This window comes from Mchenga conophoros, linkage group LG7 (assembly GCF_057382185.1).
Source record: "Mchenga conophoros isolate Kocher_MC1m ecotype Shallow Benthic linkage group LG7, M_conophoros_male_GT1.1, whole genome shotgun sequence".
NCBI lineage: Eukaryota > Metazoa > Chordata > Actinopteri > Cichliformes > Cichlidae > Mchenga > Mchenga conophoros.
Window position 1 is genome coordinate 55629382 of NC_140532.1, and position 125649 is coordinate 55755030.

The 125649-nt window shown below is 38.6% G+C and overlaps 9 protein-coding genes, 1 long non-coding RNA gene and 1 pseudogene across 26 annotated transcripts; 8 read left to right on the forward strand and 3 right to left on the reverse strand.

Annotated features, from left to right (window-relative positions):
* The first annotated feature begins 2388 nt into the window (after positions 1-2388).
* Positions 2389-9277, forward strand: plac8.2 (placenta associated 8, tandem duplicate 2). 2 transcript variants are annotated; one of them, XM_085281272.1, is made up of 4 exons: positions 2389-2586; positions 7000-7105; positions 7695-7819; positions 8817-9277. In XM_085281272.1, exons 2-4 carry the CDS (start codon positions 7021-7023, stop codon positions 8919-8921), a joined length of 315 nt encoding a protein of 104 aa, XP_085137398.1. In that variant the 5' UTR covers positions 2389-2586; positions 7000-7020; the 3' UTR covers positions 8922-9277. The 2 variants fall into 2 exon arrangements, with proteins under 2 accessions (XP_085137398.1, XP_085137399.1); XM_085281273.1 differs by lacking the exon at positions 2389-2586 and adding an exon at positions 5211-5320.
* A 2833-nt stretch (positions 9278-12110) lies between these two features.
* Positions 12111-19390, reverse strand: cops4 (COP9 constitutive photomorphogenic homolog subunit 4 (Arabidopsis)). Of its 2 annotated transcripts, none has more exons than XM_085280270.1 (10): positions 19216-19390; positions 17564-17643; positions 17313-17464; positions 17095-17198; positions 16849-17002; positions 16606-16756; positions 16377-16484; positions 15895-16010; positions 15658-15742; positions 12111-12631 (listed from the first exon to the last, which is right to left on the reverse strand). In XM_085280270.1, the coding sequence occupies exons 1-10, from the start codon at positions 19287-19289 to the stop codon at positions 12498-12500; spliced, it is 1158 nt and encodes a 385-aa protein (XP_085136396.1). In that variant the 5' UTR covers positions 19290-19390; the 3' UTR covers positions 12111-12497. The 2 variants fall into 2 exon arrangements, with proteins under 2 accessions (XP_085136396.1, XP_085136395.1); XM_085280269.1 differs by having other exon boundaries at positions 16314-16484; positions 19216-19389.
* A 1903-nt stretch (positions 19391-21293) lies between these two features.
* lin54 (lin-54 DREAM MuvB core complex component) lies at positions 21294-37002 on the forward strand. 2 transcript variants are annotated; one of them, XM_085280274.1, is made up of 14 exons: positions 21294-21419; positions 23359-24131; positions 25754-25865; positions 26008-26138; positions 28949-29104; positions 30990-31182; positions 31278-31351; positions 31436-31633; positions 32561-32652; positions 32832-32903; positions 34191-34293; positions 34385-34522; positions 34620-34822; positions 35667-37001. In XM_085280274.1, exons 2-14 carry the CDS (start codon positions 23388-23390, stop codon positions 35866-35868), a joined length of 2418 nt encoding a protein of 805 aa, XP_085136400.1. In that variant the 5' UTR covers positions 21294-21419; positions 23359-23387; the 3' UTR covers positions 35869-37001. The 2 variants fall into 2 exon arrangements, with proteins under 2 accessions (XP_085136400.1, XP_085136401.1); XM_085280275.1 differs by lacking the exon at positions 21294-21419 and adding an exon at positions 21860-22852 and having other exon boundaries at positions 35667-37002.
* Positions 37003-38090: 1088 nt separating this feature from the next.
* LOC146571206 (uncharacterized) lies at positions 38091-39020 on the forward strand. Its single transcript, XR_014893229.1, has 3 exons — positions 38091-38166; positions 38631-38684; positions 38896-39020. It is a non-coding gene; the product is annotated as an uncharacterized LOC146571206 (long non-coding RNA).
* A 907-nt stretch (positions 39021-39927) lies between these two features.
* Positions 39928-64724, forward strand: sec31a (SEC31 homolog A, COPII coat complex component). 8 transcript variants are annotated; one of them, XM_085280277.1, is made up of 28 exons: positions 39928-40165; positions 41275-41354; positions 43375-43498; positions 43592-43790; positions 43891-43986; positions 44871-45011; positions 45118-45260; positions 45674-45773; positions 45871-46032; positions 46698-46850; positions 46949-47179; positions 47275-47349; positions 47443-47484; positions 50463-50762; positions 51671-51785; positions 52310-52488; positions 52571-52697; positions 52881-53026; positions 53817-53990; positions 55332-55568; positions 56435-56536; positions 57016-57118; positions 58201-58602; positions 60188-60243; positions 61346-61591; positions 62451-62570; positions 62657-62728; positions 63266-64724. In XM_085280277.1, exons 2-28 carry the CDS (start codon positions 41276-41278, stop codon positions 63443-63445), a joined length of 4104 nt encoding a protein of 1367 aa, XP_085136403.1. In that variant the 5' UTR covers positions 39928-40165; position 41275; the 3' UTR covers positions 63446-64724. The 8 variants fall into 8 exon arrangements, with proteins under 8 accessions (XP_085136403.1, XP_085136402.1, XP_085136405.1 ...); XM_085280276.1 differs by having other exon boundaries at positions 39929-40165; positions 61343-61591; XM_085280279.1 differs by having other exon boundaries at positions 39929-40165; positions 58201-58557.
* A 1427-nt stretch (positions 64725-66151) lies between these two features.
* tmem150c (transmembrane protein 150C) lies at positions 66152-72111 on the forward strand. The gene is made up of 8 exons (XM_085280285.1): positions 66152-66348; positions 67441-67555; positions 68696-68749; positions 68828-68863; positions 68960-69027; positions 69265-69392; positions 69506-69683; positions 71132-72111. The coding sequence occupies exons 2-8, from the start codon at positions 67482-67484 to the stop codon at positions 71317-71319; spliced, it is 726 nt and encodes a 241-aa protein (XP_085136411.1). The 5' UTR covers positions 66152-66348; positions 67441-67481; the 3' UTR covers positions 71320-72111.
* A 685-nt stretch (positions 72112-72796) lies between these two features.
* On the reverse strand, positions 72797-75617 carry LOC146571209 (uncharacterized; annotated as a pseudogene). Its single transcript, XR_014893031.1, has 3 exons — positions 75503-75617; positions 75149-75295; positions 72797-74825 (listed from the first exon to the last, which is right to left on the reverse strand). The product of XR_014893031.1 is annotated as an uncharacterized LOC146571209 (transcript).
* Positions 75618-78117: 2500 nt separating this feature from the next.
* enoph1 (enolase-phosphatase 1) lies at positions 78118-81907 on the forward strand. Its single transcript, XM_085280286.1, has 6 exons — positions 78118-78461; positions 79435-79536; positions 79834-80036; positions 80205-80337; positions 80552-80675; positions 80986-81907. The coding sequence occupies exons 1-6, from the start codon at positions 78378-78380 to the stop codon at positions 81123-81125; spliced, it is 786 nt and encodes a 261-aa protein (XP_085136412.1). The 5' UTR covers positions 78118-78377; the 3' UTR covers positions 81126-81907.
* A 687-nt stretch (positions 81908-82594) lies between these two features.
* Positions 82595-92110, forward strand: hnrnpd (heterogeneous nuclear ribonucleoprotein D). Of its 5 annotated transcripts, XR_014893082.1 has the most exons (9): positions 82595-83132; positions 87340-87508; positions 87868-88029; positions 88138-88269; positions 89587-89683; positions 90044-90199; positions 90284-90377; positions 90725-90826; positions 91628-92110. XR_014893082.1 is itself a non-coding variant. In XM_085280289.1 (8 exons), exons 1-7 carry the CDS (start codon positions 82966-82968, stop codon positions 90349-90351), a joined length of 951 nt encoding a protein of 316 aa, XP_085136415.1. In that variant the 5' UTR covers positions 82595-82965; the 3' UTR covers positions 90352-90377; positions 90725-92110. The 5 variants fall into 5 exon arrangements, 3 of the variants coding, with proteins under 3 accessions (XP_085136415.1, XP_085136416.1, XP_085136414.1); XR_014893081.1 differs by having other exon boundaries at positions 90284-90826; XM_085280289.1 differs by having other exon boundaries at positions 90725-92110.
* On the reverse strand, positions 91966-94461 carry LOC146571212 (vesicle-associated membrane protein 8). Of its 2 annotated transcripts, none has more exons than XM_085280291.1 (4): positions 94330-94461; positions 93900-93981; positions 93348-93518; positions 91966-92518 (listed from the first exon to the last, which is right to left on the reverse strand). In XM_085280291.1, the coding sequence occupies exons 2-4, from the start codon at positions 93900-93902 to the stop codon at positions 92381-92383; spliced, it is 312 nt and encodes a 103-aa protein (XP_085136417.1). In that variant the 5' UTR covers positions 93903-93981; positions 94330-94461; the 3' UTR covers positions 91966-92380. The 2 variants fall into 2 exon arrangements, with proteins under 2 accessions (XP_085136417.1, XP_085136418.1); XM_085280292.1 differs by having other exon boundaries at positions 93900-93939; positions 94330-94445.
* Positions 94462-97115: 2654 nt separating this feature from the next.
* mat2al (methionine adenosyltransferase II, alpha-like) lies at positions 97116-102059 on the forward strand. The gene is made up of 9 exons (XM_085280287.1): positions 97116-97500; positions 98972-99049; positions 99452-99574; positions 99674-99786; positions 100545-100688; positions 100798-101016; positions 101110-101292; positions 101413-101546; positions 101626-102059. The coding sequence occupies exons 1-9, from the start codon at positions 97425-97427 to the stop codon at positions 101726-101728; spliced, it is 1173 nt and encodes a 390-aa protein (XP_085136413.1). The 5' UTR covers positions 97116-97424; the 3' UTR covers positions 101729-102059.
* Positions 102060-125649: the final 23590 nt, after the last annotated feature.

Sequence of the window (125649 nt, forward strand, 5' to 3'; positions counted from 1 at the left end):
CAGCCTCAGCCTTATCTTAGCTGACAGGACCTGGTGTGGTCATCTGCTGCAGTAGCCCAACATGTTCAACATGTTGTGTGTTCAGAGATGCCCTTCTGCATACCTTTGTTGTAACAAATGTTTATTTGAATTACTGTTGCCTTCCTATCAGCTTGAAGCAGTCTGGCCACTGCTCCTCTGATTGCTGACATCAGAACGACATTTTCACTCACAGAACTGCAGCTCACTGGATATTTGCACATTTCCGTAACATGCTCCATAAACCCAAGATATGGCTATGAAGAAAACCATACTAGATCAGCAGTTTCTGAGCTAGACCAGCCAGTCTGTCTCAAATTACATGCCACATGCAAAGTCACCTTTAAATCACTTTTCTTTCTGATTCTGACACTTGCTTTGAATTTCTTTTCTCATCATTGGGAGGAAAAAAACAGGAAACAATAACATCAACTTGACCTAATCCAGCATATTTTTTTTATGCTTTATTAGTCATATTTGTATGGTTACACATTTGAAACGACTGGTTATTGAATGGCAAAAGCATATACTCAGAAAGGGTTTGCAATGTGTTTTGTGGGTAGGGCTGAAGGGCTTTTCTTTGGCTTTGCATTTATATTTGATTCTGCTACTTCATCTGTATCTTGTAGTTTATTTCCAGTTTCCAGTTTATTTAATATTGTGTGCATACCTGCCCAGGGACTGCAAGTGAAAATGAGCTAGTAGCTAAATCTGTTGCAAGGCCTCTACTCTTATTTGAGACCAGTGTTTTTGTGGCACACTAAAGCTCAAACAACTAAATCAAGTAAGTTAATTTTTAATATATATAATGCATTATAGAAAAAAACAAAAACAAAAACCCTTGCCACCAGCTTGATAGTCCAATAGTTCAAGATCTACTTTGTTTTGTATATACATACACTGGCTGTGGCACTCAAGCTACTGAATACTATTTGTCACTCTGTCCAAAGATTTATTACACTTATTATAAACCTCATCATTTCCAGCAGTCTGTTAAGGTTAGGCAGCTCTTTCTTTCTGAAAGGTGAGGTAAACACTTTCTATTTTTATTTATTTTATTTTATTTTATAAGGCAACTTTTTAACCCATGTACATGTCTTCGTGTCTCTGGATCTTATCAGACATGCTCAAGTGCTGGCTTTTTGTTCACTTGGAGTCTGGCAAAACATTTTTATCTTCATAGTAATAAAAAGAAAATGTATTGTGTATCTTTACTTACAGCTGTTCTTGTCCTAGGAGATTAATAAGCTTCAAATGTTAATTGATTTCAGCCCTTTTCTAGTTATTTGGGTGTTTCATGAATGTTACCTACTGTCCAATAAAAATGTCATGACCACTACTGACCTTTGCTCAGTGTTGTTAAGTAATGAAAAACATTCTTTTTCTGCATTAATAATCAGTTCCTGCCCACCATAAACTACTACCCTGCCCAGGTTGCACCCTACCTTTCCCCCCCATGATAAATGAGATAGGCTTTAGTCACACCACCAATCCCTCATTACCTCGAACTTGAAAAGCATTACCGGAAATGGATGGAAATTAAAATATGGCTAAACACCTGAGAGACCACATCTAAAATAATTTTCTCCACCCTATATTTTTTTTCCCAAATAATCACTTATTTTTGAATGTAGTAACATTGAACAAGAACATTTTAAACATTTATTTCCTGGACAAAATTTAAACTTATCCACAAAAAAGTTGTATCCAAAGCCTGTTGACACAGTCCAAATGTGAGTATGCCATTACTAAGGTTTGTTCACCAACACAGCAAAATCTCCAGTGTTAAATTAACACTAGAGAGTGTCTATATGGGTCCACACCTCTGAGTGTTAAATACAACACTGTTGAGTGTTAAATTAACACTTTTGACAGTGTTATATGTTTAAAAGTAACCTAGTCAGACTGGAATATTTAGTTATTTTCCAGTGTTAGAAAATCAGCACTGCTCAGTGTTAGCCATTGTTAATCTTCAAAACTGACTAGGTTACTTTTAAACATATAACACTGTCAAAAGTGTTAATTTAACACTCAACAGTGTTGTATTTAACACTCAGAGGTGTGGACCCATATAGACATGTCTATAAACACACTCTCTAGTGTTAATTTAACACTGGAGATTTTGCTGTGAAGAGACAGAAAAGCAACTTCCTTAAAAATAGAAAAATAAGCTAATAAAAACAGCTACAATCAGCAAAACTTAAATAATAATAATAATAACAAGTATAGTCTGGTCTTAGCAGTTTATGGGGAAAGAAGGAGGGAGCAAACATGATATGGTAGTGTTTGACTGATTTAAGTCTGTACAGCATTTTATAGAAAGATCTATTTGCATTAGGTTAAAGTAAAAAGCAAGGGACTTCATAGTCATTTAGAGCATTCGTCCCAACCAGAGACTTTGAGTAAACCATTACATGCAGGCCCCTGATCCCAACCGCAAAAAAACTGACAAATAGGAAAAGAGCTTCTTTGAACTTTTTACTGTTGTTTTTTTCAAACATTTGCTGGAAGCAGCAAGGGGCAGAAGATCATTTTTCCAGAAAAGATCTTACTTTAGCTCAACAAAAGGCCTGTATAAATCATTTTTACTTCTATATAAGTTGATTTGCTTGTAAAAACGTTGTATTTTGTTATACATTAGTTACAGTATTAGCTATCGGTGCTAGTAGGCTGTTAGCTAACAGTGGTTAGCTAGTAATGGTTAGCTAATACTCGAACACTTAGCAATATATTTTCCTTAATATTGTTTATGTATAACAAATTTTTGTTAAATATCAATAAAATATAATTGTAGCGTTATATGAAACAACGAAAAATTCATAAGTACCCCAAGAAATCTGGGCGAATTTAAAGAGGAAATTAGCATTTGCATGGGCGGGGGTGTAAAAGGTCTTCTTTACTAGTATTTAATTACTTTTATTTTTAAAAAGCTTTTTTTTTTTAAATAAATAAATAAATAAAATAAAAATCTGTCTCTCTTTTAAGTTTTAAACTTTTGGTGTGAGTTTGGCTCCTTTTTTGAGTTGGTCAAACAGTAAGTTAACCTCAACCAAGTTAGCCAAATTAAACAGTTAAATGGACAAGTATAAGATATTCCTCTGCCTCCTAAAAAATTACTCACTAGGGAGAAGTGAACTTCTTCTTCTTCTGGTTCACCCGAAAGACAAAACGCCAAAACACAAACTTAACAATGTGGTGTATGCTGTACAGTGCAGCGAGGAATGCCCAGACCTCTACATTGGAGAGACCAAACAGCCACTTCACAAGCGCATGGCACAACACAGAAGAGCCACCTCCACAGGACAAGACTCAGCAGTCCATCTGCATCTTAAGGATAAAGGACACTCTTTCGAGGATGCCAATGTTCACATTTTGGACAGAGAGGACAGATGGTTTGAAAGAGGAGTGAAAGAAGCCATCTATGTCCACTGTGAGCGACCATCTTTGAACAGAGGCGGGGGTTTACGACACCAACTCTCTGCCATCTATAATCCAGTTTTGAGATCCCTTCCCAGACGCCTTAATGCCCACTCACATCCTGGGCCATCTGACCTCAGGAATTCGCATGATAAGGTGGGGCCAGGTTTCACAATGAACACACCCGAAACTCTGGCTGATTGGGACCCACGCCCAGTTACACACCTTGGCTCAGGCGATTAGAGGATCATCAGGGGGTCCTTTTGTCCCTCTGTGGGGGGTCACTCCTACTAGGTTTATATCTGGGACTCTCCACCATTTGACCTTAGAACTGAAGAAGCTTCTCAGATGAGAGGTGAAACGTCTTCAAGCAACTTAAAGAAGTCCAGACACTTTTCTTTGCAAGCTCCTTTGAGAACTTCTTAGAGGTTTCTGCTGACACCATTTCTGTTTTGCAGTGGGCATAAAATTTGCCTAGTAAATATAATAACATGATTTTAAAAGACAACTAAAACATTTAGGCTCATAGATGCTTATGAATCTACTTAATTCTTGGTGAACTTTTCTGACACTGACATGCATGTATCTGCAATGATGTGTGTTGGAAGCACACACAGGATTTTCTTTGCTTATATGTATGCAGTGCTTTGTGAGGCTGGGAGATGGCAGCATACATTGCATAGATCTCCCTATTTGTTCAGCTAGTATGAGTATTAAAAATAATGCATAGAAGAGTTCTGTTTTGTTTCATTAGATTTTTTCCACCATTAACAGCCGTAACAATGATAATAAACAGACTAAACAGTAATATTACTGACTGCATATACAATATAAGTACTGTAAAAGAAAATACAACAATATTCCTTTAAATCCTTTACACAGACTTATACTTTCTAAATTGAAAACAAATACGTGGCAACTGTGTAGCCTAATTTAAGAGTAGCTCTGGAGATTTTCCTTTTTCCTTCTGTCTATTTGAGAAACAAAAGTGTATGTTATGAATACAACAAACCTCCCTTTAAAAATATATATATATCACAGTCTCTTGACTGAAAGCCGAAAACCTCTTTGGTGGGAGCCAACATATTTTTTACATGCAAGAAAATTACAAATGTTTTCATTATTGGCTTTTGAAACCTGAAAAGAAAAAAATATGGCTGCTAAACAAAAGAACAATGAAAGTATAAAGTAGCATATGGTTTTAATACTCTGGAAGAGTACAAATATAATTCTACAGAATTGTACCAAAGCAAAGTACAGGAAATAGGCACTACTATATGTTGTTTACTCTTTAGTTGGTGGTAACGATATAATTGAGCTTAACAACACTGATATGATGTATTGTTAACACAGAAACAAGGTCAGGTGAGATAAGTCTTTATTCCGTGCACTAAATATCTTCATGCTTACAGTAACTGTTATCCGGCCAAAGATATGGCTACTCGTTAAAAGGCTACTGGAGAAAAGATGATAAAAATAAAGCCCTTAAAACATATTTTCATTCACAAATTATTCAAAAGATAATATTAATACAGTTTCAGAGCCTGTAAATATATTGTTCTGAATGATTTTTTATTACATGAAATTTTCTAAATGTTCATCCTGAAATTAAAAAAAAGCAAACTATAAAAAAGATTACATTTTAAATTTATTATATGATCCACGTGGGACATCCCACTTGTCTATGACTTTGACTTAACCACGCAGTGCAGTTAAGTTTTATTACCATAACATAAAGATATAGGGCTGATTTGTGGCTGTTGTTATCTCGTCACAGCAGCAAAGGTGATTGAGTCACCTGCTCTTATATGTTATAAAGGCTCAAGCTGCTTCATGGTCTGGACAATCCTTCTTGGTCAGAATCCTTCAACTGTCCAACCAGCTGGTAAGATTAATCTCCTTAAAACAAATCCATGAGGAATGAAAAAAGTAACTAGAAAAATTTGCATTTCCTGCAAAAATGCAGTGTGAATGCTGTGTAGCTAAAATATTCAGCTGGAGAAGCTAAAGTCAATATTAGAAAATTTGCTGAATTGTAATAACTTAGCAGAAACTAATTTAGCAAAAATATTGGAAGAGCAAAACTGCCAACTGAAAACAGCTGAACAAGCTGAAGTTATGTCAAAACTACTTGTTGTCCAAGTGTGAAAAATTGGCAGAAAATTTAGAAAAGCAAGAAAGAACAGCCTGTAGACAAACTAAAGCAGCACAAAACTAAGGTAAAAAGTGCATACCTAACAATTTTTACAAATTTGGACACACACTCACACAGCATGGAGTGAACAGCGATTGTGAGAGCGTGGCCTCTGTGTTTCTGCAGCAGTCACAGTCTGTGCCTTCTGTACAGTCATTGGGCTAAATCTGTTCAGTTTTAATCTACCATCAGAGGCAGCCTGTGTATGCTTTCTCAGGCTATTTAATTTTGATCAGAACAGAGAAGGGACTCTGAGTGTTGACAGTGTATAATTAAAAAATGAATTATTAAAGATATATGACCTGTGAAGTACGGCAACTAAATAGCTGAGAAAGGAAAACTGCCTTGACTTGCTCTCAAACATTTTGTAACTCAGAAGCCATGTTACAAAACGTATGACGCCTTTTGTATGGCCTGCTTTAACAACGTGCTAACCCGATGCTTCTGTCTGTAGGCTTCTGTCACATTTTCTGAATCCAAATACAAAATCCATTGTTTTGATATATAATATGTGTGGGAAGACTGAAAATCGAGCCAGTAAGAAGAATCTGTTCAGACCAGGTGGGCAATCGTGGCTCAAGAGTTGGCAGTTCGTCTTGTAATCGGAAGGTTGCTAGTTCGAGCCCCGGCTTGGACAGTCTCGGTCGTTGTGTCCTTGGGCAAGACACTTCACCCGTTGCCTACTGGTGGTGGTCAGAGGGCCCGGTGGCGCCAGTGTCTTGTAGCTACAATGTAGCTACAATTGTAGTAGCTACATTCGGCAGCTGTGGCTACAACTGTAGCTTGCCTCCACCAGTGTGTGAATGTGTGTGTGAATGGGTGGATGACTGGGTGTGTAAAGCGCTTTGGGGTCCCTAGGAGTTACTAATAAAAGCGCTGTACAACTACAGGCCATTTACCATTTACAATGTAGCTTGCCATCACCAGTGTGTGAATGGGTGGATGACTGAATGTAGCGCTTTGGGGTCCTTAGGGACTAAGTAAAGCGCTATACAAATACAGGCCATTTACATGAGGAACAGATTCAAAAGGCTAGAGTGGTACACTGTAGCTTAATTGCATAGCAGCACATGTATTTTCTAAAAGAATCATCATAATGCGATAAAAGTTAAACAGGGATTTTATCAAAATGGTCAAGATGAAAAAGCTAAATTATAGTAATATCCCAATAATTTGAGAGCATTTTATAGTTTGAATGCTGTTTGAAGTATGTGTATGTGAAGTATGTGGAAGTAGTAAAGCCAAAACATATATGGAAGCACCGAGAATAATAAAGAGAAATATGAACCAGTAGGAACACTACTGTGTAGTGTTCCTCTTCCTCACATACAATATTCAAACAATAACTATAACCCCTTTTCATCCCACAGAAAGAAGATTTTAACGTGATCATGGCTGTGGTCAACCAACCAGGCAAATATGAAACTTCTGAATTCCAGACAGGCGTGTTAGATTGCTGTGATGACATTGGAATTTGTGAGTAACCTTCTTTACTGGTTCTGTAGCTCAAAATATGCACAAAGTTGAGGCAGCATTTGCAGCAAGATATAATTGGATACACTTTTTTTTCAAACCTAAGAAAAGAACAGTTAAAGCAGGTTTTCTTTCTGTTCATACTAGGGCTGCCACGATTTGTCGACTAGTCACGATTACGTCGACTATCAAAATAATCGTTTGTGGCAGCCCTAGTTCATACTGGCCTTTGTAATGCTCCATCTACATGTTCGTGTGGTGGAAACAAACCCTCAGTCCTTATTTTAAGTAAATATATTATGTTCAAATGTCTATCTGAATGTATGAATGTAGGTTTCAGGGCTGTTAAGGAACTGACAAGAAATGGATACCAAACCACTGAAACTTGGTGAAACTTGAATGCATTTTCTCATGTAAAATAGGGACTGTGGATCTTTTTCCCTTATCAGTTATATTAAAAATTAACTGGGAATGGATATTTTAATGGAATGTATGAAGAGCGGCTATACTTATAATAATAACAATAACAATAACAATAATAATGGATTTAAGTTGTAAGTGCTTCCTTTAACACACTTTCTCCCTGCCTTAGGCTGCTTTGGCTATTGGTGCTACTGCTGCCTCGGCTGTACCATTGCCAGTGACATGGGCGAGTGTTGCCTGTGTGGTCTGGGCATGCCCATCCGTAGCGTCTACAGGACCAAATACAACATCAAGGTAAGTTTTCAGTGGACAACAGGAACAGTAGCCAAGCTTTCTGCAGGATTCGCCAATTTAAGTCTATTTGAGGCCTTTTTAGAACCAAAGAAGTGGTCTTTTAGTTACCTGTTTCACTGTGAGTGAAAACAGCCTATTTCCTGCTGTATGTAACTAATAATTAAGTTGTTACCATCATGTTGTAAGTCAAATATGTTCCTCCTATATTATAAAAAGAGAAAAACTGAAAATGCTGTCAGAGTCAAATTACTAAATGTCTGAAAATGATCATGTAAAAAGTACAAGTACTTTTAACATGTTACCCAAGATTAATCAAAATATATTCGAAGATTAAGAGAAACAAAGGTTAAAAACAATAATGTGGTTCTGTCCAATTATGTTTTTTTTTCCTTCCCTGTTTAAGCCATAGTATTGCAACGTAGATTCATTTAGGTCATGGATGTCAAACTCACTGTACATTGTGGGCCACAGACAGCTCACATTTATCTTAATACTGTAATAGAAAATGTCCTGATTAAAAAACAACAACACTGGAATAAGCACAGAAATTTCTAGTAGTGCATAGCAGTGAAAATAGGATGTTTAGGGTTAACTCTAACCCTTTGGTGTTGTATAAATTGCCATGTGGGAGATCTTTATTAGCAGGAAAAGTTATGAAAACACAGTTAAAAGTCCAAAAATTTTGCCAGATTGGAGTCTTTGCTGTTTCAATTTTGGCCCCTGGGTCTTGAGTTTGATGCTTCTGATATAGGCTCTGAAGCAGGAATGTCATATAATTTAGTGCATTGATCAATTTTCCATTGCTTGTATACTTATTCAACTTTCTGCTTGATGCAAACACAGCATGATAGCATGTGTACACTTACATTTTGATCAAGTCTGTAATCCAACCCTGGTTTTTCATATAAATAAATTCTGGTCGTGTCATTAGCCTAATTCCCTTCCCTTCACTGAGGTTGAGGCTGCACCTTCTAAGAGTTACTGCGTGTGTTTCCAGGGCTCCATGTGTAACGATTTTATGATGGCCATGTGCTGCCCCGTCTGCACCACCTGCCAGCTGAAGAGAGATATCAACCGGCGCAAGGAGCAGGGCATTTTCTGAAAGAGTAACAGTCTTGTAAACTCTCTAAAATGTATTTTACAAAATATTAATGGCATTGATGTTCTGATGGAAAAGCTACTGTTATCTCTATATACTCCAGATAAAGTGCTGGTGAAGCATTAACCCATCCCTTTCCAATAAAAATGTTAAATACTTTGAAAAGTATGGTGCACACCTCAGTGCTGTTTGTTGTAAAATGATTACCCTCCTGTGTATCAGCTGCCCCAGTCACAGGGAAAATCACATGAACCTCTTCTAGTCAGTTAATCATTAGTCAGCTGCAGCACAGCATTTCTTTTATCACTACTGTTCCTTCAGAATTTGTACTGTTTTAATGAAATTGTTTACATTTTGAACGGTGCTGTTTTGTTTTCTTTTTTCCATCTATTTGTATGAATGTATTTGTACACTTCATATCCAGTTTCATTTCTATTCGATTAAGTCTGCTGTTAGTGGAGCCTGTTCCAGACAACAAGTTCAACAAAGCAGAAAGACAATGAATCACGAATCAAACAGTTAAGACTTGTTATACTAGCTGTATCTGGTTAAGCAGATCTTGATCATTTAGAAAGATGTCAAACAAAATGTTGCTGTTTCAAGTAATTTCCGTCATATATTCACTCAAATATTCACATACATTCATAGTAAAGCAGAAGTACATGTATTCAAGTACACCCCATAATTCAGTAGCTAATAGAAACACTTTTAACAGCAGTAACTTGAATTCTGTGTTCAGTGTGTTCAGTGTTGCTTCACTTCATTGAGCGTTGCTCTCTTAAGGTTCTACCACAGCTGCTATTTTAATTAGGTTGAGATGTGAACTTTCATTGGCACATTGCAACACATTGCATTTTTTGTTTTAGGCACTGTGTTGTAGATTCACTGCTGTGCTTGGAATCATTGTAGTGTTACGTGTTACATGACCTAACTTCATCCAAGCTTTAGCTGTTGGACAGATGGCCTCACATTTGATTCTAGAATATGTTTGCATTTAAGAGTTCATGATCAGATTACTGATTGCAAGGTTCCCGGGTCCTTTGGCTGTAAAACAAGCCCAAATCATCATCATCATCTCTCCACCACTGTGCTTGACAGTTGGTTTGAAGTGTTTGTGCTGATATGCTGTGTTTGGTTTTTACCAAACATGGTGCTATGCGTTATGGTCAAACATTTCTACTTTTTTCTCCTCTGTCCAAAAAACATTGTTCAAGAAGTCAGCAAGTAATTTTGCAGTCATGTTCTTTTTAGATGGAAGAGTCTTTCTCCTGACAACACTCCCAAACACGTCATATGTATTCAGTCTTTTTGTTTAATAGTACTGTCATGAACTTTAGCATTCAATGTGCCTATGGAGACCGAGATATAGAATACACACAAAGAATACACACCTTAATGTACCAAACCAGCAAGCTTCTGCTTTTATACAGGTGGTCAAACTGAGTGATGATCAGTTTATCAGATACATTTGTTAAGCAGAACCTGGTTGCTACTTACCCTATGAAAACAGTGAGAGTGCACTAAGGTTTTCACCACACACTGCTTCTGCATTTTAGCTTAATTTTTGTTAAATTAACAATGACACGGTATAATAAGCCATTTTGTAGTTCATCTGAGGCCACACCAGGACACGCTGGAAAGATTATATCTCGGCTGGCCTGGGAAGAACTTGGTGCTCCCCCAGATAAGCTAGAGGAGATGGCTAGAGAGAGGGTGGTCTGAGCTTTTCTGCTTAGGCTGCTGGGCCTGTGGCCCAGCCACGGATAACCAGAAGAAAATAACTGGATGGATTCTGTTTTATCAGGACTGTTTGAGATCAGACTCTTTGACATCATCCCATACCAAAGGAAATCATAATTAATATCCCCAATCATAATGAATAATGAAATAAGACCTTTCTTTACAGTATTTTCAAACCTGTTGTAAATTTTGTTTCTTGTGGCTCAGACCTAGGACAGTTTCCACAAAAAATTTAAATATTATACTAACACAACAATGTCTACAATATTTGATCTGCTTTATGAAGTTTATAAAAGGTGAAACTAGCAATTTTCTAGGGGGTAAAATCCCTATAGAAAATGACTTATTTTGTCTATGATGTCAGTAATCTGCAAAGTGATATTTTTTTAACGGCACTGTGTCGGGGGGAAAAAAACAATAAAGCAGAGTAAGCTTTAGGACAGGCCTACCATATGGGTGTACAGTATCATCTGACTCTTTGTAATGGCTAGATTTAAAAACCAAGACTTGTGCTTTAAAAATACGACTTCCCAAAGTCGATTTATCGTCAGTAGCATCTTGAAAATATGTCTGAAGGTTCTCAGTCGTCCAGGTCAACGTAGTCTAAGGAGCTAGGAAAGAAAAGTGTCTGGACTTCTTTAGGTTTCTTGAAGATGTTTCACTTCTCATCTGAGAAGCTTCTTCAGTTCTAAGAGCAATAGGTTAGGAGTCCCAGATTTTAAACCCTAAGAGGGTCAGGGACCCCCTATTGATCCCTACCTAATCACACGAGCCAAGGTTTGAAAACGGGTGTAGGTCACGATCACCCAGGGTTTCGGGTTAACCTATTGTGAAATCTAGCCCCACCCTATCGTGTAATTTACTGAGGTCAAATGGCCCAAGATGCGAGTGGGCGTTAATGGATCTCAAAACTGGATTATAGATGGCAGACGGTCGGTGTCGTAAGCCACCGCCTCTGTTCACCACCTTTGTCATTCTTTCCAGAATGCGAATGTTCACATTTTAGAAAGAGAGGACAGATGGCGTCAAAGAGGAGTGAAAGAAGCCATCTATGTCCACTGTGAACGACCATCTTTGAACAGAGGCGGTGGCCCCATACTGCTTGGGGCCAGCATGAGTACACTACCGCATTTCTCCCACAAGCTGGATTTATATCTCCTCCTGTTGAACCAGCGATCTTTCAAATGTGGTAACCACTATACCACTGAATCTCCATAAAACATTTTTGTCTCAAAAACTGTCTGTATCATTCAGTATAGCGATATCTACTCCTAAACTTTTGTTAAAATGCTTCCAGAACATGTATCCTGAGTAGAAAATTGGTACAGATGCTGAAAAGTGAACTCAAATAGCATTTCATCAATTTGGTCTTCATATTTAAACTGTCAATGACAAAAAGGAAAATCCACTGAGGCAGACAGCGACCTTGAATCAAACGATGATCCTGAGCAGTTTCTTTCAGCTCCAAGTTTAATACTCTGTTGAAATTCATTCAGTGTGGGCCAAGTGATAAATCAAGAAGTACTTGACAGATATAGCTGTATTATCAAGATAAAAACAGAATGCGTTTGTTGTGCGCATCTTATTTTTGACCCTATAACATGTCAACAACCTGAATATAATATCCAAATTTTTAACATGTAAACAACATGAAATTACACCTGAATGTACAGTACAGCCCTATAAATACATGGATGCCACATCTCAAACAAGTCATGCTGGTACCAGAAGGATCTCCACAGTGCTTTTACTACTTAAACTGCAGGTGTTTTTTAATGTCTTTTTGGGGAGAAGCAAGACAAAACTTTCAGGGTGGGCTGACGGATCCTATTAGGAATACTACTGGGTCATCTGGGTTTCCATAGCCTGAGCGGCCCACTCTGGAGCAGCCTGACGGATCTTCTCTAGCAGGTTGTTGACTTGGAAACATAAAGACTGGATCTGTTTATCCCAGGTAGGAAGGGGTTCACGGGCTGCCAGAGACAGAAGAAAAAAATTAGAAGGTGCATTTTCCTTTCAAAACAAAGACTATTTGCATGTGAACCATGGTGAAAACCACAATACGTGTTCCCCTTTGGCCACAGGCCAACTATCTTTTTGTTAGTGCCACTGTCACAAACCCCTACAGAGAATACAATAGAATAGAATAATCCTTTAATTGTCCAAAAAGGGGAAATTTGGTTGTAAAAGCAGCAGAATAAAAGCACATATTCAAACCGAACAGGACACAGAACAGAAACACACAAAATTTTTACAGAAAAAAATATTTACATCATGGACAATAGTTACAAAAACAGAGTACTGTACAGTTATTGATTGATTGATTGATTGGTAATTTATTTCAACATGTGAACAATATACAAGTACATTTAGAAAAGAAATGAGAGAAAAAAAATATACTATACAAATTACATACAAAAAAACATTCTGATTAATTTACATGTTGAAAGGGAGTGGGAAGAAGTATACACTTATTTAATCCCACCCCTGTCCCATAAATTATCAGTGAATATTTAGTCAGCTTCCTTACTGATATAATTTGTAATAAAAATAGTGAACAGATTTCTGATATACTATATACTATAATATCACATCATGAATTTTTTGTTTGTTTGTTTTTAAATAGAGACATTCACTTAATTTAAATATTTTCCTTTTCTTTATAGATCGAGAAGATCATATTTTTATAACTCTTTTTGAACAGTTTTATGTTTGGACATTGCTTTAATTCCATATTCAGTTTGTTCCATAGTTTCACTCCTTGAACAGAAACACAAAAGCCTTTTCTTGTAGTACGTACCTTCATTGTTTTGAAGTTACAAAAACCCCTTAAATTATAACTTCCTTCTTTCAAAAAAAACATACTCTGAATATTACCTGGCAGTTCTTTATTTTTTGCTTTGAATAGAATTTGTGCTGTTTGGAATTTCACTATATCGTCAATTTTCAATATTTCAGACTGCAAAAATAGTGAGTTTGTATGTTCCCTATAACCTGCATTGTGGATGATTCGAATTGCTTTCTTTTGAAGAGTAAAAAGTGAATGTAATGTGGTTTTATAGTTATTGCCCCAGACCTCTGCACAATAGCTTAAGTATGGTGAAACCAGTGAACAGTAGAGAATATGAAGTGATGTTCTGTCGAATACCTGTTTTGCCTTGTTTAGTACTGCAATGCTTCGTGATACTTTGGAATGAATATATCTTACGTGAGCTCTCCAGTTAAGTTTTTCATTAAGATTAAAGTATAGGTTTTTTATATATAAACTGAGAAAAGTAATGTGCAAGTTATAACAGTTGTTTGGTCGATTAGTGCAAATTACAGCACTGATGTAAATATCTATGTTTGTTGGGAGCAGTTTTGATTGTACAGTCTGACAGCTGCAGGGAGGAAGGACCTGCGGAAACGCTCCTTCATCCATCTAGGATCCAGCAGTCTGCCACTGAAGGAGCTCTGCAGTTCAGCAACACTTACATGCATGGGGTGGGAGACTCCATCAGAGATGTTATTTTGGCTAGAGTCCTTCTGTCTCCCACCAACCTCATCCAACCTCTTCCTCTCAGCTGCCGTTAAACTGCTATTCCAACATACAACATATCATGGCAGTGTCTCACTACCATCTTGTAAAGATTCATTCCTCACACCCATCAGCCTACACTCTCTTCGGCACTGTCCATTGCTCTGAATAATTGACCCAAGGTATTTAAACTCATCCATCTTCACTATCTGAACCCATCTGTAACTCCCACTCCTACTACCTCACCACTGTCTCGCTGTCCCCACACGTCTAGCATCACCCTCATGTACTGCTCTGCCACTCCTGAGTTCCTTATACCACTGTTCCTCCCTTGAATCCCGTCACAGACTTTTCTAGAGCCACACAAATACAGTGCAACTCGTTCTCTATACTTCTCAATCAACACTGTCAAAGCTTCTATAATGCCATTTCTGAACATGAAGCAATACTGCTGCTCACTGATCGTCACCCCACTCCTTAACCTTGCTTCAGAAACTCTTTCCCATAGCTTCATGATATGGTTCTTTAACTTTATGTCTCTATGGTTGCTACACCTCTGCACATTATCCTTGTTCTTAAAATGTGTCTGTGTATTTAATGTTAGTGAGCTCAATTTTAACCACTCCCACTGTGTGCCCTTAGGTTTAGACTAGCCAACTAATCTGTGTTTTATTCCTCCTGTTTAAATAAGTAGTAATTAATTCACCAGAAACATACTTAAAGTGTTTTACTTACCTTTACTTAAAACGTACACTAATTTCTGTCCACTTATGTGCGCAGTTTATTATATCCAAGTCATTTATTGTTTGTGAATACAGATAACAGTGATTCAGTTCATTTTGGCTAGAGTTAGAATCTCTTCCTCTCTAACCCATTGTGTCTGCACAGAGCTGTGGGGCAGCGACCTAAACCAGTGTTCTTATTCTGTAAATGCTGCAAAATAATGTCACAGGGATTAATGTAGCTAGTGCTACATTAATTAAGTGCACCATCCTCCTGCCACAGCAACACCTTTTCCGGCCACAGCTCTCCACAATAAGCAATGTTAGACAGTTGGCACATAGCAAAAAGAACAAAACAAAAAACAACAAACTGATTGCTTCCACTTCTTCCTCTGATGTTGGGCAGTACATTGACTCACCATACCATCCTGAGGTAGATATTGGTATTACATGAAAGCCTGCTCTACTGTGGCTAAGGATTAGCTTTCAATTGTAAAAAACACACAGACTGACACAAATTGTTCTGGAATAATTTTACAGCAATTTTATCCATATCTTCTGTTTATAAAATCTGCTAATCTGTAATTTTTTATTTACAATGAATAAACAATGAGTTAATATATAAATAATTATACATTTCAACTTTAAATTACTTTTATCAAGTGTTTTGGTTCCTAAAAATCTCATGGTCAAATCCTTATACCTATATAAACCTATATAAAATTTGTAAAACATACAAATAAACAATTTCATCACTTACTTTCAAAATGTACAATGCCATCAATCTGGTCAATGAAACCATTCATACGTCCCTCAGTGATCATCTGAGAAGCAATCTTTTCAGCCTACAGATACAAAGAAGAAACTAGAATTTGTGTGTACCACTATGGAAAACAGGAACTTATTATCAACAGTAGTTCTATAACTTCCCAATGAAGCATAAAACTAAAACTGTGGCTCTTATACAAGTTTAGCATTAATCCAATTCATATCTCACCTTTGCAGGGGGGATTTCCAGCAATGCTCCTAGCTCTTCAAAAGTGATGTTGTTGTAGAGTTTACTGGCAGATAGGAGGTTGTGTTCAATCACAGCTCTGTCAAGGATGCTGGAGCCTGAAACAGATCAAAGTTAAGAAAGTATAGGTGTTGTGTTGCAACACCTAAGTGTAGAGTGCCCCTCAAGCACCAGCATAAATGGTTACAGCCCTGTGCTGACCTCAGTTATCATGAGCAATGACCAAGTCAACTATAGCATTGGCATTATAGCTGCAGTTAAGAGTGTGTCTAGAAATATGTTTCACAGTACGAAGGGAGCACAAAACCAGAAAGAATATCAGCTGGTTCACCAGCTGATTCAATGAGGGTGGAGAAAATAAGGATTTCTCTCACTGTGTAAAACCCAGTATCTCAGCTTACCATCTGCTGTGGTGGCTTTCTGGTGAGGCATCAGCATGGCAGCAAACTCCTGTAGTTGGTTACCTCTAATGATGCGGTCCAGGTACATCTTCTCCAGGATACCATAAGCAGCCAGCTGCTGACAGCGCTCATCCTTAAAGAGAGTAGCCAACATACGGGAACGTTGCTGTCCTAAAAAATATTGCACCATTTTTGGTTAAGAGTGTGAAAACCGCAAATCAGTAGTATGCCTTTATATGTTTTCCATTAGTTCTCATTACATTATTTCTGAAAATGTAACACCTGCTTATACCTGCAGAGGCCAATATAGTGCAGTTCAGAGCATGCTTCAGTGCCTCCAGGCGTTCACTTTCATGAACAATTGACTTATAAGACAGCTCGTTGTATCTTTGTGCAGCTTCAATAAACTTCCTTCTGAAGTCTAGTACTCTGGCATAGCACACCTAATGAGAGCAGCAGAAGCACTTATCCACACAGCTTCACTGAAACAACAGATAAGACTATGTAACTATGAAATCACTAAGAGATCATGTACCTTATAGTGTATCTGTAGCTGTTCATTAGAGGACTCATTCTGAAGCAATGAGGCTCTGTTGATGTAGGCCTCTGCCTGAACCGGATCATCATCTTCTAAGTAAAGTCGGGCAATTTTCAGATATGTATCCAACTTATAGTCAACATTATATTGCCTGAAGGGGATATTTTAAAAAACAAACAAAAGAAACAGGGATTTAAAGACACAATTACCATCAAGACTTGCGTGTGACAATGGTTTACTTACTTCTGTCCTGTTTCGAGGGGAATGCCAACTAAAACTTGGGCAGCATTTCTCCAGTCTCCCTCCTTTTCATAAATGGTCGCTAAGTGCTGTCTGATTGAGGCTACCTAAGGCGATGGAGGAACATTACTCAGTTAAGCGCTGCAGTGACAATACTCAAGCTTAACTGCCTGAATGGTTACCTCCATTTACACTGCGTCAGAGAGCTGGAGCAAATTTACCTGTTCCTCGAAGGAAATGACCCTCGGCTGGATCTTTTCCAAGGTGAAGTGATACACTGCTTTTGCTGTGGCGTCAGGCAGGTTGGGCAGATGTGTGCAGAAATCAGTGAGCAGCTGTCTTGAAATGACGAGACTGACATTTTCATTGACCACTGCAAGAATGTAAAATATAATAGTAAGACATGCTCCTGAAAAATGAACCAAGGACGTAGAATAAGCAGATATTACAGAAGAATACAGGCACACCATACTTGCTTCTACAAAGGCCTTCAAGGATTCCAGTTGATCAGCATCTGTAAACTGAATGGCCTTTTCCAGAATTTGTCGATATCTGCAAAAGATTTCACCGGTCAGAAACCTTCCAACTTTGCTGGTAAGTTTAAAATGTTTACATAGAAAACCGAAGGATTAAAACTTAAATATGAAACACAAATACATTTTAGCTTATTGGATGAAACCCAGTGTTTTCCCACAGATTAACTTTACTTGGGCAAGGTATATTAATGGCTGCCCATGTGATGCTACAATGAGCTCACTAAGGCTACAGAGCAGAACAAGGCCCGCTGACACCCAAATAATCTCCAGGATGACATAACTAAAAGTCATTTGCAGCCAATAATATTTATATTCATCAATTATTTATTGTTAAAGCACATCTAAAACCCTCCCTCACCAGAAACAGATTGTAAATCTGTGGGAGAAATTACATAATCCCATGTATACTGTATTCCCTTATGATATAACAAACATCATATATTATTATGAATTAAAAAAATAGTTTAAAAAAAAAAACCCTGACTGCTTGGTTGTAAAAGACTGAACAGTCATTTGTCAACTGCACCATCTAACAGATGTTGTGTCACAACCTATAAGAGTCTACAATTAATATTTAATATTGTAGAACACTATGACAGAACATCACAGACACTATGATGACACTGTGACACAACTAAAATGTTGTAAATAAATAACAAAATGTACAAACTGAGAAGTATGGACTTATTCTGTGAGAGGAAATTTTGAATTTATTATTTTGAAATGAGTACCAAAAAAAGTACCAAAATTGAGGGAAAAGTACCCAATCCATTCAGTAAATATCATTTCATAAATAAATCTGTAATCAACATGTCACTAAAGTGCTGTGAACATAACAGAACTATGCACACACCAGTTCACATATAATTACAGCAATCAGTCTGTGGTCCCTTACTTAAGAGAAGTTGATGCATTTGATTGTGACTTCTGTGAAAAACAAGTGTATTTAAGCTTGAGTGAATTAAACCTCCCTTTATTAAACAGGTATTTAAATATTTTCACTTTAATTAACTATCAGCATATACTGTGGATACAGTAAACAATTTCTTCTTATACAAACACGTATATAACAGGACCTAAAAGATTTTTAAATAGATTTATCACCTTTTGGACAATGCTGACGAAAACTGAAATTGCAAAAGTAGACTTTACAGTACAGTTGTACTTAATAAAATGCACAGGTGTTCCTAATAAAATGGTTGTTTATAGGATGGTAAGAACGTACGCAAAGGGTGTCCTGGCAGTTTTCTAGTCAAGTATCACTTTGTTCAAACTGTATTAAAGCTATGTTGTGCTCTGCACCAAATATGTAGCTAAAGAGCAGCAAGTTAGCTAGTTAGCTTTGGTGATAAAATATACAGTTCTCATAATTATTTTACCAACAATTAATGTGGGTAGTCACTCCTTTTATGTTCCTTGCACTTTGGATAAAACCTAAAAGCAAACATTGACAGACTGATTGCATTTCTATCTGAATGTTTGGCTAATGCAGCTAACATTAGCTTAGCTTTGTGCAGACCAGCTGCTAGCTAGCAGTTTCTGTTGCAGTTTTTAACGAGTGATGTTCTCCGTAACTAACGTTACATACTTGGCAGCAAGATCTTTATGAGATCCACTTGAGTTCATCAGTTGTGTAAGCTCCTGCCTCACTTCGGTCGCCATTGTAGCCTGCGTCGAAGTGTCAACACCGGTTTCATCTGCCGAGACAGGGGAGAGCCTTCCGTCTGCAGTCAGAGCGCAGAGCTCGGCCAGGAAGTGACGCAGCCAGCGATGGGAGCGGAAGAGGGAAAAGAATGATTATAATTATTTTAGGCCAGGCTTAAATGTTGAACTATTGTATTGTTTTAATTTTATGTATTAATATATGTTTTTAAACAAAACTTGGTGAGTATTATAAACTATCCATCCCTTTCCTGAAAACAATCATAGCTATATTTGGTTGCATTTTTTTCTGCTAATTTTGTAATTAACCTAAAAAAGGGTCAATCTATTGTTAACACTAGTATCATCTGAAATATGAAGAGCTTTCTTGTTTTTGCGCAATAAAATATCCTGTCTCACAGACATGCTGAACAACTAGATTCTGTATTTAATGCATCTAGGCTGGGCTGTTGTAAAGCATTATTATCAGGTTGTTCTAAAAGCTCCCCGAAAAGCCTTCAATTGATACAGAATGCTACAGTAACAGTAGTGACGGGGACTAGAAAGGCCTTTTCTCCTTCACTGGCTTCCTGTTAAATGCAGAATCCCATTTAAATTCTACACCTCACATACAAGGTATTGAATAATCAAGCCCTATCTTATCTTAAAGACCTCATAATACCATATCACCCTAACAAAGAATTTCTCGCACGAGTTGCTGGCTTACTTGTGTTTCCTAGAGCATTTATAAGTAAAATGGAAAGTAGAGCCTTCAGCTTTCAGGCCCCTCTTCTGAGAAACCAGCTACCAGATTGCATTCAGGAGACAGACACCCTCTCTACTTTTATGAATAGCATTTCCTTATCACTTACTTCTTCTTACTTTCTGTGTATTTATACACCACTTTACATATAATCATTAGTTACAGCCAATCTCTGGTGGACTTCCACAGCATGCCTTTTGCCTTGTCTCTCTCTCTGCTCTCTTCTCTTTCAACACACTCCAAACCAGTTGTAGTGGATGGCTGCCCCTGTACCCTCTGGCACGTTCTTCCTGTTAAAAAGGAGTTTTTCCTTTCCACTGTTTCCAAGTGTTTGTTCTTAGGGATTAATTTGACTGTCTGGGTTTTCTTTTTATTACTTTTTAAATGCTATGTAAATAAAATTGAATTGAGCTGACATTTTTATCAAACCAGTCAAAAGTATGTGTAAAGTTTAAGTAAAATATAACTAAAATATATAGCCTAACTAAATAATGTTGAATAATAGTAATAGTAATAAAATAGATACAACACCAGAGGCCAAGTTATATACAAGTGGTATCAGTTAAAAACTAAATATCTATATTCAACATCAGTCAAAAAGTATATAAGTATATGCAAAATACATAAAGAAATGTCTGATGTATCGACTTTTGTACAAGAAAAAGTTAGCACCTTAAGAGCTCAATGACTATCAATTTGACCTCATGTCCCTTATGATGAATGTACTGGAGAGACTACGCTGGCCTACCTAAGACCTTAGGCGAAAACATCTCTTGACACTCTGTAGTATGCAAGCAGCTCAAATCTGGGATTGAATCATGCAGTACTCTCCCTGGTGAAGACATTTTACTCCCATCTTGGCAGTAAAAACTGCAGGTTGAAGTCTATCTTGTCTGTTTTTCTGAAGTGCATTTCATGTGTTTTACCACTCTTATAGTAAGAGAAACTACAGGACATGTAAGTAAACATGTCCACCATCTTATTATTTATTGACTACCTGACAGTGGTACGTGAGACTGGGCACTTAGTGAGGCTACTGGGTAGTGCTCTGTCAGATTTCGGTAAATATCCAGCACACGAGCTCCAAGGCTGACTGTGTTGTTTGTTTTTTTTATTAACTAATAATAGTTTTTATTTTCAAAAAAATATTTTGTAAAAAAAGAAGAAGAAGAAAAAAAGCATTAAATAGTTTTGTAGAAACAGTCATAACTTTGATAATGCAATTGTGCTGTAGCTTTAAGTGTTACGTCAGTGTTTCGTATCGCATGGAGGGCGTGGCCGGCCTGTGAAATGTCAGGGAGGAATGGCGCTCGGCGCGGTATTTTGAACAATCGTCTTTTCCTTTCCTCCCTTTTATCTGGAAACGCTGCTTAGCTTAAAAAATTGGGGTAAGCATGACTATGCAATGGCCCTTTCTAGGATTTAACACACCATATTCAACATAAAGACTCACATTAAAGAATGTATTCAATGTTGAGATATAATGTTGTGCTAGCTAGCTCGGGTTAGCAAGCTCTGCAAGTTTGCTAGTACAGTTGTTCTGCCCGCTGGGCTGTCTAGATGAGACTGCTGTTGCTGTCTTTGATGATAACGATATTTAAGGATACACTCTGGTGAAAAAGCAGCATAATATTCCCAGGATTTGGTTTGGCAGAGTATTTTCAGCGCTGAAGGAAAGTTTCTCGTGCACAAAACTGGGACTTTAATAACATGGTGTAAATATCATGTGAGCCGGCCGCTAAGTTTACTTACTGCAACGGCAAATGAAAAGTAAAAGCTAAGTTAGCTGCACATCGAGTTGTTTTGACATACTGGCGAAACGTCTAAAGGATCATAGATATTTTTATATGTATGTAAAATATTAGAAGGCATAAGTCAGCAGTTGCATTTGCTGTTTGTTGGTTTCATATTACTTTAGCTGTTGACCCCGTAACATTCTTGGAATTTACGCTTTTCTGGTACTATAACTCAGTCAAAATATGACTTTCTTGAGGTTAAACTAAAACATCACTTTGAACTGGTTAGGCCACGCTAACTCCAGCCCTAAAACACAGACTGTAAATGCTGTTAAGGAGATCTATAATAGCAATCGCAATAATTGCATTGTGGAATTAAAATGATGTATTTCCTCCTATGTCAAGTGACAGGAGAAATTATTGAAAGCAAGCATTGTTTACGTTGTCAGAGTCTGCAGAGTTTTGTTGTTGTTATTTGTGGGTTGTTTTTTTTTTTATTCGCTAGCAGCACCCTGTTAACATCAAGTCTTATCTTGATTGTTTAGTTATGCTTGTTTTGCAGTGAACTGTCAGTGTAAGTGTCTCTGCTTGTTACCAATATTTATAAACGCTTCCCCTCAGCATAGCTTAGCGTTAGCCGGGCAGCTAACTAAGCTGATGACGAGGTAAAAATGGCGGATCTTTCGAAATCCAACCCCGGCCTGAAATAGTAACGCAGCCAGCAAAACAGCTTGTCGCTTTTTTTTTCCTCGCTCTTTGCCCCAGTCAGGACCACTTCTGGGCATTTTTAAAATAAACGAGTGCAACTCAGCACAGTTTTCTTTTGATGGCTTTCACCTGGGGACGTGAAGAGATTCAGCTCAGTCAGCTCTGCGTGTGAATGTGGTATGGAGTGGGTAGGGTTCATATGTGCGTTTCGGTGGCTTAATGTTGAGTAGAGTGCAGCAGGACAAAGATACGGCAGAGATGATCGTTGCGGCCTAGCATCAGCTGTCTGCTTCAGTCAAAATCAGCACAAGTCAAACGTTACTCATTCCCACCTCCTTATTTATTACATCTCACGTAATTACTGAAGTCATTTACAGGTAAAGTTATGACAATCTGGCACTTCTACTGCACCTACATGGCTAGCTCGCTAGCTTGAACTATCTTGCTCTATATTCTCAGCACAGCTTTTAGCTGTCTGTCTGTATTATAATCCAGTTATGTATATTGTATAAATGAGTAGAGGAATACATTTTTTTAATGAATTGCAAACACTGACTGCAATTAAATGCAACAGCTCTCTAAAACAATGAATGTATATCCTCAGAATTTTAAAATTGTATTATCTTTGTCTGTCTCTCCCTGTTCATGGTGTATCTAGTGCAGTAAATGTAAGCTTCTAGGTCTTTCAAATAATATAAAAGTGATCAAATACAACAGAAAACCCTCCTGCCTAATATAATAGCCAGAAAAACAGATTTGACCTGCTGGAGTTTGAACATGTGTGCCTGTATTATAAGTTAAACTGACAGTGGTGTTAATGTAGTGGCTTACTAGTGTTTGTGATGTATTTTGCAATGACAATTAAATTGTATTGGTTTTTCAGGATTAACAGAAAGCTGAGAGTTTGCAAGCATGGATGTAGTGTCACCAGAGCTCAACAGCCTCCTCCCAGATGAGATCATGGATACTGAGGATATAGAGGATGTTCCTCACTCTCAACCTGGCACCACTGCAGTCCACTCAGAGCCCAGTGATGATGCATCGGTCCCAATGGAAACTGATACACCCGTGGCTTCAGAGAACGTGAGCCTCTGTTCAGATGCCATTTTAACCGAACCCACTAAGGCTATGACCACCTCCACGGCCACAGACTCCATGCTTAGTGCCAGCCCCAGAAGTCCGCCTCCTGTCTCAAATTCCAGCACATCGTCTCCTCTTCTTACCATCAAACCAGCCTTGGCTACTTCGACAACCACAACCAAAACCACAGACAGTGTTACTGGAACTAGTGTGACTACAAGTGGATTACAGAAGCTCACAACTCCATTTACAATCTCTCCTGCAAATCGCCAGATTATTCTCAATAAGGTGGCTTCTCAAGCCTCAGAAGCAGCAAAGTCTGCAGGTAATCCACCCCAGGTCATCAAGCAGGATGGACAGAAACTTTTGGTTACAGCTATAGGAAAATCGGGGCAGCCTATAGTGCTTCAGTTACCCCACACAGGCAGCAAGCCTGGCATTTCACAGACTGCCGGAGACACCAAGTCTCAAGCGCCGCAGTTTAAAGTGGTGACTATAGGTGGGAGGTCAGACCTGAAGCCAGTGGTGGGCAACCAGGTGACCACATTACAGACCCAGCAGCTGAAGACTGTCCAGGTAACAATAACCTTTTGTATTATTAATACATTTTTACAAAAATATTGCTTGTCATGTTCCACATGTTACTGTTAAATTAAACATAATTACTACTGTAAATGATTGCCTCAATATTAATTGAACATACTGTGTACAAAGTTTTTCAAGTTATTAGATAAGATCTGCTTTGACCTTGATCTAGGCTGCCAGTAAATGTAAGCTAACAACAGTGTACTGACTAAGTACAGTTTGGTGTTTCAGAGAAGATGGAGTGGGACTGTGTCTCAGTAACCACTAGAACCACTAGGAATCTAGTGTGGAACTATAACGCGCAGAGCTCAATTAAATGTTATTTATACAATTCCAGTCACCTCAAGGGACTTTCTATTGCAAGTTAAAGGCTTCTACAGCATTAGTGAGAGAATCCTGATGACATGATGATCACTTAGCACATGACAATGGTAAAGTAGAAAGTCTTTTTCTGAATAGAAAGAACCTGCTGGTAGAACCAGGCTCATGGAAAGCCTAATATGGGCTTTGACTGGTTGGGAGATGAAGGGAAGAGAAGATAAAAAAAAAAAAAAAAAGGAGCATAGAGAGAGAACCACTTTGGTGAAGATTAAGAGGTTCATCCATGTAGTTTGAATGTGGAATGTAAAGATTCCTTGGTGTTTAGATTTGTAATTTCAGGGTATTTTTTGTTAGGATCTGGTTAAAACCTCTTGGCAGGGGGTGGGAGTTGTCTGACTCATAAAGTACAGACGTAACAGGTTTACATTACAGGTTACAAACAAATTGGTAAATCTCCCCATTCAACTGTTCTTCGCCTGTCTGGACGTTGTTTAAATGAGCAGTTCTCATATTTGGATTAAAAATTGTTACGAGTGACTGTTTCACTCTGTGTATAAGGGGTAGAGCAAGCATATACACTCGGGCATGTTTGTTTGGGAGTTTTTATCCTCTTAAATAATTAAAAAATTTGTAGGGAAACAAGCACACTCACACTCAGGGTTTAGATGAACATTATTAGTGCGCTATTTATTTAAGAACTGAAGTCAGATCATCTTAACAAGCATAAAAATAATATTTTTGTCTAAAATCATAGTTCAGAAGAGAAGGAAATGTATATCCTCTTTTTATCCTACATGTAGGAGAATGATTGCAATAATTTACCCCCAGTAAGATATTCAGATTTAAATATGTTTTTTTTTTTAAAAAGCCACCGATGTTGCTGTGAAATGAATACCTCAGCTGGCCTGTCTGGCTGCATAAAGTCATGTTGCAGAAGTGCTGACATTGTGTGTACATTGGAAAAAAAAAAGTGTCATAATTTCACAGTTGCTATATCAGAGCACTGACAAAGAATTGTCTTAATACTGCACATTGACCAGCTCAGTATGTAATCTTACAATATCACTGATGACCTTTTTCCCTACGAATATAAATTCAGTTATCACCCTCATAAATCCAGTATCAATTAAGTTGTACAACTAGAGCTCAGGTATCAACATCAGTATCAGTAAATGAAAATGCAACAGAACTGACCAAGCTAGGACACGCCAGTAGTCGTCATCTGCAGAAAGAGGCAATGTTTGGATATTGAATGAATACGTTTAAACATTTCTGGCTAATTGTCTTTTCAGATTGCCAAGAAGACACCAGCATCCTCAGCTGCACCGATCAAGTTTATCATCACAAAAACTGTTAACAGCAAAGGTATAAGTGCCCAGACATCAATGCCTCCTGTGATCACAGGTAAGTCTAAGTAATAACTTTTTGAGGCTATTTTGTTGTTTCAGTTTTTAAATAATTATCAAACCACATAGTTTATTGCTGTTTGTTTTCTAATTATGTTGTAATTAGCTTTGTCATTAAACCTTGCACTGTCTGTTCATAGGACGGGTTCTGACCCAGAGTTCACCAGTGATGCCCCCGAGGACCATTACTCTCTCTGAGCCCCACAACACTAATTTACAAAGTATCCCTGGCAAAAAGATTGCCATTTCCCCTCTCAAGACTCCCAGCAAGGTGATATTATATTTTTCTATATTTACTTTAACTGAATATGATCAAGTGGCTAGAGACTAAAACTAATAAGTCTATAGTTTAATTGTCACATAATTACAACCTGTTACTGCAGGTAAAGCACGAGTGTAATAAATCACCTCGAAACCCCCTGCAATGTTTACTCAAAAATGTTTGGAATCACAATGATATAATAATGGTACTTTGATCAGAGAAGGATGTTTGCTAGCCATTCTTCTTTAAGGGCTTATCTGTTTACCCTCAGTTCAATTGAGAACCAAAGACCTTAGTGTAAAACACTTTTCAAAATATTAAAACATTTAATAACACTTTGAAAACACATCAGATCTTAACTGGAAAAAAAATCATGCTGAAGACCCACTGTCAGACCAGGTAGAGAGTATTTTGTATGGGCCCCTACATGCTTGCATTCATGACTGACAACATTGAGGAATTAACCATAATGAGACGATAGATGGTATACTGGTTGATATCATCTTAGATGTGAACCAGTGCATCACTGAGCTCCTGGAAAGGAGGCAACATCGGATGGACAGAAACGTGATGTCCCAGAGATGCTCTGTTGATTTCAGGCGAGGATGGGGTCTAGTTAATGGTATCAGGGTATTGTCTGACAGTGGGTCTGGGGATTTTCTCCCAGTATGTAGTCACACTCAGGGTGTGATGCCTAGCCTGTAGAGGTTTGTGCGTCCCTCCATTCCTTCTCAGACCATCACTGGGCCACTACCAAACTATGCTGAATGATGTTATTGGCAGCACAATGTTCTCCATGGCTTCTCCAGACCCTTTCACATCTGTCACATGAGCTCAGGGTGTTCTCACCTGTGAAAAGCACAGGATGCCAGTGCTGGACCTGCCAATTCTGGTATTCTATGGCAGTCGGGCTTCATGATGCCAGGCAGAGAGCACAGAGGCAGAGTAACTGCCTGTCAGTGGCCTCCATCCAATTTGGTTGCACATGTGACCTAATTTCTCAATGGTGCAACTTAAAAAAAATCATAGGTCACACCGGTATGACCAGCCGTTTGAGTGGGGGGGGGGGGGGGAGTCTTTGCAACTCTGAAAGCCTTCGTGTGGTCAACAACAGACATGTTATGCCCATATCGTGGTCTAAACCAATTAGAGAGAGAGATACTCAGTTAGAGGCGGGACCTCTCTGATTGGCCGTGGTCCAGATATTCCTGTAGGCCTACGTTTGAAAGTGCAGGCAGATAGAGAGAGAGAGAGAGAGGTGCGTAGCCTAGGCCTGATAGTGGATGTAGCTGTGGGTAATGAGAAAAGATAAAAAGATAACTTTTTTGTTAAGTTAAGGCCTGATCTGTTGAAATTCATAGCCAGTGCTCTGACAACCTCTCAGGTTACGTCTAACACTGGTCCAGAGACGGCATCGACCTCTGAGCCAGAGCACACTGAAAGTAAAAGGGGGAAAGTGCATACATTTCGAAGAGAGTGGCTTGACCAGTTTTCCTGGCTAAGATACAGTAAAGCTGCCAACATTATGCACTGCATTTACTGTCGTGCGTGTAGAAAGACCATGCCCGGCAATACTGCATTTGTGACTGGTGCAAATACATTTCGAATTGAAACGCTGAAAAAGCACAGTGTATCTAGAAAACACATTATATGACACAATATAAATGCACTGCCCAAGTGTCCCCTCTCTCCACTGCCTTTCAGCGGCAGGCAGCAGCAAACAGGTCATCAGAGGAGGCCAAATGATGATTACGTTTAACAGTGCCTACAATATTGCAAAGAAGAATTTCCATTCTCTAAGTTGAAGTCCGAAATAATTCTTCACAAGAAAAATGGCTTGAACGTCAACTCCACATACAGTAATGATGTCACGTGCGCCCAGTTTTTGTGAACCTAACTTTTGTGCTGATGCACAGGCGCACCAATGCAACCATGGCGAAAAGTTAGTCTAGAGCCCTGGGGTATTATCGTCACCCTACTGGGCAGGGGGGTGGCATGGACACCTACATTTGTGAATGGGATAACGTAGACACTTCAAGTTAATACTATAGGTGTATGTACTAAAAATCTCAGAAGAGTTCAAATCTCAGTGACTTTGACCTTAAGGTCAAAGGTGAAGTTTTATGAAAATCTTGTGACTGCGTAAACTGGAGAATAAAATTACGTAGAATTTTGAAATTGATCCCATAGGTGTGTCTGCTAGGAAGCTGAGAGGTAGCGTTGGTGGTTGGGCCAATACTGTTGTTTAAAATAACAATTTGATTGTCTTTGTTTTTTGGAAATGTAGTTATTAAAAATGCAGTAGATGTATTCACACTCTTTGAATATTTAGACAGCCCACAACGGATTGATGTGTCACAGTACATAAACATCAGCCTCTGGCACTAGTAATCATCATCGTATTTGCAGACAGGAGTTTATATTGTATTATATTATATTATATTATATTATATTATATTATATTTAGTGCTGTCAGTGTTAATCTCGTTAAAATGACGAGTTATCGCGAATCGCCCTGTGCGTGGGGCTGGACGGCGTTAACGAGCTAACCGTGCTCACGCGTTGATGCTGTGTAGCCCCACGCACAGAGCGATTCATGAGATTAACACTGACAGCACTAATTATATTAGATATTTCTTTCACTCCTACTAATTAATGAATATGTATACATAGTGTTTGCAATTGACTTGTTATAGTATGTTAGTTTATGTGACATTCCTGTTACCATACGTAATGGCAGCTATATTGCCATCCAACTCGGGTCTTTGTTTAATCAGGTGAAATTTTCACAGCTCATGCCGCTTGTCTGTTCCTGCCAGGTGACTGTGGTGTCTGTGGCTTCCCCGACCTCCGGTGCTTCTCAGAAGTCTGTAGCACTGCCTGTGAATGTAGCACTTGGCCAGCAGATCCTGACAGTCCAGCAGTCAACATCTGTATCTCCAGTCAAGGTGGCCACTAGCCAATCAACAACGCAGGTAACATGAAAGCACAGAACAGTCAGTTGTAGTTGATACCATTTGATCTGAGGGGAGAAAAGGAATTAAAAAACAAAACAAAAACGTATTCACCTTGTTTGTGCATAAGTGTCATTTCAGCTCCGTATGAGAGTCAAGGAGTTGCAGCATACTGCTGTGATGTGCAGTCATGCTATTTTCCTCCTCTCTTCTTTCTTGCTCTTGAGTGCACCTCATTTTACTGCTACACACAAACAGGCCGCATTTAGGATTGTGCTGACAGGAAGCAGGTGAAGACGGAGACAACTCACTGTTACTGCAAGTGCAGTTTTACAAAAACAGAACAAAACCTCCCAAACTTCCAAATAAGCATTACACTGATGAATGAAAACAAACATGGAGCAAACATGCAGTTAAAAGCTGTGGAAAGATAAAAATAGAGTGAAATGGCTTCTTCTGTGCTATGTTAGCTCTTGAAATAATAATTGCTGCTGTGTAGTGAACACAGAAAGGAAGTGAATAGATTTAATCACTTATATCCGATCCAACCTTTTTGGGTCAAAATGGAGGAAATCCGTTCCAAATATCAGATTGATACATCTGCAGTTGGTGGGATTGTTGTTTATAGTCTGACACAGTTTGTAGTAAACAGACTGCTCATTACTCAAAATGACTGGCTCAGTTGTGCACTGCATGCTTTGATTTAAAAAAAAAAAAATTTCTCTCAAATTTGTACCATTATGGAAATATTTCACTTTTTCTGGTAATAAAGTTCCATCTGTGAATCTCCACCTTATCGTGGTAGAGCAGCGGTCCCCAACCTTTTTTGCGCCACGGACCGGTTTATGCCCGACAATATTTTCACTGACCGGCCTTTAAGGTGTCGCGGATAAATACAACAAAATAGAACTAGTACCGGTACCGAAAAAAAGATTTATTCATAACACATGTGAAAAGACCCAGGAAAACCGAGTTAACGATAAAAACGATAACAAAATAACGCTGAAAACTGATTAAAAACCCTGAAAACCATACATTTCACACCTGAGCCTCAACTCTCGCGGCCCGGTACCAAACGACTCACGGACCGGTACCTGTCCGAGGCCCGGGGGTTGGGAACCGGTGTGGTAGAGGATTCGCGTGGCCCAGGGATCCCAGCAGCTATGTTATTGGGTGGTCTTTCGCCCCCTGGCAGGATCTCCCAAGGCAAATTGGTCCTGGGTGAGGGACCAGACAACGGGCAATTCAAAAACCCCTATGAGTGAAACTGAGGAGGGTGCCCGAGGGCGAGCGCCTGTACATTGGAGTCTGGTTTTTCCCACTGCAATTTCTAGAGAAACTGAATTTTCTTCTTTGTATATAAAACAATAAGTTGTGCAGTTGTTTTTGTTCAACTGTCTGCATTGCTAAAGCCATGGCCATCTGATGCAGAAAAGGCAGGACAGACCGTGTCATGTTTATCTCAGTGCACTATGTGGGGCACCAATGATGATGACTTACTTCGCATGTAAATTTTACCTCCATAGCAATATACATTTTTGCCAGAAATAAAATGGTTGTGTAAGATTGTTTCCAAGCAGATAGAAAGATAATTAATACTCAAAACAATTAAATGTTTTCATGTGACCACCTGCCCCAACTATGATATAAGATTGTTTTTATGCATTTTACATGTATAACAATAGATCAGCATTTGGGGAGCTTAATCCTGGCCTGCAAAAAAGAAACTGAAGTGCACTTTGAAGATTGTATTGCCAGTAAAACGGGCAGCTCTTAACAAACTGTTTTCAGGATGAGGTTCTTTAGGTTTTGTTGTTGTTGTTGTTGTTTGTTTTGTTTTGTTTTTAAATTTTCTCTTCTATTACTGGCTTCAGTCTGTTTCTCCGTTTGATGTGAATGTTTTCAGAACATTAAACCTGTGGCTGTTGGAGGAGTGGGAGGTTCCCAGTTTAAAACAATCATACCCCTGGCCACCCAGCCCAACGTGCAGCAGATCCAGGTGCCTGGCAGCAGGTTCCACTACGTTCGCCTCGTCACAGCAACGACAGCGAGCAGCACAGGACAGCCCAGTGGTCCCAGTACCAGCTCTATACAGACAGGTGACCTATGAACTTGTTTTGTTTCCTCTGCTAACAAATACAGGCAGCACTTAGTAATTGCGCTGTACCAACTCGTGATGGTGCTTATCCCACAGCTAAACCTATGGTGGTCAGTACAGCAGCGGTCAGGATGTCTGTCCCAGTTGTCCCAGCACAGACCATGAAACAGGTAACCTGGGTATCCAAGTTCATTCAAAGAGAACTTTCTCTGAAATGTCCCTTGAGCTGCATTCATGGTTTTTATTCCCCGTAGGTGGCACCTAAGCCCTTAACATCAGGACCACAAGTAGTAACCACCACTCAGACTCAGCAACGTTTGATCATGCCTGCGACTCCACTACCCCAAATCCAGCCCAACTTCACCAACCTCCCTCCAGGCACCGTCCTGACACCAGCTCCAGGAGGAGGGAATGTGGGTTACGCGGTTGTGCCAGCACAATATGTCACACAGGTTAGCGAATTATCTTTGTGTGCTTTTTGGTTTGACGGGGTTTTTTTTATTTTTTTGTTTTTTATAATTCAAGTATTTATTAGATTTTGCATTTTATAACAGCAAATACAGAGATGCAGCAACCAAAAGCAAGAAGCAAACAAACAAAAACAAACAAACAATTTTTTTTTTTTAAATAAATAAATAAAAACAAAAAACCCCCACAACAAAACAAAACAAGTGAGGTTTTAACATATGTTGTATTAAGCTCAAATGTCCAAGTCAGGTAGACATGTAGGTGCAAAAATTGTCCCACTGTTCCAGCGCAGCTTCCGTCACATGATGTATTTTTCCCAGCATCTTTTCGCATGCAACATTCCCAATCATTCTGTCTTTCCACATTTTAAGCGTTGGAGTATGGGAGTCCTTCCAGTGTTCCAAAATGACACGGGTACATGTTACCAATGCAGTACTTAACACTCTAAACTGGTGTTTATTTAATTGCAGCACCTCTCCTTTGTCTCCTAGTAAACATAATTTAGGTGATCTGGGTAGGTTACAAAGTGTCCACCCCTGCAAATAATTCAGTACAGTGTTCCAAACTGGAAAAACCAGCGGGCATTCCCAGAGTACATGTATCAGAGTACCTTTGGCTTGTTGGCATTTCCAACACAAGTCATCTCTACCAATCCCCATTCTATACAGCCTTGAAGGAGTATAATAGTATCTGTTAAGAATTTTGTATTGAATAAATTTCCCCCTGGCTTCCCTAATGTATAATCCATTGTTCGACAATATAGAATCCCATGTACCTTCATCCATTGTACGCCCTGGTTTGAAGGGTTTTTTTGTTTTGTTTTGGGTTTTGTTTTTTTGTTTTTTGTTTTTAAAAGATTGATTTCCTTTTCCTGAGTGAGTTTCAATATCGTGTTTCTGCTTTTCTCATAGATCCAGCAGCCACCATTTGTGACACTTGCCAGCAGCTCTAGTTTTTCTGCATCCACTGGTATCCAGACTCAGGCCAGATTGCCTCTTAATGGGTAAGAAATGGTAGAAGCCATCTTACTATGACTTTTGTTTTTATATATATTGCATTGAAAGACCAACTAAATGATATCTGTTCTATTTAAAAAGATGTTTACCAAAATATTAAAGTGATTTTCTTCATTTGTTCTCGTGACTGTCTATAGTTTAATCTAATTAATGTTCATTGGTTCAGTTTGTCAGCAGCAGAAACAACCTCAAGACCAAGAAAACCATGTAACTGTACCAAGTCACAGTGCCTCAAACTGTAAGTGTAACGGTCACTGATAATGTTTATCCATTGGATAAATCTGTCCAGGTGTAGCTCAATAATTAATACATGTTTGTATACAAACTATATGTTTGTAATTTCAGCTGAATATTTTGTAAAGTCATCTGTGACATTATATTTTAGCTTTTTGTCTCTGAGTCAGAAAGAAGAAACCAAGTTCCTGTTTACGCTCCATAAATATTGATGCATATTTTTAATATTGTAAATATTTTTTTGCTCATCTGGCAGAGGGACAAGTCTCTTTCTTAAAAAACATTAAGACAAAAGTTCAGTGGACTTGAGCTTAATTTGATTTGTTGGTCAAAGTAGGGCTGGGTTTTTATTAATGAACCTGTAGAAGGATTATCAGTTGCCTGCAGCTGCCTTTGTCTCCAGATTGCTCAGGTTCTCTAACCTGGTATGCTTTCAGTATTTGTGACAGTTGGCTTTCTGCGTTGGCTCTCTCTTGTCTGCTTCCAGCTGCTGTGTAGGTCTCCTGAGGCTCACAAGCCCACTGCCACTTGCGGCTAGCTGTGTCCTTACCTGCACCCACAGCCATCTTACAGTGGAGGCCAAAGGCTGGCAGGGAATCACGTGTGCCCTTGCAAAATGAGATTTATGGTCATAAACACCCCATGGTGTTTTTAACCCTCATTGTATTTAAAGTTCAATAAAATCTCAGTTCAGTGACTTTATTATGTTTACTTTAAGGAATAATCATTGTTAATAATATAGATAACAGTAATCAGTATTATTATGTTTGCACTAATCTAGCAGCTTGCAGTCATATTAATCTCATACAAATGCCTGGGTAAAACTCTAAATTCATGACCTTTATTTCCAGGAGGTCAAAGAACAACTTTGCTATGAAATCGCCATGGTAAATGATAAATGGACTGGTATTTATGGTTTTTATAAGTGCTTTATACAACATGCCTAATTCACCCTTTCACACAAGCACTTCTTTCTACACCTAAGTGCTCTCTGATGTGTTTCTTATTAACACTTGGAGCATAACTTGGGGTTCAGTATCTTGCCTAAGGATACTTTGGCATGCAGACTGGAGCAGCAAGAGATTTAACAAACAAACTTCCAATTAGCTGACCTGCTTAGCTGGTAATGGCTAGTTTAAAAAAAATCCTAATACAGTATTATTTTGCGGTGGAAACCATTTTTCCTTTTTATCAGAGTTTAGGAAGCACTGAGAGACTTAATGTTGCTGAATCAAATTACAGTTGACATGGTTTTATTAAATGGTGGGGTTTTTTGTTTGCCTTCCTATAGCTACTGTGACTGTTTTGCAAATGGAGAGTTCTGCAATAACTGTAACTGCAATAACTGCTTCAATAACCTGGAACATGAAACTGAACGTCTCAAAGCTATAAAGGTGAGGCAGAAGTCCACTTTCTGAATTCTGTTTTTGGGCTGAACTGCATCCTGTTTGACTCATAAATTGCTGCACAAACATGTTTTCACAGACTTGTCTGGACCGAAACCCAGAGGCCTTTAAACCTAAAATTGGTAAAGGCAAGGAGGGAGAGTCGGACCGTCGACACAGCAAGGGCTGCAACTGCAAACGCTCAGGCTGCCTGAAGAACTACTGCGAGTGCTACGAGGTAAGCTCTCCAGTTTTCTTTTTTTACAGATGGCGTCACCTCCATTCATTCGTCTCTTATTGGCATTTATTTCCTTCATTTTTGTTTCTCTTCACAGGCGAAGATCATGTGTTCGTCCATTTGTAAATGCATCGGCTGCAAAAACTTTGAGGAGAGCCCGGAGAGGAAGACGCTAATGCATTTGGCAGATGCAGCAGAAGTGAGAGTTCAGCAGCAAACGGCAGCCAAGACCAAACTATCCTCACAGATCTCAGATTTGCTCATGCGGACGACGCCTGTGATTTCAAGTGGAAGTGGCAGGTACCTGAAACACAGTTCACACATTTTTCAACATAAAATCAAATCTGCAAAGAGCTTCTTTTACAGTAAGCATATGATATGTACTTTTGTAGAATCTTTAGCTTTAGCTAAAGTGTTGCACAAGTAAGGGCTGCAGGAGATTGACTGACAGATTGATACAGCATCTGCAGTGATGCGGACACAGTACAGCAAGAATTAGAAATGATCTTCCAGTGAAGGGTGGCTGGACACTCCTTTAGAGAGAGGGTGAGGAGCTCAGTCATTTGGGAGGGACTGGAGTTGCATCTTTTGATGGCTTAAGAAGGCCTTTATGTCACCCTGAAAGAGGTGTCCAGGAAGAGGGAGGTTTGGGTGAATCTGGATCCTGATACTCAGGAGAGATGAGTGAATAAAGCACTTATCTTTTATTTTATTTCAACAATAATGGCTACATCCCAGATACATTGTAAGGAAGTCTTCTTTTCTTGCAAGGACCAACTAATGTCTAGGCATGCACCCTGGGCACCAAACCAATACCAGTGTTAAATTAATAAGCTGTATAGAAGAAGACACTCAGAATCTCTGTCATCTGCAATGCAACATCAAATTTGACCTAAACTACCTAAACTTTAAAACTTTAAGTAGAGACGTACGCGCTTTCAGAAACGGTGCAAAATGTGTGTGTTTCCTGTACAAGCTGCAGGAGTTGTCAGCACATCTATATGAAGCTATGGAGGGGGTCATTAAAACTCACTTGTGTCTGATTGACATGGAGTCTCCACGATCCATCTGCTTACTACTGCTGAGACCAGATAATGATGGCTTTGTTGTCAATACTCAGACTTTTATTTTGCTTTTCCCCCAGGCTCCCGTATACGTTTGTAACAAAGGAAGTGCTTGAAGCAACATGCGAGTGTCTGCTGGAGCAGGCCAAAAAAGCAGAACAGACTCACCAGCCTCAAGTTGAGGCAGAGAGGATGATTCTGGAGGAGTTTGGACACTGCCTCATGAGGATAATCAGCTCGGCAGGGAAAGCCAAATCAGACTGTGCCTCCATCAACTGCTAGGCCGAGGCCTGTAAAGGCTCTCCACCCTTAACCCTCCTACCAGCTGTGGAGGCTAAGAGAATGGATTACTTTTTGCACTCTGTCCTAGACCCCAGGGTTTCTGGCCTGCAGGGAAACAGGTTGTCTCCTTCATCAAAAGGCAGAACAATGAACTGAAGGCAGGCAGATCCCACCCCCACCCCCCTGCCTTAGCCAAGCTGAGGCCAGCTGGAATAATAAAAAACATGGAGCAGTTGTTTGCACTGTTCACCTATGCTAACAGAAGGAGAAATGGACTGACTTTGAAGACGTTACCATACTTGTCCACCTGAGTGTGATGCACACAAATGACTGAACAGGAATACAAATGTTCTTTCACTTGATTTTCTTTCCCCCCCCCCCAAATTTCCCTTCCAAACCTCTATCAAATGTTTCCTTCACATTTGCTCTTCCATTTCACTCTGGGGTTTTTTAGGTTTGTTTTGAGGTTTAAAAAAATGCCTGTAATTTTATGTAATCCGTATATTTGTGCTTTCAGTAGACAAAAAAAGAATATGTATCTTTTGATATTTATTTTCACAGGTATTTGTAATCATTGTCAGCGCTAATATTGTGTGGCTTCAAATGCTACAACATGTTAATTATTAACCAAGGCTAGGCTAAATTGTTTTAATGAGAAATAAGTAGATGCAATCTTTGGTTTTATCCTAAATCCAAATGTAAGATGAATACACACACACACACACACACACACACACACACACACACACAGTACAGAATAGTTGTAACTTGGTTACACTGACAGAGGTTCACATTTTTCCTGGTGCTGTTTTGTTTTCTTAGTTACATGCTTACTGTACATTAAAGACCAATTACACCCACGTGACTTGTTTAGTGTTCTTTCAGATATCTGGACACGATAGCCTGAGTGTTAGTGTTTTCCAGCCCTGTCCACACCTGTGTACCTTTAGACCCTCTGTCTCAGTTTTAGTCTGGCCTAAGCTATAAAGCTGAGACTTGTGAACAAGGGCTGGAAGAGCTGCTTGTTGTGCTTTTAAGTAAACAAATGTGGGCAAAGCTTCTTTTTATGTTTGTTTGTTTTTTTTTCTATTTAGGTTATAAACTTCAAACAGAAAAGTTATTCACGGAGTTCCACGGGAGCACTGTCCCAGTACTGTCAATGAAGCTAGATGACACAAATCAATTAAAATACAGGACACTCTGAGAAACAAGTGTTGTAAAACCCATTTAAAAAGCATTCAGCTGATCCAAAACACTATATCAAGTATGCTAACAGGAAAAGAGATCATATTTCTCTTATATTGTTTTCTCTTTCTTGTTCTGCCTTTGAGCACCATTACAGACCTGCTAGTTCTATTATTTTTCATTAGTTCTCTCATGTACACACTCATATACAGACATGATATATCTGTCAGCATACATTCAAGTAATCACTTCAGTCTGCTGAAGAAGGCTCATTAACCAAAGCATGCTACAGCATCTGCCAAACATGCTGGAGGTGGAAGCATTGCTATGGCAACTCTGTATACCTGCCATTGGAACTAAGTCACTGGTGTATATTGATTATGTGACTGCAGATAGAAGAATTCCTCACTCTCTGCTCAGACTCAGCCAAAACTGACCGGATGGAGTTTCACAGTGTAAATGGATAATTTCTTTGCAAAGAAATGGGCTGTCCTTCAAAGGATAGGTCAGTCGTCTGATCATACAGGTTACTGAAGAAAAAGGGGAAGGCAGAGAGACGTTACTGTGTGCTGTGTTTTTTAAGAAAAAGAAAAGAAGAAATGTCAATTACTTCTAGACTTCAGGCAGTTGTTGACTGCAAAAGATCTTCATGCAACTAAAGAGTCCTTAAATTTGAAATGATGTCAATTTGTCCAATAACCTTTGAACATGTAAAAATAGGCAACTTTGCATAGAAATATTTGTAATTCCTAAAAAGTTAGCAGAAAATTGTTTTACAAGTCACTGAATTAAAGCTAAAAGTCTTATTATTAGGTAGACATGGTACATGCAGGTGCGATTACTGAGATAAAACAGTGCAACGTGTCGGATGTGTGAGGCAGAAAGAAAGAAGGTTGAGTAGATTTTAACTGGGTCTATTACAAATATAAAGCAACGGGGGTTATCAAGTTGTATCTCTTTATGTTGATTTTCTGTACCACTTGGTGGCGACAGTCATTGGTGGTGGCAATCCACCACTTCGTTGTTTGACCGTCGAAGAAGAAGAACAGCAAGAAGAAGACACGCAAAGAAGAAAAAGAAGCCGAAGGAGAACCATGAGTGTTGGTGTTGGCGGTCAGTATCATGGCTGGGAAAATAAGGCTCTCAGAGAAAATTAGTTTCTGAAATGCGAATTGTTATATGTACCTTAAATTGCATTATCTACACCATTCCTCTAGGTTAAATGTGTAGACGGTTTGGGGAGTTAGCTCACTTCTGAACGTGATTTGAAACGAGGTGTGCCATTGAACGTTAGCCCAACTAACCCCTCTGCACGTGTGGAGAGAGACTAGGTTGCAAACTTTGCTGGTTTGGTGAAAAAGTAAAATGTTGATCAAGAGTCGCCGCCAGCAAAATAAGCCAACATTTTCTGAAATTGGAGTAAACGCGTAAAAAAAAATCGGCGCACATCCCATAATTGTAATTCAATTTTTTTTTTTTTGCAAAATACAACTGTACGATAATCGTATTTTGCAGGCAACTTATGTTCTGATTCGTGTGCTGGTTTATATAGAAACTAATTGATTTTGTTTTCACAGGTTAGCTGCAGAAAAGTTCCCTTGAAGTGAGCCACGTGTGGATGTGACTTGCATGTATGTATGTCTTCATGCCCAACAACATATTGTGAAATAAATATCCTTCCCAATGATTATACCAATCACTACCCATCTGACCCATTCATATGTCTGGGGAAGATTATACACACGCTTTCAAATGAGGGTGTTATCTTATATTTTCTTAACTAAAGTGCACCTCTACTGTTAAATTTAACAGTTTATTTTATTACTCCGATTGTTTTTACAGGGTTCAACTGCTGAAATGTTTCCCCGAGTTCAGGTGATGTATTGATATAGATGCATAATGACCTGACTGCTTTGCCTTCATGTTACTTTAAATTTGTTGTCAAATAAAATCAACTTGTCAAGAAAGTTTTGTTTTGTGACATTCATTGGCTGTTGCTACTTTTTTAGTACATATATTAAAACAATGCAGAAAAATACATTGCCTCTGATTCTCTTTACTGTTAGCATTGATAGAGTCAGACGGCTAATGTTGTAGATAAACTATAGTTACTCTGGTTCTATAGTTATGATTTTGTCCTACTGCTTTATCGCTATTTGGTGCTAATTTGTTTTAAAAAATTGGATTAATCCCTCCCCAAGATATTTGAACAGTTGTTAAGTAGGTAACTGAACAAGATTTAATGACAATTTGAGTCAAAACAGGCAAAAATATTTTATAAAATGTTATTTTTGGCCTGTGAGACTTCTTTTGTAGACTCAGCAAATCTGGACCTTTTTCTTAATAGTCACTCTGTTAGTAACCAAGTTTCTAAAGATAGAATTTAAAATGTGTTTTATGTTATGTGCAAAAAATTAAATTCCATGTAGTTTTTATGTATAAAGCACCAAAAGATACACCTGTTATTTATTCCTATCGCTTAGGTGCCCTTTTTATGAGTGTCAAGTGGCTTAAACAAACAAAAAGGAATCACTCCTTTCAAAATGGTGCCGTACAAGAACTGAATGTGACTGAAAAAATAAAACCCTAAAAGAACAGCAAGAATGCCGAGAAAACTACAGCTCGAGTCACTGGGAGCAAAATATAAATGAATGAGGGGTGGCTAAAGATTTTTGCATATTACTGTAAATGAAATGCTGAAATACTTTAAATGATATAAAGACCGGTTCGTTACTATTCCTACTCCTTAATAAAGAAACACTTTAAAATGATAAATGCTCACATAAAATAGTTATTACTAATATTTTTAGCGTTTATTATAAAAATCTTAACATTAGCATAAGTTAGCAAACAGGGAGAAGCTCCCCCGGAAGTCGTTCTTCTTCGTGGTAGGAGGAGGCTGTTGCTTAGTGCCACGTTGATGGAGACCAGTGGGGACGTGGAAATCTGTCTCGAGTCCGCAGCCGGGACCCGGTAGCCTCTTCTTCTGTTTCTACAGCTGTAAATCCCTGAGCAGAATCGAAAGGGGAACCTGTACGGGCGGAGACAGTTAGTGTTTGCCTACTCTTTTTTTAATGTGTGCGTTCATGTGAAAAGAAGAGAAGAAGAGAAGGTAAGCTGCTTTAGTGAAGTAATAAGATCTGTGTGCGGGTTTGTGTGAGTGTGTAACTGTTTCTTCTCTCATATGTCCCTGCAGGTAGCTAGCAGGCTTCTAAACACAATATCTCATTGCAGCTGCATTAGTCCAAGCTGAACCATGTCGTAGTAAACATGTACAAGAAGTGACAATAAATTTACGCGCATTTCTCGTATTATTCGAGGCTCATAAACGACACGGCTGTGTGGCTTTTAATTGGTCCACCAGCTGTTAGCTTGCTGCTAGCAAGGACTTTTATTTTGTAATTTTAACCAAACGACTGCAAAACTTCTTTTAAAGCTAAATGTAGCATTTCTGATGTCCTTTCCCGACACAGCCCCGAGCTACACAAAGCGTGTGATAATTAGTGCCAGTCAGAGCAGGCCTTTGTTACTCTGTAACTAGTGTATTTATTACAGCAGCAAGATGAATGGGAAAGCGTGTGTAAAACTGTAACTACTTGTTTATTAAGCGGTCCGCTCCCCTCGATGTAAAAGAGACAGATTCACACTTTTGAAAGTCGTTATTAATATGGTATTAAAATTCTTTGATATTGTTAGCACACCTAACGGAAAATAATCCATAGCAGTCCTGCAATAAATGCAACTCCATGAAGATGTTGTGTTGTGGTTGAACTGATAGAAAAGTCAACACATAAAAAGTTATCAATATTGATTTTTGTTTCCACAGCAGATTTCTGCTTATATATCCAGCCTGTCATAAGTGTCTAATGAACACTTAACAGTGTTTACAATGTGGTAAACGATGCTATAACTCAAATAAACAATTCAGTAAGATTCAGCTGGAACCTCTAAAGCTGGAACCTCTAAAGTGATCATACCTTGGGGAAACGCTAAGAAAAAACTGCACATGTTAACCTTTATAAAGCTACCATTAAAAAGCATTGTATTTAGCCACTTCATTTGAAACTGATCGTTTAAGCTCTTTTTTATTGTCATAGAAACGAAACTACATGAAAGGATTCAATATCTGGTTATTCTGAACGCTAAAGTGAGAGAAAAGTGTCATAAATAAATTGTAATAATCACTGCACAGTCGTTCAAACTATGCCCTTATTTCTCAAGGATGAAACTTAAAGTGATCAACCGCACAGCCATCCAGAGCTGGAGTCCTGCACAGCACCACCCCATCTACCTGGCAACAGGTATGAGCATGCAGAGAGCATCAGTACAGGCGTGCATCTGCTGCCGTCTGTCACTTTGACATGAAATTACATCATTTATGTCAGTTACTTCAGCCATTTTCACAGCCTCTTTAAGTGGAAAATGACATGTTTAGTGTTGTATATTTAGGGCTGCAAGCATGTGGGACATTTAATCATGTGAAGACGATGCAGGCTTCAGAATTCTCTATGAAGTTGTCCTTATTATGAAAATAGCAGGAGGCCAGGGCAAATATTTGTAAAAGTGGGTGCTATCAGTGAACTTTTAACCCATATTCACTAAATAAGAATGAATGATAAATCAACTCCGCACCTCTGGAGACAGAGTTGTTATGGTGTGACTGTACAAACTGTAGTTGGTGTTAATGAGTAGAGTATTTTATCTGTAATTTACACTTAATGTGATGCTACCACATTTTCTGTTGTCAGGACTGTAAGGCACATGAACTAATACAGTCTCTCACCATCCATTTCCATAGTCTTTAAAATGCTCCGCAGCTCTCGTCAGGTTTTTTTTGAATGTACACCAACAGAAAATGTTCTGTCCCATTTCAGCTGGGTTTTCTTCTGTTTCAATTTTAGCCATCATACTGTTGTTTAATCCCTGTTTTACATATTTGACATGATATAGTAAATGTATTAGATAGTAATTGATCATATGAGCTATTCTTATTAGTAAAATACACTTTTAAAAGAATTTATTTAACTTATTTTTGCAGAAATAGCTGGAAGGTTTTTTTTCCTCAAATAATGAGCAGTACCATGCAGATATGTAATATCACAGTTTAAGAATGGATGGATACTAGAAAGGCAAAATTTGCCAAATAAATGATGCTGCACATCCCCAAGAATCAGTTGTATGAGGGATAAAATGCTCTGGACTGATGATATAAATAGAGCATTTATCTTAACAGCTTGTTTTGTTTCCTTGTTTGCATATTATTTTTCACACTTGATGATGTTTCAGATCATCAAACAGGTTTTAATATTAGATAAAGATAACTCAAGTAAATACAAAATGCAGTTTTTAAATGATACAAAAACATTATCCAAACCTACCTGGCCCTTATCAACCGGGTTATGCAGCAGGACAATTTTCGAAAACATACCACAAAGTCCACTTCTGAAAGTCTGATTCAGATGGCAAGGAATCGGCTTGTTTAGTGACCTTAAGTACACAGTGAGATTAGGAACGCCTCAATCGCTACAAATAAATCTGGTAAAAGCCAGCACGTCTCTGGTAAACCACTTAGTATTAGTGTTACAGTTAGGCTGAATTTTATCTACATGCTGAACAAGCATAGTTTCTGTTACCTTTCACATCTAATTTCTTACATACATTTTGACTTTAGAATCCATTTGTTAGAATATTCCCCTACAGATGAAAATGAACGGTCGAAAAATAAACAAGAAAACAAAAAAATAAAAAACAAGTGAAAAGCTAACTTGCTTACCTAAGCATGGGTTCTCAGAAAGCTATGAGACACAGGAATGGAGATTTCCTCACTACTGCAAAAAACCTTTCTACATAGTATAAGAGTTTGAAAAAACAAGACAACTGCACTTAAAGTTTTGTGAAGATGTTTCATCTCTCATCCAACAGGCTTGTTCAGTTCTGTGCTTTGTGAGTTCATTATTAGGGAAGTAAAAAGAGGAAGAATGCTAAATGATCACAATAACAATCCCCTTCACAAATATTGAGTGATAGTGGATATATTCATCCAGTGGTGCAGCTATTGTTGAAGATCAGAAAGCAGTGACAAATATCCATAACAATTTTTAATAAAAAATGGGACTTAAAGGCTTTATTGTTTTTATTTTTATGTGATATTCTTCTAATTTCAATGTAGGACAAGAAAAAATGCAGATTTTTACAGCAAACCAAAGATTGTAAATTGTTTGGATTATGCGTTGGAAAAATGGCTTAATCTATAAACATAGCTGCATATAGAGTTTCTGTTGCTTTATTAATTGTTGATGTTTGATACCTGTATTCCTGCAGGAACATCAGCTCAGCAGCTGGATGCCTCCTTCAGTACCAATGCCTCCTTGGAGTTTTTTGAGCTGGATTTGGCTGAGCCATCTCTGGATATGAAATCATGTGGCAGCCTCTCCTCCAGTCACAGGTAGAATAAAGAACTCTCCACAGTAATATTACTGATTTTCTATTTTTCGTCCTGCTGTTAATCAGGGCTTCTTCTTCTTCTTCCTCCTCACAGATACCACAAGTTGGCGTGGGGTCCATATGGTATGGACTCCCAGGGTCATCCCTCTGGTGTTCTCATCGCAGGTGGGGAGAATGGCAATGTTATCCTGTACGACACTGCAAAGATAATGAGCGGAGAGAGCGACGCCATCATCGTTGAGAGCGACAAGCATACAGGGCCAGTGAGAGCTCTGGATGTCAACCCTTTCCAAGTATGGTGCTTTTCACCTTGTGCAAAGGATTTCAGCTTGAAGCTGGGTTTAAACTCAAGGCAGTGACTCATTTGGTGTTTTGTGTCCTTTTTTCCTGCAGACAAACCTTGTTGCATCAGGTGGAAATGAGTCTGAAATCTATATCTGGGACATGAATAACTTTGGCTCTCCAATGACACCAGGACCTAAAACACAAGTATGAAGAATTTTAGCCCTTTTAGTCTAGAACTTACTCAGCTTGACTCGGCTCAGCTGAACTTGGTTTTTAGGGTTTTTTGATAGGTGGTAGTATCTCTTACTACCGGTAAGTGCTTTTTTAGCACCTACTCGGCCGGGGTCTGAAGCGATCTGAATCAGTCCGAAAGTGTAACGTCAACAGATTGCACGCCACTGATTGGCCAGTCAGGGGCATCACTCGATGAGTCATAAGAATGACTCCTTCACAACAATCAAAACTGCCATTTTTTAAAACCTTCTAACAAGGGAAATGGCTACACAAAAACCAACACCGTGGTGCTCAGTTGTTTTAGAAAACAACCAAAACTGAGTTGAGCCGAGTAAGTATTAGTGGAAAAGGGCCATTACATAACAACAAAATAAATATCTACTAATGGCATTTTCCATTTTCACCCAGTTGCATTTTTAACCAATGTCGGTCTTCTAATGATCAAATATGACTAAAATGTTTTCCTTTTCAGAACTTTAACTCTTTAAATGTCAGTTTGTTTACAACATGCCATGGTTAATTTTCACTATACTAAATGTGAGGCTGAACATTTTGGGAGAATTACTACAGTTAGTGATAAATCCATAACTAGAATCAGCATTAATTTGGATGCTTTTTTGTTGTAAGGACTACACAGTACCTTTCCACTGTCATTTGTACATTTCGTATACTTAAATGTACCATTTAGTGCTTTTTTGGTATTACTCTGCTATTATATCATCATCTTTCAAATATTTTAAGTGTCAGTTTTATGTTGGGCACAGTTTTTCTCAATTCATGTATCTAATTAACATTTGTATATGACACTAATGAATGAACAGTCCATATGAATGGTTTATGTTTTTCTCTTAAAGCCAATGGAAGATATCAGCTGTGTGGCTTGGAACAAACAGGTCCAACACATCTTGGCCTCAGCCAGCCCGGGGGGTCGAGCTTCAGTGTGGGACCTCCGCAAAAATGACCTCATTATCAAAGTTAGCGACCACAGCAACAGAGTACGTTGTCAGAGAAACCCTCAACATGCTGCATTTTCTCCCAGTCCTTTGGCTCTGTCTACTCAACTTAAACAGTCTAAGATCACTGTTGCGTGTTTCTTTCCAGATGCATTGTTCTGGCTTGGCTTGGAACCCAGAGGTGGCCACTCAGCTGGTCTTGGCTTCGGAGGACGACAGGATGCCCGTCATCCAGATGTGGGACTTACGATTTGCTACCTCTCCTCTCAAGATTCTAGAGCATCACTCAAGGTAAGCACTGATAAATCAGTCTAAATCTAATCTGTTTTATACTTTTTCTTACTGATAACAAGTCTCCCTAAAGACCAAAGCAGACTAAATGTATCTTTATAACAAGCTTTATCTGCGTATCCAGAGCCCGATATATCATATTCCTTTGATCCATAAGCTAATATAATTCTAAGATATAGCAAACACTTGAGCCCACTTACTCTTTCTTGCTGCTGGAATACTCAATGTAGCATCATTGTTAAACTGCTGCAGACTAGTCCATAAAATACAGTTTCCTCCTGTCTGAGCTATGTTTGCGAAAACCTGCAGTGCTCAGCTGTACCATTAGAACCATTAGACCTTTAAATAGTGTTGATAATGTGGAATAAAAGATTGTAACTGTGCTCTTTTTCATCTGACGGTTCATTTGACAGGGGTATCCTGGCCATTGCCTGGAGCTTAGCAGATCCTGAGCTGCTTCTGAGCTGTGGGAAGGATAGCAGGATTTTGTGCTGGAATCCAAACACAGCAGAGGTGAAAATTCTGTGTGTGTGTGTGTATGTTTGTGAACTGACAGTTATCATTTCATGATTGCCACTGAGGTTGGAAAGTCATTTTCTTGAATCCTCAGGTTCTGTACGAGTTGCCCACCAGCAGCCAGTGGTGTTTTGACATCCAGTGGTGTCCCAGAAACCCCGCTGTGTTGTCAGCCGCGGGCTTCGACGGACACATCGACATCTACTCCATCATGGGAGGGAGCAGCCAGGCACAGAGCCAGAGGCACGCTGACCAGGTAAGATTAAGTCTCCTGAAATAAAAGTATTGTTTGGGGTTTTTTTGGCATTTCGCCTTTATTGGATAGCAGTAGTGAAGATATCTCCAAAAGTTGATTCTGTTCATCTGGACGTAGCGTTTTCAGTGGGAGAAACGTTTCGTCAGTCATCCAAGTGACTTCTTCAGTCTCAGCTGACTGCAGGTTTCCCCAATCTTATAAACAGTACATTTGCATAATGACTGAAACCAGCCCACTGAAAGGACAGTGGGCTGGGAGTGAATAGTGAAGATAGACAGGGAAGCGGAGAGGGAGGGAGAGTGGGGAAGACACGCAGCAAAAGGCTGCAAGTCAGACTCAAAAGCTCCCAGACTGAGCTAAACCGACGACTGTTAAAGTATTGTTTTAAAAACAACATTTAAACATTTAAAACAACTATAAGAGTAGCATCATTTATATTAGACTTACAGTTGGGTCCCTGAATATTTGGAAAATGACACAGTTTTTTATAGCAGCTTTGCCTTTGTACACCACCAGGGGGATTTTAAATAGTCCAGAGCAAACTTTCAGTTTAATGTCAGCTTGAAATTAACCACACTTATCCTTTCTCTCTTTTTTCAGAGCTGTGAATTATTTATTTTTGTTCATATTAATTTGTCTACCTCGACTCTGTGTGTTTCTTACAGATTAGCAACTCGTTTGGGAACATGGATCCATTTGGGACAGGGCAAACATTGCCTCCCCTGCAGCTGCCTCAGACTCCAGCTACTCCAGCTGCAGTCAACCCCCTGAAGAAGCCACCCAAGTGGATTCGCCGACCTGTGGGAGCCTCGTTTGCAGTGAGTTCTGTTTCTTTAAGCTTTCATCAAAAGTACGGTGAGACTGCTTTTCTTTTTTTAAGCACACTTGAAATCTTTTTTGATTTGTTTCCTTTTAGTTTGGTGGGAAGCTGATATCTTTGGAGAATACAAAACCAAACCCCCAGCAGCCTCAGCAGCCCACTTCTCACGTTGTGCACATGAGCCAGGTTGTTACAGAAACAGCTTTTCTGAAGCGCTCCGACCAGCTGCAGGCCACTCTGAGTTCAGGTAACTTCGTGGACTTCTGCCAGGAAAAGATCGACGTGGCTGAAAATGAGTTTGAAAAAACTGTTTGGTCTTTCCTTAAGGTATGAGGAAGCATTAAAAAACACAATTTTTAATCAATAATGTTTTTGCTGAAATTTGTGTGGATAATGCTAATGTGGATGTTATGTGTTTTAAGGTTAATTTTGAAAGTGACATCCGTAGCAAGTACCTGGAACTTCTGGGGTACAACAAAGAGGAGCTGGCTTTAAAGGTGCGACATGTTATCTGTTCATCTGCATGTGAAATATGATGCTACGCATGTTTTTCAGTTGAACTTGTGATTAATTTATCCATTTGTTGTCAGATTTCAGCAGCACTAGAGGAGCAGTCTGCCAATCCCCTGAAGGTAAGCTTGTCAAAGCAGCTAATCTTATATTGTGAATTTTAAAGGAGTATCTCAGCATTAAATCTCTTTATGGGGTATCAGAGATAAAGGATGCCACTCTGATGTGTGTCCTTTAAAAGTGAATAAAGATGAATGTGACAGTCAATACTTAGTGTGATCACCTTTATCCTTTAACATAGCCTGAAGTTTGTTAGCAAGCTTTCTTGTCATTTCTTTAACTGCTCTTAGTAGTTTTTTTCTGTTCTTAGTTAAGATGATCCCACACTCCGCCAATAATGTTGAGATCTAGGTTCTAGGAATGCCAAACAACACTGATGCCGATAGTGTTTTTCTATCCAGGTTTGCTTTTACTGCACTGGCAGTGTGTTTGGGATCATTGTTATGGTGAAAAATAAAGCTGGTGCAAATCAGATGCTTTCCAGGTGGTATTGCATTGTGAATCAGAATCTGATAGTACTTTTCTGTGTTCATAATTCCATCAGTTTTGACAAAATCCCCAGCACCACTCAGTGAAATGCAGGTCTAAACCATAACATATCCTCCTCCATGTTTTACAAAGGGCTGTAGACACTCTCTCCTAACCTCCTCTGTACAAATTGATAATGATGTGAGCCAAAGATTTTAAATTCAGTTCTTGTGTAATTTGGCATACCTCAGCCTTTTCTCCCTGTTTCCCCGCCTTTCTGATGAAGCTTTGTCAAACAGTAGACGGATTAACTGAAGGGCCAGATGTGTCTCTCAGGACCTGTATCAGGTCTTTGCTGGATTTATTTCTAATTCTTATTAGTTTTTTTAGATCTTCTTCTTTTGTCCTCCACTCTTCAGTTTCCTCAGTCTTTTAAAGGATACACTACACACAACCTGTGTAAAAAATACTGTTTTATTCTTGTCAAACTGTAATATCTTTGACATTTTTCATAGATTTAACTTAAATATGAAATGGGAACAAATGATATGTTTTTGTGATGGGCTGCTAGTAACAAAGTGCATATATGCATGTAGACAACACCCTGAATGAAAAGGAAGCAAAAAGTTTTTCTGGTACAAGGACTGATAATGTGTGAAAAAGCAGCCAATGTCCAAAGACATAGAGAAGCCGGGAGAAGTACTTCTCAAGGCCACTCATTGGAGAGCCAATGAGAGACTTTTGCACAGTACTGCATGCACAGGAAAGTAGTGGGAAACACACTAACTAGTCAGCTAGCATCCTCCTTCAGATATTTTTATGTCTGTGCTTTCTGAGCTGTGCTTTCTGAGCAGTCCAGGTTTGAAGTTTTCCTTTGGTGTAAAATTGCTGGAAAAGGACTATTGGCTTGCCACATCAGATTTTCTTATTTAAACAAGCGTCATGGAGATTTGTAATTTTTAAGTCTCTCCTGAGACTCAGCCTATTCATTTATGTCCTCTGTAATGGACATTTGTTTTTGGTCTATATCTTTTGACTTAAGTCCCAGTGTGCTTGAAATAGGACATCCTGGCCTTTACAATTATATCTCATCTGTTTGCTCCAAATAGGCAGGAAATCACCAAAAAGTTAAACTGAAAGATATTTTTTCCCCTCAATCCTCACAAACAAAAGCAACTCAAAAAAGTCGAACCCTAATCCAACAAGAACTCCTGCTTTTTCAACTTTGGAATGAAACCTTTCCAGGCTTTTCCTAGTAGCAAGAAAGAAATATGGATATCAAAACATTATTGACATGATTCTGGCTCATTTCATTCTGTGGGTAAAGCAGCAAAATTATATCTCAATCGGTGAAGTTAATAACAATTTGTAAAAAAATCATTAAACATAATGTTTGCAGTCTAATGATGAATAGTAGCAGTTTTATACTGGAAAATGTATCACTAAACCGCTGTTCAGGTTTCCAGACAAGGACTACACACACAGTGTCACCACTTTCATAGCAGGAAGACTTAGCAGCTCAATAATGTAACATTTCCTTCAGGTTTTGTTGGACTCCAAAAACTGAACTGAAAGACCGTATCCCATCACGCTCACATTTATCAGGTGCACACAAATGCAACACTACATGCAACATTAAACATAATGAAAAGCTGCTACAAGGGTCAGCCTGCCTCTTTAAAAGGATGTAGCTGTTACCTTCTAAAAAACTTCCTATGGTCTTGAAATGTTTGTCTTTCCATTCCAAGACCATTTCTTAAATGAGCAAAGTTTTACATTGATGTAAACTTTTTATTTGCTCCTCACGTGTATTTTCACGACACTGCTATGCTATGCAGTCCATATTTCACCCCACATTGGTCTCCATTCAACTCAGCCTGTTCTGATCTGTTCGCATTTGTTCACTGACAGAAGAATAAAAAAGTCTGACTGATTGCTGCTGGCAGTAATTACAGCTTGTCAAAGCCTCAGTTCACGGCGGAAAAGATGTTTGTCTCTGTCTTATGTTTTGCAATATGGGAAGTGTTGTAAGCAACAAAGTCGTGTTTCAATGCTATAAACTCAACTTCGCTTTTTGACATTACTCAGAGGAAGCTCGACATTTGAAAGTCACAATCACAGCAAAAAAGTGGAAATTCTTGAGTCTGCAGTGCCGCACACTTTAGGAAAGCACTCTGTCACACGCGCTTGTATGCACTGCTCACTTTCTGTATAAATGTATTGCAGTGTTTATGCATCTGCTTCCACCAGTGACCTCAAATAGGAGCTTTACTCCAGTGCTAAATCTAGTGATTTTGCTTTTGTCTTCATTCTCTGACATATGGAAAATAATATTGGTCTGACTTAGGTTCTGATCCCAGTTTGAAATTCACATTTCCCTAAATGTTGATTTAAATCCACTTTTTTTTTTTTTTTTTAGCTGAAACCAATTAAATAATATATGCCTGACCTGACTGCCCCAGTAAGCTGAATCCATACTGTTTCTGGTGATGCACACATCCCAGCCTCAGCCTGATGTGGCAGATCATATTATGCAGTTGACTCTGAATCCATCTCCGCCTCTTCTGTTCAGGTGGATGTGCCCGCTCCAGCCACGCTGCAGCCATTAGCAGACCTCAGCTTCATGCCGCCTGCTGACACTCCAGAGGCAGCATTTGACATGATTGCTGCTGTAAACCTTCAGCCTGCAGCCATGCTTGATCTCAATTCCACTCCTGAAGCAGAGGATGAGGATACAGCAGCACCAGCGGCAGATCCAGAAGATGCTCTTCGCAGTGAGCCATATGCAAATTTGGATCAGGTTCTCCCAGAGTTGGAGGTGGATGAGAATGAGAATGAGGAGGAAGAGGAGGAAGAGATCCCCTTAGATCAGGTACACCTTTGTTTCCCCATTAAAAAGAGCTGAGCAGCAAAGTTACAGGAGTGCAAATTTTTTAGCTGTTTTCAGTAATGAACTTCAGATAATTTGAGGAGAATCAATACAGCATTATTTCCACAGCTGTCCATGAATTAGTAATAAAATGTGATTAAGATAATACATTGTTTAAATTTATAATAGAGAAAACTCAATGAACAAAAAATACTCCAAAATCATTTTGGCTGTAATGTGGAGCTGTCACCAAATATTAAAACAACCTATTGGAAACTGATTGAACACTACGGAAAGCTGAAAACACCTGTCTGGGTGTGCATATTTTTTTTATAATTAATGAACCATGTAATCTGATTACTAACACTGTTTGACTCTTCATGCAGGAATAGATGGATTCTGGGTTGGTTTTAGGCATGCTCAAGGGGTTAGTCCAAACTGAAATATCTCAGAAAAAACTATGAATTGTTATAAAGTTTGGTACGTATACCCTTGTTGCTATGGCAACATTTACTTGATTGAAATAGCAAAAATTTGGCACAGGTATCCACTGTGCCAGGAAGGTGGAGGGCTCACTAAAGTTATCATGAGACTGGCAGTTGTTGTTTTAAATGAAATATCTCAGCATCTTTGGGGTGGCCTGTCATGAAGTTGTTGATCCCATGACTTTGCATAATCTTACATTTCTGAAATTTACAAAACTAAGGACATTTCAGTGAGTCTCAGCTGCACTTTATAATGCTAGTGAGCAAGTGTTGGCATGGTAACCTGCTAAATTATGATTATGAAACTGTACTGTTACTAAGTTTAGCCTCAGGGCCTTTCATTATGTTAGAAAATCTTTAGTATCCTGGAACACTTGAAGGCTGGAGAAAAGATTGAAGCATCATTACATGTTTCTGTTGTTACAGGAGATGACAGCATCAGTTGATGAGGAGCCCATTCCTGCTGAGACATTAGCCCCTATTGAGGTCCGAGCTCCAGCTCCAACACCAGCAGGAGGGGTCAATCTCAGCATTAGTCAAGGTAACAGCACTATCAGTGTTTCAACACATTAACTCAGTAATTTGTTGTTTGCCCTGGGATTTTAACCATCATCAAATTATAACGGGTATGGATATGTGGCAGGATAAATCCAAAGGTGTGTATAGCAAGGCACCAGAGAGTTGAAAAAGAAATCCACTAGGAGGTGGATTTAAGTGGAAACTTATACTCTTCTGACTCATTATTGCTAGTATTTTCTTCAGTATTAAATGAATCTAGTTAGAGATGTCTGAACTTTTAACAGCTAAGTCTGCTGCTTTTGAGGATTTACTTTTCTTTCAGTAGAGGAAGAAAAAGCAGCTCTTTATAAAAGAAAAGCTCAGACATACATTTAAAGCAGACAGCTGTTATATGATTATAAATTGGTTGAAGGTCTCACACCAGTAAAGACAGAAGCCATTCGAGCAGGGCTTTGTTTGTTGGACATGAAGATGTCACACTTATGAAGCTCACACCTGCCACTGGGTTTTTTCCTAAACATAATGGGGTTTTTTATTTCTTGCCAGATGTGGATGGGCTCATCACACAAGCTCTGCTGACTGGAGACTTTGAGGGAGCTGTGGAGCTTTGTCTCCATGACAACCGATTGGCGGACAGCATCATATTGGCCATTGCTGGAGGGCCAGAACTTTTAGAAAAAACCCAGAAGAAGTATTTTACAAAATCACACAGCAAGATAACCAAGGTGACAACTGGGGGAAACTTCCTTGAGTGTTTTTTGATTAAGAACGTGTTACTGGTGTTGTAATTGTGTATTTGTCCTGCAGCTGATCAATGCAGTGGTAATGAAAGACTGGCACGACATCCTGAAGACGTGTGACCTTCAGAACTGGAAGGAGGCTCTGGCAGCCGTCATGACCTACGCTCAGCCTGAGGAGTTCTCTTCCCTCTGCGGTTAGTTCACATGTATTTTGTTGTTGGATATCAGGGGGTCGATCACCTTTTTTAAGGTGAAGACTTACTGTTTGAATTTAGTATTTAGATTTTCTTCTCTATCCAGGCATTTTGTAAATTCTATATAAATAAATCTATTTTCTTTACTTACATTCAGTCCATCCTGATTTTCAATTTTTTAAGACCTTCTCGGGGACAGACTGGAGGCATCAGAAGATGCTAACCTACAATCCCAAGCCTGTTTGTGCTACATCTGTGCTGGCAATGTGGAGAAACTTGTCTCTTGCTGGACCAGAGTGCAGAACGGACACTTTCCTCTCTCACTGCAGGTATAGAAGCTCTGCTGCTCATGTTTTGTTTTTTAAATGTGTAGTGGCACATGTTTAGCTGCTTTGTAGGTGGCAGAAACAAGCTTATTAATGCTTTTCCTTTGATTGAACAAATTTGTCTTTTATCTTTCAGTTTTGTTTCTTCCAGGAATATGTCTGGCTTTTTAGCTGCTAAACACTCCTCTATGTTCACTAGCTCTCTCCAGCTGTGTCTTTCTACTCTTTGTTGATTAGCAGGAATTAAACAGTGGCTTATTAGAGCTTTTACAGTGGGAATGAACCAAAACAATCCTATTTTGAGCTTAGGACAGTCACTACCTTTCATTTCGTCATTTTGCGTTATATTATGAACAAAAATATTCATTTTACTTTAAATCTGTGTTAACCAATATTTTTTGTATTAGTAATGGCTCAAGTGATAAGTCATTGCAAAGAAATTCTGAGGAAAATCTTCACCTAACCCTGCAGTGTCCCTGCATTTCCATTCCAGGACAAAACTATATGCTACCATTCCAGCACCAAAGAGCACACAGACACAAGTAGCAACTGGCTGGTGAAGACTGTGAAGTGTTTAGCAGCTAAAGAGGCAGTTTTCTGGAGACAAAAATAGAAAGCACATCCTAAACATGAAGCCAAATTAAAGTAGATAAAGTTGCTGGTTAAGTAAACAGGGAGCTTGTGGATTATGAACTGTTTATAGTTGGCAATAAGCCAATATTTCTCGAAGTGACCATTGACATATTTAATTAATGACGTTGTCGTGCTCATATATTGTGCCTCTGTGCCTCAGGACCTGGTGGAGAAAGTGGTGGTGCTGCGGCGTGCAGTAGAGCAGACCCAGCGCTCTGGCCCCGCTGCTATCGGCATCCTGCTAGCTGAGAAGATGAGCCAGTATGCCAACCTGCTGGCCTCCCAGGGCAGTTTGGCCACTGCCATCACCTATCTGCCTGACAACAGCAACCAGGTATGTACACAGCTGCTGTTTGTTGCACCTGCTCTCTGAAAAGTGTGTGTGTGTGTGTTATTTTAATATTTTAATATTTGGGAGTATTTGTCCTTAATGAGATATAAATTTCCATGAATACACTCGGCCTAATCATCCCTGCTGTTTTTCATTGTTACTGGTTATAAGTTTGTTTTCATGACCATGAACAGAGTCTATGGTATTAATTAAAAGCATCAGTTTAAACGAAGCATCACTGAACTGGACTGCTCCACCATTTTAGTGCTGTTCTTACTTAGGATTACATGTCTGTCTGTGCAGTGCACCTGTACAGGTTGAAATGCTGCTTGCTCACCAAGCTTGTTAGTGTTGCTGTTAACAGGACTCTAACAGTTTTACATTAATAAAGTTCTTCTCCATGCAAACATCCAGACATTTAAATGACAGTAAATGACCTTTTTCATGTTCAACAATAGAAATTTAGATTTTTATATAGTCAGTTTATATATTTTTTTTGTCAGTTCTTATATTAAGACATCTGAGGGATTCAATGTGTTGTTAAACCTCTTTACATTGACAGGTTTGGTTCATTTAAGGTTAAAGGGGGCTCTATGAGACCCACAATGTGAAATGAGTTTGACATCACAGGTTTGGACCATCAGACCCCAGACAGACATGGTCAAATAGAGGGACTTAAGCGAAAAACCTTACTAAGCTCATTTCTTTTTTACTTAAATAACAAATGGAGTTATTTAATTTGTCTGTGTGCAAAGCAATAAAAATGTATAATGTTTTTCAGTCTGTTTAGTTTCATAATTCTTAATCTAACCGCATGGGGCGATCGTGGCTCAAGAGTTGGGAGTTCGCCTTGTAATCGGAAGGTTGCCGGTTCGAGCCCCAGCTTGGACAGTCTCGGTCGTTGTGTCCTTGGATGAGACACTTCACCTGTTGCCTACTGGTGGTGGTCAGAGGGCCCAGGGTGGCTGTGGCTACAACGTAGCTTGCCATCACCAGTGTGTGAATGGGTGAATGACTGGATATGTAAAGCGCTTTGGGGTCCTTAGGGACTAGTAAAGCGCTATATAAATACAGGCCATCTTATTTTTTTTTCTTAAATAATAACAGAGGTACCAAACATACAAACAGTAAAAACCATTTTATTCCAGTATTTTTTTGATGGCATGCACACTTTTTATTGTGCTCAGTTATTGGAAACTACAGAAGGAAAAAAAAATGAAGTGATCAGTTGAGAAGTATTGCTGTTACTGGTGTTTTTTGAAATCATTTATTATCATTTAATATGCAATGTAGCTTTCCTGATCAAGAATGACAGGCTCTAACCAGGTCTTTTGCTCCATTCAGGTTGCCATTCAGCAGCTTCGTGACCGTCTCACTCGGGCTCTTGGGCAGCAGGGGTCGGCTCCTGGAGCTTCAGTGCAAACCCAGAGAGCTCCATCTCAGCTGCCTGCCCCTCGGGCTCAGCTTCGGCATCCTTACACCCAGGTCCATCCCACCATGGTGCCTCAGCCCACCCCAGCAGCACCAGTCCCCATGCCTACATCCGCCTCCGCCCCAGCACAGCCACAGTATTACCAGCCAGTATGTTCCGCAGAGCTGCCACTACATCTCATAACAGTCTTTACACACAGATCTGATTTTCTTGGTTCTTATCTCTCTATCATTTACTCTGATTTGCATTTGTTATGATTTTATTGACAAATTTTTTATACAAATGTATAAACTACCCAAGAATAAGATTCTGAAATCCAGCATAAACATACACAGTCTTAACTACACTGTAATAAAAAATTGGATTTAAAAAAGAGATACTGCAAGTAAGTGATCGCCACATTTTCCCACATTAATGAAAACAGATGTATAACCATTTTCATACAATATAATACAATTTCATAGAATATAGTTAACATAGTTTCTTTTCTTGGGAGTTTTGTTTATTCAACAATGTCTGTCTTTAAATCTAGGAAATGAGAAGATCTCTCTCTCTTAGCCTTAATTTACAATTCCAGTTCATGTGTGTGGATTAATCTGTTCTTTGATGTGTTCATGTTGAATCTTGCTTTAAGTTTATATCAGACCTGAGGGCAGACTGGTCTATTTCCTGTTCTTCCTCTAAATTTGACATCTCCACACTTACTAACTACCTGACAAAGTGCTCATTTTAATTTCCTGATGTGTTGTAGTCATTTCATCATTTGCCAGTCCATTCTTGCCAGGGTTTAAATGACAAGCTGTGGGTACTTTTATCAGCATCTGGGCAATTTTGTTACTGTGTCTAAACTTTCTTTCAGGATGTTGTGTTCTTGTAATTTGAACCTTGGCTCGTATAAAGTCCTCTCTTATGTCCACCCGTCCAATGTTTGTGCATTGTGGCGTTGTTTGGTGTGTGCTCCCCTCCCATGCTGCGGCCATCATTGGTATGTGCCGTGTGTTTCTGTGTGCTTCAGATGAGGGCAGCCTCCACTGTCACCTCCTGGAGTAACCAAACTCCCACAGCCCTCCCCAATGTCCCTCCTCCTCTTCAAGTAGGCAGCGCCTCTGACCAGAAGGTATACTGAGCATTACCGCCCATTCAACCTTGACACACACTTCTTTTTGCAATTTAAAAAGCTTCACTGAGCAGGCCAAAGGTCCACATCCCAAACCTTCCCATGGCTTCCAACCCTCATTGCTAGCTACCATCACTGAACTTCCTGTTAGTACTTCCGTGGCTACAGTGCATTCAAAAGCTTCATTCAATCTGTTTCTGCTGCCGCCTCATAATTAATGTGAATCACTGCATGATTTATAGCTTACTCTTCATGGTTTAAAACAAAATGCATGCCCTTCTGCACAAATTAAGCTTCACTGAAGTGCGGTTATTGCATCACTTTTATCTGTGAAAGTTCTTTTAACATAAGACTATTCTGCCCTCTAGCAAAACTAAGCTTTATTATAATCACTACATAACTTGCTTTTGTAGAGCACAGTGTTGATTCTCAGTGGACAGAGGAGGAAGAGTTCAGATTTGTTGTCCCTGCTTTTTCAGGTGGAGCCTTCAAACCCGATGTACGGGATTCCAGCCTCAGGCACGGCTGCAGCTCCTCCAGTCTCCTCCCCTCCTGCCTACATGTATTCTCATCAGTACCAGCGTAAGTGTTTTCACTTCCAGAACTTAGCTGTCTATCATGAGGGGCATTGGCTTACGAAAAAAATAGATTTCATTTTAGTAGAACAACCTTGTCTTGCACATTAGGCCCAAATTTATCAATATGTATATATATATTTTTTTCTGTATTACTACATTAATACACACACATACCCTTGACAATACAATGCACAGTTTGTGCTTCATTTGGTGGTTTCAGTAAGAAACAGTTTACCAGCTTGCACATTTCAAACACATTTGATACAGTTTTATTCAAGTTTTTTTTTTTTTTGACCTAACAAACAGGAATATTCCTACAATATGATCCAGTTAGATGATCATGGGCTACGAAATTATATTTGTTGATAAAAGTTCATCAAATGGGCTCAATGTAATACCCGTTTTCAACTACAGATGTCTATCTGCAGTTCCGGCCTGCAGTGTAATCATCAGTGTACAGACAGTTATCTCTGGGTTACTGAAACCATGAGGAAAACTTCAAAACGTGATGATTATATAAAAGTTGCTTTTATTGTCTCCTTTCTGTGATTTCTGGCTACAGAAGCTATTATTCATTGATGATGCACACTGAGCTAATTTCATTGAACCAAATCAGACCAACATAATGAACACACAAGTTTGAGCTGTGCAGGTTTGATCATTTTTGGCATATTTTAAAGCTGCACTTACAAGAAAAAAAAACTGGTGTTGAAGCACTGTACTTGTGAACGAGGTTAGGTGGAGCATGCGTTCCTCCTTCAGGCTGCAGTGATGTATGGGGAAATGAATCAACAGTATCTAAATGTTGTATAAAGGAGACAGGATTCCACCAGTTAATCTATTTGTGTATTCTTTGAAACACTAACAAGTATTTTGCTGTTTAACGCTAATGTCGGATCTCTTCTGTGCTGTCATACTTAATCTTAGTTACTAACAGGAAGTGAGAATGTTCAGTTTGTATATCTCTTTGTCAAAACATTGAGTACTTCAGCATGCTCTGCACTGTAACCATCCTGTTGCATGGTGCACTTGGTTTAACATGCAACAGTTTTTTCACTAACAGAACATCCTCTGTGTGACTCCCAGCTTACCCCCAGGTCAACCAGTACCAGCATGGAGCTGGTGGCATGCCTCTCTTTCAGCCTCTTCAGTACTCCTCTGTTCCTCCTCATCCACCTCCTTCAGTAGAGCCATCCTCCCCTCCTCAGCCCCCTGGCTTTCTTTCTGAGTACACACAGCCCGTCCAGTCTCAGCCAATATCTTCAGTCTATCCTGGACAGCCTCCCATCAACCAGTGCCTGTCCTCCTCTCCTCCTTCCCAGCCTCTTTTCTTTCCTAGCTCTTCTTCCTACTCCACTCCTCCGTCCTCTGGAGTTTCGTTCCAGCATGGCGGGCCAGGATCTCCTGTGTCGTACATGCCTCCTCCACCGAGTGGAGTCTCAGGTACAAAGATAGACAACAAGCTGATCCCCGCCTCTCAGAGAACAGGTCTGCATGCCTCTAATCACCCTCACTGTCACTGTGCTCCTTACAAATTCTCTCAGCCTTTAAAACTAGTAGGATTCCAGTTTCCTTTGTTTACCTACACTAACAGTTAATATCATATCTAGTTACTAAATGAATTCATTTCATTAGTGTTAACCTGCAGTGCAGGTTATTACATCTTACCTGCTATAATGTGAATAATAACAGACTTTTTCTGGTCACTATTAAATTAAATCTTAATTATCAAAGCAATTTGCATTTAAATGGTGCACTGGTTATACAATAGTAAATATGTTTTCTGTTACTGTTTACAAAAAGGGAACATATTGGGTGTCTGAAGGTCATTTCTCACAATAAAAGCACTCAGAATGTATTATCCACATAGACAGTAACTTTAAACCCTAAATGGCAGATGTTTATGTTGTAAATGTAAATCTTACAATACTTACATGTCCCATACAATTATGGGTAGGTTTCATATTTAGCAATGATTTTCAATTTGCTTCTATTTACCTGTGTCATCTTAGTATATATGGCAGGAAGGTATGCACAAAAATCAATTAAATAGTACTACAATGGAAATTGAATATGCTTTCTGCATTAAGCTAATATTACGCCTATACTTATTCCGGTGACATAGCACAACCAGATGATATTTTATTCAGACAGCAGTTCAAGTGTGAATCAATAGTGTCCTGCTCTAAAAGACTGCAAAAAGCAACAATGTCACAGGTTTTCAGCAAGACAGTGATAATCGAGACTGTCCTTTTCTGATTTGTTGGGAGAATTCACCAACTATGAACACGTAAACAAACCAGACTACTTTTTTTCCCCATAGATAATAGTAATCATACAGTTTAAACTGTGTAAAAATCAGTGTTGTCCTATGGCTGAAAACATTTCCAACTGAAGCTGAGAGAAATGCTAAATGCTCAGATGACAGAGTTGTTATGGACACAGCCAGGTAATCATACTTTTTACAGTTTGCATGGCTCCACAGAGTATGAGAAAATCACGGGTATAATTGTGACCTGCTTACAATCACACGTGTAATAAAATCCATCTATTCTGGAAGAAATTTGCACAACATTTTTTTTGATAGGATGCAATCATCTTTAACATTCACAATAATTAATGAAAACCACAGTGAATACTCACTCTTTTAAACATAACAGAATCTAATGATTATACAAATCAAAGTTTGGTTAACAGTGTGTTTTTGCACCTGTTTAGCATTTATAAGCAGTTTAATTCATGGTATGTAACACAAAATAATGTCACTTTTAAATGATAAAAGTTAAATTTTATTGAACAATGTCATAATAGGTGGCAGCTGTTTAAACATTTATAGAATGGCACCGTAAAGCAGTGATAAATGATTGTTTTCATTGCTGAAAAAAAGAATTAATGATAAATGCTGCGCATTAATAAAGAACTAAAAAAATGTTTATAGCTCCTTAGAGATATATCATAGTCTGTTATCAATAACCAATTAATGTGGTTATATTTTTTAAACTTCTTATAAATGTTAATAGGGGGACTTGTAATAAAAATTCAAAACATGAGACAGATTTGTTTTCCATTATAGGGCCTCAGAACGGCTGGAATGATCCTCCAGCCCTGACCCGAGCCCCTAAAAAGAAGGTAGGTTTCATTAATCAGAGTTTGAGTGACACATTTTAGAATTAAGACACATTTATATTACTCTGTTGCTGCTGTTCGACATGCAGTTTGAGGAGGTAAATTGATTTATTTGTAGTTATTGAAATTGTTGGATGAGAAATGCCGTTTTGTGGTCTGTTTATACCTGATTCTGCCTAAATAATGTGAACATTTTGCCTGTCGTTGTTCCTCTGGACAAAGGTACCATTATCTGAAATATAGAGTGAAAATTGAAAAAACGCAATGCAAGCTGAAAACTGAGGCAGTTTTAGTTTTTATGGTAATATGAAACATTTTGAGGTAACTCAAGTTATGTATATATATGTGTGTGTGTGTGTGTGTGTGTGTGTGTGTGTGTGTATATGTTTTAACACATAAAAGATCTTTGACAATTAGCTATTTTGAAGTATGTGCTATCATTGTATTGTTTGGCTCTATATTTTCTGTTAATACATAATAAGATTCATTATTTATTTTACCTATGACGACTGGCCTTGTATGGAGAATTATTGTTATGACAGCAGACCTAGTACTGAAGTAAAGTCAGTAACAGAAAAGGAGTCTTTGTCAAAGAAATCATTTGAATGAAGCCAACACATTTCAAAAGAGGCAACTTTTCCTTTGAACTCCCTCTTTTCTGGCTTATGCCAAGCTTCTTTAGAGTTCATTATGGATAATAGTACAAACTGATGTTTTGGTGTGCTGAATTTGCTTTGTCCAAAACAAAATAAGACAGGCAGAGTTTTTATATCATTTAGGCAGCATTAGCTGCTGATGAACAAGCTCACACGTGCTGATCTGTATTTGCATTTACACAAGTAGAACAGTGAAAGTATGAAAATATGTCCGATGCTGTCAGTTCTAATTATAAAACTGCAACAACTGCAAAATAATTATACTTTAAACATGGCGTGGGTACAACATTTGGCTAGCTAACTACTAGAACAGTTTGAGAATTGAAGGATGGATTTCTGGACAGTAAGGAATTCCACATCTGTAAAGTTTACATCTATGTCTGTGTTTAAGTTACAGACAGACAGCCATGACAGAGTTTAAACAAACTGTGCTTACTTCTATTCAGCAGGTTCCACAGAGCTACAACCCTCCTATCCCCATCACTGCTCCCATAATGACCCCGCTGGGCACTGACCCTCAGGCACAGCCAATGTCCTCTGGGGCTCCTTCGGCCATGATGCAGGGCCAACCCGGTGTCCAGGTCCCCTACTCAGGCATGCAGCAGCAGCAGCTCTCCCCTCCACCTATGAACCCTGCAATGCCAAAGACCAGCATGGAGGGTGCACCAGGAGCACCCACTGGAGATGTGATCCAAGTAAATAACTCTCAGGTTTAACTAAATGTTAAACCATAGATTGTATATGATATACTGCAGATGGTTGTCTGGAGGAAATGATATATCTGTGTGTTTGTTTTTAATTGTCTAGCACTGCTGCTTCTTACCAGATTTTCATTGCCCCAATAGACATACCTTAGAATCAACTGTATTACATTATACATGCCCCAAAATGTATTTTGTAACGTATTCCGTTACGTTACTCAATGAGAGTAACGTATTCTGAATACTTTGGATTACTTAATATATTATCATGCTTTTTACAACTACATGAATGTACTATTGTTGTGTGAATTATTACTTTTACTGAAGGTTACTCGCCATACCAATAGCAACTAGATTTTTAAATCTTAATATAAAATGAGTAACAGTAGGGTGGACATTAGGTAAGGCTGCACTTTTTTCAGCGATCTTCCGCGCGTATATAAGACAGGTAAAGGGACCTCTGGCTAATACGTCGGGCTCCGTGTCGGGCTCGTAGCCGAAAACTAGCTTTACTTTCTTGTCTGGGTCAACTTTCTATACATATATTATATATTTACATGCTTCTATCTCCCGTTTCTGGTGGGTGACATCTCTTACTTTTCGACTCTTTTTCTCCCTCCTCGCGCTCACAGACACATAACGGGTATGGCAGTCCATTCTCCCTGCAGCATGGACTACACTGCCCATGAGGCTACATTCTTTAGGGCGATGCCTGTAACACTCTGCCTGTTGCCTTCATATTAAATCATTTTTGTGAATAAGTTTTTGAAATTTATTCTTTTAATGATGAATGATTCACATTTTTATATTTTTGGTAAATACTAGTTGACACGCCTCTTACTTTACCCTTCAGCCTCTGCAGTCCATCCCTGCTGAGAAGATCATGAAGAAACCCATACCTGACGAGCACCTCGTCCTAAAGACTACATTCGAGGGGCTGATCCAGAAATGCTTGGCTGTAGCTACTGACCCTGTGAGTCTATGTAATGAAATTAACAGTGCAGTTCAACAAAGTGAGCCCTTAGATGAGTAACTGAGTGTTCTTTGATCTTTTCACAGCAAACTAAGAGGAAGCTTGATGACGCGAACAAACGTTTGGAGGCGCTCTATGACAAACTCAGAGAGCAGACAGTGAGTATCCAGCACACCACTGCAGAGGTCAACAGTGAATCTTGCCTTTAACAAGAGTGTGAAATGGTTGTTTGACCTGTAAAATGTAAAGAAAATAGTGAAAAATTTCTCACAGCCTAAAATCATTTTCTGTATTCAAATTTAGTCATCATAAGGTTAGTGTGATACTCCATGCACACATCTGCAAGTGCCTTGATATGCTGTGAATTTACAATGTGCACATTGTCTCTAAGCAGACTAGAAAGATAATGAGAACCACTTAGTGGTGAAAGTAAATTCTGATGTTTTGCCCAATAGTCAAAACATGAAGAAATTTGACCTCCGGAGTTTAAACAACTCAGCAGATTTTCACATGAGAAGCTCCTTCTAAAAAGAGGTGTTTCATGTATAAAGAAATAAACATATTATAAAATGTAGTCTCAGTCAAAAATTCATGCCATCAACTGCCTTATAATGACTGTTTCCCAATTGGTGTTTTGCATTGATTTGCTACAGTTGGCCATTCTACTGATGTAACTCTGCTGTTCCTCTGTGCAGCTCTCCCCTGCCATTGTAGGAGGACTGCACAACATAGCCAGGAGCATAGAGTCCCGATCCTACACAGAGGGCCTCAACATCCACACCCACATAGTGAGCAACAGCAACTTCAGCGAGACTTCAGCGTTCATGCCTGTACTCAAGGTGGTGCTGACGCAAGCCAACAAACTCGGTATCTGATGAGGCTGAAAGTGCCAGCAGCTCATTTGAGTGCTGGACCACAGGTGGAGAGAGGCCGGACATGGGTCGATCTGAGTATTAAAAAAATAGTTTAACGGGAAGCTTGTTCAATGCAAGCAATGAAGAATTATGTATGAAAATACTGTTAAATTCTTCTTTGTGCCATTCACGTTTCTCAAACAGAAGCCATGCTGTCAGTTGCACTCAGTGGTGAAAGTAAATTCTGAGCCAGTTAAGGGGCTACCTATCGACTGGCTGACAAGCAGACACTAAGCATTTATTTTTAAATCAGTCAACAATTAATACACAAATGTGAAAGATATGAATCAGGAATAAAAAGTGGATAAAGCAAAATAAAGATAATGAATTTTAAGGGCATTCCTGTCTGTTGATAATCAGCGAATCGTGGCAGACTCCTGATGCATGCTGTTGGCTCAAAATTTATGCAGCTGTATCGGCCTGTTCATCTTTAAAGTCTTTGAACTTTTGTGCACTACACTAATGCATATATACCTTTAATTCATAAATATATCTAAATTTTTCTCAAAACTACAAAGTAACACTTTAGTTGTACATACAAATGCATCATTACTTGCATGCATTTTGCAGTTGACCTGCAAATAAGATTGCAGATATAATCACTCATTTTACCAGATAGAACATGAATTTGTTAAAAACATGGCATTATAGTGACAGTTAGGGTTAAAGCAATACTACGTGCCACATGTATTTGGAGTAAAATCAGTGCGTATCAAATGCCAGTTATTTTTAATGCATCTACTATGACTTTTGTTCAAACTTTAAACCCTTTTTTCTGCTTTCACTGACTCACTTTCACCACGAGTGTTACTACATACAACACATTGGACCAAGATACAGTAAGTGTGTGGGATATTTCAGTGCAGAGCAGTGTAATCCCAGGTGTTGAGGACATTGATGTTTTACTTCTTTTGTTTGTTTGTTTTTCAGTGTAATAATAAAGCTCAGCAGAGTGCAATGGACCTTTCAAAAACAGGCTGTGCTTTTATTGAGTTTTTAAGTATGCATGCGTAAACAAATGCTAGCAATCGCCTTCCCTGACATTGGAATTAATTATCTGCTAATTAATCAGACCTCAAACGAAACTGGAAGGAGACTTGTACTTGATTTTCATTCCAATTTTGACGAGGGCTGAAGTCTGAGTGGTCAAGCTCACGTTTATGTTGTTGATAAAACGAAAACAAGTCTTTGTTTTTGATTGACGACATGCAATATTTTCAATAAATAGTATTTATTTACAGTTTGCATTGTTTTTTATTTTGTTTGTGAAATGAAAGATCATTAGTGAAACGGCTGCAGAAATTCTGGTCATTTATATGTGTTTGTGTTTATAACACAATCAGAGTTTAAAATATAATGCACTGTTACACATGCAACTTATTGTTAATGCAGTTGTTTTTTGGAACACTTCGGGCCCCTTATTACCAACTGACTATCTTTTAAACATCACAGCCTAGCTGAGTATTGTTACTAACAATATTCATTTCTTTATGCCCACAGTGTACTGATCTTTACATTATACTGCCGGTGCCACGTCACAAAGCTCAAATCATCTCAAACAGTTTAAGACAAGCTGCAGAACACAGGTCATTCTTAAATGTCCTCCATACAATGTACAAAAGACTTTCATGATAATACACCAAACTTTATTTATTTATTCATCAAAGGCTTATCCAGTCCAAAAAAAAACAATAAGAGCTCAAATAAAAAAAACAAAAAAAACACTGCTGAGTGAAATTTTAGCTGTACAAACTGACACAATTACAATCAATAAGAAAACTCTCGTCTCTCCAACAGGGTACTAAAGAACACGTTATTGTTCACACACTGTTTACGTTCATTTAAAGCCAGAGCATGCAATACTTAAATGATAAACGATTAGGCGTTGAATGAGGGAATTCCATCAGCTTAAATAGCAAGTAGCTCAGATCATTTCCAACAGGTAAGTTTGTCATCGCCAGGTGTGCTGACAGCAGAAGCAGGAAACGGAGCAAGGACCCACCTCTGCAACAGAAAGTGTGGTTAACCACACACACACACACACACACACACACACACACACACACACACACACACACACACACACAGGGGAAGCTGGAAGGAAAATGAAGAGGAGGCAGGGACAGAGTGAGCAGCACAGAGACTGCAGGACCACGACAGTATCCCCCTCTTAACTGGAGCATTTTTTTTTACCAAGAAGCTGGGAGCTAGAGTCTGATGATGGTCAGCAAGGTCCTTTGTCCTGAGGAGGGTGGTCCAAGGGGCCTTCCAGATGCATAGACAGCGACAGAACTCTCACCTTCGAGAGAACAGAGGAGGTTGATTGCCCACTTCATTTAGTCTGCCTGTTAGTCTACAGATGGAAGCCAAATAATAGACTAACCTGGACCGTGATGCAGACAGACAGAAAGCTCTCGAGGTTGGTGAGTATTCGGGAGTCCGTGCCAAACAGCATGAAGTTAGTAATTCAATTTAAACTTATCAAAAAAATAAATAAAGTGAGCGCTTGGACCAAAATCAACATGATGAAACAAACTAATAATGGCAGAAAGATGCAGCTGATGTGCACTCCTATCCACCAGAGGGCGGTGGATGTGGTACAACCAGTCTGTGCTTGCCTAGGTAACGCCCTTCTTCGCGGCTCTTGTGGCTCACTGACGACAGCACAGACGCCCACAGACCGGTTGTACCACATACTTTGCACACTGCCCCCATGCGACAGCAGGGCGCTCTGCGGGCACACAGACAGCACCGCGGGCGGACAGTCCCGGGACTGCCAGCGGACTGTGAACACGATATACCTGCGGGACCTTCAAGTCCGCTCCTCGGTGCGCTGTTTCGGGGATTATCCGCCACAGAGACAGGTATGCTCCACAGTTTGATATGCGCTAACCGATCAGAACAGCCTGCTATCTGCTTGTAATGTTTGTGTGCAGATGTCCTAACTCTATCTGACAGTACTACACAACTCGCTTCCTGATGGTCCTAAAATACGTATACAGTGTTTCTTCTTCTGTCTTCCCACTGAGAGACACGTCGCAAGGAAAAGGGAGATTTAAGAATTTAGAAATAGTTAAAATGACTTCTTCATCGCCTTCCTCGTGAATATAAAAGTATACTTTACATGTCTCAAACAACCCTGGTCACAAGTTGCACATTTGCTACAAGGAAATTAAAATGAGATCCTACGGACTTAAGTTACGGTACTGTGTCTGAAAGTCTGATTCCAAATAACTTGTTATTGTCCTCATAAGATTTTCCAAAAAAAGATGACCTAACCCCCCCCCAACAGTCGTGTGTGGATGGGTCAGGGATTCCTGAAATCTAACTGTGCTCCTTCCAGCGCTCGCTCACATGTCACACACATTTAAGGTTTAGATCTACTATGTAAATTTAAGATTTATTTTGATGTTAAACATTTGTAAATGCTGTGAAAAATATAACATCGCATTTTTTAAAATGTTGTTTGGAGCTAAATTTGCTAATATGTCGCTTTAAAGGGTGCATTTGTAGTGCACAAAAGCTTAACAGCTATATGTATTTATGACAGCATATCATGATTTCCCACGCGTCCTGTTAACGGTTTTCCTTGTCCCTCCTGTGTCACCCCATCATAACATAATAATAAACATACCTCCGGTCGGTAGGTCACTTGGGTCCAGCTGTAGATTCTTAATGGAGTTAGCAAAAAAAGTCATTTCAGGAAATCTAATACAAAAGCATTGTGTAGCCAGGCTGGATCTGTAATTTAGCTGCTTCTTCCGCGTTCAGGTAATACAAGCTAAAGTAAGAAAACGCAAAATTAATGCAAGAGGTAACTCAGAAGTAGTTCTTGAAAGTATTTCCTGCTGTATCCCTTCTGGACCCTGCTATTGTCTCCACCTGAACGATTTGTCTATTAATCTCCATCTCCTTTACACTTCAAATATATTAAACAAATACATGTTATCATGCAGACTAACACAGCATCTTCATCTGTGGATTGAGAGAGGGCAAGATGGTGAATTTCAGCCTGTGGGCTCTTCTGCCTCCCATCTACTCTGTTTGTACTGCTGCTGGACTGTTGATGGTGTAAGTTTTGTTCTTTTTAGGAACACATTAACCTCATATATACACTCAGAGAGGTATATGAACAGTTAAAAAGAGCCAAAAAAAGCAACAAAGATAACCAGATTAACTGGTTATTATCTGTGTACACTCTGTACTATTCAATTCAATGAAATTCAATTTTATTTATATAGCGCCAAATCACAACAACAGTCGCCTCAAGGCACTTATACTATACAGATACCCAATAAAAGAAAACCATGAAGACACCAAAAAGGATCACTTGCAACACAAAACAGCACTGACACAAATATCTATGTCTGATAAGCAACTAAAAAAACACAATATCAACACAGAGACATAACGACTAGAAAGAAATGTGTAAAATGAGCAACAGGAAGTCAAATATTAGGGACGAATAAGATTAACCAAAGAGAGATTAAAAATGATAAGAAAAACATGTGACACACAAATCAGAAACTAACAAGAAGCACTCCGACAGCCCAAACCTGCACCAAGGCAGCTCACTCTCTGAGGAGTATTTACTTTTAACAGAACCGCTTTGTATTTTGGTTTTCTTTGTTCTTTTTAAATGGACTTGAAGAAGTTTGTAGTGCAATAAAAATGCATTTTGGTTTCAACTTGAACGAAAGGCAAATTTTCTATATGTTGACAATAGACACCACACGTATAAGAGTCATAGTTTTGAAGTTATAAGGCTTTTTGTCACTTTCCAACCAATAATTCTCGGTGGATGTAAGTCAAATTTCATTGGATTGTTACCATCACCCCACCCTACACCTACAAAGTTTTATCAGGATTCATTCAAAACGTTTTGAGCGATCATGTTCCCAGACAGAATGACACACGTGTGCACACCCAACCTGCTAGGGAGGGTGGGTTATGTTTACCAGTAGGTTACCAGTGAAAGACTACAAGAAAGGGAACAAAAATGGGAAATGAAGATGAAAACCAGATGATAAGAGACTATGAACGCTGGCGTTACATGAAAGTATGTATGTAGACGAGCAGTTCATGATCGAAATATTTCAAACCAGAGTAGTTAAAAAAACAAACAAACACACACACCTCAGTATTGCTTCCACTTTTGCTACAGAATGTTTTATTCATTATGTTTCTTTCTGTGTTGCTGCCTTTAAACAGGTACTTCATAGCTGTTTACAATAAGAACATAACGCCGCTGGGTTCACAATACAGGTTTGAATTCATATATTTTATATACTGCAGGTATTTCTTTTGATGTATCTGTGGATTCATGCTGTTCATTTGCTTTAGGAGAAGAAATGGCTCCCTTTATCCCCCCTACATGAGGTGTGTGCTGTGCTCTCCGTTTCATATCATATTAACAATAAAAAACGTTTAATTTAAGAATAGCAAATATGATTTTTCTCCTGCTTCCTGTCTCAGTATTGCAGGCAACTTTCCTCCAGCCAGCTGTGTCTTCAGTGAAGTCATGAACATAGCAGCATTTGTAGGTAATGGAAACATTGCTCTAGAGCTTTCATTAAAAGACAGCGATGGAGCTCATAAGAAAAAACGTATATCAAGCTTTGGATACATAGACAGTACATTAGTTTGCTGTTTTCATTGATTCAGAACATCTTTCAGCTCATTTAAAAAAAAGAAAGAAAAATAAATCTTGTTTTTAAACTACTCGCTGTGTGCTGAGAGGTTTGTTTTTAGATCCGTAATGGTTCTTCTCCTGTTTTCAGGGTTTTTTATTGCCGTTTTCAGATACCTGCAGCTGAAGGGCAAAATTGACAAACCTTGGCTGAACATTTCTAGTTTGGTGGTTTTTTCTATTAGCTCCTTTGGAATGACCATTGTAGGGAATTTTCAGGTAGTTACACACAAACATACACATGCTCATACATACACCACGTCATCTGGTGGTTAATTTTCCAACTTAATAACTGAAGTCTGGGTTTACTGACTGACTGGTTTTTGTGTTAGGTATTCACTGAGACAAACATTCACAATGTTGGCGCCGTATTGGTGTTTGGACTTGGAACCTTGTTCTGCTGGCTGCAGTCCTATATCACCCTGAGAGTTAACCTGAAGAATGAGGGGAAGATGGCTGCCATCGCTCGATTCCTGTTGTCTGGATCCATCACTCTTTGCATGATACTTTGTATCCTTTTACTTGGTATAAAGAGAAGAATACACTCATTTGAGTGAGATGCCCATTTTTCACATGAAATGCAAAAGAGCAAAAACGCTCCCTTACTGGCATTCAAGAACGAATTACAACTCCAGGTCCCACAGAGTTTTGCACCTTTTGTGTAAAAGGTAAATGAAAACAGTATGCAATGACTTGCAAATCTCAGAAACCCATATTCTATTTACAGAAGAACACAGAAACATAACAAGTGTTTAAGCTCATTTTGACATTTAATGGCAGCGACAGGTCCCAAAAAAAGGGCAACAAGAGGCTGGAAAAGTAAGAGGTACTAAAAAGAAGCAGCTCCAGGAACTTTTGCAACTAATACAGTGAACTGGCAACAGGTCAGTAACATGACTGGGTATACTGTAAGAGGCAGAGATTCTTGGAAGTAAAAACTGGCAGAGGTTCAGCAGTCTGTGGAAAAAACTGTCTAAAGTTGTGGAGTATTTTCAGAATAATATATCTAAACACAAAGTTGCAAAGACTTTGATCTCATCATCAACATATGTATTATTTAAAGATTTGAAGAAAATAGAGAAATGTCTGTGCATAAGAGGAAAGGCTGAAATTCAGTACTGGATACCCATGCTCTTTATGCCTTTAAGCAGCACTGCATAAAAAACAGCCATGATTCTGCATTGATAATCGCATGCATGGCCTCAGAAACACTTTCAGGAAGTTTGTTATTGTCTGTGGACAAAGCCATGCCATCCATAAATGCAGGTAAAAGCTCTGTCGTGCAAAGAAGAAGCCATAAGTGAGAATGATCCGGAAACCCTGCAGACTTTAAAATGGACTGAGGCCCTGTCCACTGTTCTGTGGTCAGGGGAATCGAAATTTGAGTCTCATGGACACTGCGCTCTCCAGACTAAAGAGAAGTGATATCACCATAATATATAATACATACTTTATCTGATATTTGTTTGATGCCCGGAAACATGTAAGTGTGACACATATGCAAAAAAATAAGAAGGGGGGGCACTCTGTTTATTTGAAATGACAGTTTATTTGGGTTTGTATCGTTAATGCTTCATCTTTAGAATTTCCTGATATAGGCTACATATATTCTAAAATTTAATGTTTTAATTTGATAGATTTTGTATTTTCTCTTGGTTTTGGTCTTTAAACCTTTTATGTTTTTTTATCAAATTGATCTGATTATGATCTGATTATGATTATGATCTATTACTGATCTCTTTATCTGATCTCTTTATCTGATTCTCTACCTAATAAGGAGCTATAAAAATACTTTCAGACCGTCTCTCTGCTCTTAGTTTGGATGGAGTTTATTTTCTACCCAGCTCAGCAGATGAATAGCACATAATTCTGGTAGAGAACTGTAACAATATAATGTGATGTTCATTTTTCATGTGCTCAGACCTTCACTCTCTGAACCCTTAACTCCATCGACACAGACTTCTCCCTGATGTCTCAACGCCTTCATATGCATGCAAGTCAATGCCAGTGGGCACTCGTCATGATGTTGCTCATCTTCATCAGCACTTTTGCCATCGAGTTTCGTCACAGCAGCTTCAGTATTCTGTGCACAGACAGACCAGGGTATCCCTTCCATCACTCAGAAACCTCTGAAGGGCCTATGTAGCTGCTCAGTGAGCTGTACACAGGCTAATGTATAAGGTCTGATGTTGCATTTACAAGTACATACTTATTACTCAGTTACAGCTCTCTTTCAGGGGCGGATCTAGAGAAATTTTCTTAGGGTGGCATGAGGGTGAAATCAAATGGGGTGGCAAAATTACACGTTACATTCTGTAATACGCATTATATATGGGTGTAATACATCAAATGCAGTAAGTACACACGTTTCATATAAATATACATATTTTCTTTAAATTAAACGTTTCAGTTATGTAAAAAACATGCAAATTTTGATTTATTGTACTGTATATACTAAATAAGTATGCAGTCCAGTAAGTGTAAAATCCAGAGAGCTACGCAACATGAGGTGGTTCATTTCCACACACAAGTCTAACTTCAGTTTCACACTCTTTTTGTTTATTAGAAATACTGTAATCAAATTGTGAAATGCTTAAATTTACACAAAATGCCAGAAATCTGCAATGTCTCAAACACCAACATCTCAAAAATATTGAAGATAAAAGGTGAGTGGATGGAATGGCCACTACATTAAACAGTTTAAAGGTAATGTTTGAAAAGCACATGTCACCTGAGAGTGTAATGAACAAAACAAAACCTTAAACACTGCATTCTTGGTGGATTTTAATTGACTTGGTACTAGCAATCATTGCCAGTATGATTATTTGTGTTATTATGCACTCTGTGTGTTAATGTGTTTTATCATCTTTTATAGGTTTCCTATTCATTTTCAGTTATATGAAATACATAAATAAAAAAATTCAGTGAAGTAATAAAACTGATGTTTCTGACAGTATTCATCTTTGCTGAGGCTCCACATAACTGCACTGTAGCACAGCTGTGTACATACAGATGTCACTGTATCTGTAAGCCTCAATAATGTGGTCAGGGGATTCTCTGAACATTCCAACAACCAATAAACACAAAATATAAAAACTTTGAATTGGCCATCATCTTCCAAGGTGGATGGCACTATTCCCACTATAGCTGGTTAAACCATTAAAATTGTGTAATTGTAGCAGTGTAGCCATGTGAAGAAAATACAGGCAGAACTACGTAGATCCAGTTTTTCTGTGAAAAAACCCCCAAAAAAACCCCCAAAAAAACCAAACAAACATTGGGCCTCGTTCAGTATGTGTATGGAAACGTTGTTATCCTGAGCAAAAAACACAAGCGCACACAGAATTACAGAAAACCTGTGCAAATTTTGTTCATGCCACTGTGTTTGTTAGAGACTCTGAATCATCCATATAGTGCCATGCTTCTACTACTCTTTGCAAAGAAGCAAGTTTACCTCAAGGTGAAGTGGAGAAAGTGATGATAGTGTAAGCCTGCATCATTAAAGCAAGAAAACAGGAGGAGATATAACTAAAGAAACTGAAACAGTCTCACAAGTCAGTGATTCATGTATATTTTAATGAATCTGTTGGTGTTCTACACACAGATTTAGAAGAAATGAAGGTCTATAACTCTTAGTAACATTATTATTAATGCCGCTGTTGTAGTTATCATTTGATCATTATTTACATTTCCAAAACACCATGTGCCAAACGATTCTTAGAATTACAATTTAAAAAAGTTCTGAAAATGGCCTTAAGGCTCTTGTGCTTTCCTGGTTTGCACATCTCTGCAACATAGTTTGGAAGTCTGGTGGTGGAACACGGCACCAGCACTTTATCCTCTGAAGAACAGTGTCGACAAGTTTGCCCAACTGTATGATATGTGTGCGGTTTTTTGGACTTTGAGGCCACATTTAACTGCATCTCTTAGGGCTGTTTTGTAGCATGAGGCATCATGTCTGTTGTTACAAACTGGGCATTAGTAGAGTTGCAGTGACAGCTTCAGGTTCACATTGTTGGAATGATTCTGTTGATGGTTTTTGAACAGAACTTCTACGTCCATACATTGGTGTAAAAAAGTGTTTCAGATCATTGAACAAATTTAAATATTAGACAATGATAACACAACTAAACACAAAATGCAGTTTCTAAACCAAAGTGTTTATTATTTATGTCAAGGTGTGTGGTGAGAACAGGACCCAAATAACTAACTCGATAACTGAACGATCCAGCGTTGACTCAAGCTCAGTCAAACAGTTTAGTAACCACTTTGCGAAAGTGATCAGCAGCACCTGGAATCTAGATGGAAGACAGGTGTGGCTGGCTTCAGCGTGGGAAAGACCTTCTGGCCTGATGACGCCCATAAACTGGCACACTGGAAAACACACATACAGGAGAAGGCAGGGGAGCCAAAACAAAACAGAAAAACATACACTCAGGCAGATTGACCGGCGGAGACTGCCAGACGATCAGTTTAGGAGAGAAAATCCAAACCCTACATCGTAGAGAGAAATTTGAGCTAGACAGCTAAAGCCCCTATGTAGCACTTATGTTACTGTAAGACACAAGTTACTAGACCAGTTCTAGGTTGCAGGAGTGGTGGAGCACAGCACAGTGAAGAGACCAGAACCGGAAATGAAAAGCTGGCATCTTTAATAAAAAAAAAATATATATATAAAAAAAAAAAAATCAGTGTAATTTAATGAGAGAAATTCTTTTGTGTGGTTTCTCTTTTTTCCCCTTCTGACTTTTAAAAGCAAAAAGCGGAAAAGCAACAATAAAAGTTAAAATTTAAAGATGTTTTCTAACATTTTGGGACATTTTACAGACAACATTAAACATTACTTATTCCTCACCACTTTCTTGATTCTTGCCGATCCACTTGGCACTGTCTTTATGGATCCTTACTTCATTTTGCACCGATTTACAGTTGGCTCTACAATAGATGTCCCTGGTTCAACATCCAGTCACAGCCCTGCCATATGTCCAACGCAGTTGATGGAATCAATGCCAAAGTCTTAAAACTTTAAGAGTCTTGAGAAAATAAGTTCTCCAGGGAAGGCTTCAGTTTCCTTGGTGGAGTGGGGCTCCTGCTCTCGTCCTCTGTAGCCTCTCTCTTCGCACCCTGTCTAAACGTCTTTAGAAACTGGCAGAACTCCGACATGATAACTCTGCCTCTGAGCTGTAGTCCGTGACTCTCCAGTGGTTTGTCATCTCACTGTCTTCTGTGCGATCAAGAGCAGAGATTACTCTAGTGACGATGAGGCCGTCACCAAGGTGTGGACACAGTTCCTCCGGTCTGTATTCAGTGCATAAATATCCACCTTGTCTGGAAGTACAGGAGTCAGGATCTGAGAATGTAAGTGGCACCCTGCAGGCAGCACCATCATACCAGCTGGTGAGCTTGTAGAAGGAGATGGAGTGGTGTTCTCCCTCTGACTTTTCAGCACAGCAGTAAAAGTTGTCGTCATCTGCTCTGAGTGAAACAATCCCCTGACTGCAATATGAGGAAACTCCTTGGACCCCGTAACCAGGTCATGGTAAAGGGAGAGGATTTGATTGTTTATAGAGTCCAAATGGCTGCTGCTTAAAGGCTGGTTCCTCAAATTTGTGACGACCATCTGACGTAGACTGACTGGACTCACCAGCTCAGCTATGAGAAATAAAAATGTCATCCATGTTAATCATGACATAATCAGATAAATTAAGAATTTAAAATGTCAAGACATGGCTTTAGTTCATCATTTGTTATTTCCACAAACAGGCAATGAGAGGCCCACAGCAGAACTCATTCTTTATAAAACCCTTACAGGCTGTACACTCTGCAATGACCTAATTAAAGTACCCCCTCCTAAAAAAAATGCTTAAATGTGTTAATTAATGCATAAAAACATGAATTTAGTTCTATTAAGTTATTTAACTGTATTTAGGAGGAGGTAAGACAAGTAAACAGGTGGAAACAAGTTTCTGCCTTACTTGTGAGCAGGTCGGAGGAAGCGTGGGGGGGAAACTGCCAGCGGGTTCGGGGTGAGTGTCCGTTTGGCTGTGATCCAGAGAGTTCAGAGTTCCACAGTGTTCCAAGACCAGAGGTGACAGCAGGGGGGCAGGCAGGTGGAGCAGGTTATCTGAATGACGGAGTGACCAGCAATGAAAAGGTAGGTGAGGAACTGCACAGATGAGTGAATGGTCTGAGAGGTACTTTGACACAAGAAACGATAAGTTAACGCAACAAGAATGAATAACGACAAGTACACAAATTGAAGGCCCAGCACTAGCTAATGTTAGCAGACATTCTGGTGAAGACTCACTGAGAGCGCTGGTCTTAAATACCGTCAGCTGAATTGCCAACAGGTGTGGAGAATAGTTGGGCTAATATGGCTCCACATGGGGGAGGATACCTAGAGCTGCTGGAGAAGCACTGCAACTCACCCAGACATGACGCCATTTTTATTTTTCCCCCTTCCCTGACTGACATAAAACAAAAACCTCATATGAACAATTTGAAAGCTGCTAAAACATATTCAGACATAGTTTCCAAAGACCATTAGTAGCTCAATGTCTGGATCAAAAACATTCCAGTTCTGTTGATGGTTGCGGACAAAAACCCTTGTTCCAAGTGTTCTGCAGTTCCATTTCAAAGTTACACTTAACAGTCTTTCAGTGCTCCTCTGTTTTCTTGCAATTTCTTGTCTGAACTCAAGTAGCTCAACTGTAGCTCAAGACCAGTGAGTAAATGAGGCCAAACAAAATGGCAACTGGAATTGCAATGTTACCAAGGTCATGGAGCACTTCAACACTTTCAATGATTAGCCCAACATTTTCAAGTTTGTCTGTGGGTTCTGGACCTGGTGCATTCCCTAATGGTTGTTCTCAAAATAAAAAGAAATTAATCTTTAGCCAGAACACAAACCTGCAAAAACATTCTCTTTGCTTCCACAAAGCAAATTTGTGGAAAGCAGAGGCCACTAAACTTATCATGTTCTCCTTTATGAGGGTTTCTGGGTCGTCACTGAGATAAACAATTAGCACCTTCAGTACACAAGCTCTTTTAGTTTAAATGGCATCTTACTGCCGCAAAGAAGAGGGCGATGTGTAAGATTATTGTTGTATTATGCAGTAAACAACACTAGTAAAAAAAACAACTACAGTAAGAAACACAAAAAGTAATCACTGAAAAGTCCACAATACCCAAAACTTTTAATAGTTTCTGCAGCTGAAAGTATCACTTTAAACAGTTTAAATCTTAGGTTTAGGGAGATTTTTCCAAATCTACTTACTTTGTAAACAAAATCTTGTGAGAAAAGGTTATTATAAAAAGAATAACAGGAAGAAACACCAAAAGTTATAGCACCCAAAAATAACCCGCACAGAATTCTAGCTGCTGCATGAATTTGGATGTAGGACAGTGGTGATGCAGGCAAACTCTGCTTCCACCTGCAAACATTTAAGAATTACAGTAAAATGTGAAAAAAGTATTTGGTGGACCACAACAATATGATGTAGGAAAATAATAACAACAATGAAATCCATGAAATGCATTTTTATTTTCTGATTCATTTTAGTTAAAACAATGTGAAATAATCAGAAGTGGGAGTGGTGCGCTTTCTTAACTGCAGATCCAATTTGAAAATTGCAATTTCCAGCTCTGGGTGAATATTCATGAAAAATTTGAACACTTTACAATTTTTTATTTATTTATTTTTTTAATGGAGTAATCAAGACAATATAATGATAACAATATCTCACGCTCAGAAAAGAGAGCTGGCCACCTTCTTTTGAAATCAGCAATGAAAAGCTTGTCTTTAATCACCCTGCCAGGAATCTACTGATCTCTGCAATGTCTGATCAACATGTGATCTACATAGGTAACTTTGGAGTGCATTTCAAGCTTTAAAGGTGCATGGAAAGTTTAAACATGTGCATGGATAAGGGTGTCTGTGGCCAAAGTGGCCATGGTTTAACCTGCAGTGCTTCAATAACTGAGATCTTGTAGTCTCTTGTGCTGCACACTCTTTACACTTCCACATTCATGTTAGTGAAATTGAAACAAAACAAAAAGACACTACATCATATATTACTTATTACTTAAAATATCCTCACAGAAAGTGTAAAGATACACTCTGACCCTTCATCATGATCTTGAAGATGAATACTTCTAAACATTTAATGGTGATGGAATTTTACTTGCACTATGTAAGTGTCACCAATAAATTGAATTGTTCCTGTCCAGCCTTTAAGTTTGGAGATGCTTTTCAAAAAAGAGATGTGTTGTAATAACATATTAACCAAACTTGTGGCTATAAAATAGAAAATGTACAACAAGTCCTATTTTAGTTTTACAGTACTAACTACATTAAAACATTACAATAATAGCTGATTCATTACATGTCAAACTCAAGACCACCATCACAGTATTTAGTTATAAGACTGGTGAAAGTGTATATGAGTTGAAAAGTTTCATAGAGACTTAAAATCAGCTCATCAGCTCTGTGCAGACTTATTCACCTTTGTTCACTCATGTTTGGTTTATTTAAGATAGCCCTTTTATAGCCCTGTAATTTTTTATCTTGAAAGGGGCTATACAAATAAAATTTTAGTTTACTTACTTGGCTAATTAGATATTTGTGTTAATGATCAGTTAACAGGTGTACCTTATACTACTACCTCTGCATTACAGTGTTGCTCTGGCATAGTTTCAGTATTGCTGTTGTAGGACAAATAAAACACTTTCATATAAAATAGTCCCCTGTTGTCTTCGCACATTTCTTTATACTGACATAAATGTTAACCAATAAATAATACCAAATGCAAAACATGCTTTCATTTAATAAAATGGCACAGACAAGTAAACTGAGTGTTGGAATATCGATTTTAAATAACGTTTTAAACAAATAAACAAATTCTTATTGTTGTTTTACTTGTTGTTCATTATTAAGGTACCGCCGCCTACTGGCGTGGAGTCTGAACTGACGGAGCTGGCCATGTGTGCATATTACTGCCCTGTTTGTTAGCTGTGAAGTGATTGCTAGTTAGTGGCTTACCACCAGATATATTTGTTAGCGCGTGCATAATCTGTAGTCTGCTTGATCTGTTAGTCTTGTAAAAACAGCGAGGACCGGGTCCAGCCTGGTTCTTCCACCGCGGTGCTGCTAATTAGTAAGCTAACGTCAGCTAACAAGAGCCGTTGCAGACTCACCCAGTAAAAATGGCCACTGTTTCTATTCCTGCCTGCAGTAGTGCCCTGCTGCTCGACATTGAAGGCACCACCACACCGATTACATTTGTGAAGGTAAGCAGCGTGAAATGCAAACGAAGTCTGCACGGTTGTGCGGCTATGCTAACAGCTGCCTGTCACCGGTAGCACACATCTAAACCAACAAAACTTCACAGGGTCTCTCTATCTCCTGAATATAATGCAATTTTATTGATTTGCTTCTACAAATGTCTATATTTGCTTTATATAACCAGAAATACCGTTTGACAACGAACACACCTAACGCTGCGTTCATGTCACACAAGAAGTGTTGTAATTAGCAGTTTCATGTAATGTTTTTACTTTCATGGAAGCCTCTTTGCTTTGTGTCTTAGAATACGGAAGTGCGTTAGAAATAGACATGGACATGTGAAGTCACCATTCACAATGCTCATCAACATTGAGCTACACACTGTTGGGTTTTTCAAGAGCTACATTGAACCACATTTGCGTAGGTTAAAAAAAACTCTTCTCTGGGTAGGCAAATGTCTGTGCAAACAGACACAACAGCTGTACCATAAATGAAGGAAAAGGCTTTTAAAACAGGAATCAATAAACATTGTTCTGTTGGTATTTTCCAACTAGAGAGACTGAATTAGAGCCTAAGCATAAGATCTCTAAGAACAACATGGTGATTTAACAATCCCATTTTCAAGTTCATCGGCTTTCCAACACGGGAAACAATCACATTTCTCTAACATTTGTTGTATGTTGTTATTTATTTACTCATGTATGCTGCCTGACTGCTCGGATCAGCTGGTTGTTGTTTGTTTGTAAGTCTTTGTAAGGCCCCCTGGTAGACAAACTATGGACATCAACTCTGGTTGAAGGATGTTTCTCCCATCTCTTCTGTAGTTTCTGTTATTAAAATTAAAATTTATTCGCTGCTATAAATACGGATTGGCAGATAGGTGATCTCGATCTGCTGACAAATCACTCAGGCTCTAGTGTGGGTTTTATGTTTTATTTATTTATTTTTGCTGTCACGTGTCCATATTTTCATTTCTAGGATATCCTTTTTCCGTACATCAAAGAGCATCTTGAGGATTACCTGTCCACTCACTGGGAAGAAGACGAGTGCAAACAAGATGTTCATCTACTAAAGAAACAGGTAGCTAGCAAACATGTTTTTAAGTGTGATTCCCTACTGGAAGAATGAAATCCAGGCTGTTACTCAGCCTGGCAGGAATGCAGTTTGTTATTTATCAGCAGCTAGTGAACAAAGGAGGGAAAACCTTTATTTGGGTACTGAAGAATTCTTACATATTCAGCTTCTATCCTTTATTTTCTGAATTGCTTGCCTTTTTTTTTTTTTTAATGAATATTGACATACCTGTTTTAATCCACCAAGTAAACCAGGGAACATCCCTTAGTGCTCTTTTAACAAAAAGGCTGACTGTCACGGCAGATTGAAGAGGACATGAAACAGAACCGGGCGTGTCCTGTGCACACTGTGGACCAGACAGTTCACACAGATGAGGAGAAGGCCATTAGGGAAGTAGTAGAAAATGTTCTGTGGCAGATGGCAGCAGACAGGAAGTCCACAGCGCTCAAACAGTTTCAGGGTCACATGTGGAGGTCAGCTTATGCATCTGGGAGAATCAAAGGCGAGTAAGTACACTGATCATTTTCCTCACTTTTGAAATTCATATACGCTTTTACTCGGGTTTGGGTCATAATTTGGTTTGTTTGTCAGAAGTAGAGATAACCCGCCACCGCCACCCCACAAAAACATAATAATAAGCTGCTTTTTTTTCCCCCATCCCTTTTTAAAATCAGGGTCTATCAGGATGTAGTTCCATCTATCAGAACATGGAGAGCACGTGGCCTGAAAGTCTACATCTACTCTTCTGGAAGCGTGGAGGCACAGAAACTTCTATTTGGATACTCTGTTGAAGGAGATCTTCTAGAAGTTTGTTCCCCTTTCCTACTTTAGTGCAAACACAACCTTTGCTTACACATAGTTTCTATTTTTATTTTATTTAATTTTGTTTATTATTTTTTTATAAGAAGGTAACATTTTTGTATTGGAGGAGCTGTTAATGGCTAAAACAAATTGTAAGCTCTTGTTGTTTTTGTTATTGATATTGTCTAATCTGATGGTTTGATTTTTTTTTTCTTTTCAGTTATTTGACGGTCACTTTGACACCAGTATAGGGGCTAAAGTGGACGCAAAGAGCTATGAGAGAATTGCAGAGAGGATTGGCTGTCAGCCTGAGGAAATCACATTCCTGACAGACGTCACCCGGGGTAAGTATGTTAGCAATGATAATATTCTCCGTTTGGTCTGGTGTTTGTCTGCTAGTAAGATAACATAAAGACTACCAGGATGAATAGATCGGTGGGACGAAGGCAGTGATCGGCAAAGTGAGGCTTTGTGAAACACTGAAATGTTCAAAGTAGTCGTTTTGTGTTGAGGTTTTGAATCCGTCTGACACCCGTCTTCAAAGAGACTCCTATTGGCCACTTCTGTTTATTGTCACGTCTTGATAATAATATTCTGTTAAGGGCAAAAAACTGTGTACTTTTTTTTTTAACGTGACTGCATTTGTCATTGCAGAGGCCAAAGCTGCAGAAGAAGCCGGCATTAATGTTGTGGTGGTGGTCAGGCCTGGAAACATGGAGCTGACAGATGAGGAGAGGGGCCATTATAACCTCATTACCTCCTTTAGCCAACTTCAGCTTACAGGACATGCTTAACAAAGTGCGTAGACAGATGACTTCGTGATGACCTCTCCTCTTATTTTGCCCCCACCTTTTTTGCAATTCTAGTGTTTTATTGTTTTGGGGGGGTTTTTTCTTCCACATTGATGGGTGACGAGGGACTGGCGATGCTGCTGGGACTGCTGGCAATCAATGGGGCTGATTATGAAATTCCAGTCTTTAAAGGTGGCTCACTATCCAGTTCTTTCAGGATGCTTTTCTCATCAATAGAAACGGATGCACCAAGCATTATAGGAACACAAATGGGACTTCAATGTCATTGGACCATTTGATTGAATGGGAAGCTGTTGCTTTACATTTACAAGCCTGAAGGAAACTGCACATGACATGTGAGACTAGCTTTTTACCTTTTAGATGAACTGTATTTGACTGCCACTCTCCAAATGTATATGCGTGAACTGTATTTCTTAACCATTTTGTAAATGTTCATGTACCATTTTCCTTCCTCTCTACCCAAACAAATGTGTCGCAGACGTATGAAGTCCTGTGCAGTGAGTGAACTGTCTCGTTTTAGAAAGTATAATTACAGTATAGATGCACTCAGCAGAATGAGAGTCTTCATTTGAAACTTTGTTTGAATGTCTTAATTAATCCCCCTCACAGGTGATGGTGTCTATTTAAATGTGCCATACTTGTTGTTCATTTGTAATGTTGATCTTGGGAAGTGAAAATACTGAAACATTGCCAGACTTTGTGTGAAACATTGTTGGTATTATTCAGGAAATGGACTTCTAATAAATGCCTTGTCTCCCCCAGAAGCCTGACTACTTCTTCTTCAGTCCAAACTGTTTTTAAAAAGTGCTTCCAAATTGAACAGTAAGGATTACAAATGGCTAAACCACAAAAAAGAAAGGAAAACAAAAAACCCTTAAAGGTGCAATTTAAAATTGGTGCTTTGATAAGTAGCTTGTGTCAACATAACACTGGTTTGTCCCAATAGGTAAGTGATTTTAACAAGCAGCAGAAACATGCGTCTTCAGAAAACCTTCAAGTTTTGCTCAAGATTACTTAAAGAATGACAAAAGTCTGGCTCCTTGGAAGAAAAATATAAATAAATGAGGGGTGAGACTTTTGCACAGTACTGCAGTCATGACATTAATTAATTAATCAATTTTAGGACTGTTAGATTCTGCATCTTATGATATTCTTTAACATGCTGATGGGTGGGTTGGTTATTTGATTCATCAATCATGATGAATCTACTTTTTGTCTTTGGTGTATTATTGACCAAAAATTTGTTCAGAGTATAAATTACTAACTGAAAAATGTCTTTTACATAATTCTGCTTTTTGGTTTGCTCTGTTCCTTACTTTTTGCCTCAATTATTTCCTTTTTTTCATCTGTATTTTTGCAAACGGCTCTACAAAAAAGAGGGAATTAAGCCCAAAATGTACTATTTGTTACATAAAGAAGGGGGCGCGGTCTAGCTTTCACGTCGGTTTGACAGCCGTTTTTAACCGACGAAGAAGAAGATGACGGCGACGAAAACAAAGCGACGCTCATAAGTCACCTCTCAATATTATCGTAACTTCAACCTAATTTTTTTTCATACCGAGCGTTGTTTTCTCCAAATTCATACTAACCCCACATTGGATTCACGTAACCCAACCAGTTAGCTTGTTCTAACTAGCGACGGACATTTTATTTAACAGCATATGATATCAAAATATTAGCCAGCGACTAGCCTGTCATCAGTTAGCTGACAGAAGCCAGACAGTTAGCTTAGCTCCAGCAGAGATATCTGACGTAGCTTTGAGTTCAGAGCCCTTTAGGGGTGAAGCTTTAGTTTAAGTCTTGTTCCAGAAAAACCCGAAACATGTCGGATGATTATGAATTAAGCGACGACCCGAACATGATGAGAATGGAGGAGGATGGAGAGGCGAACAGTGACGACCCGATGTCAGCAGCGGGGGACTGTGGCCTTATGGGGGGCGAGGCCGAAGGATCAAGGATCGACGCCAGTAAAAACGAGGAGGATGAAGGGTATGGTGATGGTGAAGGGTGGATAGACTCAGGTTCACTGTTGATAATCGAAAAGATGCTGTAGCTGCAGGACCGGATTTTTGCAGGACCTGGCATTGTTATTGTTGGGTACTACTTTATTCATTAGGAGGGGTGATTATTTTAACAAGCATTCATAAACTAAACATTACACTAGAACGATTTCCGAGGTGTTTGAGTGTTACCGGTTTGCTATTTTAAAAGTTTGGGTTTTAAAAGGAAATGTTAGACTAAAGTAAGTGATATTTTCAAATATCATTTACTTTTGAATGTTTGTTATTATTTTCAGTTTTCTGTTTAGAAAAACAGCTTTGCCTGTTGTTCAGAAAATCAAAGTATGGATGTCAAAGGAGCTTGCAAAGAAAAGCGTCTTGACTTCTTTAAGTTGCTTGAAGACGTTTCACCTCTCATCCGTGAAGCTTCTTCAGTTCTAAGGTCAAATGGTGGAGAGTCCCAGATATAAATCTAGTGGGAGTAACCCCCCACAGAGGGACAAAAGGACCCCCTGATGATCCTCTAATCGCCTGAGCCAAGGTGTGAAACTGGGTGTGGGTCCCAATCAGCCAGAGTTTCGGGTGAGTTCATTGTGAAACCTGGCCCCACCTTATGCGAATTCCTGAGATCAGATGGCCCAGGATGTGAGTGGGCGTTAAGGCGTCTGGGAAGGGATCTCAAAACTGGATTATAGATGGCAGAGAGTTGGTGTCGTAAACCCCCGCCTCTGTTCAAAGATGGTCGCTCACAGTGGACATAGATGGCTTCTTTCACTCCTCTTTCAAACCATCTGTCCTCTCTGTCCAAAATGTGAACATTGGCATCCTCGAAAGAGTGTCCTTTATCCTTAAGATGCAGATGGACTGCTGAGTCTTGTCCTGTGGAGGTGGCTCTTCTGTGTTGTGCCATGCGCTTGTGAAGTGGCTGTTTGGTCTCTCCAATGTAGAGGTCTGGGCATTCCTCGCTGCACTGTACAGCATACACCACATTGTTAAGTTTGTGTTTTGGCGTTTTGTCTTTCGGGTGAACCAGTTTCTGTCTGAGCGTGTTGCTGGGTCTGAAATGCACCGGGATGTCATGCTTGGAGAAAACTCTCCTGAGTTTTTCTGATACACCGGCTACATAGGGGATGACAATGTTCAGACAGACGCAACAACAACCGCTGTACAGTGCAGCGAGGAATGCCCAGACCTCGCATAAGGTGGGGCCAGGTTTCACAATGAACTCACCCGAAACTCTGGCTGATTGGGACCCACACCCAGTTTCACACCTTGGCTCAGGCGATTAGAGGATCATCAGGGGGTCCTTTTGTCCCTCTGTGGGGGGTTACTCCCACTAGGTTTATATCTGGGACTCTCCACCATTTGACCTTAGAACTGAAGAAGCTTCTCGGATGAGAGGTGAAACGTCTTCAAGTAACTTAAAGAAGTCCAGACGCTTTTCTTTGCAAGCTCCTTTGACTACGATGACCTGGATGACTGAGAACCTTCACAAAGTATGGATGCATATACAGAGTATTGGTTTGTTATTGTCCTGTGGTGTGACAGAAAATGATGCAAAGAATAGGGTGAAGTATAGGCAAATTATCCGTTTTAGCGACGTCCAATGGGAGCACTAAAAAGAAGAAGATTGCATTAGATTACCAATCATTGATATTGGCTAATAATTAGCAAACGTTTAAGTGTTGGCAATATCAATCAAAAGTGGAGCTAATGGTTCCAAAATTGTATGAAGAGCATACATTACAGTGCAGGATTTTTGTTTCCCTTTTTAGGAAAGGTGGGAAATAAAACCCAAAATAAAGTCACAAGACTTACAAAATATATATATCGCCATCAGCTGTGAGTCACAGTCCTTTTATATCAACCTGGTCACTGAATCCCTTAATTAAAAAGAATTAGAACAGGTTCAATTTAGGGAATATCTTAACATTTTATCACTGCAGTTGTAAACAAAACCATCTTTCTTGATAATAACACTGCACTGGTTGGTTGCAGGTCTACAGTACTTCACTGGTGGATTTATATGCATGGTTTTCCTTGCAATAAAGTGATTGATTCTGATATAGAAAGGGGTTTTGGACTTACACCATTTAAAAATCACCATCACTTTAAAATAACAAAACAATTACCCCACGTTTCATGATTATAGTTGAATTTACTCAAGAATAAATACATTTCTCTTTATCAAATGGTCATAAACAACAGAAAGATGTTAACAGGCTTCTGTTAAGAAAGGGAACAGATTCTTTGCCCTATTTTAATATGGACAAAACATGTTTATATGTGAAGGCCCATTTTGAGCTAAGAAAAACCCTTGTATGTGTTCACATTTTGATTGCACATAAAAGATTAAATCAGGTCCTCATTAGTCACCTAATGAATGGAGAATCTGCTGTGTTTGATATTGTATTGTCTGGATGTAAATTGATGATAAATTACTTACTAAGCAAGTTACATAGATTACTTGTAGCAAATGAGGGGACCTTTGAGCAGCCCAGCTGTTTAAAGAAGCTTGCATACAGTGGGGCAAAAAAGTACTTAGTCAGCCACCGATTGTGCAAGTTCCCCCACTTAAAATGATGACAGAGGTCAGTAATTTGCACCAGAGGTACACTTCAACTGTGAGAGACAGAATGTGAAAAAAAATCCATGAATTCACATGGTAGGATTTGTAAAGAATTTATTCGTAAATCAGGGTGGAAAATAAGTATTTGGTCACCTCAAACAAGGAAAATCTCTGGCTCTCACAGACCTGTAACGTCTCCTGTAAGAAGCTTTTCTGTCCCCCACTTGTTACCTGTATGAATGGCACCTGTTTGAACTCATCATCTGTATAAAAGACACCTGTCCACAGCCTCAAACAGTCAGACTCCAAACTCCGCCATGGCCAAGACCAAAGAGCTTTGGAAGGACACCAGGAAAAGTATTGTAGACCTGCACCAGACTGGGAAGAGTGAATCTACAATAGGCAAGCAGCTTGGTGTGAAAAAATCAACTGTGGGAGCAATCATCAGAAAATGGAAGACATACAAGACCACTGATAATCTCCCTCGATCTGGGGCTCCACGCAAGATCTCATCCCGTGGGGTCAAAATGATCATGAGAACGGTGAGCAAAGATCCCAGAACCACACGGGGGGGACCTGGTGAATGACCTGCAGAGAGCTGGGACCAAAGTAACAAAGGTCACCATCAGTAACACACTACAATGGCAGGGAATCAAATCCCGCAGTGCCAGACGTGTTCCGCTGCTGAAGCCAGTGCATGTCCAGGCCCGTCTGAAGTTTGCCAGAGAGCACATGGATGATACAGCAGAGGATTGGGAGAATGTCATGTGGTCAGATGAAACCAAAGTAGAACTTTTTGGTATAAACTCAACTCGTCGTGTTTGGAGGAAGAAGAATACTGAGTTGCATCCCAAGAACACCATACCTACTGTGAAGCATGGGGGTGGAAACATCATGCTATGGGGCTGTTTTTCTGCCAAGGGGACAGGACGACTGATCCGTGTTAAGGACAGAATGAATGGGGCCATGTATCGTGAGATTTTGAGCCAAAACCTCCTTCCATCAGTGAGAACTTTGAAGATGAAATGAGGCTGGGTCTTCCAACATGACAATGATCCAAAACACACCGCCCGGGCAACAAAGGAGTGGCTCCGTAAGAAGCATTTGAAAGTCCTGGAGTGGCCTAGCCAGTCTCCAGACCTCAACCCCATAGAAAATCTGTGGCGGGAGTTGAAAGTCTGTGTTGCTTGGCGACAGCCCCAAAACATCACTGCTCTCGAGAAGATCTGCATGGAGGAATGGGCCAAAATACCAGCTACTGTGTGTGCAAACCTGGTAAAGACCTATAGTAAACGTTTGACCTCTGTTATTGCCAACAAAGGTTATGTTACAAAGTATTGAGTTGTATTTTTGTTATTGACCAAATACTTATTTTCCACCCTGATTTACAAATAAATTCTTTACAAATCCTACCATGTGGATTCATGGATTTTTTTTTTTCACATTCTGTCTCTCACAGTTGAAGTGTACCTCTGGTGCAAATTACTGACCTCTGTCATCATTTTAAGTGGGGGAACTTGCACAATCGGTGGCTGACTAAATACTTTTTTGCCCCACTGTAGAGATCTTATAAAGCAGTCTCAACACATAGACACCACCTGCTTATTTTTGTGTGATTTGTCAACAGGAAGATGTTTGTTGGAGGCCTCAGCTGGGACACGACTAAGAAGGACCTGAAAGATTACTTTTCAAAGTTTGGGGAAGTGGTAGACTGCACGTTAAAGCTGGACCCCATGACTGGACGGTCAAGGGGTTTTGGGTTTGTGCTCTTCAAAGAACCTGAAAGTGTTGATAAGGTATTATCCTGTTCACATAAGGGGATGTGTGTGGTTTTTTTTTTTTAATTACCAGTAAATTTGCTTTTCTAACAGACATGAACTTCCTGTGATTGTGCAGTTTCATGTCTGTGTGGGTGGCTTTTTTTTTTCAGTTTTATTTAATGATTAGCAGAAAATTTTAATATTTGGCCTTTTTTGGCAATTTGGATTTAAATTAGAATGAATGTAACTATACTACTGCGCGGTTTATGAATACAACCTATAAAGTTTGAGCTCAATGATGCCCAAACAATCAAACATCCGTTCCGCTAAATCAAAATGAAAGATGAAATATTCACGTATGTACATTTTTGTCAATGGTCTATATTGCTTTACAGGTTGCCTCACAGAAAGAACATAAACTTAATGGGAAGGTGATTGACCCCAAAAAAGCCAAGGCCATGAAGAGCAAGGAGCCAGTAAAGAAGATCTTTGTTGGTGGTCTCTCTCCTGACACTCCTGAAGAGAAAGTCAGAGAGTATTTTGGTGCCTTCGGAGAGGTGAGTGACTTGTGAAAATTAGATTTTGTTTGATCTTTTTCCCCACTTGTTCTGTGTGGCTCTGCAGGGCTCCTATTTGCCCATTAAATTATGTCTTAATGTGAACAGGTGGAGTCCGTTGAGCTTCCCATGGAGAACAAAACAAACAAAAGGAGAGGCTTCTGTTTCATCACATTCAAGGAGGAGGAGCCAGTAAAGAAGATTATGGAAAAAAAGTACCACAATATTGGATTAAGCAAGGTACAGTCCTTTTCTTTTAGGTCCTATATTATGTGTTTTTATTTTTCAGAATTCCCCCCCTTTTTATATGTAGAAAAAAGTCTGCGATGCATATGTTGAAAAGCTGTATGTCTTCTCTCACTCAGTCTCTCCCTACCGTTCTGTCTCTATTACAAATAAATAAATGAAACATTAATACATTAATTTTAAAAAACCCCGTTAGTTTACCTGAACTGAGGCCACTCTCATTGTCTTATCAAAGCAGCCAGACTCCACTTATAAATTTTATAGCTGATCAACCTGTTGCTTTACTGCTGCATCAAAAGGTTCGTTTATGTGACTTTGGTGTTTTAACATGATAATTATGAATCAAACTAAGGTGTTAAACACCAGAGCCACACAGCAGCGACGTGACAGCAACTAAAGCAGCCCTGTTCTTTTCAAATGTAGATAATGTGGCTAACATAATTGTTAGCTTTGACTGTATACACAGTCAAAGCGTGTCAAAGCTCTGGGGAAAAAGAAATGCTGAGGATAGTGACTTTGTGGAATTATTACAGACAGATTAGTAACCTTTTAAAAAGTACTGTGTGGGTGTTACTTTATATGCTTCAGTGCACTTAAACTCATCTGGCTTTCTGTTAGCATTTACATCTGTTTGCTTCTTTTCTAATCTCTGTACTCATTCAAATTTACAATAACTGTGCACTCATGGGTATATTTTTTGGATTCTGTTGTAAGACAAGAGAACTACTTTGAAACATTGACTTTAATGTGGTCCATTACTAACGGAGAGCTGTTTACCAAGAGGCTGCTCCCCACCAATGAAATTTAGATTTTTGTAACTGCAGCACTTTGTTGGACAAACTTTGCATTTATATATGTGAAAAAACAAAGATCGTGCAGACAATTTGGCTGTGTTTTAAAGTAAGAGTGGTGTGCAGGGAGAAAGTTGGAAGCTACAGTGTGTCTCATTCTGGTCTGTTTGACAGCAGTATAGTGTAAATGAGCTGGGCTGCTCCTATTGGCTGCTTCTAACTGTCACTCACAGACCCTTCTTTAAAGGGGCGGATGCACAACCAATCCTAATTTAATTTAAAGCTACAGACACTGAAATTGAAATGTGTGTGTGTGTGTATACATACCTGCAAGAGGTATGTGTGTGTATATATATATATATATATATATATATATATATATATATATATATATATATATGGAGAGAGAGAGATTTATGTATATATATACATATAAAATGTGTACGAACATGGAAGACTTGTGTGAATTTGTGGTGAATTATGGGACCTTAATTTGACTTAATCTGGTAATTTCTTATAGTGTGAAATAAAAGTGGCGATGTCTAAGGAGCAGTACCAACAGCAGCAGTATTGGGGTGGCAGAGGAGGATATTCATCTAGGTCTCGGGGAAGAGGTGGTGAGTGTAGACTGTTTTGCATAACTTCTTGCAGGTAAAGATATTTATAAAGCTTACTTGTACAAACTGTGCAAAAAAGTGTTTTCTGTTCTTAAAGATAACAAAGCTTTCTCCTCTGCTAGGCTTGTTATGTAAATGTGATGGTAAAACAGTAATTAAAAAACAAACAAACTAAAAACACACACATACAAAATTCTTAACTGTTTTACATTTCTGGGATGTAAATCACAAAATTAGCAGTTAAGTCTGCTCTCAATCTAACAGTCTGATTTAATAATAGAAGATGAGGTTTGACAGTTTCATTTTTAGTTTGAAACACAGGTCAGTTTATGTCAACTTGGTGTCTGTTTTTTGTTTCAGGCCCAAATCAAAATTGGAACCAGGGTTATGGCAACTACTGGAATCAAGGCTATGGAAATTATGGCAACTATGGTTACGGTAATCAAGGCTATGGAGGATATGGTGGCTATGATTACTCTGGTTACAACAACTATTATGGCTATGGTGACTACAACAGTGAGTATAGTTTTACGGCCAGTTTTTTTTCTACTTTTGAAACAATACAAACGTGTGAAATTTCCACTTTGTTCACATGTGCAGATCAATCTGGTGGTTATGGCAAGTCGCCACGACGTGGTGGTCACACGAACAGTTACAAGCCGTATTAATAGGGGAAACCCTCCTCTTGAAATAGGTATGTAATAGTACATATATACTTTTTTGCTTTTAAACTTAAAGTAGTTTTATATTTACTTTGATGTTTGGTAACATTATGCATAATTTCCTCCATAAATTTCTTTTTCTCAGCACCCTGAAGTGCTTTACAGTAGTGGTAACATAGAGGCTACGCTCTTGTGGCGATTATTTTAACAGCCGGCTTCTGCTGCCTCTTTTGCATCTTCTCTTTTTTTTTTAAACTGTAAAGTTAACAGGTAATGTACTGCTACTACAGTAAATGGATGCCAAAGTTAAGGATGTGCAAGGAAACAGAAGGAAGTATGTTGTCTCCTAACTCTGACATACCTTGTTTGTACCTGCCAGCGGAGCTTCCTTGCAGGCCATGAGCTGACTCCCAGATACTCTCAGGGCCCGCTCAATGCGGACCGGGTATGAGAAGCATACGCTCTCGAATGCTGCCATTTGGTATGGTCTTCCAACATCCTGTATCAGCATTTCTAAACTAAACAATATGGGACACGTCCAGCTTTGTCATCTTTCTTTCAATTTTTTAATTTCTTTGCAATTGTTTGTAATGTAAAACGTAAAATATACATATGTAATTGTCATTTTTTACAGGCCCTTACTCCCCCACAAGTAATAATTATAAATCTGAAAAAATAACTTTGTTTTTTAAAGGATACATACAGCTTTCTCTGGACTTTCCAGTTCCTAATGTTAATATATGCATCCCTAATCTTAATTAAAATGCTTGTTTCTTTATTTAGCTCTTGTAGCCAGTAGTCCATGAGCTAAAACCTGGTTCGTATTTGGACTCTACTGTGCTGGGGGATAAAGTGCTTTAATTTGTGTACATGTATTGTTCTGTTTTGTGTTACTCACAGCGATGGAAAAGGCTCCTCCTTTTGTTAATTTTCCTGTAACAAATTTTCCTCTTATAACCTTTGGTAAAATGAGAAGAATCAAAGTGTCACTACATCTCCAGAAAATTTGCATGTAATGCTTTCTTTAATGTGTATTTTTGACCAATCTGAACATTTCTTCCATTTAGTATTTTGGCTTTGACTTCTTCAATTTAATGCACTTCAAGATCTCTAGCTTAACTTTCTAACTTTTTATGTAATATGTTAAAATAATCAGTTTGGTTTTTTTCTTATAGTTTTTTTTATTACATTGGACATTATAAACACAGGGGATTCCTATTGTTTTGCAATCTTACCCTCTTTGTTTGTCTATAGCTGATTTATTGTTGTTTGTTTTTCATAGGTTTCAGAGTGATGAAAGTCTACCGTGCGCTGTTGGAGCGTTGGCCAGAGAGATGATGGCATCCAGCAAAGATTACTTAGCTAGTTGTAAGACAGTAATTGAAGAACACCGAGACCTACAGTACATTTTCTCCTATACCTACTGAGTATTTCATTGTTATGCATTTATTTGGATTGCTGCAATGTTTGATCAGTTTGCTTTCCTCATCCCTTCGTTTTTTGTACTTATGTCCAAATGCTAACTTGTGAACTGCTTCATATATTCCATGACTGAAATGTAACATTGGTTGGAACAAATCACTCACATATTCAGTAATGTGGTAGCAAAGATACAAAATGTGTTATTACAATTCATTATCTTTATCATATTCATCAATCATATATTAAATATGTTATTACAGAGTTTGACAGTCATAAACATACAATATATATACAGTGTATTGGACATGAAGAAATGCGACAAATAAAAATAAACACATTTGAATTTCTGTTCCATTAATAGAGTGGTTTTATGTCACACACGTAAGACTGTTGGAGTGTTAAAGTATTTCAGCTAACTTCATATCACTTCAATCTCTGCTGCTCTCAATTTCTTTTTCACATTATGTTGTCACAAAATAACATAATCAACAATCATTAGCCCTTTAAATTTACATGTCTTTGCTTAAGCTGAAGTGATCACTTGCAAGAGTAATTCAAATGCCGGTAAGCGCCATGTTTGTAGCTTTCAGCCTTGAGTAGGTAAACGTGGAATTTATATAACTTTTGTGGCAGCAAGGATGATGAGGATGATGATGATCAGCACAATCACACCGATTAGGATCATCATTTTAACATTTTTCCACCAGTATTTTCTGGCCACCCTTGTGGATGTTCTCTGGAATGAGTCAGCCTGAAAAGAAAAAAAACTGCCAAATTAAACCCTGATATTTGGGGAAGCACATGCGTCGTTTAAAGACAAGCAATCTCGCTTTAGAGATGAACACGAAGGTTTCTGATTGAGTGATTACAAAGTGATGAAGAATGATGAATGGATAATTAAAACAGGGACCCTAAAATACTAGAAGAACAAACTGAGTTTTTGTTTCCCAAGGATGGTTACATGTATTGCAAAGATGTAAATGTGCATGAAATACTGAAATATTAAGTATCTAGTGAGAACAAGTTACCATACATATATAAATAATTGAGATGAAATAGATACTAAACTAAAGGGGTGACCGCAGTAGTGTATAACTGTTTAAACATCCTAGCTAAAAGTAACAATAAAACATTTAAAAGTGGGTGAGCGTTAAAAAAGAAATGTAGTTGAATAGCTGAAACAGGTAGCAATGTGTGGGTTATTTTACAAATTTGGTCTGTAAATGAAAGCAAAAGAAAACAAAGGTTTATAGGGGAACTGGAAACTGCTAGGGACGTTTCCCTAATCAGACAACAAACTGTAAAGGTTAGGAAACTGCTTTAGTGTCAAATAAGGCATTTTATTATGACTATATGTATCAGGAGCAGGATTTTCTTTTTAAATCTCAACCCGTCTAGTTACAAACATACCATACTATCCCCAGAAATCATGAAATCACTCAAAGTATCTGAAAGCTTTACTTTATGAACAAAAAGCATAAATATGCTTTGTAGCACAGCTAAACATAATATCTTCATATATGATAAAAGATAAAATGGATTCAAGCTTCTTCCTAAAAGGCCCACGATCGGATACTTACAGACGCCTGCAGGTCATCCGTCTTGCCAATCAGATCATCTAATCTGTCGCCTCTCTCCAGCACTTTGTTGATGTTGTCTGTCAGAATAACTTTAACCTCATTTACCTGACCTTGCACTTGGTCAAGCTTAGAGGCCGGAACAGCGGGAGTTGGCTGAGAATGTTGGTCAGCCTGTGAAAAATGGTGGAAATTGATTCACTTTTAGTGCTGTTGGTCCCTTATCCAAACATTTACTACCATGTGTATGCCACTACAGGTCTGCCGGGCAAATGGCGGTGCTACAGTCCCTGTATAAGTTATTTCTAAGAACCAAACCTTACTTCCTGCAACTGTGCTAACAGGAAAAAGTGCTGTCAAGTGTCAGTAAGTTTACCAAGGCCTGTGTCACTGCCAGATGAGCACCATTGTCACAAAGTAAATTTTACTTTCAAAATTTTGATACGGGATTGTTCAATAATGTCAAGATTGACATCAAGTCACCCTCAGTCATCAATAGAAGAGCAGTATATTAGGCAAAAATGAAGTTATAGTCTAAAAATAACATCGACTTACCATAGCAACACTGTTTCCTGGTCAAAACAGCAAAATCCAGCTTCGAACAAAAAAAGGAAATCTTCAGACGAGTTCAGTCCAACTAATTTAATAAACAAACATAGAGATCTGTGTTTCGGGTCATACAGCAAAAGCTGGACAAACGTTTCCTGAAGGTTGCACCTCTTCACAGTTACTTATTAACTAACAGTTGCCGCAATCAAAGTCTCACTGTTTTACCAGAACAAGTCGCCATCACCAGAGAGAACTAAATTTAGTCGAACATGAACATGCAGTACTTTCATTTCCTGCTTTTGAGGAACTAGGCCGCTATATGATCACTACATAAGAGCAAAAACAGCCACCCTGTTTAGTTATTACAGACAAAGAAGATTGAAGTTAAGCTGGTAAATAAGTGTCTACTGGTTTTAGTTCTGTGTGGTTTACATACCATCAGCTGTCAGAGTGGTAAATGCAGGCCAGTGTTGAGCTGATATGTCTGGGCAAAGTACTCTGTGTTTGCGGCAGAGGGATATTTGCAAGGCAATAAAGGGGTGTATTCACTCGGCTGCTCCACTTCATTTCCTCATCCTGTGTTGTGCAGTTTGTTATTTCACCAGTGTAGCAGCCCACACATGACAGTTTCAAAGTTCTGTTGTGAAATTATGCTTCATTCTAACATATTCAAGCGTCGGTTTAGTGCAGGTTAGCCCCTTTTTATGTAATTACTAGAAAACTTTTGAAAATATGTTATATAAAACAGGTCACAAGACGCACTATTTACCAGTGTCTGTAAGCTGTCTCATCAATGTATCATATCTATTTCTGGTCATTTTTGCATGGCCTTTGCCTTTTTAAATCGTCTTCGGTGATTCAGAAATAAAGCTGCAATATGGGATACAAGTTGAATATTATTTTAACAATATAACCGTTAGATTAACACAGTGGGTTAGCCTGCGGGGCCTGGATATGTTATGTGTGTAGGTTTTGTATGTCTTGTTTTCACACCAAATTGTGCTTCATTTACAGTTTTTTTTTTTTTTTGCTGTTTCAGCTTTCTTCCCCCACAGTGCAACACAGTAGTGTTTGTGTGCATGTGTGTTCATTTGTGTGTCATTTTTCTGCTGAAAGGACAAGGAATAACTGAAGATTGTGTAGCAGTCAAAGAAAAATAAAGCATTAGTAACACATAAATACTGAAGCCATTCAACCATTAATTCTATTTACTGAGCTCAGGATGTACTTCTCTAATAAAGAGGATCTGGGTGTGAGTTGTGGGAACTGATCATTGAGAGGGAGAATGCTTGCCAAATACTAACAGTAGCTGTGGATTACTGAAGTGGAAATAATAAAGACAAATCTTTAAGTGTGCATCAATGCTGGCTTGCTTGAAGTCACTGGTACAAAAAAGGTAGCCTTAGGCTGAAAGGGAGAGGACAGATACAGGTTGGTTACTTGCCAGATGAAGTAATGGGTAGGACTGCAAACTGAGGGGTAAAGGGAAGCAGGTGTGTGAATGGGTGTGGCTACAGATCATGGGTTAGTGCAGATAAGTGAATCAGGTGACTGGGTGAGGAGCAAAGTCTGATGGCATCTGGTGGACAGATGGAGAAGCTAAAAGAGTGAATACTGAACAGCTAAATCACAGAAGAAACTAATATTACAAGTCTTTGCATCACTAAACATTATGTTTCTTTTCTTTAATATGAAGCATTAAAAAAAGTTGTATCCATGGTCTTAATCCGGTTGTTCAGTGATGACGCCACGAATCCTACTTCCGGGTCTAAAGTTGTCTGCGTTTAATATGGCTTTTGTGTTGTTAACATGTTTAATGTTATGTATTTTCTTCTATTTGATCTCAAAAAGCTCCTAAAACAGTCAGTGATCACTGTTGACCTCCCTCGGCTTTTATTACCGCTAATCATTTATTTAAGCTCAGTTTTTAAAACCTTAGGATGTAACTACAGCCCAGCCCATGCAGCAGTATATGAATGACTAACCTCGTATTGTGGATGGATTATCTCAGTTGTTCTCCTGGTTGAAGTTTGGTCCTTTTACAGCATCCTGCCATGCGATTACATTTGTTTCTGACCACCGAGAACACTCATGTTAACTTTTATCGAGTGGAAAAAAAGTTAGCTTGTTTATATTATGCTAACATACCTGTGTCGCTAGCGGTCACGTAGCACATCATTATATACCAGCTAGCCCAACTTCAGTAACCCTACAAACGTCACTGCTGTTTAGTTTTCTGTCTTCATTTATGCTGGAAGTGATAACAGAGCTGTACGTTTTAATTTGTTTCCAAAACCCCGCAGTCAGGACATGCTATATTGTATTTAGATAGAAGCTAGCGAGCTAACTCCCTGCTAACTTCTAACTCCGTTAAATGTCATAAATTCCGTTTTCATGGATGCCTGGATGTTAAACTCAATTGTTACGCCTGGTAGAGCAGACACTGATCATTTTATTAAAGATGAAAGACTTTAGACAGTTTTTCAACTCTCAGTAATGCCATAGTGATCGTTTGATATATGGACCTGCAGCGGAGTTTAGACCCAGACACGGCTAGTGACGTCAGACTGAACAACCGGATAGGCTTATCCAGCTACAATCACAATGCAAGCAAGTATTCATAATTAGTTGAGTTACACACAGTAAGAGATTTGAGTAAATTGCCTCTGTGTATTTCTCTTTGGAGCGCATGCTTTTATAGAACCAGTGTTTTGTCTGTAGTTTTATTATTACATGATGAACAATTAATCTAGAAAACGTGGCTCTAGAAAACTTTACATTGGGGGCAAAGAGGTCTAGGCAGTGTCGCACATGTCTCTTCAGTGAAGTAGTAAAAATCCCCTTTATGCAAGTGGAGTCAACAAAATATCCACAAAAACACTTTAAAACGATTTATTCTAATATAATCTCTTCTAAGAAAACAAACCCGATTTTTTAGGTAGGTAAGTTAAAACAGTTAGTTTTTTAAAGTAACTTTTAAGGACATAAAACTGTAAGTGGGGGGTGGGTTCAGCTGGTGGGCACCTGTAGATCCGCCCCTGCCCTGTTAAGTGGCTCAGTCTAAATATATTCCATATAATTTTAGAAGCTGGGAATGTGTTTTCTAGAAAAGTCTTCATTTGTTAGCCCAAAGCTGTGAGATACATGGAGTGGGAGTGACAAGTTCAATATAAAAAAGAAAATGCATCCCAACAGTGCCATCTTGAGGCTGCCCGAGCTTGCAAACATTCCTTCTTCAGCCATTACAGCTGTTTGCAGATCCTGAAACGGAAATTACTTCTACGGTGTGCTGATGTATCGTGTTTTCCTGCACGACTACTGATGAAAGGTTTCATCAGTTGCTTTCTGGAGTTTCTAAATCACAGTTATCTTCAACCTTCAGAGTTAATCATTGCTTTATATAATCGGCGCCGGCGAACATCACAGGCAGCTTTCACTTTATAAAGCAAACCTACATCGGTACGATTGCCCTTTGCTTCATTTTGACCCGCTGAATTCAACTTTTCTGCAGCGACTGTCGACGAGCAGAAGATGAACCAAGGTAGCGGAACCCGCAGCGGGAAGACTTTCCTGTTCACGTCGGAGTCTGTTGGAGAAGGACACTCCGGTAGGCTAGTGCTGTACTCATGTCTCACAGTGTAACGAACAATGTCCAGCTAGACATTCACACATGGATGTATCAGAGACACTTGGACATGTCTGGACATGCACACATACATTGTCTGTCCTTGTAACTCACCACAGCCGTGATGTTAGCAAACTACACAAGTGTATGGAAGATCATTTTACTCAAAACTGATATTGGGGGCAAATAATGATGGTCAATTAACACTTCAGTTATTTCCGTTAAATGAGAATATGAATGTTAAAATATTCAAAAATTTATTTTTGCGGCAGAATAATTAAATGTTATATCCTAAATTCAATTTTTTTTAAAATATAAATAAAATGAGAACCTTAAATAATTAAGATGTTTTTTATAACTAACACTAGAGCGTGAAATATAATTTAAACCAAAATTGAAATTAAATATGCAAATTGCCAAAAATGTGACATAAAAATTTATTTAAAGTAGTTTTAATATTTAAACAAGATTGAAGCTTCAATACTAAACATACTTGAAACATCTTTGAAAAGAAAGCATGATAATCTCAAAAGGTGGGAGGAGAAAAATATTTATTGGAAAAGTTCAGCATTTTAGAAAATATGTTAAGTGGTTTTCTTGGTATGATTAAGTATACAATTATGATGCAAACTAAGTAGCTTGTAGAATCGCCTTTATTAGTAGTGACTTGAAATAATCTATGACTTAATTTTTCATCATTGTGGAGGAATTTTGACCCACACTTCTTTAATACATCGCTTAGTAAAAATAAACATTGTATGCACACGGGTGTTCACTGCTCGTAGACCCAAATTACACCTTTCTTGGCTGCTACTTCGAAGCACATCTGTCCTGCGTGCTGCACAACAACATTGAATATTTAGTATTTACTGCTGTTTACACTTAGCTAGATTAATGCGATGGTGTTGTGTTTAGTATGTTGCTTTGTTTTGGGGTTTTTTTGTCTTTTTTTGCTTGTTTTCTATTCTTCTCTCAACAGGTGATCCAGGAGATTTTTATTTTTTTTCTCCCCCCCTTTCTCACTGTCCCTCTCCCCTTCTGTTTTTCCTTTCCTTCCTCTTTCTTTCTCCCTTTCCTATCTCTCACTCATGTCTGTCCCGTCTGTAACATCTGAAAATAAAATATAATAAATAATAAAAACAAAGATCGACCAAATGGACCAATACGGCAATGCCACGATGATCCATTTGGCAAAGTAAATCCATTGGGTATCCTTGTTGGTCTTCAGACAACAATTCTGATGGCTAAAGAACCAAATGGGACAGGCGAAATAAAAAAAAAAAAAAAAAAAAAGTAAAAATAAACATTGTTATCATATTTTATATATTATTATCCTTCTACAACATATCAGGATTCAAAGTGAATACAAATCTGCAGAATGTATTTATTTTATTTCACTTTACTTTATTGTTGCCCAATTAGAATTTTTTACATACTGATTTTGTGTTCACAGATAAAATGTGTGATCAGATTAGTGATGCTGTGCTCGATGCGTACCTAAGTCAAGACCCTGACTCTAAAGTGGCCTGTGGTAAGTTTCCAGTTTTATTAGATTGGCGTGATAACGTTTTCACTACTTAGTAAGATTTCCGTCAGGAATTCAACACAGAAATTCCAAATCATCTGCTATTGTTATGTGAACGATGAGAGTTGTTGGTGGAGTATGGAGCATGGATCGTGGTGTGTCAGAACTAATAGTACTAACAGATCTTTAGAGTGAATAAAGTTCAATTAGTTTTGAATGTAGCTGCAAAGGTAGGCTAATTTGGTAACTAATAATTAAACAGTGTTTGCCTTTTAGATCAAAGTTCAGGTCAGCATTTTTCTTCTGGGTTCCTCTTGGATGACGAAATAAATGCAGTTTCAGATAACAAACCATCTTCTTCCTCTCTTCCTGAGACTCGCTCACAGTATTCGTTTCGATTTTTTACAGAATGTGTGGCAAAGACTGGCATGATTTTACTAGTTGGAGAAGTAACATCCAAAGCCACGGTAGACCTCCAGACAGTCGTGCGAAACACCGTTAAGAAGATTGGCTATGATGACTCCTCAAAAGGTAAACTATGGATGAAATTGGTATTCTTTTGATTACGTGGTTTTACAGAAAGTCAGAGTCAAAGAGTGTTGCTGATATTTTTTCAACTGTGATGTGCAGGCTTTGACTACAAGACCTGCAATGTACTAGTGGCTCTGGAGCCGCAGTGTGCGGAGATCTCAGACTGTGTGTTCGAAGGCAGGGATCAGGAGGATATCGGTGCAGGGGACCAGGTTCAGTATTTGATTTTCAGCCACCATGTTTGAATAAGTATTTTGGAGTTGGGGCTAGGATTAGGAGGCCAATAATAAACACATTAATCCTTTTTTTTATGTTTTTGGTTCAGCAGCAAAGGCATAGGAAATTCATAAATCAACAATTTTGTAATTTAAAGATGAAAATATTGAAAAAAGTCATAATTCTGATTGTAACTCTTTTGACATTCAAATACTGAAAACTACCCATAAGAAACGACGTCACAACTTTCATACATATTTTTGTGTAACTCTTACTGTCTCTGATCTCTTTAATGAAGTAGAACTATTTCTTCCCAAGTAAATTATTATTTACATTTTTTTGCTATAATATTCATAAAAGATTAATGTGTGTGTGTGTGTGTGTGTGTGTATATCATGTAACCACAAGGAATTTCCAGTTTTTCAGAAATCGTGAATAAACTGATGATTGGCGCTACTCCCTCGCCTCCCTTTAGAATTTTTAAATGGTGTATTCACCGAAGGACTGTTTGAAAAACTTGATTTTTAGCACTAAATAAAAAATATGGGAAAAGGGGGTCAAGGCATTACCTTCACTACAGGGTTTCATTTACTTGGAATGACTGTGTAAGCTTATTTGTTGAGATATTCAAGTGGCAAACCAAGCAACAACTTATTTGCAAAACACTTCATATTTTTCAGAGACATAATTTGTAAATATTTGCAATTAAAGATTTAAATACAAACTGTTATGTAACTGGCCTTTCACCCTTAAGGGCTTGATGTTTGGCTATGCCACGGATGAGACTGAGGAGTGCATGCCGTTGACCCTGCTTCTGGCTCATAAACTAAACTACAGGATGAAGGAGCTGTCGCGGAATGGAGAGTGTCCTTGGATACAGCCAGACTCCAAATCACAGGTAAGCTTTTTCACAAGGAAAATCTTGCACACTTCATCTTTTTTGTGTTTTTCCTTTAATATTATGGATGAAACTATACCCTCTCTGCTTTTTGGTTTCTCTTCTGTAGGTCACCGTGGAGTATCGAGACAACATGGGAGCCATGGAGCCCCTGCGTGTCCACACTGTGGTGATCTCAGTACAGCACAGTCCTGACATCACCCTGGAGGAGATCAGATGCAACCTAATGGAGAAGGTGGTGAAGGCTGTCATTCCTGCCAAGTACCTGGATGATAACACCATCTACCATCTGCTGCCGAGTGGGAAATTCCTTTTTGGGGGTCCACAGGTTAGGAATGACTAAAGCCTGTAGTAAATTGTGATTTTCATCCGATGTGAGGGCATGAATGATATGCCTTTGACGTTTTTTATACATCAACAGGGAGATGCGGGACTCACAGGACGTAAAATCATAGTGGATACCTACGGAGGATGGGGTGGGCACGGAGGAGGGGCTTTCTCTGGAAAGGACTATTCCAAAGTAGATCGGTCTGGAGCTTATGCAGCACGTTGGGTAGCCAAGTCACTTGTCAAGGCTGGACTGTGCAGGCGAGCTCTCGTTCAGGTGACAATCGAATGGCATTAAGGGGATCAACGTGTAAAGAAAGTATTTCACTCTTTATTCGCATCACTGTTTTTGTGTCTAACGTGTGATAATTGGTGTCCACTCTGCCATGCTCTTAAGATCTCCTATGCTATTGGTGTGAGCCATCCACTCTCCATCTCAGTGTTTCACTACGGCACATCTAACAGAGACGAAGACGAGCTGCTGCAGATCGTACAGAAGAACTTTGATCTGAGGCCTGGAGTGATTGTGAAGTATGTGCAGTTTGTCCTAGTTGCATCTGATAAAGATAAGAGATTCTTTTATTAACAGTGTAGCACTTCGCTTTTACAGAGAGCTGGGACTGAAGAAGCCAATTTACCAGGCCACTGCCTGCTACGGTCATTTTGGCAGGAAGGAGTTCCCTTGGGAAAAGCCGAAGACTCTGGTGTTTTGAGTTTAGTGTTGAGTGTTTTCTAGTTGTGTCCTAGTAAAGTCCGCTTAGTGTCACATAATCAATAATGTCTAAATTCACCTGTTTAAATGTCTTCTCTCTGTTTAAGTGTCTCCTCATTTCTGGCTTCAAACTGCAAAAGCCGTGGCCACCACCTTTTATAACAAAGATTAATTACTATTTTTTTAATTAGAAAAAAGCAACACATTGATGTATTGTTGTATGATGGTTACTGTAAAACATCTGAAGATAAGTGTCACTTTTATACACACTGTCAAAATTCAGAATCTATATCTGTACTATACATTTATTGATTAAAAGGCTGCAATAAAAACAGACTTTTATTATAATATCATGTAACACTAATACACTAATTTGAAATACTTCAAAGATGGAGTGACCAATAAAGTATGATCTGTATCATGTAACCACCCACAAATATATACAGATACTAACCAGTCTACATATTCACTCTAAAAAAATATTGCTTTGGCTCTACCAAGTGGACATGAACATCCATCTACTTTTTCCACTTACCCAACTCCAGGTGAACTTATCCCCGACATAGGGAGACAGCCATTCACAGTCCCATTAACACCTATGTGCACGTCTTTGGACTGTAAGAGGAAGCTCGAGAAAGCATGGAGGGAAGAGGGTGAACATGCAAACTCTACACAGGAAGGCCCCAGCTGGCTCCTGGAGTCAAACCAGAACCTTCTTACTTCTTACTTAGTCCACAGTACCAACTGCTGAGCTGTCCTGGTTATGAACAGTCAAACAATCGTTTTGAGATGCATGGTGAGAACAAACAGTACACTGGCAAGGAGACGTTTATTATACCCGTTGCTAAATTCCACGAATGGACTGATAGTGATGTTCTGCAGATGCCATGCCTGGAGATGGCGCTGTTGCATCATGTGTGTGGTGGATTGACCCTTTGGCCTTGTAGCCACTCTGCTTGGTGAGTAATGTCCCCCAGAGGACATTCTTCTTGTTGATGCAAAAACATGACATACACCCACAGAGTGAACACTTACATCGGGTGTTTCCATGAAAGTGCAGCGCACAGAGAGATGAATAATACCACCATGTTGTCAGATTTCAGTCCAGAGGGGGAGTGAGTTGGAAATGTGGGGAAAAGAGAAATACATTCATTTAGTGATACTGACTTTTAAGTTCATGCAAAACGCCCTACATTTTACCATGCAGCTAAAGAACAGCCAGTTTGCAGCAAACTGGATGAATTTAATGGTTGGGAAGTGTAAAAGCTGAAACTTGTGTTTTTTATGATCACTGTGCCAAAAAGTATGTGAAAGGAAATCAGTCCAGCGAGGTGTGCAGAGGCATGAAGCAGCCACTCTGTCCTCAAGTACAGCCTTGTTTATCTAATGTGTCATCCATGCTAATGGAGAGAACAGGAGGATACTGGGTAACTCGTTATATTAAACCTTTTAAAACAATTAGACTATCATATTTAAAGGAACATAAATCACAATCTTAATATTCTGTAAATGTTAGCTTAAAAATCACAGAAATATGTCCTCTTGTAAAACAATTTATCTGAAAAGGACATCTTTATCTTTATATCGTCAATACAAAATTATACAATATTTATAATCATGGAGCTAAATTAATTTGCTGAAATCTAGATTTACATATATTGGATTTATTTATTTAGTAGTTTTTTTGTTAGACAGAAGGACATAAAAACACTAACAGTTGCAATAAGCCAGGTTTTATGCATTGTGTAAACAGCTGATTCTACCTCATTGCAACATGAGAATTTTGCATAACACACTCTAAATACAGTGTTTAACTTTTCTTTTTATACTAAAAATTTATAATTAATCTTTTGCACTCAGTTTTTAGCTGGGTTGAAACATTAAACTAACAGGTATTGGTAATATGACTGTATTTAGCATTTGTGGTATTATTTTGTCACAAGATTTTTTACTATTGAGTTTAGTTCAGTGGTATATGCTTAAATCATTTTATTTCTGTTAAATCACTAACAAAAATCCTATTCAGTATATAAAAAACATTTATTGTATTTTGTATTATACTGTAAATGGTTTTTAGTCTAAACCTTAATAGTGTAAGTACTATATTGGTAAAGGTTACACTCACATGTGCAAAAGAATTCTTGTGATTTCCCTTTGATATATTTCAGAGGTGTTAAAACGACCGACTTTAGCCTTTATGCACCTATAACACCTTGTAGCATTTTTCATTTAATTTCATAGCAATAACATCTAATTTGTATCCACAGCACTTGAATATTACTGACACTTTATTTGGCACATCTTGCTAATACTCTTTTACTCTAATACGCTTTTTATTTTTAGAGGTGGCCATCTGATGTTGGTCCATGTTGACATGATAACATCACTCATTTGCTGCAGATTGTGCCAGTGGATCAGCCATGCTGTGTTCAGAGTCACTTAAATCACCATTCTTCCTCATTCTGCTGTTTGATTAGAACTTGACCATGGTTGCATACCTGAATGTGTTGCTTTCATATGATTGAGTCATTAATATTTGCATTAACAAGGAGCTGAACAAGTATACCTTATATAGTGAGTATACAAAGAGCTTACATTTCTAATCAAGATCATGTCAACACTTATTAATGCCACTGATTCTATGAACATCCTTTAAGTTGTAATTTCAGACTGCTTTCTGTATAAATCAGCTTCCACACACTTCACATATTTTCCAGGCATTTCTCAAACGCATGAACAAATGAAATGGAACAAACGCATTTCATTTTTGCAGCAGCTGAAGATAATGTATTTTAAAAAGAAAGACCTACACTGTGCTTTTATTATGAAATCTCACCTTCGTTATCACATTTTACCACTCCGTCCTTCTTAACAAGAGAGACACATTTGTGTGAGACTTACTCTGTCAAAGAAATTATTCATAGTTTTCAATCAGCAGTTCGTCAGTGTTTAACAGTAATTGAATTTTGATATGGGGGCAATTATTCATCATTTAAGGTTATTTGCATTAATTTGGAATATTAATGGGTTCTTTCGGGGTGAAAGAGGAGATGAGTATTTGGTCACAGAGGAGCTACACCACTCCAGGCAGCACATGGGAGAAGTTTGCCTTAAATTCTTTCTATCAGACAGGTTCTGTAAGACGTGATTAATTATGTTAAAAAGTTGTTGTTGTTTTTTAACCTGAGCTGTTGTCATTTTCTAACCCTAACTAAACTGAAATATAAAATATTTTTTAAAACCCCGAAGGCTAAGTTCTCCTTGCCTTCAGGTCCAGGTCACTCAACACTGCTACTATCTGCAGATTGTTTTTCCTTGAAAATAATTATTCAGAAAATTAAGTCTTTCTGGGAACAGGCCCAGAAGAGCTTAAGAAAATCATTCAGTGTTTCTCGATATCTTCTCAGAATTAGAATTCATTATTTATTTATTTTTATAAAATGTTCTGGATATTTTCCTCCAATGAAGGACATATATGTTGTCATAGTTACCATTTCCTTTAAGCTCATGCTCAATGATTGCTCAGCATCTACAAGATGACCTGCTATTATTATTATTTTTTTTTTTAAATAACAAAATTTGTGTCTCTGTTGCATAGGCAGTGGTTTGAGGCCTGGCTGTGGTTTCTCCAGATAGTCACTTTGTGTTCTTTAAATTGGTCAATAATGACCAGGAGCTGGACCTCCTCACCGTGTTTTATCTAAAAACAGACATAGCCGTTATAGCATCCCGCACAGGATTTTGAGCTTCCGTTTTTGAACTATAGACTGCATTTTAATATGACGCTCTACTGGGTTTGACTGACTTTTGAAGCAGCCTCAAGTGGCACCCAGAGGAACTGCAGCTTTTCACAGTACTTCTGCCTTGGTTTAATCTTTCAGCTTTGCAGTTTCCCCTTGAATAAGCTGAGTCTCGCTTAGTGGTTATAACAAAAGTTAAATGCTTTTCAGCATTCGGTTTTGCGTTACTGAATTCATAATAGTAGTAATTTTTAATTCCAGCCCCACTAATACTAACATTTGCATTCAGCACAGAGGTATGTTTTGAGTTTTGCAGAAAACTTAGCATGGCTGTAGACTCTCTCTCTCTCTCTTCCCTTCTTTTTCGATTTCCCTCCAAGTAGCAGATGATAAGAGGTAATCCTATGGTGCTACATTTTCCCCTCAAATTTCAAGTGTAATGAGATTTTTCGGACTGGGCACACAGCAAGGTTACAGTATAAGGACAGCAGCTGTGAGGGTGTGAGATAAGAACAGATTGGCTTGGTGATAGAAGAGACGAGACGGTTTCAGTCTGGAATAGCTGATTTTCTGATTCAGAGCTCAGAGCTCTTTGATTGTTTTGACAACCTGCTAAGATATTCAGGAGAAGGACCGCTACAGCTCATGAAATTTGCAGATCCTGATTGACTGTAGGATATTTTCATAGAGGCCATCCATATGTATGGTGCGTGTGTGTGTGTGTGTGTGTGTGTGTGTGTGTGTGTGTGTGTGTGTGTGTGTTGGCATATGTGGACCGGTTTAAGCTGAGCTGGATTTCTTTCTCAGCTGGTCTCTTATGATTTTCAAAAGGATGGGAAGACTTCTCCATCCATCTCTCTCTCACACACATTAAGCAGACACACAGATTTTGTATATTTTTTTTAAAGACCCCTCTGTCTGGTTATACTTGACTTTACTTGGTCTTTGCACATTGTGACAAGACGCCAGAGGCTTTTCTACGAGTGTGAATTTGCTTAATTGACCACACAGGGCTCTAGTAGGATTCTATAGAAGCCAGGAAGCCATGAGTTCCAGTATCCAAATACCACCACAGTAGCTCACAAAATGAAAATATAAGTTTAAAAGTTAACATTGTGGCAAATTTATTGCAAAGCCAGCCAAATATCACCCCCCCCCCCCCCAAACAAACAAAATACAACAGAAAAACCCTGTAAACATAACATTGATTAAGAGATAATTGTTAATACCACTTTATTAAGGTAAACATCTTAGCAAATAATTGTATTTTTATACTTGCAGTAGTTTATGTCTAATAGTCAGAGAAGCACTTAAATAGCACTACAGAAGAAGTGCAAGCATACAGGGAGTAACATTTTTAAAGTTGAAAGGTAATTTCAAATGCAAAATGGTAAAAATGGTAAATGGCCTGTATTTGTATAGCGCTTTACTAGTCCCTGAGGACCTCAAAGCGCTTTACATATCCAGTCATCCACCCATTCACACACACATTCACACACTGGTGATGGCAAGCTACATTGTAGCCACAGCCACCCTGGGGCGCACTGACAGAGGCGAGGCTGCCGGACACTGGCGCCACCGGGCCCTCTGACCACCACCAGTAGGCAACGGGTGAAGTGTCTTGCCCAAGGACACAACGACCGAGACTGTCCAAGCCGGGGCTCGAACCGGCAACCTTCCGATTACAAGGCGAACTCCCAACTCTTGAGCCACGATTGCCCCATAATGTCTAATTGATCAGCAAATTTCGGCAAACACACTACACAAACACAATGTGTGCAGTTTGTCACACATCATGTCTGCTAGCTAAAGTTATGGCTGCTGTTGTTTCCCAGGGAGAAAAAAGAATCCGAGGTTTCTAAATATAAAGAAAGACAGAAGAGGAGAAGAAAAGAGGAAATTATTTTTAAAGGTAAACACCCTTCAGTAACATTTGATAAACTAGGAATTTAAAGCTTACATGTCCTAATTGATTTTAAAGGTTTTTGAACGTATATCTACACATGATGTGTTGCTGAAGGGTTTTTTTTCATATTGTGAAATGTTTTGCAAAACAAATCGAAGTATTTGGACTCTGTGTTATTCATAGGTTGCATGAATATACTAGGCAGTTTAGTGCAGGCCAAACAGGTTGGTTTGGACTGCATTGTACTTTGTACTTTGGTTGCATTATGCTGGTCTAGTACAGAGAAGATGTGGTATTCATAATCAATGTTAGCTTACATTAGGAGTAGCAGACATATAATTTGAATGTAAGCTGATGATGTTGGTTAGAGTCACTCACTGAATTCCACATTTGCACTAGCTTTATACTAGGGTTTGGAAAGCAGTCATGATATAGCTCATGTATTGCCAGCTTATAGATTGTTAAATTCAGTTGGCTAAATCCACAAAAGAGCAGTAAATCTCAGAATGGTAGCAGCACACGTCAGCTGATGACAACCTGCACACAAAGAAACGCTGCTGGAGCTCAAAATAGAAATGATTGTGAGTTATTTCTATTTGTTTTTTTTTACCTGCCTGACCCACTGCAGCTAAACTTTGGATTCCATCTGACAAATCCAATTTTAACACCTAACTGTGCTCATTTGTATGTTTAGGGAGGCAAAGCCATTCAACTAAAATGTCGGGAATAGGAAATTGATTCACTGAATAAGTACTTGAGTATTTTTCACACAGTATATATATTTCTGTGTAAGTGAAGATTGTACTTTTTGCCATCGCTGCCAATATTATCACCTTCTTCTTCAGCTTGAACTGAGCGGTACCACTAATATACTCCTCTCTAATCATGTTCATTCTGATTAGTACAAACAAAAATCTTAGCATCTTCAGCTCCACCTCCTGTCTTTTTGTCACTGCCACCATCTCTGAACCATACATCATAACAGGTCTGACTACCATCTTGTAAACCTTCCCTTTCACACTTGCTGCTATCCTTATCTCACAAGTCACCCCTGACGCTCGTCACCACCCACTCCGCTCTTCCTGCGCTTTCTTCTTCACCTCTCTCCTGTAAAGATTTTCCTGTTGAGTTTATGAGCTCTGCCACTCATCTCAAGTCATATTGAATCCGTTTTGTAAATTCTAAGTTTAAGAACGGATGATTTAGTCTTCTGCTGCGTCAAGCTTTGATGTGTAGTGCATTCACAGATACTGTTCTGGATACTTTGGTTGTAATGACTGGTATCAACAAGATCCCAGAGAACTTACTGGATATTTCCTCTTTTACCAAACATTGTCTGTCAACCATAGAGGTGGCTGTATGGAAAAATCCCAGTGGACATTGGTGAGTGCTCAATCATCCCAAAATTAGATATATAGCATCCTGAAAAATAACATTGTCTTCTAATATTATCTTTTCCCAACTTGTCCACTGGAAACAGGTTACAATGAAAATAAGTCCAGTCTTGGTTATATATATTTATTCTATAAATAGCACCAAAAATGTAATGTAGGCCAGATTGTTAGAGATTATTAGCTAATTAAGCTTTCTAAGTTATAAGTCTGTTGGTATATCACTAGTTGCAAACCAAGGAGCAGGTGTACTTTGTTAGCTTCCTGTTCTGCTCGAATTGAGCTTCAGTTTTTGTTTATATTACAGCAGAGCTCTAGAGATTAAGTCAGAGTGATGTTACCTGTCAGTGGCCAGCAGCAGTCTAGTTCAGTAAGAATATTTTTAGTGAAGTGATTATAAATGAGCCTTTTATTGGGTGGTAAATTTTGTTTCACTGTTACATTTACTTTTTGGTTTCAGCACAAAGCTTGAAAGAGGAGGATCGAAAAGGTTAGAAGAGAGCTGGATGACAGCAAAAGGAGAGAGAGCAAAAAGAAACAGGTATGAGTGGAATAAAAGTCAACAAAATTATAAAGATGTAATATTTTCACACTCTAAACCAAACATATGAATTGATATGAACGGTACCATTTAACAGGATCCATTTCATTATACATTGACTTGAACAGGATAGTTTCCATTATGTTGAAGTGACAGACCACAAATCTATTCTTCACCCCATATCTGCATATCTGATATGCCGAGTTAATTCTGTACATTAAAGGGAGGATTTATATGTGTTAGAAAACTTTAATGTGAAAGAAATTCTATTACTAGTTTGCATTTTGTCCAGATGGAGTGGCAATGTATGTGTGTGTATTTTTTAATTAAATTAATAAATTAATGCTATATTGAAAACTGTCATTATTTATTCTGAAACATTCTTATACACTACTGTAGGTCAACTAATTAGATTGCTTTTGAATATTTGCAACATTTTAATGTGTACCCAGTTGAATTTAGGTTTGCAAAGGTGAAAGGGACTGAATGTGTTTGCAAGCAGCATATTCCATTAATATTAATAGCAAGACAATATATGCATATTATGATTAAAGGCTGAGCCCTTCCTAAAGGTTTGATCCTAGATCAGTAGTAGTAGTTTCTTCAATGGTAAATGGCCTGTATTTATATAGCCCCAAAACATTTTACATTCAGTCATCCACACACACTGGTGATGGCAAGCATTGCAGCCACAGCTACCCTGGGGTGCACTGACAGAAGCAAGGCTGCTGGACACCAGCGCCACCGGGCCCTCTGACCACCACCAGTAGGCAACGGGTGAAGTGCCCAAAGACACAACGACCGAGACTGTCAGAGCCGGGGCTTGAACCAGCAACTTTCTGGTTACAAGGCGAACTGCCAACTCTTGAGCCACAATGGCCCACACTCAAACCAGCTCATCTTGCACCAACAACCACGTCATATTCAAAGTCACTTAAATCACCTTTCCTGGCTGATTGATTGGCTGACAGATATTTGTGTTAACCAGGAGTTGAACAGGTGTATTCAATAAAATGAGTATTTTGATTTAATCAGATCCAAGGTTCTTTTTTTGTCAGATGCGTAGTCATACAAGTACAATGCATAGTGACTGTACAAAACATTATAAACAATCAGGCTTCCAACATCTAGTTATTGTATCTGAACCATCATGTTAGTGTGTTCTGTCTTAAATGCTTAATGCAATGCGCAAAATCAGTTTCCCTGTAAGAAAAAAACTGAAGGACATAATTGTTATTTTATCAGAAATTTGCATATATTATTAATAATATATGTGCAAAAGACAAAGAAAGGGGTTTTTCGTCTAGATGCAGGTGTAAATAATAATTTTAGTCATTTGACTCCATTCATACCTTGAGGGCCTGTATTGCAACCCCAGTTGAACTGCAATCAATGTTGGGTGTAACAGGATTAAGAGAAGGTGAAATGTGTCTTCTAGATCTACTCTGAACGTTAGCATACATACATGCTAAAATGTTAACAAGAAAAATGGAGACCTGTTGGTAGTGGTGGTGTAAATTCACTACAGTCTTTAAGGTTTATCATCATAGTAACAAAAACATCTGTACACACTGTGATGGCAGTGATCTGAAAGGGCTCTGTGCCCTGTTTCTTTACTTCTTCTGAGTTTCTACCATCAAGTATTCAGTAGCTGACTTTGTGAAGTCAGAACGATTCATTTCCACATCTTAAATCTGCCATCCACTCACAAAATCCACCAAGAGAAATCCTGCTGACTTCACTGACTGAAAGATGTTGGCTAATATGCAGATCAGGGGCTGGAGCAGACACTTTCCCCTCCTTAAACTTTTCTCTTTTAATGTATCACCTTGAAATCCACAGGGCATCCTCCCAGGAGTCCCTTTGTCTATGAATGCTAATGGGATCTCTCTATGTTAATAATAAATAGCTGCTGATAAAATAATAAATTTCTAATGTCCCTCTCAGACCTTATTCCTGCTCCTCCATCTCAGATTAGTTTATCAGGGCTTTGCTGCCCCCCCAAACACTTTGAGCTTAATTATTTAAAAAGCCTGAAAAATTCATATCCTTTTTTGGGGGTGCAAAAGCCATCGTTCAGCCTGTGAAAATTTGGAAAAAGGCAGAGGGGGATGAAATATTAAGTAGCGCACAGGCCCTTCAATTATTTTTAAGATGCATGAATGTTATAAAACACATGCAGCATTTTTGAGGCAGAATTATTCTTATAGCAATATAATACGGCATTGTTAATTATTTAGGGCTAAATCTCCCTGCCGAGACTTTACACATTTAAGTTTAATCACCTTTAGGGAATTTGGATACAATCGCTCGCCTTTCATTTATTTTGTTCACCCTCAAGCTATAAAATTAAGTATAAAAATATATATATTTTATGCTGCAAATATTAAAAAAGTGGCCATTTGGGAACGCACCCTAGTGGCTTCCAGTCTTTTCACTAGCTTTTCTTTTGGATGGTCAGACACTGGAACGCTGTCGCCATCCTCTCTCATTAATGTTTAACAGACAACAAAACGTATAAAAAAAGATGTTTCCATTCTCGTCTGTAATTCAAGCATTCCTCTGCCTCTATCCTATCCCCAGTATCGCTCCTTCACAGCACAAATGCTTTTGTTTGCTGGCTATCATTGCGCTGTATTATTTAGAGGACGAACAACAGAAAGCCTTTCGCCATCTTCTTCTCCTTTTCTTAATTCATTTGAACACTGGCTCCTCAGGCCTGTCAGCGCATCTACCACTGGGATCAATTTCACCACTGCAAACCTGCTAGATCAGATCAGATGGGAGGTACACGCTTAAAAACGCCCTCACTATCTTTGGTACTGGCCCTCTGAGGGTGAAATCTTCTGGGGGAGCTTTCCTCTCACTGAAAGAGAGAAAAAAAAACTTTTAGGAGAAGAGGTTCTAGATTAATAACAGTTTAAAACTCCTTCATGTAATTGAAAAGAACATAAATGGCAATGAGAGTTAAATGATGGGCTTGGAGACGTATTTGAGTCTCAAATTAATTTTAATGGCTTCGTGACATGCCCAGAGGTTCTGGGTCAGTTTTTTCTTTTTTTCCCCTCCCTCTGTCTTCTTCTCTGTCCCTGTTTTACGTACTATTTAACTAAAGAACACAGGACTGAAAAGATCTGAAGATAAAACTTTAGAATGAAATATTGAACATAATTGGTATTAAAAGTCAAAAGAAGTTATATTAAATGTTATTTTATGTGGGGTTTTTTTGCAAACCTTTTGGTGTTTGGATTATTGAACAGAATCTGAGAAAAGGATCGGGATCAAATTTGTGTCAGTACATCTTAACAGTAAAATGATACAATAGGACTATATTTAAATGCAACATCCATGCCTTTCATTGACTCGTCTGTCTCTTCTGTGGACACCTTTTCCAATTTCTCTGTCAGTTTTTAGTTTCAGTTCTTTCTTAAAGAGACAGATCAATGGACTGCAAGTGCAACTAGTGGTAAGGCTAATTTCACCCAGCACCTTCTTTTACCTTCAAATTTAATGCATGGGAAAAGCATTTAATTTTCATTCAGCTGCTTTGAATTACAAATGCCACATGCTGTGATGCAAACATGTAAGAAGTGTGTCAAAATATCCTTGGGCATGATATTCAACCCCAAGTTGCTCTCTGATTTGTCCATCGGAGGATGAATGGGTGTGAATGTTAGAAAGCACTTGTTTGAGTATAGGTGAATGAAACATGTAGTATAAAAAGCTTTGAGTGTTCCAGTAGAAAAGAACCAGTTGATTTACCATCTCAGGAGGACGTTTCTTTGCAGCCTTCTTGAGTCCAGTGCTGGTGAACCCAAAGATGTAGCTGAGTCAGATTCATGTCCTCAGACTAACAGTAGTGTATTTGCTTTAGGTTGTGGTTAAATAAGATAACATCAAGCTGTGCTTTTTATTCTTCATCTAGAGCTCATTAGTTGTTACAACAACAACAACAACAACAACAACAACAACAATTTTCCTGTTTAAAATAAAACTGTATAAGATATCCAACCATTACACTAGTGAGTCAAGAGAAATGTGTGAATGTGTGATGTTTTTCGTGTTTAGGCTGTCATGACAGAGACTCCAGCTTTAGTTTTTAGTTTTAATTTCAGCACCCATTAGATTGTTAAAGTCTTAAGTTACCCAGAGATTGTGATCATAGGGACATAACAACAAAGATTGACTGATAAATCAACAGTTAAAAAAAAAAAATCCAACAGATGTCTTGACTCCCCCTTAGGGACAGGGTGAGGAGCTTGGTCCTTCAATGGGGTTTCAGAGTAGAGTTGCTTCTCCTCATCAAAAGGAGCCAGTTACAGCATCTGACCTGGATGCCTCCCGGGTGCCTCCTAGCTGAAGTGTTTTGAGCATGTCCTACTAGGAGGAAGCCTCAGGGCAGAGTCGGGACGTTGGGATTACATTTCTCAACTGGCTTGGTGTTCCCTCTGAAAAAGATGAATGAGATGGCTGGGGAGAAAGAAGTCTTGGTGTCTGTGCAGACTGCTGCCCCTGTGACCAGGACCCTGAGTGGGAGAAGATGGATGGATGGATCAATGGATGGATGATTTCTTTTTTATTTTTATTTTATTTTACACACATAACCCATTTTAACATGGGTTATGTGTGTAACTCATGCACACAGTTTGTCTGCTCAGGGCAAAGATGCTGCTTTGTCAGCCTCTGCATCATCCCTCAGACAGACTCCTCCTCATCCCTCTCTGGCCTTTTTCCATAAGACTGCATAACAGGCAGAACACATAACACTATTACCTACATTATTTTCACATCGGCCATCAGGTTAACTTTAAATAAATAAAATAAAATCCAGTAAGTTGGGCATGTGCATTTTTTCATTCTCACACACAACTCTGCAAGGTAATACTGAGAAAACTTAAGGGCTACGGTGCACGTGAAAACAGCTATGGAAGAATTTGGTGGACTTAAATACTTATTGCTTTTTCACAAAAATCAAAAGGCAGTGGGGGTGGAGTAATAGTGTAATACATCACTGATCACAAAATAACACCTTCAGAGCTGATATGTGAGGTTACTGTAATCATCTTTAGGACTTTAGCATTCTTTTGTCCACCTATGAGGACAATCAACAATAAAAATAAGTGCTAATTGTCATTTTCGAATGAGTAAGTCCACAACACGTCTTATCTTTGTGAATACAATCCATTCTCTCAGATTAGATGTAGGAAAAATAGTTCTGTTTAAAAAGAGAAAACTTTCAGTATCACGTGGACAACAATAAAGACATTAAAGTTATGGAACAATTGCTGTTTGAAATGAACAGCTGCCTGCCACATCTCAGTCGTAGCTGATGTATTTTAACACAAACCATTTTTTCCAACATAACTAAATGCTTTAAAAACCAATAAAACCAAGAGAAACAGCACCAATCAAAGCAGTAATTCTGCATACAACAAATAACAGTGTTACCAAATAATATTACAAGACTGTTTAAAAGTGTATTGTTTAAATAATATGTGCACTTTCCTGATAGTATCAATAATGGTGATTGGCTGCTGTTTTAATAAAATATATGAAATATTAAAGTGTATTAAAGTATATTCTAATGAAGTATGTACATCACTACTATTTATTTTCACTAGTCCGGCCCATAAGATCAAAGTATCCTATACGTGACCCATGATATAAAACTAATTTGACAATTCTGGTTTAGGTTCATGTCAATCATGCCAGTCAATCACATAGCTACATTTATCAGATTATATTGTCAAAATAACTTTGGCACATGTGTATTGTGGTGTGTGGTGTTGGCTCACTAATTAGCAAATTCTCATCTTGATTAGCACATACAGACAAATACCAGCTTTCAATAAATAAAAACCTGAATTTAAACTAATCTTAATAACACATTACATTTATCTGGAAGCTCAGCTCGTATTGTTAAAATATTGATATAAAACAGTAGCTGTACCAATAACATAGTAAGAAAAAGATCTCCCATTCCTTCATGGGAGATCTGCAGAGATAAAACGGGTGACAAAGCACAACAATTTCCTTGAACAGCTTCCTCTTGATTGAAAGCTTAACAATGACTTTCAGATAATGTTCATAGAGTACATTGCACCTTGAGGTTTCATTTCCAAACTGTTTTTCAACTAGAACTAGACATCAAATATTACACCCAAACATCAGATATGTATTTGGGTAAATAAAAACACCCATCACATTAATAGATGAAGCAAAAAAAACAAACAAAAAAAACAAACAAAAAATAAAAAAACAGTTCCTTTATGATTGCAGCATTTTGAGTATAGTTTTTTTAAAGGTGACCTATTATGCTTTTCAGTATTCTGTGATATACTGTTACAGCGGTGATTAAACATGGGCAATTAAATGAAGTCAGTGTACATGGCATGTATGAAATGCCAAAACCAAATTGCCAGGATTGTATAATGGAAGATCTGTGCCACGTATGGCCTGGAAGTCCCGAGGACAAAATGGGAGATGCCCCCTAGGGTGGTCGAGAATGACCATGGTAAGATCCTGTGCGACCTCCAGATACAGATCTCTAATATGGTTAACCATACAACTCTGGGAGTGAGCAGCCAATCAGAAAAAAGTTGGCTTAAAAGAAGAGTAACTAATAGTTTGTTTCAAACAACAACAAGAACAACAATAATAATTAGAATAATAATGAACAACGAAACAGTATATATAAACACATTGTTAACCATACCTTAAACTAGGTAGCAAAGAAACTTGAATAAACAAAAGTAAGTAAATTTGTGTTTGAATGATTATTTCATTGGCGCATACCATAAAACTCGTACTGTTGGAAAGCCATTTTATTTCCCTTTAAACGGTGCCACATTTGTAAGGAAAATGCATTTGTGGGTTGTGCACACTAAAAACATGCCAAATGTTCTCTGTCAGTGCCGACCAACTCATTCTGTTATTTACTCATGTTTTGAGCTGCTGGTAACCCAGGTGCTGATAATCTGGTGCTTGATTAACAGGTGATTAGCATAGACCCAGCTACAACAATCTGTTGGTGCCTGCTCCAAGCATGCAATACTTGACTGATCTGGATAGCGTCTGTGATACTGGAGAACTTCAAGCTGTTTAGCAAAACCACGTTGCAGAAAAATTTGAATGAGCCCTAGCACCATCTCCAAACTAAAGGCCAAGTTCCATGTCAATCTCCAGTCTCATAGGGCTGTCAAGAGGTCTGCCATCAGTGCCATTCACCATCAGATACCTTTACACTGAACATACGGAGGAATGTTATGTCCAGCGATGAGTCCAGATTCTGTCTATGGAAGTTAGATCATAGGGTCAAAGTATGGAAAAAATGCAGAGAATGCTAAGCTGACTGTTTCACTGACAGGCTAACAGCTTTTTGTGGAGGCTGTGTGATGGTGTGTGGTGACAACTCCCTCACTGTAAAAACAAGGCTTTTTCACCACGGTCATCAACGGAGGTAATCTCAACGCAGAGAGATATGGAGATGAGATTCTGGAATCAGTATCAATCCAATGTCTCCACAGTCTGGGGTTGAACTCTATTCTCAACGATTACAACACTCTCTGTAACAGGGTGCGGTTTATTAGGCACTAACTTTATTTAAGGAAAAGTTGACTTATAAAAATTAAACAACATTTAGAAAAAAACACTTATTCAGTTGACTTAATCAAGTGAAAAGGCAGTGACATGTGAGAAATGTAAATCTGCTCTAGTAGTGTACAAGAATAGAGTGGGAATCAAAGGTCCCCTTTAAACCATATAATTTAAAGGCACTAACTGGGAGAATAAGTACTATCTGCTGTTTATCTCAATAGACCAACCTTAAAAACCCACATAGATAGGACACAGAAGTAGGTATTAATTTGCATTTACATTTACAGATTTTCTTTAAATTTGGGTGTAGTTTGCATTAAACTTCAATAAAAACATGCCTGTTGTTTGCTGTTACTACAGGAATTTATATTCTTAAAAAAATCATTTTCATATCATTTTTCAGAGCAGGTCTGCCCTACGTATTGTAGAAATATATTAGTGATGAAAGGACAGTGAGCTGCATAAAGAAAGGGGATGACAGAAACAGGAAAGGAAGCACAGACAGAAGGAAATATGTACAGAAATATGTTTTAAACATTAGGACTGCTGCACCAGTGATGAACCATTGATGAGCTGTGGGTACTGTTACTGCGAATGTGTAATGTGTTTTACTGTATGTACACACACACACACACACACACACACACACACACACACACACACACACACACACACACACACACACAACCTTTAATCCCAGCAGACCCTGGGGCCTCGCTCTAAGGCCCCTCAACTGGGTGACAACAAACCTGCCTGTCTGATTTATGGAAATGCAGATGGAATTTTTATTACGCCTCTTCAAGATACACACACACACACACACACACACACACACACACACACACACACACACACACACACACACACACGTTGTGTTCAGCTTAAGGAAGGACAAAAGAGGCTCAAATGCTGTAAGAAAAGTGAATACTCTCCGCATAAAAAACCCATCTCCTCTGTGTGTACTTGTATTATTAGTATTACGCATGTTGTGGAAGCAACATGCGTAATACTAATAATATGTTCACTCTAGTGTGTTGTGTCAGTGTCTGCCACTTCTGAAGTGATGAAAACACATCTATCTGTGCATAAAGATGTCTTCGTATTTATTAATTGTAACCCACATTTACCATAAATTATGAAGTATTTCCTATAGCTATTATCCATAATCAGGTCAGTGTGTTGTCTGTAGGTATTATTAAATATTTATGTATACATTTCCATCCATGGCTTTTCTACAGTTTGGACATTCTTTGATTTTTTTTCTGCAGAAAAAAATATCTCCTGATACATTACCTATTAAAGAAACAAACACAATAAATTCATTTATAAAAAACATTGCTTTGCTAATACTCATGGATCAACATGTAAACATCATTTAATCATCCTAGCTGCCTCCAAAAGAGCTAGTTTGAACTATTATATACACATACATATAGATAGTTTAGTAGAGTGGCCTCTATTTTTCTCTGACATTTGCTTTATTTTTTATTGAGCTTTATACATTACCTCCTATTTCTGCCCATAAAATACATTTAATAAAGTCTGATAATTTACCATCTTGGGACCAGACGTTATTGCTTTAATCCATCCAGCAATTTTCTTCTGCCTATAGAATTCAGGGTTGCAGGGGGACAAGAGTCTATCCAAGCTGACATGGGTGAGAGGTGCAGTACCCTGGACAGTTGCCAGTCTATCATTTCTATTTATCTTAATATAATATAAATATAACATAATATAGATATAAAATCTAATATTAAATTAAATATAAAACATAATATTACAATAAAATGTTTATCTAGCAAGTAACTTGTAGCCTCACCTTTAGCCTGAAAGTATAGCTTCCTCCTCTGAAAGAGGAGCCACTACTGGTTTATGAGTGCATATGTCATTTTTCTTCTTGTGTTTTCACAGCAAGACAGAATCAGCTGTGCAGCCCTAAAACATTTAAACATTAATCATAGAAATGTGGATTCCCCCTAAATAAAAGAAAAGCACACTGATAATGGGTAAACAGCAACAATCTTTTTTGTATTACTTACCCTATAAAGCAGCCCCCACAAAACAAAACACAAAACCATGAAACAGAGGTATTAAGAAGAAGAGGAACGTTTACCTCTGAACATTTATGCCTCTGCTCTGACTGGAGGGGGTTGAGGGTGGGGGGGATCAGAGGTGTAGAAGACAACCAACTGAGATTGTATTTGTTTCTTTTAGATGAATATTCATAACCTTCAAATTATCTCATCATCAGCATCAAAGTAAGGGAAGGAGCACCTTAAAGGGGGGGAGGTAAAGGTTTTCATTATCAGGTAACACTATCCCCTTTATGAACAATACTCGCTGTCACCCTTTAAAGACGACGTTGAACAAAAGGAGAAAGTGGGGAAATGTGAGCGAGTGAAGGATAAGGAGGGCTAACAGGGAGGGGAGGGTGTTTCGATTGTCTGCAAACTTCACCATTCATCTGCTGCTCATGTGGAGATGCCCCCACCAGATCAACTGCGCTTAATATGAGAAACTCAGTAAACTCTATTCCTTTACATCTTCTTTTCATCAGCCCCCTCCTACTGTTTTTTATCCTCTTTGCATCCATTGGCTGCATGCGTTCTTCATTTTTCACTTCAGTTTCTTTTCTCTTCCTCACCCCATCCTCTCTGGAGTGCTCTTTGTCCCCCCAGTCCTCAGTCAGTATCCTCCCTCCCTGCCTCCACTCTCTCTCATCTCATCCCCACATCCCCACCCCTCAGCATTTAGTGATTAATGCGAGTTTTAATTGTCATGCTCACTCTTATGCTCATTAAAGTGTATTATGCAGCAGTTAGGGTATTAAAGTTCAGCGAGAAATTTCATGCATACTGATGAGAATGCAAATGAGCCCAGCATGAACAGATACTATGGTTTGTATTGTGCATGTGTGTGTATATGTGTGTGTGTGTGTGTGATTATCCCCAGGAGTGAGCCAGAGTGTCATTGTCACCCTTACTAGCCATTTTAGCTAAGCGGGGAGAGTCCACCCATAGAAATCATGTTAATGGAAGTCTTAAAGCATTCTTTGTGGCTAAATACCTGGATAGTATTTAATATATAAATATTTCCAATGATCTGGATGGAAAATATTCACTGAGGTACAATGAATTCAAGGAGGCATGCACATCATGTAGATACAAATAAAACTGAAAATTGAAATTAAAGGTTTACCGTGGATGAGTGTGCGCGTGAGTAACAACATAAAAAGCAGCTTTTCAGCAGTAGCTTTAGTTAATAAAATAGGCATAGTGTAACTTATCAAAACAGTAAATGTACCAACAACTAGCTTTTTTGCCAAATATATGACATATATAGCAATACTTGTTTAAAAAATTACAGTCAAATTTAATACCAAAATATTCAATGCTGCAGTAAAACTTGTGAGAAAAGTATTTGTACATTCTGATATTTTAAAAGAGTTATATTGCATTGTGTAATCATCACAAAATTCTGTTATTTCAGTTAGTTTAAATTATGTTAAAGATATAATTACAACAGTAACATTTACTAACTACATTGTTTTTCCACATAGGTTTTTTTAAATTATATTTTTAAATTACATGTATTAAAAAGTTAAATGAAAAATACTTTAACTCTATCTTAGGTTGCATATCTTAGCTTAGCTTAGCCTAGTTTCAACACTTTCTTTTAGCTGATGTCCATGATTCTTTCCTGAATGCAGAATAATAAATTACTGTGAGCTCCACCATGCACTGTCATCTGGAAAGCTTCTGATTGGCAACAGCTTCATTTCTGAACACAGCAATAATTCCAAATACACTGCCAAATGTAATACAAGTATACCTGGATAAAAAGGAAAACATGGAACATTACTAGTCATGGAATGGCCTCCCCAGAGCCCAAGGCAGTATGGGATCATCTCGACAGAGAATGGAACAAAAGGCAGCCAGCATCCAAAGAAAATCTTTGAATTGTCGTTCAAGAAGCATTCCTGAAGGATGTTTGAAGAAATTACAAGAAAGCTTGCTAAAAGAATTTAGGCTGTGGCTCAAGACTTCTGCACACCATTGTACAAAACCCCCACAAACAGCATGTTTTTATGTATAAAAGCAGCCATCTTGAATTTTATATTCAATTATAATATAATTATTGGATTTGTAGTTTTCTGAGTTCATAACAGATTTGAGCACAAGATTATGAAAAATGTTCCTGGTAACTCTGTAGCTAGCCTCATGAAATGAAACTAATTTTAGAAAATTAGCATGCTCACACATATGGCAATATGCATGTTTAACAGAAATAATGGTTACCATGTACCACGTCCTCAGCATGTTAAGGTGCTAACTTCTAATATTTAGCATCAGACAAAGATTAGCTATAGCTTGGGCTGATAGAAATTTATTATGTTTTCTTTGTACTACCTTATGAGTTTTGGGCTGATGAATCACGCCCTTGAATCAGCCCAAATTAAAACTAAACGAGGCATAATTTCACTTGTAGTGACTGAGTCTCAGTCCAAATAGGGCCAAGGGCATACAGCCCAAACCTAGTAAACCCTGGGATGAACACTGGACCACAATCTGCTTACTGAAGTGACTGTCCCGATACAGTAAGCTACTGTATCTGGAAATTTAGAGGTTTCCAGAGTTCTGAGTATGCAGAAACAAATGGCAGCCGCATACCTCACTGATAATAGCTGCAATTTGCACATAAACCAAAACAGTGTTCTAGCTTCTAGTTTTGTTTTAAGGTTTGTGTGCAGCCCACTGCACATGCTCACAAGTGTTCCAAATCAGCAAATAGGTGCAGACCATTAGTGTAATTGCAAAAATAAACTGCTTTCTATATTTTTTTGGATGTTTCACAGATGCGAAAACTTCATGGATGAATTCATGGATCTTTTATACTAGAAAGTGTAAAAGTAGACAATGTCTACAGTTTGATATGCTGTATCAACAGTTTTACAGTAGAATAATGGTGTCAGTGATAATGAGTAGGCAACAAAGCCGAGTGGGTTGCTGTATGGAGGTCACCTAACATACAGTATCTATGATCCTATAGGTCAGAGGTCCTAAACTTAAATGAGCTGTGGGCCGCTGCTGGCACTGTCATCTCATTGGAGGGCCACTTTAGTGGTCCAGTAGTACAAACCCACAAATATTTCCAAAAATGTAGTGTTTTGTTGTTGTATTTTTAAATTTCCAATATTGTGTAACAAGACAAAACTGCAAAAGTGAACGCAATTCCACGTGAAAGACCAACACAAAGTGGTGTACACGTGAGAAGTGGAACGAAAATCAGACATGATTCCAAACATTTTTTACAAATAAATAACTGCAAAGTGGGGTGGGCATAATTATTCAGCCCCTTGAGTCAATACTTTGTAGAACCACCTTTTGCTGCAATTACAGCTGCCAGTCTTTTAGGGTATGTCTCTACCAGCTTTGCACATGTAGAGACTGAAATCTTTGCCCATTCTTCTTTGCAAAACAGCTCCAGCTCAGTCAGATTAGATGGACAGTGTTTGTGAACAGCAGTTTTCAGGTCTTGCCACAGATTCTCGATTGGATTTAGATCTGGACTTTGACTAACACATGGATATGTTTTGTTTTAAACCATTGCATTGTTGCCCTGGCTTTATGTTTAGGGTCGTTGTCCCGCTGGAAGGTGAACCTCCGCCCCAGTCTCAAGTCTTTTGCAGACTCCAAGAGATTTTCTTCCAAGATTGCCCATTTGGCTCCATCCATCTTCCCATCAACTCTGACCAGCTTCCCTGTCCCTGCTGAAGAGAAGCACCCCCAGAGCATGATGCTGCCACCACCATATTTGACAGTGGGGATGGTGTGTTCAGAGTGATGTGCAGTGTTAGTTTTCCGCCACACATAGCGTTTTGCATTTTGGCCAAAAAGTTCCATTTCGGTCTCATCTGACCAGAGCACCTTCTTCCACATGTTTGCTGTGTCCCCCCACATGGCTTGTGGCAAACTGCAAACGGGACTTCTTATGGTTTTCTGTTAACAATGGCTTTCTTCTTGCCACTCTTCCATAAAGGCCAACTTTGTGCAGTGCACGACTAATAGTTGTCCTATGGACAGATTCCCCCACCTGAGCTGTAGATCTCTGCAGCTCGTCCAGAGTCACCATGGGCCTCTTGGCTGCATTTCTGATCAGCGCTCTCCTTGTTCGGCCTGTGAGTTTAGGTGGACGGCCTTGTCTTGGTAGGTTTACAGTTGTGCCATACTCCTTCCAATTCTAAATGATCGCTTGAACAGTGCTCCGTGGGATGTTCAAGGCTTGGGAAATCTTTTTGTAGCCTAAGCCTGCTTTAAATTTCTCAATAACTTTATCCCTGACCTGTCTGGTGTGTTCTTTGGACTTCATGGTGTTGTTGCTCCCAATATTCTCTTAGACAACCTCTGAGGCCATCACAGAGCAGCTGTATTTGTACTGACATTAGATTACACACAGGTGCACTCTATTTAGTCAATAGCACTCATCAGGCAATGTCTATGGACAACTGACTGGACTCAGACCAAAGGGGGCTGAATAATTACGCACACCCCACTTTGCAGTTATTTATTTGTAAAAAATGTTTGGAATCATGTCTGATTTTCATTCCACTTCTCACGTGTACACCACTCTGTATTGGTCTTTCACGTGGAATTCCAATAAAATTGATTCATGTTTGTGGCTGTAATGTAAGAAAATGTGGGAAAGTTCAAGGGGGCCGAATACTTTTGCAAGCCACTGTAAGTGTACACATTAGTTTTTGACTTCTAGTGAAAATTGTTTTCTATACAAATAACTCTCTCACTGAACTAACACAGCCAGTCCCTCAACGTGTTTGTACTCTCCTCTCATATTGGCTTCATATTAAATAATTTTTTGCTTTTTTAAAGAACTTATTTTAACATTGCACTCAACAACAAATAAATCCTCTCTAATAAAAAAAGTAACTTCAAGGGCCAAATTGCATTTTATTTCTTCAACTCGATATACAAGAAGATGTGATGTGGGCCGCAAGTGGCTGCAAGTTTGAGACCCCTGCTATAGGTGAACAATAATGTTGGAACTAAATTTCAGTGTATCCATCAAAAAGATGGTTCAAGAAACTGAGAGATTCTTGAAAAGACAATTTAATGAAATATAATGAAATATATGTACTTGCTTTAAATCTAGTGAATACAGTGAAAGATAGATTTGGTCAAATGCCTGAAAAATGAGCACAGAGTCAAATGCTAGAGGCCTGTACTGTCTTATTCAACAGAGTGTGCCATGGTCTGTGCTACTGTCTCTCTTTCCCAGCCCACCCACTGTGTTCCCACCATGCTGAGTGAATAGACTCAGCCATTACTGTGCTTCTTCTGTGCTGTCTGCAGGGTAAAATGAGACAATACTCAAGATTGTCAACCAGGGGGCCTAAATCATTTACACAGCATGGAGCAAGTGTGCTGAAATGAGGCTGCTGATAACTCTGTCCTGCAGGAGCAGCAGGTGGTACTGTAACTGGAAGAGAAAAGTGACAGATAAGCCCATTACGGTGACAAATAGTGTGTTTATGCTCAAGTAAAACTGTTTAAATTTGTGTCTTAAATGTTCCCCAGTTGCTGATCAAAAGGAGATATCAAACATCTTTGGATGGGGCTGCCAGGAGTTTTCATTTCAGTATAACCTGCTGTACTGTCCTAGAAAGGCAGCAACGAATAATAGAGAAACACAGATATTACATTTTAAAAGATTTGCACAAGCTTTAATGATTATTTAAATACTTTAAACACAATACAAAAAACCCATAAACTGTTCTTTTTGCAGCTTTAAAACTTGTTGAAGCTGGTTCTGGTCTTTGTACTCCCGTTCATAACTGGGGCTCAAATATGTGTTTTAACAGTGCACATCTTATCTATGTATTGTACTGTGCACAGGTCTTAAGCCACCCCTCATTTCTTTATATTTTGTTGGCAAAACTATAAAAAATTCAAACAGATGCAGCAGTCTGCTGATTTTTTTTTTCTAATGAGCTTGAAGGTCAATCTTTGACATAAACATCTTTATTTTTCAACACAGTTAGGCTGTGTTGAGCAAATTGTCTTGAAATGTCATTAAACAGTCTTCAAGAATAGTTCTCCAGTCTTTAAAAAGGACAAAAGCTGTTCCAAAGCTCTTCTTCAGATGTTGGCTGCCCTTTGTTCCATTCTCTATCAAGATGATCCCACACTGCTTCAGTAAAGTTGAGGTCCAGGCTCTGGTGAAGCCAATGTATGATACTATTCCATTCAGGCGTTAAAATTAGCTGGGATGATCTCAAATAGCATTCTGGCACCATCAATTAATGACTAGTTACATCTAATAAGCAGACTACTTTTAAATTAGTTTATTTTTTTATTTTGGTGCAGTCTTTTTCAATATGAATAAATGACAACCCATTGCCTACTTACACCATCATCACAACCCCTTTTTCTTCTCATGCATTCATGTTACAGATATCACAATTCTCAGCATCTAGTTAGCATTAGAAGCAAACATATACAGAGTAGTGGTTCTTTAATCAGCAGGTAATTTCAAATGCAACATGACGTAACACGTTGTGCAGTTCATCGTAAAGCGTCTGTGGCACCTAAAGGTACAGTTGGTGAATTCCAGAAAGATGGAAAGAAAATGCTAAAACAGGAAAATTAGAGGTTATGTGTTAAAAAAGTAAACATTTTACGTCAAAATGTACATATTGAATGATGTTTTCATCTTAAAAATCGTATTATAGTA

Coding starts and splice junctions, on each gene's coding strand:
- plac8.2 (XM_085281272.1), top strand. CDS start 7,021: ATGGCTGTGGTCAACCAACCAGGCAAATATGAAACTTCTGAATTCCAG. Junction 7,106..7,694: donor CTGTGATGACATTGGAATTT/GTGAGTAACCTT, acceptor TCCCTGCCTTAG/GCTGCTTTGGCTATTGGTGC. Junction 7,820..8,816: donor GGACCAAATACAACATCAAG/GTAAGTTTTCAG, acceptor GTGTGTTTCCAG/GGCTCCATGTGTAACGATTT.
- cops4 (XM_085280269.1), bottom strand. CDS start 19,289: ATGGCGACCGAAGTGAGGCAGGAGCTTACACAACTGATGAACTCAAGT. Junction 17,644..19,215: donor CATAAAGATCTTGCTGCCAA/GTATGTAACGTT, acceptor AATCTTTTGCAG/ATATCGACAAATTCTGGAAA. Junction 16,485..16,605: donor CACTATATTGGCCTCTGCAG/GTATAAGCAGGT, acceptor AATATTTTTTAG/GACAGCAACGTTCCCGTATG.
- lin54 (XM_085280274.1), top strand. CDS start 23,388: ATGGATGTAGTGTCACCAGAGCTCAACAGCCTCCTCCCAGATGAGATC. Junction 29,105..30,989: donor CTAGCCAATCAACAACGCAG/GTAACATGAAAG, acceptor GAATGTTTTCAG/AACATTAAACCTGTGGCTGT. Junction 31,634..32,560: donor CAGCACAATATGTCACACAG/GTTAGCGAATTA, acceptor CTTTTCTCATAG/ATCCAGCAGCCACCATTTGT.
- sec31a (XM_085280276.1), top strand. CDS start 41,276: ATGAAACTTAAAGTGATCAACCGCACAGCCATCCAGAGCTGGAGTCCT. Junction 52,698..52,880: donor GGAGTTCTCTTCCCTCTGCG/GTTAGTTCACAT, acceptor CAATTTTTTAAG/ACCTTCTCGGGGACAGACTG. Junction 57,119..58,200: donor GTATTCTCATCAGTACCAGC/GTAAGTGTTTTC, acceptor TGTGACTCCCAG/CTTACCCCCAGGTCAACCAG.
- tmem150c (XM_085280285.1), top strand. CDS start 67,482: ATGGTGAATTTCAGCCTGTGGGCTCTTCTGCCTCCCATCTACTCTGTT. Junction 69,028..69,264: donor GAACATAGCAGCATTTGTAG/GTAATGGAAACA, acceptor TCCTGTTTTCAG/GGTTTTTTATTGCCGTTTTC. Junction 69,684..71,131: donor CACTCTTTGCATGATACTTT/GTATCCTTTTAC, acceptor CCATCGACACAG/ACTTCTCCCTGATGTCTCAA.
- enoph1 (XM_085280286.1), top strand. CDS start 78,378: ATGGCCACTGTTTCTATTCCTGCCTGCAGTAGTGCCCTGCTGCTCGAC. Junction 78,462..79,434: donor CACCGATTACATTTGTGAAG/GTAAGCAGCGTG, acceptor TTTCATTTCTAG/GATATCCTTTTTCCGTACAT. Junction 79,537..79,833: donor TTCATCTACTAAAGAAACAG/GTAGCTAGCAAA, acceptor CTGTCACGGCAG/ATTGAAGAGGACATGAAACA.
- hnrnpd (XM_085280288.1), top strand. CDS start 82,966: ATGTCGGATGATTATGAATTAAGCGACGACCCGAACATGATGAGAATG. Junction 88,030..88,137: donor ATTTTGGTGCCTTCGGAGAG/GTGAGTGACTTG, acceptor TAATGTGAACAG/GTGGAGTCCGTTGAGCTTCC. Junction 88,270..89,586: donor ACAATATTGGATTAAGCAAG/GTACAGTCCTTT, acceptor AATTTCTTATAG/TGTGAAATAAAAGTGGCGAT.
- LOC146571212 (XM_085280291.1), bottom strand. Junction 92,519..93,347: donor CGGATGACCTGCAGGCGTCT/GTAAGTATCCGA, acceptor TTTTCTTTTCAG/GCTGACTCATTCCAGAGAAC.
- mat2al (XM_085280287.1), top strand. CDS start 97,425: ATGAACCAAGGTAGCGGAACCCGCAGCGGGAAGACTTTCCTGTTCACG. Junction 99,050..99,451: donor TGACTCTAAAGTGGCCTGTG/GTAAGTTTCCAG, acceptor GATTTTTTACAG/AATGTGTGGCAAAGACTGGC. Junction 101,017..101,109: donor TCCTTTTTGGGGGTCCACAG/GTTAGGAATGAC, acceptor ATACATCAACAG/GGAGATGCGGGACTCACAGG.